The following is a 137,237-nucleotide window of genomic DNA, read 5'->3' as shown; positions in this document are numbered from 1 at the left end:
ATTTTGAGATTAACATTATCCATTGTAATGTATATGATTACAATAAACCCCCCACTGATCTATGCTCACAGTAATGACATCATCTTGCTCTATTTATCTATTTAAGACCGAAAGCAGGAAGACTTCTTCACAATTCTGGCAAATCGCCTGATGAAGCTGGTTGTAATCACCAGCGAATCGTCATACTTAAATTGTACATGTTGCCTAAATAAATATTATTTTATTAATTATTTTAATTTTCTCAGGTAAGGCCCACTGAGCTATATAGATATTTTCAGAAGCCACCTGGCCACAAATGACAGCTCAACGATATAGCTTATAGTGTGGAAATGTATGGCATCCAAATACTCGAAACGCATGTTTCTAAACGTAGAGGGGGAGGGGGGGGGGGAACCAGAGGACCCGGAGAAAAATCCACGCGACCACGGGGAGAACACGCAAACTCCAAATATACACACATCAGGATCGGGATCGAACCCACGACCAACTTGCATACCGGGCGAGGTAGTTCACATCTCGCCACCGTGGCGCGTCACGATGACATCAGCCCATGCAGCTCGCGGTGACAGTGATGTGGACCTTGGTCCCTGGTGCAAAGAATAAAATGGGGTCCCCCCCTGTCAAAATTCCACCGGTCCCCCTCACCAACACCTCCACCTTCGTAGCCCTCCCTTCGTAGCCCGTGGGCCCTGGTGTAATTGCACCGCCTGCGCAGTCGACAACAACCCCATTGCCCCACGCAGATAATTACACGAGTCGGTGGGTGGGGAGGTTGGGGGGGGGGGGGGGTGGTTGCCGTTCGTTTTGCAACAGCTATTTGCGAATCCGAGAACAGCAGCGAATTTCCGAGGGGGGGGGGGGGGGGTCCGTGACTCGGTTGGAGAGAGGGCGGCGGTGTGGTAGGGGAGAGATGTTGGGGGGCGGAGGGGCGTGGGGGGCGTGGGGGAGCGGGGGGGAACAGGAGGAGGAGAGGCATCACAGCGAGACAGAGAGAGAAGCATGAGCGTGGGCGGGGTCCGGAGATTAAACTTGTAATTGAATGTCAAAAACGAGCGGCGATAATCTTCCATCTTCCGCCCGGATCACGGCCCTCCGAAGTCGACGCGAGAGAAGCGCCCCGAGACGGCAGCAGAAATTAGGGGGGGGGGGTACACGCGCGTTCACCGCCACCACCAGAACACGGCCACCCCACCACCACCACGACCAGCACCACCACCCCCCAGGCCAACCCCGAGGTGTTGGGTCCCTTAATTGTGTCTCACCTGGGCAACGGCCAATTTGCGAATTGATGAATTGCAACGGTAACCTAAGCAGCATGGGTTTTGTTCTCCGGGACAAGGGGTGCGTGGAAATTAATGACCGGCTTCTGGGCGCAGGGTTCTTACATTATTTCCCTCTTTTTTATTTTACGATCTGTGCGCGCGTGTGTGCGTGCGAGCTGAGTTACGGTTGACACACAGTATAGGTGTATATGTAATAATCATCGTAATCATCACTCTACGCCATCATCCTGACATCACTATCATCCATCCGTCTATCTCCACATCATTGTCAATTCATTATTATGCAGCCATTTATCATGAGTATGATTCATATTTCCATCACGATCAACTCATTATAATCCATCTATTATGATCATCATGATAATCGATACGTCAATCATCCCATTTATTACTATAAAAAAACACGTAATTATTATCATCATAATCGACCCATAATCATAATTATAATTCCATCTATCAACCATCATCCATCGTTATGACCGTAATTCAATAAATCTCCATGAGCATCATCATCATCCTTTATCACGAGAGCATTAATCTTATGTTTGACCAATGACTTCACTCCTCTGGCCACAAACGTGGATAATTAAAAACCGGGCAATACATTCAACCTTTCCTGAAGTTAAATTCAATTCCAGAGCTTGTACATTATTTAACAATAAATGAAAGATCACTTTTCTGTATGTATACTCTATTCATCATTTTTATTGTCAACAGAAATAATTAGATGCGCAATCTCAACGAGAGTAATTGTTTTCTGCTCGCAATTAAGTGAGCAACACTAACAACGTAGCGTAGATTGAGTGAGACTTTGTGATTTAATTTTTTTTTTAAGTTGCAATTACAGAAATGTAAAAATGATCACTTTATTGTTTGAAATGCGTAATGTATTTTTAAATGTGTAGAAGGTAGGTTTTGTTTGTTTTGCCTTTAGCTGATCAGTGAACTCGTAGCTGACAAAAATTCCCGGACTTGTGGGATGTGAGCTCCATCAAAAAACGTGAATGACGGCCCATGTTCAAGAAGAATAATTCTGGGATTCCCCCGATCTAAGTAATGATTCTGACTCCGAATAAGCGACGGAGGGGACACGTCGCCCGTCGCGATGCACAAACTCCGGCGGCAAAATTGCACGCCCCAGGTGACCGGTGGACGCCCGAAGTGAGGAGTGCGACCCTCAAAGGGATGACGCCGCCACCCGTGGAGCGTGGTGTGCGTGGAGCGTGGGGCGCCGTGCGTGGTGTGCGTGGAGCGTGGGGCGCGGTGCGTGGTGTGCGTGGAGCGTGGTGTGCGTGGAGCGTGGGGCGTGGAGCGTGGTGTGCGTGGTGCGTGATGCGTGGCTCAAACAAAATCACTCGAGGAAAAACCGGCGTACGGCAGCGAGAGCGCTTGATGCGAATGCTGTCGCAAGAGGTCACGCGTGGGTGACTACCTTTGAATCTCTGTACCTTTTGAGGAACGACAGCGAAGACGTCGGCTTCGTCCGCTACGCTTCGGAGTTTCTCCAATTTTCTGGTTTGAAGAAAAGTTTCCTTCCCCCATGGAGGTTAGTGAGTTTCACGCGTAGGCTTTCGCGACCAATATCGTCCATAAGGTCACGCGCGTCGGCACAACAGCCCTTCGCTGACTATGCCCGGTGCTGGATGAATGAACGATGGATCGCGGCAACCAAAGAAAGGGAACAGCGTCCGAGAGAGTCCGACCACGTGGGAGATGGAGAGCGATGAGGGTTGCGTGAGATGGCGACCACTTGTGGGAGGCTGTCTTCCAACAGTGGGTAGACTCAGCTATCATTGCTAATCATCGCGGCTCGCTGATGATTGCGATCAACACTGATAGCTGAGACGACGCATCGCTGGTAAAGTATTTTGGTTTAGGCACGAGTTACTCGTTCGTAAAACGATTTCGTGAGAAAGAGTTTTTGACACGGTACAACACTGACCCGATACAACGAGCATCTCCCCCCGCGCCCCCACCCTAGCGAGGTTGGTATTGCCCTTATCTTCCTCCGCGCAGAATTTTCAATAATTACGCGGTTAAATTAATTGTCTTCCAAGAACGATGGAATCGCTCCGAACTTATTGCATCGAGCAAGGTCACCGGAGAGCGCGCCTCCGATAGGGATAAGTAAATATATAAAAAATATAAAAAGAAAAAAATTACCCACGAAATTGCTGCTGTATTATTTATAACCTCGGTAAATAATCTTAACGGCGAGCGCATTCCTTCAGAAAAAAATAATGAAATTAAAATAGTGCGAGTTTTATTGGAGCCAATAAAGAACTGACACACGGTCATTATAATATTAACATTTGGTTGTAACATTTTTCCAGAAGCAGAATAAAAAAAAAAATTGGACCTTCTTCTTTCCACTTTGGGCAATTACAAAAGCAAAAAAAAATTGTGTTGAGAGTCCCCAATAATGATACAACTCGGCCTGCAAAAATATCGCCAGTAATTGCATTCGCGTTACATGGGCTAAAAGCTTTGGCCCCCAACCAACGCGCACCATCATTGTGGGTTTACTCTGAAAATTGGACTTCAAAAAGAAAGAAATGCCAACATCTTGGCTTAAGCGTTCACGAGCGCTCTCGTAGCTCGACTGAGATCAAATATATATTTTAAAAAAAGTTTAAATACTGGCAAAAAAACCGTAAAGCTAGGCACTTCCTTCAAATTGTAAGATATAATTCCCCCACAACCCAATAGTTTTTTTTCAGTCTTCAAACAATTGTGAACTTGCCTTGATCTAAACACACCCCCACCACCCAAAAATATGTTTCTATAGTAAGTATAAAATAATACAATTCCAGTACAGGCACAATTACAGACTGACAGACCGAAAGTAGCGGTCGTGTTATTTGGACATTCGGTTTGTGACGCATGTACAATGTGACATGTGTCGAAGTGCACACTCGACAGCCATGCCACTAATGATGCTGCGCACGTGCTCCACCAACCCTCGTCTTCAAAGCTCGGGATCACGGACGTGCACACACGGCGCATTCCCGCGGATCTCCTCTTTAAATCTCACTGTAAACGTTCTATCGAGCATGCTACCGTGGTGTAATGGCTAACGCACTGCACTCGCGAGAGAGAGGTCACCGGCTCAGTTTGACCTTCTGGCACACGGCAGTTAAAACAATGGGGCAAGCTGATCACCCCCCACCCCCACATCCCCGTCCCAACCCCACCGCCCCTGCTCCTGTCCACCCAACAGTACCAAGGGGCTCCACCACAGTCGATCGGCAGGTCGCGTGTTGTGGGGGTGACAGTGTGAGTACCCCCACCTCTTCCACGGTGGCTATGAGATGTTAACTACCTCGCCTGGTATACATGAGGACGTGGGTTCGATCCCGACGTGTTCTCCCCGTGTTCGCATCGAATTTCCTCTGGGTCCACCGGTTTTTTCCCCCCCTCCACATTTAGAATCATGCGTTTAGATTATGTGTCTGCTATAGATCTCCACGTGATAAGCCACTTCGTTCAGCTATCATTTGTGGCCAGGTCGCTTCCAAAAAATAGATATATAGCTCAGTGGGAATTACCTGGTAAAATTAAAATCGTTTAGTTCATAGTTTCCAAGACATCTTAGCCAGCGCGGAAGAGTAGACCAAATACCCTATAGAGGGGCTCTCTGTAGCTCATTCTAGGGAAGAGCTTCTGGCCTCCAGTTGCTTGAGCAAGCAATTGTAGAGCTGCACTTTTTTTTAAGAGTCAAAAGTCAAAGTGATTTTCTGCTGAAAGGAACATTGTCAGCGCCCTTGTCACGGCATGCCATGTTATGGCACTGGTGATGGAACGTGACTCATTCCTTACAGCGGAGGGCGAGTTTATCCATAGGATAAGCACTTTTGACTTCCCCAAAAAAGCGCTGGTCATTTTTACCGACGCCAGAGAAATGATGAGCTGAGTAAAGCTCCAACCAGGGCTTGAACTTGCAACCGTGCGAATGCTAGCCGCTCGCTCTCCCGCAGAGCTGCCTGGCCGGATCGAACCTTGTGTGGGTTTTATTTGTGGAGCATTTATTTTTTCATTTATATCCCTGACATTTATTTATTTAGCGGCGCCACTTCCTTGGGGAGACACCTGACCAAACCCCCCCCCCCCGCAGGGAGAAGCCTCGTGGCATCCAGCGGCCAGCCCGCCCGCCTGCACTCCAGCTCGCCCACGGCTGGGCGCTCCGTTAATTTGCTCCCTGAATGCAGAGTCAGCACTCGGACGCCGTGGCCACAGCGCCCAGCGCTCCGAGCAGATGTTGTGCAGTCCATTAGGCACGCGGAGCGACTCTCGCCGGCACGCCGGGAGGCGCCCGGCACCATATGCCCCGGGCTACCGCCCATTCACTGTGGCGCTCTGCCATTAACCCCTTTCAGCGCAGCAGCAGCAGCAGCAGCAACGGTGGCAGCGAGAAGCGAGCCTTAGGCGATGCGGCCATATCGGAGTGAGTGTAATGCGTGCTATGATGGAGCCCACCCGCCTCCTCCACCTCCCCAATCAACACACCTGGTCACCACGTGTCCCCCTCTCTCACCACCACCCGAGTTGCTAAGGCTACAATATTGAAAGGTCAGATGTCAAGGCCTCGAGTTAAACGCGGTGCTCGTAAACGCCGTTCGTTCCAGGCTGCCCACTAACGTGCCATCGAGCACATGACAATTTGTCCTGCACGGTATCCACCCCGCAGCCTGCCCCCCTCACCTCCTCCCCTGGCCCCCACCCGCACGGGGAGGATGTCGGGGGGGGGTGGCGCAGATGAGATTGAGAAGCGCTGCCGCAGTGTCAGCCTTGGTGTCGTACCCCCCCATTCCACCAGACATTCACGAACCGCACTGAATATTTTATGGAAGTGCTGGTAGACTGGAGCATAGGCGGCATGAGATTAACTCGTAACCAATTAACTTTAGTTTTTTGTATCCAGCGAAGCCACACCGAGTCGGATGACTCGCCGTCTGGATGGTCTTGCTGCATGGTGCTTTTTTTATTTTAAGAACTTTACAGCCATACTCTTGGTTCTTTCGGTAAAGTCACGTAGAAGGGAAACAATAAAATAATAAATATATTCTTTTATTTTTATTATTATTTTTATTATTTTATTGTTTCCCTTCTACGTGATTTTACCGAAAGAACCAAGAATATGAATCCCTGCAGTCACGAAAGCTTTAAATCAAAAACTTTACAGCCAATTAATAACGAGCGTTTGGAAAGCGTTGCACTTGGAGAAAACGCAAACAAGGGGGCGGGGGGGGGGCAACAATCAAACAAGTTGAAGGCGGTATAGTACTATAGTAACAGAGCAAGTGCAGAATCACTGAACCGGAATTGATAGCTTGAAAGCATTTAGCGCGGGGCCCTTGAAAGTGCGAGGCCTGTAACATATGTAGCTACTTTTGCTACTACGATAATCCGGCACTGGCTGGATTGCAGGCCACGTGCGCAGCTACCACAGCCCGGCGAGCAGCAACAACATTTCATGGTAAAGGTACAGCCCTGCAATTGCTCGCCCACCCCCTCTGCTGGCGGAACGGCGTCCGCTAGAAGGAGCTCAAGAGCACCTCTGAGATGGAATTGTTGACCTATCTTACCACGCTGACCAAACGTTTTGTAAGACCTGTGAATACCCACACTTTACCCCACTACACGAGACCTGCCAATCCAGGGGTATACTGGACGTGGTGTGCTGGGGGTGGAAATAATTTCACGGGTCAATGATGTCGATGCACACGCCCGAAAACCAAGCGCCGTGTCCATCACTTTAGCATTGCTCGCGTTCACGTCTCTCTCGAGTCCATTTCAGTTGCTCAACCAGTGGTGGGAATTCTCCGTCTACAGCCACGCGTGGGAGGAACGGTGGCGCAGTGCGGATCACTCGAGGCTCTGGGCCACCTGAGTTTGACTCCCGGCCAAAGCCGAAACGTCAGTGGCGAGTGATAATTGTTGAAGTCAGGACCACCTTCACCAACCTGCGCTGCCCAAGGTGTGGTCAAACAAGCCCCATGACACGGGGGGTGGGGGAGTGGATAGGCAAAGTTCTGTATGATACACTCCACGTGTTGCGGACTTCTCACATAGTCGCGCTCGGGTTCATGACCCTGGAGTGAGCGATTGGCTGAGGCAAATCCCCCAAAGTGCAACTTTTGGTTTTAGTCATAATCGCCCGCGATGACTGCCGTGTCGGGTGCCGTGTTCGCTTCATCAGCGCCTCCGATGGGCGCGGTTGGCTACGTACGGTGCAAAGACATCAGCACTGTGAAGACAAAGGTGGCTGGGATGTGATCGATGCTGACCCGCGCCAACTCACCGTGTGCTCTTGCGCCCTTAATAGGCGCTCGCTAACAATGTTTATCTCAGCAGCCTGTGAGGGTAAGGATGGAGGCGGAGTGCGTGGATGTCTTTAAACATGCCGAAGTGTGCAGATTGGGTGTAAATAATTAAGACTCTAATACGTGAGAAGTTGTTTATGCATAGAGGTTGTAATTAATGAGAACTGCAAGTGCACTTTCAAAAACAAAATGAACTACTTGCTAAAGTTTATTACATTGCTCTTGTTATATAATTTAAATAAAGAATGCTCCCTTAATTGATTGTGCGAAGGAACATTAAGCACAACTTGGCATTTCATTAACATAACGTAATAGAAAAAAATAAGTAAGTAGATTTATAAACACAGTACCAGGAATGATGCACCTACTTAGCGCGTGGCACACTCCGTAGCAGATGCACGTCTCACGGCACGGAACAAGGGTATTGGCAATCCACTGCTGGATGAAGGCTTCGCTACATCGCATTGATCGGGCTTGGAGGGGGTTGTTTGACCATACTTCACCACACTGGTCAGTGTAAGTCGGTGAAGGTGGTGGAGTACAGGGAGGAGGGGGGAGCTTAGGACTATTTTCAGCTATCGCTCGCCACTGACGTAAGCCGTGGCCAGAGATCAAAATCGGATGGCGTGCTGAGAGCCCGGTTCATCACGCGATCTGAACCACCACTGCGTAGAAATGCCACCTGTCCACGCGACGTAACATTTATTATCCTTTTGAGCGAAAACAATACAAACTTATAATAACTGAAAAAAAGACGAGAAAAAAGCTGAATAATATTCACAGCTGTGATCAATGTGAGCCCGTGTCACCACCACAACCCGAACCGCCGGACGCAGATGACACGCGCGCGACACAGCACGCGCGCCCCGCGAAGTAAAACATCCTCCGAGCGCGCCAGTCGATGGCGAGTCGAGAGAGAGGAGCTGGGCCATTGATTATTTATATTTTTTTTTAAACGGAGGTTGTGGGCGGCTATTGACACAGTGGGGATGGAGGGCTGGTTGGCACGGCGAAGGGTTTGCGTCTGGCCCTGGGATTGTAGGTGGGTGCGGGTGGGGGGGGCGGGCAAGGCTGGTTTTGGGCGTTGCGAATAAGAGAAAGTGATTAAAGCTCTGCGTTAATTAAAAGTCACGCTGCTCTGCCATCTGCCCACCATTACCGCCCCTCTCGGCAGCGGCGTCGCCACTCGGTCGCGCGGCGCGCCGCACCACGAAGCCCTCTCTCCCGCGCGCTGGCAGCATTAGCATACAGCACGCACACGAAGACAAAGATCCCCACCACCACCACCACCACCCGTATAGCCTTTACAGACTTTTGGGGCAAGTGCTGTAAGCGAGCAGCGCCTCCAAAGAACGGCACGGTTTAAGTGCACAGCCCGCCGCCCCCTTTCCTCCCCAGCGGCGATGTTGACCTCCTGCAGCAGATACAGTGAGGGAAAAAAGTATTTGATCCCCTACTGATTTTGTACGTTTGCCCACTGACAAAGAAATGATCAGTCTATAATTTTAATGGTAGGTTAATTTGAACAGTGAGAGACAGAATAACAACAACAAAATCCAGAAAAACGCATGTCAAAAATGTTATAAATTGATTTGCATTTTAATGAGGGAAATAAGTATTTGACCCCCTCTAAATCAGAAAGATTTCTGGCTCCCAGGTGTCTTTTATACAGGTAACGAGCGGAGGTTAGGAGCACACTCTTAAAGGGAGTGCTCCTAATCTCAGCTTGATACCTGTATAAAAGACATCTGTCCACACAAGCAATCAATCAATCAGATTCCAAACTCTCCACCATGGCCAAGGCCAAAGAGCTCTCCAAGGATGTCAGGGACAAGATTGTAGACCTACACAAGGCTCGAATGGGCTACAAAACCATTGCTAAGCAGCTTTGTGAGAAGGTGACAACAGTTGGTGCGATTATTCACAAATGGAAGAAACGCAAAAGAACTGTCAATCTTCCTCAACCTGGGGCTCCATGCAAGATTTGACCACGTGGAGTTGCCATGATCATGAGAACGGTGAGGAATCAGCCCATAACTACACGGGAGGATCTTGTCAATGATCTCAAGGCAGCTGGGACCATAGTCACCAATAAAACGATTGGTAACACACTACGCCGTGAAGGACTGACATCCTGCAGCGCCCGCAAGGTCCCCCTGCTCAAGAAAGCACATATACATGCCCGTCTGAAGTTTGCCAATGAACATCTGAATGATTCAGAGGACAACTGGGTGAAAGTGTTGTGGTCAGATGAGACCAAAATGGAGCTCTTTGGCATCAACTCAACTCGCCGTGTTTGGAGGAGAAGGAATGCTGCCTATGACCCCAAGAACACCATCCCCACCGTCAAACATGGAGGTGGAAACATGTTTTGGGGGTGTTTTTCTGATAAGGGAACAGGACAACTTCACCGCATCAAAGGGGCGATGGACGGGGCCATGTACCGTCAAATCTTGGGTGAGAACCTCCTTCCCTCAGCCAGGGCATTGAAAATGGGTCGTGGATGGGTATTCCAGCATGACAATGACCCAAAACACACGGCCAAGGCAACAAAGGAGTGGCTCAAGAAGAAGCACATTAAGGTCCTGGAGTGGCCTAGCTAGTCTCCAGACCTTAATTCCATAGAAAATCTGTGGAGGAAGCTGAAGGTTCGAGTTGCCAAACGTCAGCCTCGAAACCTTAATGACTTGGAGAAGATCTGCAAAGAGGAGTGGGACAAAATCCCTCCTGAGATGTGTGCAAACCTGGTGGCCAACTACAAGAAACGTCTGACCTCTGTGATTGCCAACAAGGGTTTTGCCACCAAGTACTAAGTCATATTTTGCAGAGGGGTCAAATACTTATTTCCCTCATTAAAATGCAAATCAATTTATAACATTTTTGACATGCGTTTTTTTCTGGATTTTGTTGTTGTTATTCTGTCTCTCACTGTTCAAATAAACCTACCATTAAAATTATAGACTGATCATTTCTTTGTCAGTGGGCAAACGTACAAAATCAGCAGGGGATCAAATACTCTTTTTTTCCCTCACTGTACTCGTTCGGGGTCCAGGACCCGGTTCAGATTGTAATTATTAATCGTCACCGGTGGTGACCGCACGTACGTATGTAACATACACACGAAAGAGACGGGAGGATTGGAGCACGGCATGCTTACGCGGATTGTTGGGGCGCGTGGTGTTGGGCATGGCGTCTGGCTTGCTCGCTGTGTCCCTGCTCCACATTTGGCCGCCTTTCTCTGCCTCCCCAGTTCCGACGGTCGCTAAGGAGTTGCTCGTTTGTGGCTCAGGTGATGATCTCGGGCAGGAGGCTCAAGGTTGATGTTAGGGCGTGCAAGTTTATATTTAACACGTAGGCTTTCGCTACCAATGTTATCCATAATACATTTTTTTTTGGGGGGGGGGGTGTTAGATCGCTTAAATATTTATATATAATCGTTGTGACTTGGGTCTCCAACACACCGGTGTGCTGTACTAGTTACGAATTGGCCACGTTATGTTTACGTGACAAACCTTACTAGTTGGCTGTGTCGGGTGGTGGCGGGTTTAACGATACATTTCTATATTTACGCGATCTAACCCAGAAAAAAACCTCTATCATGGATGTAGTCAAACACCCCCCACCACTGTCCAACATTCACCCATGAAAGTGGCATTGATGCTCAAGAATACTTTTCAGGAGGACCCTGCATTGGGATGTTCGGTACATTCCATTCGTGTAGAGAATTTAATTCGTTAACAGATTCACATATTAGTTGTTGTGGGGGACACCGGGCGGGGGGCACATTCAAGACTCTCACAGCTCCCGGCCACACCTCACCGCCTCGCGCAAACGACAACACCTGACAAGCCCTATTGGTGGGTACCTTTTACAGGAACGAACAAGGCGTTAAACTCCTGCTGCTGAGCTGGCGAGCCAGGGGGGGCGGGTGGGCGGGCGGGCGGGCGAGCGAGCGAGCGAGCTCGGGGTGACTGGGTCGCAGGAGATGGCCAGAACACACACGCGCACGCACTCACTCACGCACAAACACACGCACCCACTCACCCACTCACGCACAAACCTACCCACCCACGCACCCGTGTACACAATCATCCACTCACGCACAACCCCACCCACTCACGCATCCACATACCCAATCACCCATTTACGAACAAACCCACCCACCCACGCACCCACATACCCAATCATCCACTCACGCACAAACCCACCCACGCACCCACGTACCCAATCACTCACTCACGCACAGACCCATCTACCCACGCACCCACGTACCCAATCGTCCACTCACGCACAAACCCACCCACGCACCCACGTACCCAATCACTCACGCACAGACCCATCCACCCACGCACCCACGTACCCAATCATCCACTCACGCACAAACCCACCCACGTACCCAATCATTCACTCACGCACAAACCCACCCACCCACGCACCCACCCACGTACCCATTCACCCACTCACGCACCGACCCACCCAGCCATGCACTCACCATCCTTCCTGAAAGAACATTTGTTACCAGTACCATGGCAAATAATACACACTGGGCAATTGCTTTTAAATTGGCCGGTGCAATTTGACTGTTTAGAACAAATGGATGCATTACTGTTGTTATTTTTTTTGGGGAAGTGGTGGGGGCGTGGGGAGGAATTGCCCCCTCCGCTCTGTTTCTGGTTCTGCCATTTGCGAAGAACGGCGCTGTCCGTGCCCTCTGCCAGGCGCGTGGAGCCTTCCTCCCTCCTCGTGCTATCGGTGACATCAGGGCTCCAGTAGCGAGGGACACTAAAAGTTAAATTAGCTTCAACGCAATTACTCGCGCCATATAGCATGCACCACACACACATATATAATAATAAATGCGTGTTTCCAGTATTGTCTACAGAGCATTGTTGCTTTTAACTACATTAACACATATGAGCTGCTGCTGTGCTGCTTCACCAACACATCATCGTTAGTCATCATCAGCCATGGTCAATCCACTGCTGGATGAAGGAAGGCCCTCCCCCCCCCTGCCTCCCCCAGCCGTCGCCAACTCTCTCCCAGTTCCTTGACGCAACCATTCACCCACCCATAACCCGCACGCGATATGATTGCACATGTGCTTGCTACTGATAAAAACATAACACAAACAACGATATTCATATTTCTTCTACACCTACTGTAAGTGCTACATAGCAATTATGTATTTATTTAGTCGTCAACAATATTGTCCGTCTGTGAGATTATCAGACGCCTGATATAAGCACACCCCCTGCGAGCAAGTCCAGCTGTGCTTCTATCCGAAGTCGAGTGCTTGTGTCACACGTTCCCCTCCACCCGCCAGTGCAACGTAAGCATGCGTTGCTTATATCAGAACTGTGCTTATACTCGGTGTGCTAATATCCACTGTAATATAAAGACACTCCTTCGTTGTCCTGGAAACCGTGCGTATAATTGCGATGGTGAAAGTAATTTAAATATATATATACATATAACATCATGTATTTACCCAGGAATTCCTCACCGAGTCTCAAGACTCATTGTCATTGAGGGCCCCTGCAACATTGGGGATGTTTGACCAAGTGCATGGCGGGAGGAAACCGGAGAACCTGGAAGAAACAAACCACGCGTGCGAAGGGATATCACGCCAAGCTCCACACAGATGGATTGATGCGCTGCCATCACCCCCCTTACCTCCAGCAGTATCGAGATCGTGGCTATGATGATGGCGGTGGTGGCAAGGGTGATGATGGGTGGCACACGTCATGATGGCAAGGATTGTAAACGATTGATGACGATGGTGTTGCAGGCAACAGTGATGGAATAGTTAATGATGGTGGCATTGGTGATGATGGTGGCAATGGTGGAGGAATGACAATTCCATTTATGATTATGGTGGTTATAATGATGATGATGCTGCTGCTGATGTTATTGACATTAATAGAGTGGTGACTGATAATGATGATCACGATTACGACGTGATTATAATAATTATTACTACAATGATTCTTTACCCCGGAACAATGGTGCGATTGAGTCAGCGCTGGCCTGGATTTGAACTCACGTCTCGTGACCTCAGTGGGGCAGGGGGCATGGTGGGTCGGGGGGCATGGTCGGTGGGGGGGGCATGGTGGGTTGGGGCATGGTGGGTGGGGGGGTTGCTTCTGTCGCATCTCATCCCGTTCGTCATCTGCAGCATATGCAGTAGCAGGTAAGGCCCACTGAGCTATATAGCTATGTTTAAGAAGCGACCTGGCCACAAATGATAGCTCAACGAACGTGGCTTATCATGTAGAAATGTATAGCAGTCAAAGACTCTAAACCAGGGGATCCTGGGTTACACGCATCCCCTGGAGGTGCGAGATGCCCTTTCTGTGGTGCGAGAGATGGCCAGATGATTTCAGAAGGAAAATAATCGAAACACAAAAGAAACACGGGAACGTAAGTACAGCTACTTTGTTTAATCAAAACCTGTGTTTATAAACATTATGGGGTTTATTTTTACGATTGAGAACCAAAGGGGTGCAAGGCTGTAGTAAAGTTTAATGACGACTGCTTTGAGCGCACGTCGATTCGAATTGTGGAGGGGAACACCAGAGGACCCGGAGTACAATCCACGTAGACTCCAAATATACAGCAGCAGGCGTCCAGAGCCGGGATCGAACCCATGAGCTCTTGCATACCAGGCGAGGTCGTTAACATCTCCTAGCCACGGTGATGATGATGATAATGAGAGAGACATGCAAACTCCAAAGATACAGCAGGCGTCAGGGTCGGGTTTTGAACCCACGACCTCCTCCATACCACCGTGGCGAGATGTTAACTACCTCACCTTGGTACGTGACCGCGCGTTTATGCAAATGAACACACACAGACACTCACACACACCCACACACAACAAAAAAGCAATTTCTACGCCAAGTTACACGGCGATAATTGATAGCAGCCAAAAACTTGAGCGAACCAGGAGGTGTGAGTGAGCACCGACGACGCTTCTCCTTCCACCTCTGCGCGTCACCTGCGCTCGCCAAAACCCTCCCTTGGCGGGAGCGCTCGTTGTGGGAACCAAGAGGTGTGGATTAGCAGCAGCAGCAGCCATCCTCAATCCACTGGTGGATAGCGGTCTTCTCAAGCCGACGCCGCCACCTCTGCTCTCTCTCTCTCTCGCTCTCTCTCTCGCAGCAGCTTCGTATATGGGGTGACTTACCTGGCTAACAAGCGCCATGACCTTGCCAACTTCGACTGTGCTCAGGCAAAGTTGGCGGTGTTACAGAACGAGGAATAAAACGCTGCAAGGTGACACTGACGGCTGCTCTGTGCTGCTTCCAGTGTTCAGGGGCCTGTTCAAGGCGCGGTTCCGGCTGGAGCACGCCACGTACCACACACGTGTCGGTGATGTGCAGCGCGTCTTCTTCGAACGCTGGGGAGCCGGACAAGCCCCTCTCTGTACCAGCGTGGACGGCACCACCCCACGTGTTCACCTTCTGAAGCGCTCGCTCGTCACCGTGGCGTGCGCGATGACCACCACCACCACCACGTGACTTTTCTTTCGCGTTGTGCGCGGTGCTTTTAGCGCCACAGCGCGTGGATTTGTAGCGTTTATTTCCATTTGTGTTGCTGGTGACTTTGAGTATTTCATATCGAAATCGCCTCCAGTGCTGTTGCTGCTGGCGGCAATAAAAGTTGTTGAAAAGTCAAAGTCTCTCTTTCTCTCGCTCTCTCTCTCTCGGGCTCGGCTCTCGCAATGCATCGTCGCACGCGGCCTCTGACGACACGTCCCGAAGACATCGCTCCATCTCACCGGTGGACGCGTCCTCTCGATTTGCGTGAAATTGCTGGAGAGTCATCATCATTAGCGTTGCGCGAGTCTTTTTTTTGGTATCGTGAGCGGAGGGAGTCGACGTGTTTTTTTTTTTAAACCGAGGACTCGGTCGCGTGGCAACCCGAGAGAGACGGGGAGAGAGCGCGAGACGCGGGGAGTGTGGGGCGGTGGTGACAGAGGCAAGCTGAGAAGGGAAATCTAGAGAGTGCGGTGGGGGAGAGATTGAGAAGGAGAGAGAGCGAGAGAGAGGAGGTGAAACCTTCAACGAGTGTGAGAAAGAGACGGTGACAGAGGGAGACAGAGAGAGCAACACAGGATAAGAGACGGGGGAGAGGAAAGAGAGCGGCGCGAGAGAGAGAAAGGCCGAGGCAGTGGTGCAGCTGTCGAGTGCGAGGCTGACGCGGTGCGCCTGCGTGTGGAGCCCACGGGACGGAGGGGGCCAGACGACGTGGGAGGGGGAGGGGGGCGACAAGGGGACCCCTCGATTGAATTCCTTGCACCAGGGTCCATGCCACCAAGCGCGCTACAAGGCCAGTGGCTGCGAGCGAAAACGCGGTGCGACACAGGGGGCATGGCCGAGGATGGGAAGGAGTCAACGAGTGAGTGAGTTGGGGAGTGCGTGAGTGAGCGAGTGGATAAGGCAGTGGGGGTGATTTGGCGAGCAGATGGGTGAGTGGGTGGGTGGATGAGTAAGCGGGTGTGGGTGGGTGAGTGAGTCAGAGAGTGAGTGAGCCGGCGGCTGATGAGCCAGACAGGGGACATCCACCTCGTGCTCCCCGGAGCGCACGAGCGGTGGGAGCCCCGCGACTCCCCCCTGCTCGCATCCGATTCGTCCTCGAACACAAATAAACAGCTCTGAATGTATGCTGAACTTATATTCTTAGTTTTTTCGGTAAAGTCACGTTGAAGAGAAACAACAAAATAATAAAATATATATAAAACAATAAATAAATATTATTATTTTGTTGTTTCTCGTCAACGTGACTTTACCGAAAAAACTAAGCATATGAATTACTGCAGTCACGAAAGCTTTAAATCAAAATTTATGCTGAACTTCTTTCGCGCCGTACGTAGCCAGCCGTGCTAATCAGAGGTGCTAATCTCTGCATTATCCACCAACCCCAGCTCAAGGTTTGTTGAATTCCACGAACTGTGCAACCCACCCGCCGCCACCACCCATCGTCTTGGCGCGAGCAACGCTGAAGGAGCAGCACACACTACGTGTGTGTGTGGTGCACAGTGTGTGTGTGTGTGGTGCACAGTGTGTGTGTGTGTGGTGCACAGTGTGTGTGTGTGTGGTGCACAGTGTGTGTGTGTGTGGTGCACAGTGTGTGTGTGTGTGTGGTGCACACTGTGTGTGTGTGTGGTGCACAGTGTGTGTGTGTGTGGTGCACAGTGTGTGTGTGTGTGGTGCACAGTGTGTGTGTGTGTGGTGCACAGTGTGTGTGTGTGTGGTGCACAGTGTGTGTGTGTGTGTGGTGCACACCGTGTGTGTGTGTGGTGCACACTGTGTGTGTGTGTGTGGTGCACAGTGTGTGTGTGTGTGTGGTGCACAGTGTGTGTGTGTGGTGCACAGTGTGTGTGTGTGTGGTGCACAGTGTGTGTGTGTGTGGTGCACAGTGTGTGTGTGTGTGTGGTGCACACTGTGTGTGTGTGTGGTGCACAGTGTGTGTGTGTGTGGTGCACAGTGTGTGTGTGTGTGGTGCACAGTGTGTGTGTGTGTGGTGCACAGTGTGTGTGTGTGTGGTGCACAGTGTGTGTGTGTGTGTGGTGCACACCGTGTGTGTGTGTGGTGCACACTGTGTGTGTGTGTGTGGTGCACAGTGTGTGTGTGTGTGTGGTGCACAGTGTGTGTGTGTGGTGCACAGTGTGTGTGTGTGTGGTGCACAGTGTGTGTGTGTGTGGTGCACACTGTGTGTGTGTGGTGCACAGTGTGTGTGTGTGGTGCACACTGTGTGTGTGGTGCACACCGTGTGTGTGTGTGTGGTGCACAGTGTGTGTGTGGTGCACACCGTGTGTGTGTGGTGCACACTGTGTGTGTGTGTGGTGCACAGTGTGTGTGTGTGGTGCACAGTGTGTGTGTGTGTGTGGTGCACACCGTGTGTGTGGTGCACACCGTGTGTGTGTGTGTGGTGCACACTGTGTGTGTGTAGTGCACAGTGTGTGTGTGTGTGTGTGGTGCACACTGTGTGTGTGTGTGGTGCACACTGTGTGTGTGTGTGGTGCACAGTGTGTGTGTGTGTGTGGTGCACAGTGTGTGTGTGGTGCACACTGTGTGTGTGGTGCACACCGTGTGTGTGTGTGTGGTGCACAGTGTGTGTGTGGTGCACACTGTGTGTGTGTGGTGCACAGTGTGTGTGTGTGTGTGTGGTGCACAGTGTGTGTGTGGTGCACACTGTGTGTGTGGTGCGCACCGTGTGTGTGTGTGTGGTGCACAGTGTGTGTGTGGTGCACAGTGTGTGTGTGGTGCACAGTGTGTGTGTGTGTGGTGCACACCGTGTGTGTGTGGTGCACAGTGTGTGTGTGTGTGTGGTGCACACCGTGTGTGTGGTGCACACCGTGTGTGTGTGTGTGTGGTGCACACCGTGTGTGTGTGTGGTGCACACCGTGTGTATGTGTGGTGCACACCGTGTGTGTGTGTGTGTGGTGCACAGTGTGTGTGTGTGTGTGGTGCACACTGTGTGTGTGGTGCACACCGTGTGTGTGTGTGTGGTGCACACTGTGTGTGTGTGGTGCACACTGTGTGTGTGTGGTGCACACCGTGTGTGTGTGTGGTGCGCACCGTGTGTGTGTGTGTGGTGCACACTGTGTGTGTGTAGTGCACAGTGTGTGTGTGTGTGGTGCACACTGTGTGTGTGTGTGGTGCACACTGTGTGTGTGTGTGGTGCACAGTGTGTGTGTGTGTGTGGTGCACAGTGTGTGTGTGGTGCACACTGTGTGTGTGGTGCACACCGTGTGTGTGTGTGTGGTGCACAGTGTGTGTGTGGTGCACACTGTGTGTGTGTGGTGCACAGTGTGTGTGTGTGTGGTGCACAGTGTGTGTGTGGTGCACACTGTGTGTGTGGTGCGCACCGTGTGTGTGTGTGTGGTGCACAGTGTGTGTGTGGTGCACAGTGTGTGTGTGGTGCACAGTGTGTGTGTGTGTGGTGCACACCGTGTGTGTGTGGTGCACAGTGTGTGTGTGTGTGTGGTGCACACCGTGTGTGTGGTGCACACCGTGTGTGTGTGTGTGTGGTGCACACCGTGTGTGTGTGTGGTGCACACCGTGTGTATGTGTGGTGCACACCGTGTGTGTGTGTGTGTGGTGCACAGTGTGTGTGTGTGTGTGGTGCACACTGTGTGTGTGTGTGTGGAGCACACCGTGTGTGTGTGTGTGTGGTGCACACCGTGTGTGTGTGTGTGTGGTGCACACTGTGTGTGTGGTGCACACCGTGTGTGTGTGTGTGTGGTGCACACCGTGTGTGTGTGTGGTGCACACCGTGTGTATGTGTGGTGCACACCGTGTGTGTGTGTGTGTGGTGCACAGTGTGTGTGTGTGTGTGGTGCACACTGTGTGTGTGTGTGTGGAGCACACCGTGTGTGTGTGTGTGTGGTGCACACCGTGTGTGTGTGTGTGTGGTGCACACTGTGTGTGTGTGTGTGGAGCACACCGTGTGTGTGTGTGTGTGGTGCACACTGTGTGTGTGTGTGTGGAGCACACCGTGTGTGTGTGTGTGTGGTGCACACCGTGTGTGTGTGTGTGTGGTGCACACTGTGTGTGTGTGTGTGGTGCGCACCGTGTGTGTGTGTGTGGTGCACACCGTGTGTGTGGTGCGCACCGTGTAAGTGTGGTGCACAAGTGTCTTGGGATCTCCCTCCATCGATCCCTGCCTGTTATCGGTTACGGCCGTGTGATTTACGCATCTCTGCTCATAACGCAGCTTTGAATAGCCTAGACCCAATTTTCTAATCGGCTTTTATTCTAAACGCGGACCGCTCTGTTAATCTTTATGACCTCTGTTCTAATTGTGTATGTCCTCTGTCCTTCGGCTGGCAATGCATGGACAGCGGGGACCCCGCATCAGAATGGATTCCTCTTCGAAGTATTTACCTGGCTTATCCATTCCGGATTGAAATGCTCGCGGCCTGAACCTGTGGGGGGGGAGGGGGAGGGAGAGTGGTGGCACACCGCATTACGAGCCCGGCGAACCGAGTTCGAAGCCCAGGGGCGGCTAACATCAGTGACGAGTTACAACATCTGAACCAGTCTTAGGAGAGAAGCCCCCTCTCTCACCATGCTCCACCGACGAGCGCTAGGTTTGAGGAGGCCTTCGTCCAGCAGTGGATTGACAGAGTACTCATTCGTTCAGCTAAGGCGTGCCACGACGTGTCGTCTCACGCGCCGAGGATGAGCGACGGACTGACATAAAGTCCCTTCCCCATGATGCTTCACCAACTTGGAATGATTTTGCATCATCATCTCAGTCATCGGCCCTGATCACTCTGCTGCTGAATGAAGGGCCCTCCAGCACATTGCCAGCTCTATGATGGAGCAAAAGGCTGAGATCCCCCGTATAGCCTTTAACATACTGTTGGGGCAAGTGCTGTTAGCGAGCGCCTATGAATGCCAGCGCAACGCCCGACCGCCTTTGTATCCCCAGTGGAGGTGTTTACACACCAGACCAGGTACTCATTTGAGGCTGAGTCGATCAAGGGGAGGCCTAGGACCGGTTCAGATTATCGGCCCTGGTGTTGGCCGTGAGCGGGAATCGGACTCGTGTCGCTGGGTTCGTAGCACAGCACGCTAACCGTTGCGCCACCGCTCCCGACGATGTGACAGTCCACCTAGTAGCTGCGTTAGAGCATCTTTCAATGCTCCATCTCCTTTGGGGCACCTACCTCTCGGATGCGTTCCGTTTCTTGACTGCCGCTCCGTCACTATCCTTGACCATGGGCCGCCGTCTCTCTGCGAGCGACGTTGTCCTTCTCGAGCACGCTCATGTGATTCAACAGCGCACACGGCATGCGTCAGCTGCGTGTGTTCGCCAATCCGCGTGTCCTTCATTCTGTATCTCAGTTTTGCATCTCGATTGCAATTAACACCAGTTGCCTCTCAACTCTTGTCCTGCGAGAAATTTAATTGATTGGCCGGAAAGTTTGAGGGCAATTCCTTTCAATAAATGTTCTACCTCGCCTTGTGCGCGGTTTTATTTTTGTGCCAGCATGTTTATTCATTTTCCAGAACGTGTAATTGTAATTGTTTTTAAAATGATACAATACCGGTAAGTGTTCTTGTTATTCAATTCGCTTTTCTCAAATTGTCATCTTGGGGAAGTCTTCAGCCTCCGGCAGGGGGGAGGGGGGGACTTTATTTAGCAGTGGATTGACCATGGCTGATGGCGATTCTTGCATTTCCATTTGTAATCCAGGCCTCTTGAAATAGATTCGCGCGGTCTCAACGGGCTCTCGCCTCTGCTGACAAATCAAGCGAGGATAATGGAGGAAACGTGATGGTGATGACGGTTGTGAATATTAACGGGACGTGGCAAGGGCCTCTCACATTAATCGCCACCTTGCTGATGTGATACACAACGTGGGTCCACGGTTAATTACTCCTTTATTTATAAAAGTGTGCAAAAGGTACATGAAATGTGGAGAGAGAAATGTGATTTTCACATCCGAGTTTGTTAACTAGAAGTGGACATAGTAACTTATTTATTAATGTATTCAAAACCTCGGTTCTTCGATTCAAATCGCGTTGGGATCCTCGGATGGAATGTGCATTATAAATTTGAATTATTATATTTGGTTGGCATCGTGTTTTAAAAATGTGGGCATTTTCACTCTTCAATTGTAACGTCTTTTTTTACTTTTGCATATACAAACACTCGCTATTTATTTGAAAACATCACATGTTTGGAGGACTGCAGAGCTTGGGCAATTGTTGGTGTCTGCTCTCTGTCTGGCGGATGATGCTTTCCATCATTACCTGTGGTTGCTCAGCGACTGTGAGATGCAATTTGCAATAAGGACAACGCTATATATAAAAAAAACTATGATTAAACTGAGCATTATTAATGCAGTTCCTGAAATATGTTTTAAATTTGAAGTTTTTTTAAGTCGTTATATATTTTTTTTATTATTGAGATGAAAACAATATACGATGTGTATGTTGCTAAGTCAAATTTTTAATCTGATGAGCAGCATATTTTTTTTCCGTGAACTTAAACTAATTCTAATTAAACAATAATTTTAAATAGATAGGCTGATAGCTTGGTGGTTATATCTGTCTATTGCTAGATGTGTGGGTGGGTACACAGGTATACAGATGATGCGTTATGATCATCGTCACATATGAACTTTGGCAAATAACAACTCTGCCGAAAGAAGAATGTTTTCAATCAGTGCATATCGCATCAACACCATGGACAGTCAAAGGAAATGTAAACAAGATGTAATGCATGGACAAATGCATTCTAGGAATATCGCCGAAACAAAAAGGGAAGCACGCGGATTGGAGGACATAACCACGTTCCGATTTTTTAAATCTCAATTATGTCTTTAAGTGCGCTTCGGACAGGACACGTCACAAGAAGGGATGCTGGTCGGTGATCGAGACTAGAAATGGAGTGGCAGCTAAAGGAGGGAACCCGCCTAAAGATGATGTCCAATGTGGTGATGGAGCTCAGGTTCAAGTTTCATTTTCATTTTTTTAGGTATAGCCCTGTGAGCCATGCGGCTCTTGAGTCGGGTGCAACCGCAACAAACAAAATATGAAGAGAACATCTAAAAGCGACGACCCGCAACAGAAACATCCTTGATAAACCAGCAAATCTTCCAGAAAAAAAAAAAACCACTGTATTACAACGCTGTGTGCAAAAATCCCAGTGTGATGCAAGTCAAACAATAACAACCATAAGACAATTTAGATTAAAGTTATCAGGCCAACTCCGCACTTCCGCAAGAAACATGGGCTTAACCATGTTTTCAAAAACACCAAAATAAAGCTGTAAAAACAATCTAACAACAGTAATCAAAGGAACTGCGATTCAAATTTAACAATAAACGATATACATAACATGTACGTAACGGTCAACCTAGTGAATTGAGTCCTTGACATTAGCAGAGGTATCAAGATATACAATTTATTAGAACTATGGCCGTGGTAATAACTATCCATTATTGATGAGGAAGCCAATGAACAACAGGATGGCTGGAATGAATCAATGATCGTCGCAGCAATCAATTAAATTGCATCGTGGTGGGTCCATTGAGCTGGGTTTGGGGCAGGAATTAGGTGACCATAACAAAGAAAATTCTAACGTTTACCAGAAGTTATTTTGAACATCGATGCAATCATCGCTTTGCTTATGTTTCCAATACTGGAACCACTGTCCGTTTAATCTCTCTCCGCTGTATCCCAGTGTCCCCTAGGAAGCTGTACATGCAGACCATTGGATCGTCGAACTCACAGCAACGCGGTACTTCACAGGAAAACCAGAGTCCAGGGCGGGGTCGACTCAGGGCATTGAGCGACTGAAATCAGCTCGTGTTCAACAACCAAATTGTGGGATCGTGATACCGTCGGACATGGCGACAGTTTGTGAGAGGGGCGTGGAGGGGAGGGGGGTTCATCCAGCAGTGGATTGACAGTGTGGACAGTGGCTGAAGATGATCAGCCATCCTCATGCCGTCGCCATCTCTTACAGTCCTGCCATGCCAATTACCCAATCTTAATTTAAACCAGGTACAGGACCCACTTACACACAACACATCATTTGCAAGTAAGGAAGGAAAAAAAAAGCCCTACCCGGCACACCATAAGCAATTGCCTTCCCATCAACGGAATTATTTCCCGCACACCCTCCCCCCCTTCCCCCCGAGAAAAGAAACACATCTTTAAAAAAGAGCAATTGTCCACAAACGAGCAGTCGAGTTTTGAATTGCTTCGGCACACACGTGGCGCGCGCGTGCGCGTGCGTTGTGCAGCGGTGATCGGCGCAATGGTGAACTCACTGCGCTTGCAATCGGTTAGGTCCGCCAGGGCAATTGGATCTCCTGGCGCGGCAGCTGAAACAATGAAGTAAAGCTTATTACATCTCTCGCCCACCCCTCTGTGGGTCCACCACGGTTAATCGATGTGCAGCTCGCGTGTGTTGCGGGTTAATTTTGTTGTTGTTGTTGTTGCGGGTACTCGCACCCGCATCCAAGACCGTTTGTCCAGCGTGGAAGAGCAGGCCAAGTCTCCTTTGTCGAGAGTTCGCTCTGGCGGAGGCCCCTTCTGCAAGCGGTGGCGCGGGCAAGCAATTGCAGGGGCTACCCCCTTTACCTCGGACAGCGCATTAAGCCGCACAAAAAAAGACAAAGATCCCCCGTATAGCCTTAACAGACTGTAGGGGCAAGTGCTGTTAGCGAGCACCTATGAAGGTCGGAACGGTACACGAGGGGGTGGGTGGCCAGCACCACGCCCGACCGCCTTTGTCTCCCTAGTGACGATGTTTACACACCGCACCAGGTACTCATTTGAGACTGAGTCGACCTAGGGGAGGCCCGGGACCGGTTCAGATAATCGTCACTGGTGTTGGCCGTGAGCGGGAATCGAACCCGGGTTGCCAGGTTCATAGGACAGCGCGCTAACCGCTACACTATCGCTCCCCATTCGCTCCCCTCACAGACTCTCTCACACACAGACACACACACGGACTCACACTCACACACTCTCACACACTCACTCACACACACTCACAAACTCACACTCACTCACAGACTCACACACACACTCACTCACACACACACAGAGACACACACAGACTCACACTCACACACACACAGACTCACTCACACACACACAGACTCACTCACACACACCCACACACACTCACACACACACAGACACAGACTCACTTACACACACACAGACACAGACTCACTCACACACACACAGACACACACACAGACTCACACACAGACACACACACAGACTCACACACACACAGACTCACTCACACACACTCACACACACTCACAGACTCACTCACACACTCACACACACACAGACACAGACTCACTCACACACACACAGACACAGACTCACTCACACACACACAGACTCACTCACACACACCCCACACACTCACACACACACAGACACAGACTCACTTACACACACACAGACACAGACTCACTCACACACACACAGACACACACACAGACTCACACACAGACACACACACAGACTCACACACACACAGACTCACTCACACACACTCACACACACTCACAGACTCACTCACACACTCACACACACACAGACACAGACTCACTCACACACACACAGACACAGACTCACTCACACACACACAGACACACACACAGACTCACACACACAGACACACACACAGACTCACACTCATACACTCATACACACTCACTCACACTCACACACACTCACTCACACACACACACTCACACACTCACAGACTCACACTCACAGACTCACTCACTCACACACACACAGACACACAGACTCACACTCACTCATACACACAGACACACACAGACTCACACTCACTCACACTCACTGACTCACACTCACTCACACACTCACACACAGACACACACAGACGTGCAGGCGGGCACGCACGCGCGCGGATGCTTTGAAGAGAAGCGAGCGCGGTGCGAAAAGCTGCGCCCCCTCGTCGAGTTGCTAATTGTTAATGTCCCGGCACTAAACGCGTAAAGATGTTCTCGCACATCACCCTCCCCAACCCGTGCCAGAGACACATTTTTCACACTGCTGCCATGCTCCCAAACTTCGGACTCTCTCTCTCTTCTTCTTTCTGTTACTGCCTGCTTTTTTTCTTTCTCTCTCTCTTTAAATAAAATAAGTCATTATTATTATTCGTGTTTGCGCCACAATCTCGGAGTAGTTTCACAGTCGGGGGGCAAGGGGGAGGGGGTGGGGCAAGTTGGCAACGGCCTGCAACCCAATTAAAAAGAACCATTAATAATCCTTGCGAGTAATATTTAAAAATTCCAGTGCAAATTTGGACCGTGACGACGACGACACACACGGCCGACTCTTTTTTAGTGCAATGACGAATGATGTCACGGGATCTTTAACGTCCACGGAGCAGCCAACTGGGCACATACATATTTAATATACTGTATATATGCGTCGTCTGCTTCTCATTTACCCGAGATATTAACTAAGGCGGCCGGCTGGGTCTGAACCGCGAAGCTGCCGCTCGAACATGTCACCGCCAGAGTCTTCTCCACAACACGTGCCATTAACAATCCCCGTTTAACACGTAGGCTTTCGCGACCAATATTATCCATGAGATTTTTTTGGGGTCAGATCGCGTAAATATAAATTGTCAATGTTGTGGGTTTTCCTCTCAAACACACCGGTGTGCTGAACTAGTAACGAATTGCCATGTTCTGTTTACGTGACAAACCTTAATTATTGGCTGTGTCGGGTGGTGGCGGGTTTAACGACGCATTTATATTTACGTGATCTAACCCAAACAAAACCTGCATTATGCTTTACAATCGCGTTCTTACATCCGCTGCAGTGAGCGTCTGTCGGAATAGAACGCCACCGAGGGGACGCCAACGTGGGAGATGGAGGGATGAATTCAGTTCGTGTACAGGTGGATTATTACATCACAGGAGGTGGCGGCGGTGGCGGCAGGTTGGGAAGGCCATCATCCAGCAGTGGATTGACCATGGCTGATGACGATGGTCGTTTGTATCGTGCCACGGAGTGGTGGAGACGTATGCCAGTGATCGAGAAACGTTGAGGTGAGGGTTGGTGGACCACGCAGAGATGATCTTTGTAGTTTGGATTAAACCACGACACTGCAGTGTGCTGCGGACGCTGATTGACTGTGCAAACATTTCGCCCTCTGCTGGCTGATTGAGCCTCCAACGCAAAATATCCGAGTTTCAGAATTCGGTTGAAATCCAAGTTGCCACCAAATATTTGGCAGAACACCGGACCCATCGCAGATCAAGTGGAGCAGTTGGGATGACTTTCTGGAATAGCGGCACCACGTCAATCTGACCTATTGTGTTCAACCATCTGTACATTTACCATCAGTAATATAATAATTATAATAACATGATTAGACCCACCACAAATACCGCTGTTCAGAGATTTGTTTTACGTACACATTAGGCACCTTCTTTTATTAGTGGAGTCACGAAGTTGCTCTTTACTTGAGAATCGTGTTTACACCAATGAGCGCTGTAATTCAGAAAAAAATAATCATTCGTTCACCTTTCTTTATAAGGGGGGAGACATGCTCGTAAAATACGGCGGTGAAGCTGGATCTATTATTGGTGCTCGCTGGAGCGGTGTTGATGCATTCACAGCCGTGTGCGTTTGTGTGTCAAATCGCCGCCTCAATCTACAAATACACCGTAGTTTCCAAAACTACAGGACAGATAATTCGCACTCATATTAACACCTCATGCGAACGATGATGGTGTCTTCCACTCTGAGCAACGTTGTTAACATTGACAATGGGGTTTAAGGGATTGTGTGTTTTCTTTGATGCCAAAACTAAACATTATAAACAATAATTATAAAATGTTTTTTGGTATCCCACTTCCTTATAAAAAAAGAAAATACAACCTACTCGCAAACGAGGTAATGGTGTAAATATATTTTATATTTTGTCAAATAATTGGATTTAGGATGTGCTTTAATTGGTTGAAAGTACATCAAGTCCTCGTTTAACGCGCGTTCACACGATGATGCGTTGTCGCGATTGCACGGTTCTTCCATTGGGGAACATTTTTCGCAGAACGTGGAATCCGCACACCTTCACAACGCGGAACGCGCCCGTTATAACGCGTTTTCTGAGATTTACGGTACAAAAGACAGGTTCCATCAAATGACAGGAGGCTCCTGTATAACCGACGCATTTGTAATCATAACACGTGGTGTCGGCAGTGACAACTAAAGAAAATTAAATTCTGCCAAAGTTCCTCATTTGAATAAAATAACACAGGGAGATTGAGGTTTGAATAAGTCGAGTTGTTATCCGACTTAGTGATGAAAATGCAGATAATATAACACAAATTAACTTAACCTTAAGACCAAGAGAGATGCCACATTGAGACTCAAAGGTTTTTTTGTATCAAGAATCCTCAACAACAAATGCTCAAGACCCATCAAGCGTCTCAAACCAGCACAAGCGGCAAGGCAACCAAGCAACCAAGCAACCAATTAACCAACCAAGCAACCAACCAAGCAAGCAAGCAACCAACCAACCAAGCAACCAACCAACCAACTAACCAACCAACCAAGCAACCAACCAACCAAGCAAGCAACCAACCAACCAAGCAACCAACCAACCAACCTAGCAAGCAACCAACCAAGCAACCAAGCAAGCAACCAACCAACCAAGCAAGCAACCAACCAACCAACCAAGCAACCAAGCAACCAACGTAGCAAGCAACCAACCAACCAAGCAAGCAACCAACCAACCAAGCAAGCAACCAACCTAGCAAGCAACCAACCAAGCAACCAAGCAACCAACCAACCTAGCAAGCAACCAAGCAAGCAACCAACCAGGCAAGCAACCAACCTAGCAAGCAACCAAGCAAGCAACCAACCAGGCAAGCAACCAACCTAGCAAGCAACCAACCAAGCAAGCAACCAAGCAACCAACCAAGCAACCAACCTAGCAAGCAACCAACCAAGCAAGCAAGCAACCAAGCAACCAACCTAGCAAGCAACCAATCAAGCAACCAACCAAGCAACCAACCAACCTAGCAAGCAACCAACCAAGCAAGCAAGCAACCAACCAACCAAGCAACCAACCAACCTAGCAAGCAACCAAGCAAGCAACCAACCTAGCAACCAATCAAGCAACCAACCAAGCAACCAAGCAACCAACCAACCAAGCAACCAACCAACCAAGCAAGCCAACCCTCCCTTCTATCGCGTCTCGCACAGGAGGGGCGGTGGGGCAGGAACTCTCTCGCGTGTCTGCGCCGTTTCCGGGAGGCGAAGCGGCGTCGCGAGAGAGCTGCGTGGTCGACCCACAGAGTGAGTCTCGTGATGGCGGGTGACAGCTCGGAAGGGGTGACACAGTCGTCAAAGTTACAAAACGGCATTTGACACTTGGGGGGGGGGGGGGGTGGGGGGTTGTGGGAAGGGGTGGGGGGGGGGTGAACACGACAACTCGATACCAGGTCTCCGCCACACGGAGGGAGAAGCATCTCGCGCGGCGAGACGAATGCAAGGAGGCATTCGCGGCTCGTTGACTCGCATCGGTGCAGAGGGGAGCGGGTGGAGAGAGAGAGAGAGGAGGAGGAGGCGTGCAGAGTGAACGGGAGCCGTGATTGAGAGTCGGCTTTGTTTCGCGTGTGCGTTTTGCGTGGGGTGAACTTCTTTCGCGCCGTACGTAGCGAACCGTGCGAATCGGAGGTGCGGGGTGCATGGCAACAAACGAAGCATAAAAAGCAGTTCTAAAGAAATGTGTTCTCAGTGTAGTATAGTGGTGTAGTGTATTATATAGTAGTGTAGTATAAAGTAGCGTGTAATGTAGTGGGTCGTAGTGTAGTGTATAGTGTTCTGTATAGTAGTGTAGTGTATAGTAGTTTGTATATATGTTGAACTGATTTTGCACGGTACGGAACCAACCATGCTAATCGGAGGTGCGGTTGTGGTGTAACGATTTCAACTCGCATTAACTCGGGATCATAGTGCAGTGTCCTAACCGTTGCGCCACCGCTCCCCACTACTCCCTACACCTGCCCGATGCGGAATCCCTTTGGTGTCACGTCCACCTCTGCGGATGCCGTGGCTTCCACGACGAGCGTTCAATGGCATCACTTCTGAGTGACCTTGCGAACCTTCTGCTAAATATCACTACTGTGCTCGTGCTGTGGACGAACCCATCTACGCCATAGGAACGTGGAGAGGCGGGGGGGGCGGGGACATCCAGCACTCGCACATCCGTTTAGCACGCTTGGCTACGTACGGTGCGAAGGAAGTTCAACATACAAACATACATACAGAGGGATGCCTGCATACAAAGCATGAACGCTGCAAACAAAGTCCTTCGCACTGGGGAAGCCAGAGACGTTTTGACTTTGGATAATCATCACAATTTTAAAGGAACCACCAACCACCACCAACAAAAAAAATCAAATAACGAGCGGCATCCGAACGGCACAATCTCGTGTGCTGCATCTCGTGTGCATCACGCCCGCGCAAAGCTCCCTGGGAACAGAATGTATGAGGTCATTTGCCATCGTTACGTTCGTTGTCAGCCGTGGGTGTTTCCGTTTCGCGAGCACGCAACGAGGTGATTCGGGGGGGCGGGGTGGGGGTCCACGGTGACTTTCCACGTTTATTATTTATCGACATTAAAAGGGAACGAATAGCACCTGCAGGTAGTAATCCTGGCTTCAGGTCGCTAATCACGCAAAACTAGCATCACCTTCACGCAGTCATTCTCCGTCCACTGCTGGACAAAGGCATGCCCCCACCGCTAAGCCGCGATCTACGTCCCTCACCGCTGATCCCCACTGCTCCATCTCCAGCAGCTGACGTCCCTGTGGGGCGCATTTCCTCTTTTGGCTACCGCTCCATCGACAGTCCCTCTCGCCCCTTCCACCATCATCGTCCCCCTTCGTTCTCCGATCAACGCGCTCTTCTTTCTGCTCTCGCTGCACTTCCCCGCGTGAAGTTGCCCATGCTTCTCTTGTGTACCTTTTGTTCAGCTTTTGCTCCATCCTCTGCGTCAAGAAGTACCGATGTCCGTGAGCCGATGAACGCGCTATTACCACAGTGCGCTTCTCGTCAGGAACGTTCTCTCCTTCAGCGGCCGATCAATCATCGGTCTCGTCCAGACAACAATCGTCGTCTCGTGCGGCTGTTGAAACTAAAACTTCACCACTCTGGTCAGTATGAGTTTGTGAAGAGGAGGGAGGGGGGGTCAGATCTAACTCACCACTGGCATGAGTCGCCGCCAGGAATCTTGCTCGAGTCACTGGGTTAATAGTACAGTGCGCAGGCTTCTTTAATTGCCCAATAACTTTCTTATTTTAAAAATCTAGATTGTAAAAAATTTGAACTTTTTTTTACTTTACCAGTTAAGGTCAACTGAGCTATCTATGTAGCTCTTTTTCATAAGCGACATGGCCACAAATGATAGCTCAACGAAGTGGCTTATCACGTGGAAATGTATAGCAGCCAAATACTTTAAACGTATGTTTCTAAATGTGGAGGGGAAAACCCGGAGGACCCGGAGAAAAATCCACGCGACCACGGGGAGAGAGACACGCAGACTCCAAATATACAGCAGCAGGCGTCAGGGTCGGAATCGAACCCACGACTTCCTGTATACCGAGCGAGGTAGTTAACATTTCGCCACGGTTCCGTTCCAAACATGATAAACACAGAAGTTATCAAAGTAATAAAGTAAACTTGGAATATATCTTTACATACATGTATTTATTTATTTATTTCGAGGGTCATTCCTGCGATTCCAAGTGCTTTTTTTTTTCAACAGCCTCGAAAACGGAATGACAAACGACTTATCTCGCTTTCTCCAAACAAACACCTTAACGGGAGTGGGGTGGGGCGGTTGTTGTTTATTTGTTTGTTTATTTTTGTTTTCTTCCCGCCAGCGCGCCCGCTGTTAACTTCGTGACGTTCCATTTTGTTTCCCCCGACGGGCGCCCTCCCTGATGGAGAGTTGGGGCCGCGTGGGTGCCCCCGTGGCCAAGAATCGCAATCACGGGCGTCACACCCAGATGGCCCGCTCGGCTCGCCCTTTGCTTTGTGTCACTCACTGGCGGGTGGAGGGGGGGGTGCAAGAGTAGATGGAAGTTAATAAATAAATCGGCAGACAACCCTGTATCGAGCAGCCCCCCCCCCCACCTCCGCGACGCTATTGTGTTCAAAGGTTGCTGCAGTTGTTACAGTAGTGCCCTGCTCCATTGTCTTCAAATGCCTGCACAGCGTTACGTTTGAAAGAAGTTGAAATCCGCACGGTGTGTTGTTGTTGTTGTTTTAGTTTATACAGCAAGGAGGGGTGGAGGGGAGATGCGCGTCCATCAGAGAGTCCGTCCGGTGTAGAGATGGAGCGATTAAATCGGCGCACGTGCACATACTAGATTTGATGGCTGCATTGATATCCCGCTCACGGCCAACGCCAGCGGCGATTATAATCGTCACTGGCGTTGGCCGTGAGCCATGGTCAAGAATAGTGAATAGTACATAGTGAATAGTGCAGTCAAGAGACGGAACGCATCCAAAAGGAAGGCGCCCCAAAGGAGATGGAGCATTGAAATCTGCTCTAACGCAGCTACTAGGTGGACTGTCACACCATCGTGAGCGGTGGCGCAACGGTTAGCGTGCTGTGCTACGAACCCGGCGACACGAGCCCGATTCCCGCTCGCGGCCAACACCAGGGCCGATTATCTGAACCGCTCGTGGTACTCCCCTACATCGACTCAGCCTCAAATGTGTACCTGGTGCGGTGTGTAAACATCAACGGCCTATGAAAGGCTACAGGGGGGACATTTGTCTTTATTGCATAGCACGACCGTTATGGATGGCGATGACTTTGTAAGACGCCTTGATCCAGCAGTGGGTAGATAATGGATGGTGATAACGACGAAGAAGCTTAAGCCTCGTGGAAATTAGTTTTATATAAAAAAGCCACTAAGACATTATGAACACAATGTTCCATTATCCAAGAAAAGCTCACTCAGACTGACAGTTTTCAGCAGGGGTCGTTGGAGACGGGACTAAGACTCCACGCCTATAGGTCAGACGCCTACTTGCTGTACTGCATCATTGGAAATGCATCGATTAGCACGGTTGGCTATGTAATGTGCGAAAGAAGTTCAACATACATCCAAACAACGACAAAGATCCCACCGTATAGCCTTAACAGACTGTTGGGGCAAGTGCTGTTCGCGAGCACCCAGGAAGGCCGGCAACGGCACACTAGGGGGCGAGTAGCCAACACCACGCCCGGCCGCCTTTGTCTCCCCAGTGGCGATGTTGGCACACCGTACCAGGTGCCTATTTGAGGCCGAGTCGACCTAGGGGAGGCCCGGGACCAGTTCACATAATCGTCACCGGTGTTGGGTGCGCATGAGCGAGAATTGAACCAGGGTCGCCAGGTTCGTAGCGCAGCGCGCTAACCACTACACTACCGCACCCCACAACATCCACACATCCACTATCTCCACAAACACAACTGCCCAGGTCCTCCGGTTTCCTCCCATAGCTAACGACGCACACCACACACACACACAGTACCCGGCATTGGCCAAAACCAGATCCCAATGCCGAGAAATTACCCGCGAAACGCCTCAATGCCGATCACACAGCAGCAACATCACCCTCTCCATTGCGAGTTAAAACTTGACAGGACCCTTCTGGGAAGAAACAAAAAAAACCCCTCTTGAGACTCGGCGAGCCTGTCCTGGGTAAACGCGCAGCAAACGAAATGCAAAGCGCAATGAGCGCACCCCTCTGCGTCCGCAGGTTGGGAATTCTCGCGTGCAAACGGCGATCTCGGCGTGATCCACCAACGTCTCGCTGATGAGTGTGCCGTGTTCGTAGGCGTGCAACTCCACGCCAGGTTGAAGGAGAACATCGCGAGGGGTGCTGGGTTGTGGGGAGGGGGGAAAGCATAAACTCGATAAGCCACAACATTGCATCGAGCACAACGTGGGCATTTATCGAGAGTGGACGGATTGAGTGGTGAAACAAGTTAAGTATTAAGTGTGCAGGCTACAATAGGGGGGGGGGCGGGGGAGGGGCGGTGGGGGCGGAGGGATGAGTTGATGGCCCCGGAGATCGATGATCGATGTTCGGTCGCCCGGGTTGATGACGGCATCAGTCGTGATTTCTCAACTTGACAGAGTGGGCCCCGCGTGACGCCTGCTGCCACCTTCAACTCTGATGATAACAAGAAAAGCGATTAAAAATGGATTGTAAAGTGTTTCAATGGAGCCATGCATGGGGTTCTCCTTAACGAAACACACACGCAATTATCTAAACGGCAGGTTCGGTCTGCGGTATCACCACCGCAAGGCAAAAAAATTGGCAACTTGACAACAAAAAAAGGTCCGGACAGAACCAAGCAGCCAACGTCACAGGCCGGGACGGAGTGCAGCCACCGTGGATTCTCAACTTCCAGCAGGGCGCCACCCTGAATAACACACGTGCCGAATTTAATATACGCTCGCTCACAGCAGGGCGCACTTGGCCAAACAATCTGTTAAAGGCTGTATGGGGGATCTTTGTCTTTGTGTGCGAGTCCAGCCACAGCAGGTTACCATCGTCTAGCTGTAACAACAACAACGACGACCGCCATTCGCCACTAAGTGGCGGTGACGTCACGACGGCGCTTGTGCCAGGCTAGGTGCACTTCAAGGCCACGTGAAGTGTCGAGCTGGAAGGACCCCCCACACCGCGATGGCGACATCCACAGCCGCCCCGGGCACCGCCGCTCTCTGCTTCCGTGGTCACCTCCGCCTCACTTCTCGAATCTCTGCATTTTTTTCGATTCAGCAAAAATATGTTTTTAATTACAAATTACCAAATTTATATGTAAACTGTCCCTACCAGCAAGAGCAGACCAATGAGGGGTCGGTTCAAACCGCACATTTTTATCATTTATAATTTATGGGTTCATGTTACGTGAGCGCCATTTAGCAGCTGGGCACAAAGCAAGCGAAGCAAACTTTATCGTGGCTGTTGGAGTTGTTTTAGAAATAAACATCAGCACTTTTTTTCTCTCTCAAAGTTTTATTACGTAGTAATAATAACATATTATTCGAGGCTGCGTGAAGATGTACGGCCATGGATTATATTTTCATTAAAATATCCACTCGCTGCTCCGGTTAATTATGAATTTAATTGCAGTGCCGTTCATAAAGTGGTAGCAATGGTTGCAGCGATTCGGACACTCTCCGTTAAAAGATTGAGATCCGAGTGTGCCCGTGTGTGTGTGTACACGTGTTCCAGGCTATACGGGAGGAGGAGGGGATCTATGTGTCTGTGAATGTTTGCAGACTCTCCAGGAGACTGCGTGTGGATTGTGCCACGAAGCAAGAATAACGCTGTGGGGGGGGGGGGGGGGGGTTAATGCAGTGACGAACCACAGTAATTATTAAAGTCTGCACATTTGCATGCCTCTCTTAAAAAGTCGAGCCACGAAAGCACAGCGGTGAACACAACATCAATCTGTGCACGCAAACAACCAATTGCAGGTGAACAACGCAATAAATGCATCAATCCACTGCTGGATGAACACCATCCCCCCCCCTCCCCCTAAGCCGATGAAACAAAATCGCTCCGTCTCCACGGATGAGACAACCCCACAGATGAATCCCATTCCTTCGCTGGCACAAGAACCTCGGAGGAATAATAGCGCAGGACTAGAGAGAAAGATTGGGACTGTGGTGACAGCCCATTTAAAAAACTACCACGATGAGTTTAAAACATGAAATACCGGCTGCAGTTAAATCCTCTTTAAATGCTGAAGTGTGTCTCTCCGTCTTACCGGGTGCTTAAGAGATACGTGGGGAACAGCTGGTGATGATACGTGAGTCTGGGTTTCGTCTCTTATTGACCTCAAAACTACCAAGTGAACAAAAACACTGAAATTAGACAGCCATCGAAGAGTTGTTCCAAGTAATCATGGTATCGCACAAAGCGTGTCTCTAATTTAAACTGGGTTTGCTTCTACTCCAATGACATTGCGACTGTGTGACGAGTAGCCATGGCATTAGACGAAAATATTTCAGTGCACCGTCGCGTGTTCAGGGAGCTGTCCAAGGTAGATGACATTCCAGATCTGATTCTACTACTGAAGTCCCAGAATTATTAATATACCTGATTCATAATGGTTACCTTAGGGTTAGATCGCGTGGGTATATTGTCAACTGGAGATGTGTTACCCTCCGCTACCCACCAAACAAATACATTCTCGAATGAAAACCAATTTCTTGAGAACTGCTTTTGGTGTTTAGTTTGTCCTCACCCCGCACCTCCGATGAGCACGGTTGGCTATGTACGGTGCGAAAGAAGGTCAACGTATACAACATAAATACAGGTTATCACATTGCCACATATGACAACTTGATTAGTTTTTTTGCTACGTGCACGATCCAACCGAAAAGAAACCAATAATGATGGACACTATTGGTCGTGACAGCCAACGTGTTGAATTTAATAGACCTCGTCGCTGACGAGCCTCCTGCTAGCGATATTCTTCACATGCCAATCAAAAGATTCACATTCTCGAGTCAGGAATAAGCGGAATGAAGTCACACGCGCCAAGTATTTCGTGATGGGATTTAATTATTTTTTTTGCGCAGGAATTTTGGTGACCGGACTGAGACTAATGACCGTCGACGCTCGGGTACTCCGTTTATGTGTTTGTTTGTTTGTGTTTGTTTGTTTGTGTGTTTGTTTGGAGTGTTCACAGCTGCTACACATTTACACGTGATAAGCCACTTTGTTAAGCTGTCCGTTGCGGCCAGGTCGCTTCTGTAAACGAAGTTCATATCTCAGTGGGCTTTACCGTGTAAGATTAAAACGTTTAGTTGCATTTGTATATTTGTAAGTGATTCCATGACCTTTCCTATATACTTTGCACTTCTATCGTGTGTTTGTACTGTTTGTTGTTGTTGTAACGTCCTGACCCGCCCCTACTGGGCATCTGTGAAAGAGAGCTTTATAGCTCATCGGATTCTTCCAGTATAAATACAGATTCTGATGATCGTGAGTGGCTGAAACCCGGATTATAATCCAGGATTTCTCAGGTGGCATTAGCCACCTGAGCCACCCAATTTCTCATCTTTGAGGGTTACTTTTAAAGCAATTCATTATTTTATATTTACAAACATTTTCGTGTGACTGTATATTAACGATAGTTCTTTCCCACAGCATTTCAACTACTAAACTTTTAAAATTGGCAATTTCCCCACGATGCTCCCTAACACATATAATATATCTCTTACGTGATATCTCATTTCGTAAAAAATATATCTCTTACATGAAAAACATTCACCTGTCTCTCCTTGTTTTGAATGAACTCACTCACTTCTTCTTGCTTGGGTCAACAGGAACGTTCATGCGTTTAATCCATCCGTACCTCATTTAAAATAGACTCGGTCGTGCACCGCCACTTTCTTAATCCATCGATCCACTGCTGGATGAGGGCTCTTCCCCGACCGACCCCCCCCCCACCACACCTCCCAACCGCGCCATGCGAGTTGTGGAACGTTATGTTGACCATACGTCATCGCGCTTGTCCGTGCGGGTTGGTGGAGGGGAGCATAGATATTGAAGCATAGTACGGTACAACAACAGGTTTTACTTCACTGCCCTCTGCTGAACAGCAGTAGCACCACAGCAGCCTGTAGGAGCTGTTATGAACGGTAGTGGTCGCCCATCCAAGCACTGTTCAAGCCCAAAACTGCTTAGCTTGAGATCTCATGAAAAACTATTTTTCAAGAAATTGTCATTGTATTTGAAACTTTTGTATATATATAATTCATACATAGATTCATGTGTTTGAATAGTTTCTTGATTGACTGACGGTTATACTATTAGCACGAAGACACAAGCAGAGGCATGCATACACACACACACAATCACATCCACGGGTAGGAATTTAAAGCGTCTATTTTAAAAACCATTCGTGTAACTCGCGTAATTAGGTACTAAATTCCCAAGGGTGATATGTGGGTTTTTTAACGTATGAATTATTGATGTATTAATAGGGTCCATAAATTCAAACATCCATCACTTAATAACGGTGTTGAAGACTCCTCAGCATCACAGGCGAACTTAGTTACAGCTCACTTCAGCACGCGCGCGATTATTAACGGCTTGCCTCCCCTGCTCCAAGCCAATTATGCAAATCGAGACGCGAATTTTCAATTAAGCAATTCAATTAAATTTCACCGCAAGTTCCGCGTTCGAGTGTTCTCCCCTCGCATGCCTGGATTTTCTCCGGGCACTTTGCGTTTTCTACTACATGGAGGAGAAATAACAAATACCGACAAAAGGAATCGGCCAGAGAATTCAGCCAAGGCATTGCTGGATAAATAGCTGAGACTACGTCGCATACAGGGCTGCCTGGTGGCTGAGTTAGAGGCGAATTTGTTGCATAGATCAGATTTGTGGACATGCACAAGCACTCTGCACTGCGAACGGGTGGTTAATTAATTTTGTCGGAGTGGATATGTGATGGGCAGATATGCGGCGTTGTACCGCAACGCAGGTTGTCAAATCATAATTTACAATTGCAATTTATTTTGTTGCTGTCGTTGTTGGAAATTCACAAACACCACCTTGCGTCCTTTGCAAAGTATTTTCTACGCGGACCAGAGGCATGCGTGCGATTAGCGACAATATTGGCACTGCCAGTGATGTAGTCACTCAACCAATTTTGCGACCACTCGGCTTTATTAAACGGACAGAAGCTCGATTAAAACACAAACCAAGCTGTAATGGAAATAACCAGGTCAAACAACAGTACCCTGGAATTTTGTTAAATGCCTTCAACTTCATCATATTTCATTTCATTTTTTTCCATCATGTTGCCATTATTCAGTGAATGGCGCTTGCAAATGGTTAAATCTATCGGGTAGGGGACAAAAGTGGCGATTAATCCGCAGCTGCGGGGCCTGCGGTGTCACTCACGAGGCCCCTCTTCAAAGGCCCTGGCGTAAATTAAATTAATTTTTATCGATCCTATTTCACCCCACGGGGCAAGGGGTTTGAGGAGCAGTGCGTGGGGGGTGGGGGTGGGGGGGTCCAAGGGGTTACGGTGTAAGAAGCAAACGAGATCCCAGCTTGGGGTTTATTATGAGTCCGGTTTAATTCCCAAGTGTGCTGTTGTCGCATCATGTCACGAGATGGAGCATCCATTCGGAAAGATCAACGAGAGCAATGCACCCCCCGGCGTGTGTCAGATAATGACCCCCCCCCCCCCCATTGAAGAGATTCTTTCAAAAGGCATCTGTAAAAAAAGAAACTTTTTGGGTGGCTGTTTCATCAGTTACCCAGGAGGGGGCGCATTTGCTCACGCACTGCTACGAGGTTGTTTGTCGCATGGAAGTCAAAAAGTGATCATTTTAATTCCGATAACTGGAAATGTAGCCAAATTAAGTGCGGAACCAAATGTAGCATGATGCTCTCTGTTGTGCAGTCTTCGGTATGAATGGGCTGAGACGATCAACTCGCTCATCTTGAGAGGTCGCTTTCATCGTGGGTGGCTGCCGAGATTCAAAATCCAGCATCTGAATAGTCATGGCTCGGTGCTCTGACCTTTGAGCCAACTTAAAACACAAAGGGAAATTCAGCCCGGTCACTGATAATTGCATAGGGAAAACATGTTTCTTTAAAGTTAGAAGATTTCACTTATCTCAGCATTGGCCCAGCGTCAACTAAAAAGACTCAACCCCACCATGCTGTGGAATTTACATCACTGGCTCTCGACTATGAATAGTGATGAGCTACATCATTGCTCAGAGTCGTGGGAATTACATTTTACTGTAAAGAAAATATTTAAAGCGTGTCATTATTAAAATTAATTATAAAATGAACACGCAATTTAAATAAATATTCACAATTCGAGTTCACACAAAACAACACTATCATTGCCAATGTTGCATTATTTAAAATGATCGTTAGAGCTAAGCAAAAATAGATGCCAACACTTTGTCAATCCACATCTGCTGATTTGTAAGTCATGGGAGGGGGGGCAGAGGGGGGGTTGTGTTTGGCCATACTTCACCATGCTGGTCAGTACAGTTTGGTGAGTGGGAAGAGGAGGGGGTTGGGGGGGGGGGCGCTTGGTCAGAGGCAGTACATGTTCACATGGCCTGCTCGACTTCGGCGAGCCGTGGCTGGGGTCGAACTTAGGTCATCGCCGGGTTGAGCGCGTCCGCGGTGTTGTGCATTAACAACGTGCACCCACGAATCCACTCCAGCGTATTATCAACAATTAAAGTTACATTTTCTATTTTTTGTAGATTATTTTTTTGTCGCCAATGTGCAGCCTCAATTAGAGAGTTCTGCAGTGCAACAACAACAACTGTTTGGCTTGAAGTTAATATCCTCGCACTTAAACGGTGAATACACTCCATGCAGTGTTTTCACTGCGAAGCTTGTAAAACACTTATGAATACATTATCGAGCGGTTACTAATATATGAGCACGTTAAGGATACGTGAATAAAACATTCGCCCTGCTTCGAGATTGTAATTAATGCGTTATTAATACTGAATGCACGTTAGTAACGTGAGGCGTTACTGGCTAATTAGGTATAAAAGGGGGGTGGGGGGGGGTGTGAGCGGAATCGATGGTCAAAAAAAGAAGTCGTAACTGGCTGTGTGAACTTCCCGTGAGAAATGTTAAGCGGGCGTATTACCATACAAAGGGCAACGTGTTTGCAGGATAAACAAGGTACAAAAAGTATTTTCCATCCGTGAAAAGTTCTCTCTCTCCAAAGGACGTTGTGTGTGTGTGTGTGTTCGCCGAGACAGGCGGTGTTTGATCGATACCGGCAATTTCTGTGATCCAAATGCCACATCACATCACGGGCACCGCACGCGTGGCTCGCGTGGCTCGCGGTGCGGGGGGAGTTGGGGGGCTTCCATTCCCCACACACTCCGGGGTCGTGTGCAGGCGGCTCCTCTTGTGCCTCGGCGCACGCGACAAAGATGATACACCGTGGAGCCTTCACAGACTTTTGGTGGACGAAGTGCTGTGGCCGGAACGGCACACCAGCTGGTGGGGGGGGGGGGGGAGGTCCGGCCAGCGCCGCGCCCGGCCGCCTTTGTCTCCCCACTGGCGGTGTTTACACACCGCACCAGGTGCAGTGCTCATTTTAGGCTCATTTTGACCTAGATGAGGTCCAGGTGGAGATAATTGTTACTGGTGTCGGCCTTGAGCAAGAATTGAACTCGGGTGGCCGGGAGTTCGGAGCGCAGCGCGATAACAACTACACTACCGCTCCCCATGCGTATACAAAGACTCCCCCCGTAGAGCCTGAACAGACTGTTGGGGCAAGCGCTGTTAGCAAGCTCCTATGAAGGGCGGCACGGTACACGAGGGGGTGGGGGCAGCCAGCACCACCCCCGACCGCCTTTATCTCCCCAGTGGCGATGTTTTTACACACCGCACCAGGTACAAATTTGAGGCCGAGTCGACCTAGGGGAGGCCCAGGACCGGTTCAGATAATCGTCAATGGTGCTGGCCGTGAGCGGGAATCGAACTCGGGTCGTCGGGTGTTCGGAGCGCAGCGCGATAAGCACTACACTACTACCGCTCCTCGTGCGTGAATAGAGACACTGGCTCACTCACTCGTGCGTGCGTGCAGAGGCAAGCACGAGACGGCCGCAGAATCGCAGCTCTCTGGCTAATTAAACAAAACGAGAGAGCCCGAGACGGAGAGCGAGAGCTGAGTGCTGGGTCAAGAATGGCTTTAGTGCGTCAGAGACATAAATTAAGTGACCACCAATCCATATAACGCTCTCTCGCCCCCTCGCCACGTGTTTGGGGAATGTCCTGGAACTACTGAGACATTTCCATCAAAACAGCCAACACCCCCCCCCCCCCCCGCTCTCTTCCATCGACCGGCAAATCTGCCCCCGTCCCATGTTAACCCCCGGCTCTCGGTTCTCACGGCCTTCGTATTAACGAAGGTGCGGGCAAACCCGACGGCCTCCAGCCACAAGAGGCTGACGCGCTTCGAAACCCCCCCCCCCCCAAAAAAAAATGGCATTCATCTGCCACCGCGAGCATCTTTAGCGGCACTAATTGGGTACTGGACGGGGGGGGAACATTTTAAATCTGGCGGTACGATGTTTCTAACATCAGCACAGAGGCCGGTCACCTCTGTCACCGGAAGATGCCCTTGCAGTGACAGAAGCAGGCGCAGCAGCAGCAGCAGCAGCCAGTGAGCGTAGCTGCTATTCGGGTTGTCACGACGATATCGCGTCCCAAGAGCTGGCAATCACCCCGATGTCTCACGACTGCGGTGCTGCATGTCATGCCCATGAGAGAGGGTTTTGTTGAGACTGTTTGCTTTGCTGTACTTTCGGTATGGTCACTGTGTACGCCCACTTCATCTCTGCCATTTCTGTACAGAGCCGAGACGCAGATGGCATTCAGGAGACAATCTCAACAGCGCTAGAGAAGTACAATCAACGCTGCCTGCGGAAAATCCTTAAAATTAGGTGGGAAGACAGACGCACTACAAACATCAGCGTCCTCTCGCAAACAAACACCACGAGCATTGAGGCCACGATCGTTCGACATCAGCTTCGCTGGGCCGGCCATGTCGTCTCTATGTCCAACTCCAGACTCCCGAAGCAGCAAAGCCTTCCAACTCCAAGATGATTCGGGGTGTGCCTTCAAGGGGCGGGCAGAGATGGCGCTTCAAGGATGTCGTCCTCAAGGCCAACACGAAGAAGTCCTCCATCGACACCAACTCATGGGTGACTCTTGGCCCAGGATCACCTCAGCTGCAGACACACACACACACACAGAGTCTATTTCAAGGATCTAAATATTTTGAAACTCTACTCTTTGGTTTTTCGGTAAAGTCACGTAGAAATAAGAAATAATAAAATTGCATAATAGCATACTACATAATAGCATACGACGTTTCGATTGCAACGCAAGCAATCATCATCAGGCACAGAAGAGCTAAATTTAAGAGAGAGAGGAAACACAGAACCGTAGACATATATACAGACACCTAAGTAGAGGGAGTTAACACAGAGACACAAAGAGAGTCACACGTATGGGACACAGAGAGACAGGGTCTCTGTGCCGAGGCCTTAGCATGTAGGGGAGACAAAGAGAGATGGAGAAGCACACTAAATCGAACAAGATTTAGTAAAATTTGGAAACAATATAATGCAACACAGAGGGTCGGTCAAAACACAATTGACGCATGGTCTGGTTGATTACGTTATTTCAAAGATTGCTAAATTATAAGTTAAGTGTGAAATTTGAGAGATAAGACATACGGAGACACAAAGACAGACATACAAGTAGAGAGAGAAGACGCAGAGACACAGAGAGGAATATAAAACAATACAGCGTAGATAGCCGGCCAACATAACAGTCACTCTACCTGGCTGAATACGTTCCTCTAAGGATTGCTAAACTTAAGGGAGTGATAGAATACAGATCGCAGACACATATATAAGACATCTAAATTTAGCTCTTCTGTGCCTGATGACGATTGCTTGCGTTGCAATCGAAACGTCGCATGCTATTATGTAGTATGCTATTATGTAATTTTATTGTTTCTTATGTCCGCGTGACTTTACCGAAAACCCAAAGAGCAATTCCTGCAGTCACGAAAGCGTCAAATAAAATTTTGAAACTCAACAGCCGAAACAGCCGGAGGAAAAGCGGGAACGGCGGAAGCAGCAACGCTGCAGCACCGACTTACGAATGCAGTTCCACGCCAACACTCCCGCGTCCTCCTTCTCGACAAATGTACACGAGCTGCCGCAGAATTCTGTGGATCCCAGATCGGTCCTCTTGAGCCAACTTCGGACCCGCAGATAATCCAACTTTGTCTATGGAAGACAATCATCCTCGAATGCGAGGGAAAGCCTGTGATGATGTCACTTAAATGTCAGCTGCATTCACGGCCAGTACGTCTAATAATCACTGCACATTTAAATACATCTATATGGTACTTATCAACGCACGTGCTGTCAGATACAAACCAATAAATGAATTCAACTGCTACAACAGCTTCGGTTTAACGTTAAGTCGTGTTTGCAGGGAAATGCATGCTTACATATAACGAATTATTTACATCTTACATTTTCGTGTTTGTCATTCACTAATATGTTATCGGCAAATACCATATCCTAAAACATTAGGCGAGCGACAATACAACAATATTTTGCAATACAGACGACACATTCACAATTAGTTTACTCACCGCGACGCTCAGCGTGGATTGCTGAATGCGAGCCGCATGAAGGAATCCGCCCGAAATCGATTCACGATCTATATCGGGGTGCGTTCCAACATGCAGGTGTTAATCGTACAGGTGTGTTTCTCGAAATAGGCGTGTCATTGCAAACAGGTGTATGTGCTTTTTGTTTACTCCAGCTAAAATTACACCTCTGCCGATCTAACCCGAAATATCATCGTAATTCAGAGCTGTATTCGTGGTAACAGCTTCCATATACAATTTAACGGATAGCAATATTTCGGACCGGTAATTGTATGCGGAATCGTAGTATCGATGTATCCAAAGTACCGGGTGTATGTATGTATGTATATACACAGCAGCGCACCTACTCGCTAGGGTGTGCAGGCGGTGCAACTGCACCAGGGCCCGTGGGCTGCAGAGCACCCAGACACCGGGCTATGGAGAGAGTGGAGGAGGGGGAACACATTGGATCGAGGGGTTCCATTTCAACCCTTGCACCCCCCCACCACGTGGCAAGGACTTTGTCTTTGTTAATAAAATTGTCCAGTTTCGATTTTGTCTCCAGCCAAGTGAGTCGGTCAGTGTCCTTTATTTAACTTGGATGGAGCGACGCCAGTGGCTGCTGCTGCTGCTTCTGCTGGGAACGAGGGTGCGATGCTTTTGCCGTGCGCTACCGGGAGCTCCAAACGCAGGCGCGTTTTTCCTCGGCGCCTCCCGACGCTCGTGGCCTGATGCGCATGACATTTAAGTCGTCCCCGGAATGTGCTTCGCCCTCGGTGTCATTTCGCTAAGCCCCAGGGTCAGGCCTGCCACATATCACCCTGTATGCAGCAGCAGCTACTGCTGCTTCAGCAGTTGTGCGGTTTTTTTTTGTAATGTGTAAATAAAAACACAACCGCACACACTGCGATGTATTGGCATAACCATTGTTAGCAAAACGCTCTTCAAATATATTTCAAGTTCGCCGAGACCTTGGTGCACGTGACATATATAGCCTTTTGTCAATCCGATGCTGGATGAGGGCATCCCCATGCCATGTTGACCGTGAAAGTTACTTTGACCACACTTCACCATAATGGTCAGTGTGGACGGGTTAGTGAAAGCGAACAGCATACTGGGTTTCTCTTGATGCAGATGTCGCATCGATATAGTTGTGATCCTTAATACGTGTGTTTACCATACAGGTGTGTTCCTCCATTCCAGGTGTGTCTATCCATACAGGTGGCCACCTTCATACAGGTGGGTGTGCCCATCTGCAGAGGTGTGTTCCTCCATTACAGCTGTGTTTAGCTACACGCTTGCGAGCAGCGATAATTAACTGAATTTGCCGACGGGGATAGAATCGTCGCTCCCCCTGATAATCGCGTACTGCGCGCCATCACAGAAGCGTCTACGAAAATGAACCAACGTTCAAACAGTGGCCAAATGAACCTTCTCAGAGCAGAGATCGGCTAAAAGAGAGGTTGGTTGCCACGGGGAAGTTCACTTTGCCATGTGGTGACGATTCGAAGTGACGGCTGCCGACCAAAACTCCCCGGTGAGATGCGCTCCGTCGGTGGAGTAACGGAGCCGCGGATTCGCGCTTAAAGTCGTTTCATTTCTTTTTTACATCCGGATTCGCACAACCACTCCCCCCGGAAAACCCAGCTCCGTTCTCTAACAAGGCCAACCCGTCCGCTAAATGTTAAATTGATTTAAATTTCTAAATAAATAAATTTTATCTATAAGTATCCTGCACAATTAGCTGCTTGAGTAAATCCCGGATGATCGTCCGGTGCGGCTTTGAATTTAACCCATGCCTTGCCCTAATGTGAGCTTCCAAATCTCAGCAAGGTGTGTGCGAGTTGACCGTCTGTGGGGAGCGGTGACGCAATGGTTTAGCGAACCGTGTTACGAACTCGCGAAGACTGCGTTCGATCCCCGGCCACGGCTAAAATATCAGTGGCGAGTGATACTTGAGCCTCTCAGAGGTCAACTCAGACCTAAATGGGTAGCTGGTGCGGTGTGTAAACATCAGCGCCCTTGGGAGGTGGCGGTGGCCAGGCGTGGTGCTTGCCACTCCAACCCCTCTTGAGCGGCATGCCGACCTTAATAGGTGCTCGCCAACAGTCAGTGTGGGTTATATGGGTGGACATGTCTTTATTAGCATACATCGTTAAGCAGGTTGCAGGCTAGTGAAATTAATTATATTTTAATCTTGATTTTAAAAGCACACGTATATTTACTGTAAATATACTCACCGCTCAGATTGATGCTGTATATATTTATGCAAGAAAGTCTCAAATAAATCTCAGACTTTTTCAAATCGGAATAATTCCTGATAGGGATGTCTGGCTATTTTAAATTATTTTTGTTTCGCGTGGGGAAAAACCTCAGCGCGGGAAAAAAACCCAAGCTTATGAGGGGGGGGGGGGGGGGATAACACTCCCCACAAATAGCTGGCTTCTCAAAAATACTCCACAAGCGTACTGTGTATCATCTTAACGTAACTTAATTGATGATGCTAAACCGATATGGACAAATAATAATAATGATATCGTCAATCCAGAGTCGAGTGTCAATCCACTGCTGGATGAAGGCCTTCCACAGACCGTGCTACTCATGGAGGTCGGTGAATGAGGAAGCCCACGGGAACCCGCACCGATGTCACGCGCCACTCACGTTGGGCCATGGCCAAGACTTTTGACTCGGGAACTAGGAGTTCACAGCACCCACACAACTCTACCCCCATACAAAATCCACGTAGCCCACCCGGAATAATGCCCCCCCCCCCTAATCTCCCTCGGCAACCGTGACACCGACTCTCATTTGTTACGCTCACCCGCGCTCTCGCACAAGCCATTCAATTCGTTCGGCGTTTTATATTTTGGAAATAAAATTCTAATGTTTTCGGAAAGCTTCAACATAAACGTAACAGTGTATTGCGCCATTCGAAAATAAGTTAACTTACTTCGCAAGCAAATATTTTTTAATCTATTGCATGAAAATAATGCACTCCCAAAAACCTCAACGAGTATCACGACTCGCATGCTTTGTTTTATTATTTTACCGAGTAAGGCCCACTGAGCCATGTAGCTCAAGCACAAATAATAGCTCGACGAAGTGGCTCATCATCAAGTGGAAGTGTATAGCAGCAAAATACTATAAAAGCACGATGTTGATTCCAAATGGAGGGGAAAACTGGAGGACCCGGAGAAAAATCCACGCGACCACGGGGAGAACATGCAAACTCTAAATATACAGAGGTCAGGGTCGAAACTAAACCCACGACGACTTCCTGCATACCAGGCGAGGGAGTTAACATCTCGCCACCGTGGCAACTACATGCATGTCCCGCACTGGGATATTTGGCCAATTGCATTGAGTGTTTTGGCTTCAAGTGGGAACGAAAAGAGAATCCCAAGAATGCCACCACAAATACAAAAGGCATAACACTTAAAGCTCTGCACAGATAGTTTAAAGAATCCGGTAATGCACTTCCATCTCCTGGCCACCTCATCTGTGCATCCGTGAGGATGGCCGTGCAACGCTACATTACTACAATCGTAATATTTACTGAATCTAACCCAAGCCAATAAAGACTGGGAACACAAATTGATTTATGTAGGGGGGGGGGGCAGTGGGAGGTTAAGAAGCAGCTGCTACCATCACCTCTCGGCGAGACCCCGAACGGGGCACGACCTTTCAGCCGGAACAGCCACGTGTGCCCCGTCTCATCGATCGAGCCCCCCCCCCCCACTCCGAATCCCCTTCCAAAGCGACCCGATGCTCGCCGACCTTGTGCAGAATAAGACGAAAAAAAACGGCAGCGTGTCTCTCACTCTCTCGCGCGCTCTCTCTCTTTCTCTCGGGCGGCAGATGCGTTAAAATTCACTTGCGGCGTGAGTGCGTTTGCTAATGAAACGCGGAGCTTCGTCGAGATTACGACCTTTAAAGTGCGCGTCACGCCGCGTGAAGGCGCCACCCCGAAGCCTGGGGGCCCACGGCACGCACCCTTTCTCTCAGCGAGAAGCCACAGACGTAGAACCGGCCACTGTAGTCCGCACTCCTTCAACGGAGGGCCAGCGAGACGACGATGAACTCTCTCTCTCTCTTTCCTGAAGCGATCTCACGGCTAGCAGGCCTTCAATGGAGGGATAGCAAAACTACACGAACTATCGCCAAGTAAAACTGTGTGCGTGTAGGAGGAGCCTCGTCAATGTCGGGTCAGGGCTTAATTTCAGTCGGTTCTGACCAAGTCGGCAATTCTTGAAAATGCTTCCACGGCTGATAAACCACCTACCTCTCGCTTTGTGGCTGTGGCTCGCAGTCACGTACCCACTCCAGTCCACCAGCGGTCCTGGAACATATTGAGTGGGTAAATTAAGCAGTGTGTAGAATTAATGTTCATGTCAAATGCTTGTCAGCTCTCGGTGGACGCTGGTCATCAACACAACAATGTCGTATTAATTCTGTATGCCGCCCGAATTGGTGGTCCAAATAATCGCACCTAGCTGACCATCTCCTCAAGTGTTGGTGTTGTTGTTGACGACACATTGCTACAACGTGAATGAATTGACCTGGGGGGTGGGGGAGGGGCTTGGATAGGTTCCAATTGTTGTTGTTGTCCTTTGAGGGGGCCCATTCAGATGAAACGTCTTATTTTCAAGGGAGACCTGGATAGAAATATTACAGCATAAAGAGCACAACACAAGTACAGGAATTGTGTGCAAATTGTTTAGCAAAACGAGATTTGACTCTAAATATTAATAAAAGATTAATCAAATTCCGAGCAGTATCGGAAATAGAAAATAAGTCCCATAGCTTTTGGTGGAATTCAGCTAAAGCCTAGAAAATCACTGCACAATGAACCATACAATGTAACGCTTCCCGTGTATACAATAATTGTTGTACATGCTGTGTACAAGCTACACGGACACGAGGTGCAATGATGTATCAATTCATCAATGAATATTGATTATTAAGCTCATATCACATGCATCAAATAGAACGTAATAATGTTTTTTAAATGTTATACATGTTGTGTTCAGGTAACCCCCTCCAACCACTGGAGGCCGCTAATTAACACAATAAAATTGGTCATTCAAATGAAGACGCAACAATGAATCGCGTCACCGAAGTGTCGTTCCCGTGTTTGTAAAGAAATAAAATTGCAGCGCGAGCAACAGTAACAACATCTAAAAACGGAACAACAACAAAAACTGGCGATCTATTGTTGCGTTTCAGCTCCTGTCACACCTTCCTTTTTGCCGACTGGCACAGCCACGATCCAAGTGTTGCTGGCATCGGACAAATAAAAAAAGGTGGCAGCGGCATCAGAGGCAAGGACTTGCGCGCTTGAAGGGAAGAGTGCCCAGGAAAAAAAAAGCTTTAAGCCTCCACTTTGCCACATTAATCTGCCCTCTGCGCTACTGTGACACATTCAATTATATACCGTCGTGACTTTTGGGAGCGCTATGATGGATGTCTTTGCAGGAATCGCCCCTGCCCTCTCCTCATCAGCATCTTAATACTTTCCCCACCTCTTGGCAACCATTTGTCAGGAAGCCCGGCCCATCAATCTGTGGGAGATGGACAAAGAGCGATGGGCGAGTAGGTGGGGAGCTTTACCACGGAGTGGGAGAGGTGTGTGGAGAGGGGGGTGGGGGGAGTGGCGAGGTCTTGTATGTGGTGGGGGAGCTCAGACATTTTTGGACGAGAGAGTCGCTGAGGTTGGGTGGTGGGGGACGGGGTGCTTGGGGGGAGGGAGGGAGGTTGCAAGGTGGTGGATGATGGAGGCGGGTGGAAGGTGGATTGGGAGGCTTGAGGCTGGGCAGGAGAGCCACTTGGAAAATGGCAATAAAACCTCGCAAAGCGGATGGGCCGGCACAATCCATCACGCGGCCGCTTACGCAGAATGTAGCGGCAGAAAAATGACAGCCACCGGCGCTGAGGGTTGTTTTTTTTTGCCTTTTCTTGCCATAGGCTTCCCCCACACCCCCCCCCCCCCCCCCAGCATCGCGGAGACCGCGTAGATTTTAAGTCGGTAGCCGGGAACCTGACGTAATTTTCTGTACAGCAGCAGCAGCAGCAGCATCTTCTGCAGGCAGCAGCAGCAGCATCGGGTTAATGCCAAATTGTGTAGAATCCCAATTTCAAAAATGTAGCCTAAAACCCCGAGCCACTCGCCACCACCCCACCCCGTTCTCCTCCTCCAATCCCACCTCCGGGCAGTGAACATAAGAAAAAAATATTTTATGCGCGATAGCAACGGCACTTTAGGTCCTTCGGCACGTTTTTACATTTAAATCGGCCATAATAAGGTGGCGGGCGTCCACGCAGCTTTTAATAAAGTTAATACTTTCTTGTGCCCGAGGGCGGCTATAAAGCTAGAGATTTCATTCCTGGTTAATGTAAAAGATGCTAATAAAACATTTTTTTCCTCCCTTGTTCATGCCCGGTACATCAGATGGAAAAAGTCTACGGGTGCAGATACTGTAAAACAAGTTCAAGACCTTCCTGTGCTGACTTAAGGGTACATGGTATGACTAAAGGAGCAAAATCATCGCACGCAAGTACAAAGTTAAAAAGTCACGTGCAGCACTGGGTTAGTGCAGTGCACGACAGTCAAAGTTACCTAGGTTAATTACAGACTGTACACACACACGCGTAACAAGGAATGAGCTTTGTTTCTCATTAAAATGTTGAGATCTCTAAGAACAATTTCGTTATCTTAATATTTGTCGTCAACTTGAATGCGTCTTCATGCTCACAAAAGTGATATCACCAAACTGCCACGTGCCACCGATTTTGTAAAAGTGACGTCATATAAGCGACGCCATTTTCTCAGACATCATACATTGTGGAGCAATCCGAAAAAAACTCAATTTTACCTGAAATTTCAAATATAATCCTGATATTTAAATGTTTACTTCGAAAATCAGTATCACGTCACTCACTCGCAATGGCAGATCCAATGGAGGGAGAGGCGGGGGGGGGTATCACCATTCCTCTTGAGACTCTCGAAAACTGGTGTTTTATTGATATTTACTGTACCAGACAAAATAACATTGCATGTGTGTGCTTTGTTATTAATGTAGGGCCCTTGGGAAGTGTTTAGATTCCCCTCAAAAGTTATCCCCGACTCTATACCAGGGTAATAATGGAGCGAAGTTATTTCGAAACTGGGATAATTTATATCGCCTCGATAAATCGTCGAGTCCTTTGCGAGAAGGTTTAATCACGCGCGTCTATGCACATCTTTGCAATTTCAGAATTAAGCGGATTTTGCTTAAGCTTTTAACGCAACAATACAATCTGTAAAATATTTAATCAGAGCCAAGAAGCGGGCACACCTCTTGAGGTCCCGAATTCCTTGAGGACACAAATACAGAGCGAGGGGGGGGGGGGGAATACCCCACACAATAATAGCAACCGCGACACAAAAGACCAAATGCTGTTCCATTTGCTTTGAAAAGGTTCTCCGTATGCAGATTTCCTGAAGCACACGAATTTGATGATTGCTCCGCAGAATTATCATTTAACATAAAAGGACCGACAAACAGCATCAAAGGTAATTAAAAGTCACGCGCGAGGAGCCTTGCGGGGTTAGGAATGTGCCCTGGATTAATGCCTGCACTGCTTATTTTAACCACAGGATGATAATTTTTATATTTGATCTTCTCTCCTAGACCGCGAAGATGCCGGGAGGGTGATGCGGCTTGGAGACGAGGCGGTTCGGGGTAAGTGTGGGTAGAGGGGGTCACCTCGCAATGTCCCTCCCCCCGCCCCTCCCCCACGGACCCCCCCTCCCCCCCTTGTCCTGCGAGAGCCACCGCTCGATAGATTAGCAGGCGACTGACAAGCGGAAATATTTACAGAGCTTTTAGAGAAAACACAGGGGGGGAGGAGGGGGCGCGAAGGGGGTTAAGGAGATAGGAGGGTACAGCCAAGTGAGTGGAGGGCAACGTGTACAGAGATAGAGAGATAAACAATGCAGAGGACAAACTCACTGAATATATGTAAATTAATAGCTAACGTCGAGTCTCCATCGCAGCACCTCCGATAGGCTACGGCGGGTGCGAAAGAAGTCCAACATACATACACAACAGGTGGTGGCAGCTTGGGGAGGGGCTTCATCCAGCAGTGGATTGCTCATGGCTGCTGCTGACGATGATAATTAAAAAAAGCGATTTTAGAACGCCAGAAGGGAGCGGGTTGGCGGGGGAGGTGGTGGATCGGTGTTGAATGTGCTTATGGCGGTGGCACCTTGAGAGAACGTACGCGCAGGTTCGAGAGGTCACGTTGAGTGGAGAGAGACGTGGCCTGGAAAAGGACACCGCAGAAAGGGATGGTGGCCGGTGGTCACCGCTAACGAACGAGTGGCAACCGGGAGGAGGCCGCCTGCCCCATCCCAGAGGGTGGTGGACAACTGCGGAGATGAAGCTCTAAAATGGACGCTTACGTTAAGGATCGATGGATTGTTGCGTTGCAAGACCGATGGAATTTTTTTTGTGTGGGGGGGGGGGGGGGGGCTTTTCAGCCAGCAGTAGATTGATCATGACTGATGATAATGAACAGTGATTTTGATCCAACGGGAGCGATGCAGAGGGTGAGTGGAGGGGCCGGCCACGCATCCCGGGTGGACTTGTGTCAGTGGAGCGGCGTCTCGATGGACGAGGCTGCATTGACAGCGGACTCATCGATGAGCTCCCTCGTCCGATTGACAGAGCCCTTCCCCTGCTAGCCGCCCTCATCACATCCCCTTAACCCCTCGTGTCTCGCCCCCCTTCGGGACCCCGGCCACCGCTGCCCACTTACTCAGTGTCAGCGAGAGCACCGCCAACCATTACAAATCGCTGCGGACAGATTTATTTTTTATTTTCTCCACTCAAAACTACTTTTTGTGTGTGTGCACCCCCCCCCACCCCCCTTGCTCTTTTCTGTCGGACTCTCTCCTCCCCATTCTCTTTTTTTGTGAACGCTGGTGCTGCCACGTTTATCAATCAGAAAAAACTGACGGGCGATGTTTTTTTTCTTCTCGATTTGACACAGACAGAAGGGGGGGGGGGGGTTGGGGGGGGATCCAATACAGAAAATATCACCGGAGCGCATTGGGTAAATCATTTCCTTGTGTCCGATGCCTGTGAAGTGTACGGCGATAATGAAGTGCCCTTTTAAGGTGTCCCTTGACGTGCGCGGCATAATATAGTGCGCCGCCCACGAATTTTTTTTTTTTGGGAAAAGTTAAATGTAATTTACAGATTTGACAGTTTGTTAATCTCGCGAAGCCGACTGGAATTTAAGCAGAGACTCTCTCTCTCTCTGTGTGTGTGTGTGCACGCACAGGCGGCATTGTTAAATATTTGGAGGGGGCGCGCGCCCGCCCGCCCCACTCACACGCGAACCGCACAGTCCCATCTCCTTAATCCAAACGTTATTTTGTGGGATCAGAAATCGGTTTATTGCGGAGAGCAAAGGATGAAAGAAGTCTCATTTGTCACTTCAAAGTAGACAAAAGAAAAGGGATTTTTTAAAGTCTCTGAGACTTGAAGGATGCTTAGCTTGTGTGTGTGTGTACGCGCAAGATATCACATGAATAAAAAATAAACGCAACTTTATCAAGCCACTGCTGGATGAAGGCATGCCCATGCCGTCACGGGGGTTGTTTAACCGATGAGAGCGGTTGGCTACGTACGGTGCAAATGAAATTCTACATACATGCGTACAATGGCTGGTGAGTGTGGGTTGGCGAGGGCTCCGGACTGGTTCAGATGTCATTAGCTACTGATGTTAGCCGTGGTCGGCAATCTTAACGTAGGTTACGAGATTAATAAGTGCGCTAACCACTGCACCACTGCTCTGCCCCAGATATGTAAATAGTACATGATTTCGATGGCCTTTCCGAGATCAGGTTCATTCATTTTTAACGTATACTTCAATTGTCCATCTCTAGGTAAGTCTTAAAAACAACATATGCATAGCGTGCGCATATAAAAACTCCAGTTGGTCATATATATTAATGTAATTGTGCTTAAACGCACAGACAATGCTAAGGTAGTAGAGAATCAAAGCCCTCGTTTCTTATTGCATGGCTTCAGGTCCCAAAGTTGACTCAATCCTGTCGCCCATCCTCCATCATCATTACCGCCACCACGATCATCATTAGCAATCATCAAATTAGTCATCATCATCATGAATCACCACCACTATCATCATGAGCCATCACCTTCACCCCTATAATCAATCATCATGCATGATTACTCACCATCACCACCAACAATCAACTGCATGAATATCAACAACATCGAAAAGTTATATGCAAATTTTCACTCAATCATCACATTCCTTCAACAACAGGTATAATGAGTACCACCTCATAGGGCTGGGCCAACTTAGTGAAAATTCAACAGAACGTTTGAATAAGTAACTGTGGACAGACGAGAGCCCACCGTATACATTTGGAATTACCACCACTGACTTAGGGACGACAAAACCTCAGTTCGATTGCCGGCCACGACTTGCTTTAAAAAACCTGCACTAACCAGCATGATGAAGGGTCGTCAAACGCCCATGACCGGTAATGCCTTCATCCAGCAGTGGACTGACGAAACAACTGCACATTATTGTCATTATATAATAATAATAATTGTTATTATTAGTATAACAGACAAGAATCTGCCTAAAACTTTTGTTCATTCCAGGCCTCTCCCCCCCCATCACTTCCCGTGGCTTTACACCAATGCCACTTAATCTGGACCCGCTGTCCAGTAATGAAGATAAAATACAATAATGTGCGGCCCATTAAATTCTAATTAAAAACCTAAATCACGGTCCCTTAACTAACCCGCCCCGTTTATCTGTACACGGCTACCAATCAGGGAGGCATTGTTTCATTTCGGGCTCGTCTATGTTAATGTCAGCCCGCCGCTGCTCATTCATGAGTTGTGGGGGCTCCCGCTCGCAAATTGAGTGGAACCCAATGCTGCAGAAACTATCGCGGAAATGTACCGCGATTAATAAAACATCGGCAGCCCAACGAAGGGGAAAATAGAACTCGTTTTTTTCTTCTTTTAACCCACACGAATTCAGCTTCAATCGACTCGACAAGGCCCCTTTTGTGTCAATCCACCGCTGCACGACGGACCTTCCCCCGCACCTTGTGGAGCCTTCGAGTGAGATGATTTTCACCATATTTCACCACGCTGGTCAGCGTGGCTTCGCGGAAGGTGGGAGGAATGCAGAGGAACGATGGAGTTTCGCTGCTCTGCCCTCTGCCGCACGCAACGCCTATTGCGCGTGGTGGTTGCCCATCCCCCCCCAGGCACGGTCCCGACTCGAGCTTGCTTCGCTTCTGACCTCCGGCAAGACCGAGCGCATTTCCCGGTGATTTGGTCAAAGGGTCCACGACATTTCTAGCGGTGATAGATGTCAACGGCCTGCGCATGCCCTTCATCTACGACTGCTGCCGATGCCTTAAAGCAATGCATAGGCCGTTTGAATGAACACAAATTAATACATTTAAAACGTAATTATATTGTACGAGCCCTGACGCTGACCTAAGCGAGAGGTGCTCATGATCACGCATCTGTTTTCCACGTTGATCCCGTAAGGTCACAACCCAGGGCATGGGGGTGCGCAGCTCCCTTTACAAAGAGCCACGCAGCCCCTGCAAGGCTGCCCAGAGGGGCTCCTTGAGGCCCCGCAAGAAGAACGCTCCGATTAGAACGGTTGGCTACGTAGGGTGCGAAAGAAGTTCAGCATACGTACATACATACGGAACATTATTCATTATCAACAAAACAAAATCAACCCTATTGTGCCCCCCCCCCCCCCCGCCCTTGTAAGGCCCGTGGCAATTGCCTCTGCCCCCCTCCCCCCTTGTGGACGGCCCTTGCAGTCCGGTTAAAGCAAATCGCGGTTGGTGCTGGTTTGGCCCGGTAAGGACTATCCGCCCACTTTCCTGAATTCGCACCAGCAGGGCCCGGGCTCGCTTACTTCCCCAGCAGTCGTGAGGACGCGGCAAGAGAGCTGACTGCGAGAGCAGTCACCCCGACGGTGGCAGCCCTGCAGATTCGCGCGGTTGGCTACGTACGGTGCGAAAGACGTTCAACATGCATTCTGCCCAGAGTCTCAACACTACCCACGGACTCATTTTCCAAAGACTCGACACCGCACCTTCGATTAGCGCTGTTAGCTATGTACGGTGCGAGAGCAGTTCAACATACTGTAATGTACGTACGTAGATGAGCCTCCAGGTTCGCCGTAACTCTGCTCGCAGCGTTTCAAGAATCCAGCGAAACGAGAGCCTCACTTCGCAATCACTGCCACGGTGAGATCATCCAGAGGGTGGCTAAGCCGACTTAAACGTGGCCCATGCTGAACACGTTTACAAGTTTAATTAAAAGCATTGCGAACACCTGGCGAGAGGAAATTGAAATGCCAAACACCGGTTAGAATAGGGATTTTATGTTCCAGGCTAAACTTATTGTTCCAATAGTCAAAATGAATGAATATGGATAAAGAAGACTGTACTATTAACGTTATTCTTGTCTCACGATGGAACGTGCTCTTTTTCTTGAATAACAATTCAGTCTCTCGGGTCTTGCAACATGTATATTTCTAAAAGTGGGAATCAAAATCTGATCGTTCTTTCTCGAATTCAGCAAACCGGGAAGTGGTGGCTACGCTGCTGCACGTGGCCTGCCTGTGATCCAGCACTGTGGAGGCAGCAGCAAGGGTTGGTGGATCACACGCAGATGGGCTGCGAAAATCACTTCCCCCCTGTGCGTCAAAGAGACCGCCATTCCCTGGCTCGCCAGGAGGAGGCGGTACGGCGAGTGGACTTGTCGCCATCTGTTTTCATCTGCACAGGGATACAGCGTTACCCCCTCGCACAAGTGTGTGTGTGTGTTTCTTCCGTGTGCTCCGGTTTTATCCCACGTGTATAATAAACACTCGTCATTAACTGGCTAACACATCTTCAAATTAAACATCCAATGCATCAGGGCCCTCCTAAATAAACATTCCGAAGACCTAGTGCAACTTTCCCGGATAAGCAAATTATGATTGAACATTGTGTTATATATCATCAAGTGAGGTCGTAGCACAGGCGGTAGACATATGTACCCCCCGTCTCTCCATTGTATTTGTTGTGACATGCCCAGGCCAGCGACGAAACAAACGATCAATCGCCGATGTTCTGTATGCAGTGCCTTTGATAATAAGGGGAGGGTGTGGCTCGGTTGGTTAGGCAGCAAAGGGCTCCTAATCATGAACAGACGAGTTAAAATGTTGTCCAGGGTTGTCACCACAGTCATAATTATCATAAATGTAATCAGAATTATCGTTATCGTCATTATCACATCATCATAATTACCATGTCATCGTTATATCATCACCACCACCACCACCATACTTGTCATCATCAACAGCATTGTTGTCCATGTCATAATCATCTGTCGTAATCATCTTGCTTAAATCATCATTGGCAGAGTAGTTATCGTCGTCATCATCATCATCCTCATCATTGTGGACCACTCAAAAACAGAGCACAATCTGGTTGAAGTCTGCAACACAAAAGTGGGAAAGCGACCAATTGTTGGAAATGTGGAATTTCCAGGACTGACTCGGAGCCAACAAATAGCGACGAGCGCTTCCCCAACGCTCGTTTGTGAAACGGGGGGATTACTTTGACTGACGTTTGCCCACTGAAAATCATCATCATCATCGCAAAGCACTTTAGAGACAATAAGCATTTAACACGCGGTCAATACGGGGAAAGGACAATACAATAGCCGCGTGCCAGTTATGACGAGGGCCATGCAGAATGTGTCCAACAACGCTGCCTCCAACCATCCCAGCGCGTGCCTCGCTGCGGTTTGCGAGGCCACTTATAAACAAATTGCTCCATCCGACGATACAAAAAAAAAGCCATTACGGATGCCACCTCCATCAGCGACGCCAAGTGCTGAATTGCAGTGGTCGTTAGAACGGCTCTCGAAGGGAGATTTGATCAAATTCGTGACTTTCAGGCTCCCGGAATGAAAAGAAAACGCAAGGTATTGAGAGGCCACCGCAAGTAAATTATTCCACAGTCATGGGGTGAACAGCACTTAAGTCCCTTCCTTCGCTCTATAACAGCCAATCGATTTTTAATCACATTTAATGAACTGAGATTAGAAGATGGCAATTCACACGGGTGTGTGATAAAAGTGAATATATGGACCCCCCCCCCCCCCCACACACAAACAAATGAGGTCACTCTGCGTGGCTAGATCGGGCCAATTGCTAATGCTGCGGTTTCTCACCCTCCGTGGGGCTTGTGGCTTTACAGATTCTCCCATGTCAGAATCAGAATCTAAATCTGCACTTAAATCTTCAGAATCTGTATTGATAATGGAAGAAACCGACGAGTAAGGAAGCTCTTTTTCACAGATGTCCAAGTAGGAGCGGGCTAGAAAGTTACATGTCTCCTCGGACAGTACACCATGGTTTTCTGTCATGATGTCCGACCTTTTGCTGCTGCACCGTGCTGGGCCTTGAAGTAAGATTTTTGTTCCTGGATTTGTACACAGTCAGAATCGAATCAGCAATCTAGAGGTCGCTTCTATCCAGTGTATTGAGAATTAGAATCTCTATGTATACTGGAGGAATCCGATGAGCTGTAAAGCTCTTTCACAGATGTCCACGAGGGGCGGGTGAGAAAGGTACAACAGCAACCACTACAAAACACGACATGAGTGCAAAGTATAGGAAAAAGGAAAGAAAATCAAATAAAAAATGTTACATCTAGATCCAAACTATTATTTTTACCAGGTAAAGCCCACCCAGCTATTAGCTTCTTTTTTTCAGAAGCGACCTGGCCGCAAACGACAGCTCAACGGAAGTGGCTTAGCACGTGGAGCCTCCCAGAGCGTGAAGGCAAAATAAAAGTTCGTACTGTCGTGGCCAAGAGCATGCGGCGCGACGGCCCAAACGCACGCCGGAGAGGCATTGGCATGCACTGGGGCCCTCCATGGGCTCAACAAGGACCTCGTGCTCTGTATGCGTTGACATCATTGACGATGGGGGAGACCAAGGATGGGCCCCGGGCCTGCGTGGCGCTGGCGACGCGCCACTTCCTCGCGTCACAGAGCCAACCTTGTAACGACGACGACTTGCATCAGGATATTTGTTTACACTGGAGGAATCCGATGAGCTATAAAGCTTTTTTTTAAAACGGATCTCCAGTACTGCGTAGGTTCATCGCGGATGTGCTGTATTTTCGGGTTGTTCTTCGGCGTGGCGTCGTCCGATCTAAATTAACGATTCTGCAGAAGCTCTCGGCGAGTAGAGCGAAACGTCGGACACCATGGCGGTACAAACCAAAAGCACAGTGCAGATCACCGATCGCTGAACTCAGTTACGAAGGCTGCAAAGTTAAAAACCATAAATGCGAAACAAGTCACGTACAAAAATAAACAATGCTGACCAAACCTTTTCAAAAGAGAACATTACCGACCGAATAAGTGTACAACACAAGCCGTAAAATACAACATATATATTACGGCAAAGTCGATGCCTCTGTGTGATTTAGCTGATGGGGGCATTCGCACCGAACAGCAAGCGTCTCGTCTTAAACACCACACACACATCGCTGTGATTCATAACCAGCCTTAATAATAGGCGCTCGCAAACATCGCTCGCTCCGACGCCAGCGTGCACGGCAGTTAAACACGGTAGGGGTGGTGTATCTCTCTGTGTTCTGTCTTTCGATCATGCGCGCGTCTCCCGGGGGTGGGGGGGAGGGACACGCTCCTTTATTAAATTGACAGCGCCCAATCGCACGGTTCGAGTCAATTTGGGGGGCTGGCAGGGGGGGGCCCTTACCACATCAAGGCGGCTTTGGAGCGCGACTGAAAGAACACTCGGCAAGCCGGGACCGATAGCCGCGCCGATAAAGCGGCGTTCATCAATCATGCGTGGAATTTCTCGATATTGGCAGCCGTGTGTACACAGCCCTGGGAACACAGCGTGTGCCTCATTCCACACGCACACGACCCTGCAAGACAAAAAATAAGTGCCACAATGTCAATGTATGCAGCCTCGTGTGGAAAATTAATCGGAGGTCTTCATTAAACTTTTTAGTACCAATCATTAAGTCATCTTTGTCTCTTTCAAGATTGTGCTTTTGTGGGGAGAGGACGGGGGAGGGGTGTGGGCTGGTGAGTTGTTCATTCCAGCTGGGCACAACAGGATTTAATTACCGCGATAAGCATCGCGACACAGAGGCGCGTTCAGCTACGTGGCCTGGGCAAAAACACGCCTCCCCTGGCAAAGCCACAATTCTACGTCATTTATTCATTCGTTCTGTCGCGGGATTCGTTGTGCCCTCTCGGAGCGCAATCGTGCACGCTGCGAAGCGTCCACCAGCTTCATTCTCGGGTTTGATTTTCCTCCTCCATCGTCTCCCGATGTTTAGACTCAATGGAGTTGGCTCGGTGTGGCCAATGCCACTGAATACACCGTCCGCGCTCTCTCTCTCTCTCTCACACGTGTCGCGTGCTTTATAACGTACTCGTTATCGATAAAAAAAACATAGATGAACCACAAAACCTCGCTGATCGCGTCGAGTAGCACAAACGAGCACGCGAACCTCCGGTCATCCTCGCAGCTTCTATCGAACAAAAAGACGGCCACTGCATCGCGCGCTTTCAGATGCACTTCTGCGGCCGTCTGTGGAACGCTCTTTCTTCCGATATCAGGAAGCCACTGGAGCTACGCACATTTAAATGTAGATTGAAAACTCATTTCTTTAGAGCTTGCTTTTTTGTGCTTGGTTTGTCGTCTTTCCCCCCACATAAATACAATGGCCAAGCCAGGGTTTTCAGGTGGGGGGGGGGGGCAACCCCTCCAGCAATAAAAAAATGATAGACGTTGTTAGTAAGGACTTGTCCATTGCTTTTTATTCGACGCGTCTGCGGCGATGGCGCAGCCATCTATCGAGGGTCGAATTCGAACCGCGTTGTGTGATCGGCATCGCGCTCGTTGAAGGTGTTTGCCTTCAGGGAAGTCGTGTACTGTGTACACAACTGCGCACAATTCTATAACTGCTTTTTGCCGTTACTTATTGACAATTATGGACTCAGACTATCGTTCTATCATCTCATAGGGTCCCTGGCACATAATAATATGCTACACAGTGGGGGTCGCAAAATGCCGATAAATTACTAATAAACCCCAATGATCCGATCGAAATTACGGATTTCGATCGGATCATTGCGGGGGCACGTGTAAACTAAACTCAGTTAATCCTTACAAGATAATGCCAGTCTACGGAAGTGATTTGGAGGTACGATGATCGGATCACACCCTCGACTTTCACGAGACCAGGATGGCGAGATGGTGCATGTACAGTGCAGTGCAGCAAGTAGGTGTCTGACATGCGACTTGGTCCGCGGATGTCAAGCGAAATATTCTCAAAACGCGCGGGGTTTTCCAAAGCCAATAAAAACAGCGGTGGGGATTTCCCCATCGCAAATTCCCACCCCGGTCGCAGCACGCAAAGTCAACGCAAGCCCCCCAATGACACGCGGGGGGAACGCCACCTCCTCACGGGTCCCTTCTTTCGGGCCCGACTCGTCACCAACTCGGCTGTTAGGGTTACTCACGTAACAAGACAGCCAAAATTAGAGCCATTTCGGCCAACGTGCCACTTTAGGGCACCAATTGTTTAATCTACCCACGGGCCTTTGTTATTTTGGAGCGTCCTCTGCCCCACCCCATGCCACCAGCGCCTCACTCCCACGCCTGGCTTCATCCCCTCCTCTTAAGCCCTCTTCTTAAGTCCCCACCCCACCCGCCTTCTTTCCAGAACTTTCCTCCGCTCCACCCTTCTTGCATTGCAGGCCTTGCCGAACACCCCACTCGCCCCCCCCCCCGCGCCTCGGATCCCATGCAGGTCAACCCCGGGTCACAACGCGCACGGTGCAAACAATACAACGGGTAAAAATTACTCTGCTGAAGGAGCCTTGTCTGTGTGCACGTTAAACTTCTTTTGTACCGTACGTAGCCAACCGTGCTAATCGGGAGATGCAGGGGAAGGACTACACATGAAAGACAAAATCAGTTCTCATGAAACGAGTTTTCAATTTAGTATTGTGGTGTGGTGTATAGTTGTGTCGTGTTTAGTGTAGTATGTAGTGTTTAGTGTAGTGTGTTAAACTTGTTTCTCACCGTGCTAAGCCTACCATTCTAATCGGAGGTGGTGTGGCTTTCCTTGTTGCGTTCTACAGCCCTTTGTCAATACACTGCTAAATGGTCTCCAACCAGACTGCGTCGGTCTGTCCTGGGGGTTTATTGATCATACTTCGCCATGCTGGTCGGTGTATGTTTTTTTTTATTTGGAGGGGACCCCCAGATCTGATTTAGATATCGCTCACCGATAATGTTGGCCGTGGACGGGAATCTAACTCAGGTAGCCATGTTCGTAGCGTGCAGTGCACCAACCACTGCGCCAAGACCCCCCCCCCCCCACCCCACCTCTTGAGTGTATATACGTAGTGTACATGTGTGCACTACGTAAATGTTTACCACGATGGTGAGTCTGGGTTAGTAAACGATGGGAGCATAGATGTACACTACAATATGTGCACTGCATGCGTATCTGGCCGACAGCCGGCGAAAACGCGCCCAAGAACACTTCCACTGCGGGGATGGAGTGAACAGCAAAATCCGGCGGTGTGCACGAGTTTTCTAGATCGTTGAATCGCGAAGCCGTGAGAGACGGGGGGGGGGGGGGCACGGATTTGGGGGGCACGCCTCGAGGCCCTTAAATCCAGCAGTGGATAATTACGCCTGATGATGACACAAGGCCAGGAGATGGCAGCACAGCTAAATTCATTGCATCCAATTGTACGGCGCTTGCGGTGATCTCCCCTCGTGTGGGCGAGTGCATCTCCGGGTTTCTCCCCAACAAAGCCATAATCGCTCATTAATGGAATTGGCCCAAAAAATCCCAAAATTGTATCCCCCCCCCCCCCCACCTTTAAAAAAAACCATGTTGAGTCTTTGGACTCGGTGAGGCTTTACTGAATAAACAAAGAAGGGCACGATTATATCCACCGTGTTAATATCACCAGAAACCCGCGCGCCTTAAGCACCACCGCATTTCAATTCCCAACGCGAAGTCATGAAAGAAGCCCCCCCCACTCCCCGCCCGCCAAAGGAGTTTTATTATTCGGATGGATTTTTTGTATAACGTTTCACGCCCACAGGAGGACAAAACAAAACTAAAAGCCGAAGAACACTCACACGGACATGCTTACCGCGCTCTCGTGCACACACACGCACACTCATATACAATTATATATTTGGTAGACGACATAAAATACCGTAAAAGTGCAAAGCTATCGGGGTCGGGCAATAACGAGCGAGGCGCTGTCTGGTGGTCGCTCGGGTTGGTGGGGGGGGGTGGAGTTTGGGGGGGGGGGGAGTGAGGGGGCTGGGCTCGCACCGTCCCGATCGTCCCCCGTGCCCGCGAGCCACCTCGAATCGCTTCTTCTCGGGATTTGTGTCATTCCAAAGGAGATCCCATCAAGGCCCGCTGAGCGCAAATGATACGTGTCAGGTCCACACAGGGGATGGCTCTCCATCATGGGCCACCCGCAAACCCAAGCCACCCTCCCTCCCTCCCTCGCTCCCTCACTACTTTCCCCTCCAGCTCGCCTGCCTGTCTGCCTCGACACCAACGTAGCAGCTGCCGCCACCAGCACCACTCAAATAACCGCAACTCGCATGGCCATAACCAATACGAGCACTAACACGACCATCAACCACCACGTAAACACGCAGCCATCACCAACGCCACAACAAACTCAAAATAAATACAAAACAGCCACGAATACCAACGCCATCATTCAGAACAATTAAAACACAGCTTACGTGGCCACCAGCACCACAATCACGACCAGGGGACCACTAAAGCCAGTATCAGCACCACCTCCGACAAAGACAACCGCTAATAGGCTGCACCCTTACCAACACTCATGGTTAAGCTACAGCCACTACCGAAGCCATTACAACCACCAGATGAACAGAGCCACTCACAACCCCTACGAATACCACCACTAAGAGCACAGCCACCCATCACCACCACTTACAAGCCGCTGCTGCTGTTGGGAGGCTATGTTGTTAGAAGCAAAGAACAATCCAGCAAAATCCATTGTTGTATTGTACATCTATGCTCTGTTCGTTTACCAACCCAGACTCGCTAGCGTGATGAAATATAGTGAAATAACCCCCACGATCCCTCCCCAGGGCATGTGCAGGTGGTCATCCAGCAGCAGCAGTGGATTGGCAAGAGGGCCTGTGAATTAGCCCGAAGGGAAAGCCGCACCCCACCGGCTGGATGCTATTTGACGTCGATTTACACGGCCAGTGATTGTGGGGGTCGCAACTTCAGGAATCGCAGCTCCCGACACCGCACGAGCCAAACTCGCACGCAAATCCGCTCCGAGCATGGCACAACCATCCACACCGAGGGAACCAAACTCATAGACTCTCTCAAAAGATAGAAAATAATTCCCCGTTTAACCTTAACAGGCTGTGAGGGAAAGTGCTGGGAGCGAGTACCACCTATAAAGGCCACCACGGTACAAAGAGGTGGGGGGGGGGTGGTAAGTGACCAGCACCACGCACGGCCGCCTTTGCCTCCCCAGTGGCGATGTTTTACACACCGCTCCAGGTACTCATTTGAGGCTGAGCCGACCTAGGGGCGGCCCGGGACCGGTTCAGAAAATAATCCGTCACCTGGTGTTGGTGACCGTGAGCGGGACTAGAACTCGGGGTGGCCGTCACGGGACTAGAACTAGGGCGCAGTGGCGCGACCCGCAACAGAGATCCCCTGTACGGCCTTAACAGGCTGTAGGAGCGAGCGCTGGGAGCGAGTACGACCTCTCCAGTAGCCACACGCTCAATCTAAATACAGCAGTCTCGTTTTCATAACCCCCCCCCCCCCCTGACGTCTGCCCGAGGGTAGAAATTTAACACCCGAAATTTAGCAATTCCACCCTCCCAGGCCCTCCCCCGGTGCCCCCCCCCCCCCCATTGATAACCCCGTGGAATTCCGGTGGCCATCGCATTCCGCGAACAACGTTTTACGGCGAGAGAATGAGAGAGGGAGTGGGTGGGGGTGGAGTCTGGCGAGGCCCAGATCGTCACTGGAGCATGGCGGGGTTTTTTTTGCCCGGCTTGGCGAGGAGAGTGAAATGAGGCAAATTTGCATGCGGAATTTGACAGATTCGCCCACGTCCCACCCCCCCTCTCTAAGGCTGAGCTCGAAGCCAGCACCGAGTAGTCGCACACCCGATCGCAAGCCGATGGACTCCGGGCGATATTTGCTGCTTTGCAATGTGCACGTGTTCTTCTCGGCGTGGCTAATTACCTGCCAATTGTGTTCTCAGAGACCTGTCTGGAAGAAGAAAAAAAGACCCATAAACGTCCTGCTGGAACTCATTCAGTTATACTCTTTGACACATTCATAGCAATGCGCCCAAAGTCACCACTATGCAGTATTAAAACATTATTGGAGACGCATTTCCCTTAATGTCGAGTAGATGTAAATCCTTAACCATTATCCTTAGGGGCCCGTCCATAAATGACGTCACGCGATTTTGGATGATTTTTGATCCCACCCCCCCTTCGTCACACGACGTCACAAAAAGTCAGACCCCCCCCCCTCGAATATGACGTCACAAAGCTCTGCCCCCCCCAAAAAAATATATAAAACATGCTTCAAATCGCTTTAAACTATTGTCATTGTAGTGCGTATTTAATGTGGCGCTGCACTCTGATGTTGTAGGAGAAAATATTTATTAAAAAGTCTATTTAATTAAATAGAACGTGTTGTCTATATTTATTTAAAGTTGCGCATTTTGATGTGACGTCACATTTCTCAAACCCCCACCCCCCTCGTCACACATCGTCAAATGTCTGACCCCCTCCCCCCCCCCCAGGTGCGTGACGTCATTTATGGATGGCCCCTTATTGTCCAGGGTGGCCCAGATGTATTGTGACCCGACCCCCCCCCCCCCCCCCCCGATGAATTGACCACTAATATATTACTCCGTTAGCATATTAAATTATGTTTACAATAAACTTTACTTTGACGAAAAAAATTGTTTTATAGAATTAAATGAGCGTCACAAGTCATCTGGACTCCCTGGTACAGGGCTAAATAAATCACAATCACGTTAATACAGCGATTCTTGGGTGGACTACAGCAGGAAGCCTGAGTGTCATTCCCAGCCATGGCTACGACTTTACATTAGCGGGCAGTGAGATCCACGTCGGACTTGGCACTCGCCGAGTCTGCAGTAACCCGCACTGATGACCAGCGTGGTGGAGCATGGTCAAACAACAACAACAACCGCCATGACCGACTCGGCACAGGGAGGAGGCGGTGATGCCGGATTGAGAAAGGGCCGATAATAATTATCATATTCTTAGCTCTTTCGGTAATATGTATGAAACAATAATAATTAGCATTTTTTGTGTTAATGTTTATATAGTTTGCCAGACAAGATTGTAAACAAAAAATATTGTACATACAAAGAGTATGTATATTTTTCCATGCACTAAATATTTATTCAAAATAAATTAGACAAAAGACAAAAAAATATCCCCGCATAGCCTTAACAGACTGTTGGGGAAAGTGCCGTTAGCGAGCGCCTATGAAGGCCGGAACGGTACACGAGGGGGTGGGTGGCCAGCACCACGCCAGACCGCCTTTGTCTCCCTAGCGGCGATGTTTACACACCGCTACACCAGGTACTCATTTTAGGCTGAGTCAAACTAGGGGAAACCCAGGAACGATTCTGATAATCGTCACTGGTGTTGGCCGTGAGCGGGAATCGAACTCGGGTAGCCAGATTCATAGCGCAGCGCGCTAACCAATACTGCTCCCCACAGAACACACGCACACACACACACACACACGATCAAGTGGAGCGTTTTTCTAAGATGCAGTACCTTTTGAAAGCAGTGACGAAAATAGTTGTCAGATGACAGATCACCGGAATTTTCCTAAATCTGCTGACTGGAGTAGAATCTGCCCCCCGTGATTGCCAGAGATAATGGGGATTCAGCTGCTGTTGTTATTAATGTCTCATTAGAAAGCCGCGCTTGGAATATTCATAGTTTAGAGAGAGAAAAAAAATGTTAATTTGGCACGGTAATGTAACACTTTAAGCCGCGTTATAATTAACATCGTTTGAAATATGCTGCATGGAGATGTTACTGGAAGTGGAGTGGGAAGGTAGGAAAGGGCGGTGGTAAATAAATGACTGATACTTTCTGGAGAACGGCCGAGTGTGTAAACGTCATCAACCACTTGCTTGGCATACGCGCCAAAGGCGTCAACGTTATCCCTGGCGCCTCCGTTATCACCACTGAACGTGTCGGGTTTTTCTGTTATCCCAAACGGAGGGGCGCGCGGGGCGGGGTGGGGTGGGGGCGGTGTTTCCACCAACAACCCTGCAGTCGGTCGGTTCGTTCCAACAGCGATTCACGGCCGGTGGACCCCCCATGAGCCCTGTCCACACGGCGTCCGTGAGCCCTGTCGGCACGGCGTCCGTGAGCCCTGTCCACACGGCACGGCGTCCGTGAGCCCTGTCCACACGGCGTCCGTGAGCCCTGTCCACACGGCGTCCGTGAGCCCTGTCCACACGGCACGGCGTCCGTGAGCCCTGTCCACACGGCGTCCGTGAGCCCTGTCCACACGGCGTCCGTGAGCCCTGTCCACACGGCGTCCGTGAGCCCTGTCCACACGGCACGGCGTCCGTGAGCCCTGTCCACACGGCGTCCGTGAGCCCTGTCCACACGGCGTCCGTGAGCCCTGTCCACACGGCGTCCGTGAGCCCTGTCCACACGGCGTCCGTGAGCCCTGTCCACACGGCGTCCGTGAGCCCTGTCCACACGGCGTCCGAACCGAGGTCGTCGTTTGACCGTGCGAGTCGGAGGCCGCGTGGCCAAGCAACACGGACAACAACGCGGGTCCCTCGCTCGCTCGCTCAGTGCCGGCCTCGTGAAGCCACGCGCTCTTTTATCAACGAGCTCCACTGCATTTTAAATCATCCCGCCGCGAATTGTGTGTGGTGTGTGTGGTGTGTGTGGTGTGTGTGTGGTGTGTGTGTGGTGTGTGGTGTGGTGTGTGGTGTGTGGTGTGGTGTGGTGTGTGGTGTGGTGTGTGGTGTGTGGTGTGGTGTGTGTTGTGTGGTGTGGTGTGTGGTGTGTGTGGTGTGTGGTGTGTGTGGTGTGTGTGTGGTGTGTGTGTGGTGTGTGTGTGGTGTGCGTGTGGTGTGCGTGTGGTGTGTGTGTGGTGTGTGTGTGGTGTGTGTGTGGTGTGTGTGTGGCGTGTGTGGTGTGTGTGTGGTGTGTGTGTGGTGTGGTGTGTGTGGTGTGTGTGGTGTGTGTGTGGTATGTGTGTGGTATGTGTGTGGTGTGTGTGTGGTATGTGTGTGGTATGTGTGTGGTGTGTGTGTGGTGTGTGCTGTGTGTGTGTGGTGTGTGTGTGGTGTGTGATGTGGTGTGGTGTGTGGTGTGATGTGTGATGTGATGTGGTGTGTGGTGTGATGTGTGTGATGTGATGTGGTGTGTGGTGTGATGTGTGTGTGTGATGTGTGCTGTGTGTGTGTGAGGTGTGTGGTGTGTGTGTGAGGTGTGTGGTGTGTGTGTGTGGTGTGTGATGTGGTGTGTGTGTGGTGTGGTGTGTGTGGTGTGTCTGTGTGTGGTGTGTGTGTGGTGTGTGTGTGGTGTGTGTGATGTGGTGTGTGTGATGTGTGTGTATGTGGTGTGTGATGTGGTGTGTGTGTGGTGTGTGTGTGTGGTGTGGTGTGTGTGGTGTGTGTGTGGTGTGTCTGTGTGTGGTGTGTGTGTGGTGTGTGTGCTGTGTGTGATGTGGTGTGTGTGGTGTGTGTGATGTGGTGTGTGTGGTGTGTGTAGTGTGGTGTGGTGTGTGTGGTGTGTGTGATGTGGTGTGTGTGGTGCTTTGCAGCCTCTTTCGTCATCTGTCACTGGCGCGCCAACTCGCTCGCTCACTCATTCCCTCGCTCGCCTGCCAATTCGATAACTCATTCGCCTCACTCTCACTAAATACTCTCACTCGATAGATCTCCAATTCTCTCACTCGCTCTTTAATCCTTTCACTCAACTCTCTCTCTCTCTCTTACCGAGCCACTCACGACGTTCTTTCTCACGCTCCCTCTCTGTATCTCTCTCGCTCATTGCTCACCAAACTGACCCGCGCTTACTACCCCCACTCGCTCACGACCCCGACACTCTCGCTAATTCTCCCTTCGCTTACAGAACCCAATCCTCCTCCACGCGTTTGTAACGGTGAGCAAAGCGGCATTCGTCAGCGAAACTAAACGCAACAATCCCCACCACCACCCCCACTCGATGGGGGGGGGGGTGGGGGTAGACGTTGTGAGACGACGCAGCACGGCTAGCGGTGCTGCCACGGCAAAGATCTACAAACTCGCACGACCCCGACAGCTCACAGCCACGAACAAGCCGTGCTCGAGCCGTGTGATAACGACGGCGCCGACGACGCCACAACGACGATGATGACGCCACAACGACGATGATGACGCCACAACGACGATGATGACGCCACAACGACGATGATGACGCCACAACTACAACAACGGTGACGTCACAACGACGATGATGACGCCACAGCAACGACGGAGCGACGACGCTTTGCGGAACATACAACGCAACACGATGACGCCATCGTCATTATCACTGCATCTTATCATGCCACCTTTTTGCCAGTATCAAAGTATGAAAAATTAAAATAGATTTTACCCTTGCTGGTAATAAAACAGGAGGGTGTTAAGATGTTCAAACATCAAATAGAAACATTCTGCAAGGAATCAAGAACTGCATTGACCGCACGTTGTGTTTGCATGTTCATCACAAGTATGAAGTGTGGTTAAAGCAGTACTTCATTCCTTGCAAAAGGTTTCTATTTGGCGTTTGAACATCTTAACACCCTCCTGTTTTATTACCAGCAAGGGTAAAACCCATTCCTTTTTTTCATACAATTACAACTTTTCTTTTATATTAAAACACTGTTAGGAGGAACAAAAGTCGACGATTTTCAGCTCAAGTTAGCGCTAACCGCATTGCTCGTTTTATTTGCATCCCTGAGCCAGTGGTGCAAATTCCACGTTCCTATGGATGAGCATCATTCATAGTGGTTCGACTTTCACACAACTTGTGTTTCATTTTTGGGGCATTCGGGATTGCCTCCTTCACGTCATAGCGTGATAATGATCGCAGTAGTAAATGTTGTTTTGTTGTAATCTGAGTGGCGGTGTTGCAGTGGTTATTACAATGCACCGTGAGTCCGTCAAAGCCAAGTTTTGATTTCTCGGTTTGGGCCGCAGTCGGTCCTGGCACGGCCGCCACCTCTTCACCTGCACGGGGCAGCATGGTCAAACAAGCCCCTCTCATGCGTGACACGGGGACGGCTTCACCAACCTGCAAAGGGGCAGCATGGTCAAACAAGCCCCTCTCGTGCGTGACACGGGGACACGGCTTCACCAACCTGCACGGAGCAGCATGGTCAAACAAGCCCCTCTCGTGCGTGACACGGGGACACGGCTTCACCAACCTGCAAAGGGGCAGCATGGTCAAACAAGCCCCTCTCGTGCGTGACACGGGGACACGGCTTCACCAACCTGCAAAGGGGCAGCATGGTCAAACAAGCCCCTCTCGTGCGTGACACGGGGACACGGCTTCACCAACCTGCAAAGGGGCAGCATGGTCAAACAAGCCCCTCTCGTGCGTGACACGGGGACGGCTTCATCCAGCAGTGGACTCACAAAGGGCTGCAAATGATTTCAAATATCATTGTTTTTTTACTCAAAAGCAATTGGCTTAACATCCCAATTTTTTTATTAAACGTTCAATAATATCCACTCTTCACCCTGTCGCCTGTCCAACTTGATAGAGTTCAGCCCCACCCTATAAAATCCACAACGATAAGGTTCTGTCAATATAACCGCACGGAACAAAACTTGGCAATGTTTGCAATACAGGATGTTTAAAAAAACATGTTAACACGTATATGGGACTATCGTTTTTAATGGAAAATAATGCACTGTAACATGATAACAACTCTATGTTAATCGCTTCAAAAAGTGAAATCTGGAATCTTCTGCAGGTGGTCTCCAGAGCCTGGAGGCACATTTCTTGTGGTGGTGGTGTTGCAAATTCTCAGAAGTGTTTTTTTTTTAAATGTAAGAACCCTATATTTTTGTTTGTTTGGGGCGTACCATACGTCGGAATTGTGAATACAGAAAGTAGATAACACCCAAAAAAAACCTAACCAATGGGAATTAGAACATTTCCAGCCTTCCGTGCCCGGCCAGGCACGGTGTGGTTTTCTATATTTTGTTATTTACAGAAGTCGCGTGTAACCAAGCTACTCTGGGCGCGTAAACTCGGACAGACGTGCGAGCTCACGCCCGCGTGTCGCGTCGCGTGGAGGTGGGGGGGGGCACATTTAAATAAACCCAGCAAGAAAACCATTCACTATTGTCGCTAAAAAATAATATATAAAAATTTCACGCACTTCCATTTCCTCTCCCGTCCGCAAATCCGGCAGTAAATGGAGCTGCCACGCCCGCGGGGGGCTAGCGGGGAGAGAGAGAGGGGGTTGGGGAGGTGCACGGGGCATGGACATCACCCGCGCGCCCCGTTTCCTTTCCCATTAACCCACGCGCACGCGCGCAACCCCACGAGGCGAGAGAGTTCCCCCCCCCCCCCCAACCAAACAACCAACCCCGTTGCATTGGCTGCAGGGCAATTGAGACGAGCGGATTCTCGCCCTCCGTAGTGTTTTCCCCACTTCCTTCCAATGCACACCTCCGTCTCCCCCACACACGTTCCCCGTTTCACCGCAGCCTATTCTGGTGCCGTCGTCGTTGTTGTAATGCGTCGGGGCTGGACGACAACAGGGAAATGTATACATGAAATGAATCGCGCGGACATTGGCTGAGATTGAGAAAATTGACGGCTTTAAAAAAAAAAACTTTCTTTTAGCGTGGAGGGGGTTTATCGTCCTCGTCGGTGCTGTTTGTTGTTGTTGTTGTTGCAGCAGTTGCCGAACGATGGGTGTTTATGCCTACAAGGAGACTGCGGCAGAAGATGTGCAAGATAAACCGCCGTGGGATTCCCGATTGCGGGAGGGTTAACTTCAGCCCCCCCCCCCCCAAACTCCCTTGCAGTCGCCAAGCACAAAAAAACCGAGCTGCACTTGATCTCGGCCGCACTCTCTCGCCTCCTTTCATGTTCTCTGGGGTTGTTTTTTTCTCTTCCACCACACCCCCACCATCACCTCCCACATCTTTTGTAGGTCAGCGATTTAACAGTGCACGGGGTGATGAGGGCCACAGAGGCCAAATTGCGTCGAGGCCAAAAAGGCAGGGGGAGGGTTGTGGGATGGGGGGTGGCCACGTTGTTGTGGTGGTGGTGGAAGGAGGCGTGGAGGAGGCGAGGCGAAGCAAATTAAGCAGACGCTTTTGCCCCCCCCCACATCCAAGTGACTCAAGAGGCCCTACAGATTCGGGGACTTTTTTATGTGCATCAATTATCGGCTCAAATTAAAATTCGTGTGACTGTATCGCGTTAATTTCCATAAAACGCAAATTCGTGTCGCTCATCCCAATCCCATCTGCATCTCTCTTCTCATGTCACTACATCTCTCATTTGCCTTCCATTTATCATCTCCTGTTGACAGGCTGAGCCGTGGGTTGCGCTTTTTCATTCCTACGGCAGGGGCTGAGTTTCTCTGTAAAACTTCCCAACAAAGTGGTATTCATGTTATCGACCCTGGATGAATGATAATGGGCCAAATTGACTCATGACCGGAATCAGAACTCACCATTTATTGAGCCACACAGTACTATATATACTGCAGTTCTTTTCAGCAACCGCATCTTACTCAGTTCCTGAAGAAGCTACCTACTCGCGTCACGAAACGTCGGACATCCTAGCTGCAGTCGAACCCGAACCAGGATTTGAAACTCCGAAATTGTCCCATTCGTGAGCCACTCGCTCTCTCGCCGAGCACCACTCCTGCGAGGCTTGGCGGGGGAGGGTGCAGGAGGGGGCGAGGGTTGAGAGGCGGCGAGTGGGGGGGGGGGTGCAGTTTGATGGGGTAGAGCGCGAGGGTCGGCATATCGGAGGGCGCCGTGGGGCACCCAGGCACGAGCCTTGGTGCCGCGGGGGTTCTTGCCCTCGATGGAGGCCCCGTCAGGCCAGGCAGCGTGCCGGCACGCGCCATTACATCGCGGGTCCTGCCCTTGCACTAGCCCCCCCCCCGGCCCGACCTCTTCTCGGGCAGTCCCAGCTCAAGTCTTGCCGCCCGCGACATTCAAGAGGTCGAAAGTAATCTGCCCTCCCGCGGATGGTTTAAACTGCGACGACGGTAGCGGCGGCAACGCTCAGCGTTGTGGGGATGTGTTGTAGGCGCCAATGAGAGCAAGCGGTGTGTCCGGCAGGGAAAACTCAATTATAACTCCAAGACGAAATGGCCAATCGTCCCAAGCAGGAGCCGCCCTCGATGAAGGTTTTGCGACTCAGTCGAGGCTTCCCTGCGTAATTGAATAACCGCCATTACTGCAACAGCGCGATTAAGTGTGCAAAGCAGCGTGGGAATGCACGTGCTTGGAATCGCACGGAGCGACAGGGAGAGAAGCGCATGGTTTAAAGATCGCATGCCAGATCGAAGAAGCATTACAGAGTTGTGCGAGCTAGGATAGGAACACGATGGCTCGTGGTCGAGACTAACGACAGTGACAGCCAACAGTGCTAATCCGCACCTTCGATTATCACGGTTGGCTACGTACGGTGCGAAAGAAGTTCAACATGCGAACAAAAGGAGGGAACATGCCCGAGATGGACGTCCATTGCAGAGATGGAGCAATGAAATCCACCGTGTGCTGAAGCTACGCGGATTGTTGCATCGCTACCACGAGAGATAAGTTACCACTTGGAAAGGCCGTCATTCGTCCAATGATAAATCACTAATGGTGGCGACGATGATGATGATGGTGATCATGATATTGCGCTGAAATCATTTCAATAATGCCTTTGGCGCCGTCACCGCCACTACGGCCACGTGTTATATAAAGGCAGTATGTTGAACTTGTATCTATGTAGAACTAACTTTGGCAGCGCGCACAGCCAACGGTGCAAATCGGAAGTCGTCCTCATAGGGCCTCGCACTTGGACCCGCTTTTGTTTCTCAAGATAAAATTGGGATTATATGGGCGCACGCAGTTCAATACAGCTGCAGTAGCAAGATGATGACAAATGCATTTTTATTCAATCAAGAGTAGTATCACGATGACTTGAAAAATACTGTAATTCCGCCATCCGTCAATTGGCGTGTCGAGCAAGCAATCACAACCAGCCACCCCAACCATTAAATTCACACCTTTTAAACAAAATGAAATTGGCCTCTTAAAAATATCAAACAGCCTTCTCTACCGGAGTGCACATGAGACGCATTTAGCACTCATCAGGCGAGGACCGTTTTGGGTCACGCGGACATGGAGCTTTGTGAAACGTGGCATGGAACCGAACGGCCCCGTTTCTGTGTGCGCAGCGTCCCGAACACCGCGTGGCGAGTGCGAATCTAATGAGGGTGGAGGGTTTTTTTTTTTAGGCAAACAAATCTCTCCAAGTGTCAAGGTCTTTTGGACGAGGCCATCAAAGCCGTGAGAAGAAGGAAAAAAAAAACCTTCGCACTGGATTCGGCCCCGTGGCAAAAAGGCATCGAGAGAGCCAAGTGAAGGCTATCCGGGGGAGACCTCTTCAGCGCGAGATCCATTTGCGCACGGATGGAAACGCTGCCCCCATGAATCATCGTCGTGAGTTCAAGTTACGGGTAAATTACATTTTCTACTTTTTTTGTACACATTTTAAAGTGGAGTTAAGAAACGCGTCAAATCGTCATCGTCATCATCATCATCATTATCAGCGCCATAACCTTTATTTCGATAACGAGGTGAGACGGCAAGCGAGACCTGGGATTTAAGAGCAAATATGACAAACAACGAAGCAATTGCATAACAAAAATAAGTGTGTGAAATGCTTACATTATTTGCAAGTCAAATATACAATTAACATTATCAGAGGCAACACATTAGCGCAAAGCAAATGAAAGACCACGGTAAGGGGAGATGAGGCTAAACTGATCAAAAGCATGTTCACTCCATTTCCAAGTAATTAATTCAGCTTAATTATAGAAGCGATTGAGGGAACAGATGTTCATTATAAATGAGAAAATAGTTTTTCATATTGCTGGAATTTTCAGTAAAGTCAATAATATCAATGGAAAATATGAGCATGAAAACTACCTTGATTACCATGCATTGTAATACACTATCACGATTTGCATTTTATTTGAATTGGTCTCTCTCCCGTGGCATTCAAATTGTGCTACGGCCATCGTGTCACGAGATACACGAAGAAAATCGGTGAGCAAATCTCGCACAGCAGCGTCGGAGGCGAGAGATTTTCCACGGAGCATCTCCAAACAACCTGTTTCGAGTGGCCTTTTAATTTCCCCCCGCCCCGCACGCTCGGCTATAATATTACTCATCACGTGCCCGTCAAAGCGATATTTTAATTACGTTTAAGATGCTCTTCTTCTCACACAACTCTATCGAGGCCATCGCCTCACATTAATCACGTGCGGAGCAGAGTTGGGGGTTGGGGGGGGGGGAGCTTGAGATGCGAGCATCCCAGGTTTTCGCAAGGATGGCTGCCGAAGCTAAGATTCGAACCGAGGTTTCTGAGCGTTGCCGGCTTCGACTGCTCCCGACGACAACCTCAGAGCAGCCCCGGGGCCACCTTCCTAACCTCGCGGCATCTATCGCAACCCCACAACCTCACCCCACCCCCCACCTTTGTTTTATGTTCTCATTTATAGCGGCCGAGCAGAAGGGGGGTGGGGAGCTTTGTTCCAATGTAATATTTACAAGCCACGTAAATGGAGCGTTAAGGTTGCTTCTCATACTGTGGTGTAGAAGGGAGAGGCAATTGAGGGCACGGCTGACCTTGTGTTAAGGACATTGTAACAAATATGGCTCGGCAGTTCCACGCTGACAGACAACGAAGCTCGTTGCCTTCACCGACATCAACACATCTAATAAAAAAAACCCCTCAAATAACCAACGATGACAAGCTGAGAATAACAGTGACATCTTCATCACCTTCCTCCCATCCCTACTAATTAATTCAGCATTCGCCTAAATCTGCGGCTTCTAAATTAATGTCGACTATCTTTAGTATTTTTCTATTAGTTTTTATGGCCCTGCGTATATTAAATGGTACTTAAGACGGGCCCGCTCCGGAGGATTGCTAATGTGGGTCAATACACATTCCCGCAGATCAGATGTGAGTACGTATTGGGGGGGGGGGGGGTGGTTGGTGCACCGTAACGTTAACGGCGGACGAGAGAGAATCATGCAGAGGAACGTTTCGAGACGCCCGGCAAGGAGAGGTCCGTGCGCTGTCGCCTCACAGAGGGCCCCCCCCCACCCACACCCCGCCACTCTTCCCATCGCAGGGCACCCTCTGTTGCTGGCTCGCGCGAGTCGCCACTCCTGAGACAGTAATTAATTAAGACTACAAGAGCATATTTCGACAAAGGCACCCACCCCCCGCCCTCCCTCCCCCCCACTAACCCGTATAGCTTTACGAACACTGTTGGGGCAAGTGCTGTTTGTGAGCACCTTTGAATGGCGCTACAACACACGAGGGAGTGGTGTGGTGCAGGATCATGCCAAGCTGCCGCCACCTTTGTACAACCCCCACCACCCCCTCTCAAGTGCTGATGTTTAACCACCGCAGCAGGTGCTCATTGAAGGCTGCGCTGATCTAGGGGAGGCCTAGGACTGGATCAGATATCGCTTGTCACCGATGTCAGCTACGGTGGGAAACACAACCCCAAGTGGCCGGGTTCGTAGGGCAGTGGGATAATCACTGCGCCACCGCTCCACGTATACTTCTACACACACACACGACATATTCCGTGTCAAGCCATTATATAGACTGTAGAAGTGCTATGAACGAGGGCATTTTAAGGACGGCGCAGCACTTGAAGTGGTGGTGCATAGCCAGCAGGTGCTTATTTAAGGCCGAGTTGACCGAGCGGATGCCCAGAACAGGTTCAGACACCACGTGCCACGAGCGTGATTTGCGGTTGGGAATTAACTCTAGGGTCGCTGGGTTCGTAGTACGTTGCAAAACCACTGCACTGCCCCTCACCAAGCGGCCCTTTCTTTTAACCTAAGACTGTTGGGACACTGTTGGATATGAGCCCCACATATACAACAACGTGGTGTCAGTGAGCGCCTATTAAGGCCGACGTGGCACACACGGGGGGGGGGGGGGGGCGTGGTTGTGTCAACCTCGGCGAGGTTTAAGCCAGGTCCAGACACCAACTGCCTCTTGGGGGCCTCGACATCGAACGGCGGTCACGGGGGGTTGTAGCTCGCCACGTGAACCGCTATGATACCACTCCACTCGACACGCGCAAGCACGCGCGCGCCTCTTCCCCCAACTCGCCACCCCCCCCCCCCCCAAGAGATTTTCTGAACGTGAAAGATAACGGACTTTGTATTTTCGCAAGCGCTATTTTCGACAACGGCCAACATTGACGCGCATTGTTTTGATTGCACTCTCAAGCGAGATCAAGAGGTTCAATTCAGTCAATCAATTGGTTTATTTAAGGGCAGGTGAGAGCAATGTCCTGGTACAATAACCTCCCCACCCCCGCCACCCCTCGTCCCCCACCCCTCCTTTCCAGAGAGACCTTGGTAACAGGGCAAGGAATAAACAGTTGGCCTCTGTGCCCTCGGGGGAATTCAAGCGCAGATGCTGGAGCTCAGCAGCTCAGCGCCCCAAAAGAGAATGATGGGGCTCCTTGTCCCGCTTCTCAATGGGCGCTCTTCACCTGCCTCGATTCAGCCTACGGAGGGGGGGGGGGCACACGGTTACAATTGCCATGTCTGGCAATGCCCACCTGTCAATCCACCCTACCTTGGAATCGTATCCGAAAGCCACGGTTTTCAAGTTGATACCTGTTACGAAGCTGTGCGCCTGTGTGTTGGTGTCCTCAAAAGCATCTCGCCGGTTTCCGTTGATCTCAATGAAAATGCTCGAATAAGAGTTCGCAATCGTAACTAAGGAGTAACAAATCCCAACGATAATTATCAAAACTCACTTATATTAAGACGTAAAAAAAAATGACAACGCTTTGCCGGCACGTTGCGTTTGGGAAACATTTGATCTGGCCACGAGGCTCAATCCACTCGGTAATGCATTCCTGGCGCTAATTGCCATTCCAAATCTAACTGCCCTTGCACGCATTGCCACGGGTGTTATAGGCTTGCTTCAGGGGGTGCGCGCGTTTGCTATCAAGGGGGGCACAGTGCAGCACAACCCCCCTTTGCCTTGCCGTACCACGCTGCCCTCCGCCTTTCCCCAACCCGCACGGACCAGCGTGGTGAAGTATGGCAAAGTAACCTCCACGAGGAGGGGTTTTTTTACACATGCACGCGACTTTTCATTGAAAATTAAACTGAAACACAATTGACTCGCTTAAGTCAACACTGCAGTCCCAATTAATCTCTAAGACCGTGACGATAGCCGTCCACGATCGGGGGGATGACCAGGTCAGCCGTGCTCTTCATTGTAATCGCGCAATGAGCCGCCGCATGTGAGTGCTACCGACAGCCACGGAGCCACCCCGCACTTCCCCCCCCCCCTGCTCCCCACTCGGGATTGCTCGTTCTGCGGAGAGCGATGCACCGTCACTTGCTGCAGGTGTTCGTCAAACATGCGCGCCTCTGCCTTAGAGCCACTGCGGGTACAATCAAGAGTTGGATGGGGCCCGCTAGTTTTTTTTTATTGTAATTAAGTTAGCTGAAATGTGTGTTTTTAATGTACAGCCCTGCAATAGTGTCTGAATTAGAGGGAGCTCTCAGAGAGAGGGCATTTGTGTCCTTCTCTTTCACTCTGACCAAATGCCTTAGAAGGGCGTTGGATTACCCCATACTTTAACCCACCACATGCAACCGGTCCAATCGACTCGCTGTGGTTAACTCAGTCATGTTCCTGTGCGGACATAGGCGGCGCGATTAACGGAGAGGGGCGATATTAGAAACTTGCCCCCACTGTTTAAACTGCCACGCCGGGAGATCGAATCGAACCAGCGAGCTCTGGATCGCAAGTGCAGTGTATTTTGTTTGGCTCGTTGTCCTTGACCCGCACCTCCAATTAGCACGGTTGGCTATGTACGGTGCGAAAAAGTTCATACATCCATGCATTCAGAATCAGAATCTTTATTCATACTGGAGGAATCCGATGAGCTATATAAAACATTTTATTTTTCACAGATGTCCACTATTAACCACTACACACCGCCAGTTTCTTTGTAATGAAACATACGGCTTTAGAAATTGGCCCGTTGGCTTTTGCCGTTTGAAATCTGCCATCAAGCTGCTGCATTCCCTCTACACAAGGGGGTGCCATTCCATTAGGAACGGGGAAATGAAGCCACTGCTGGACTTCAGCGGGGAGTGTAATCTAAAAATAAGTTTTTTTTATTTTATTTTACCATGTAAGGGCCACTGAGCTATGTAGCTCTTTTTCAGAAGCGACCTGGCCACAAACTATAGCTCAACGAAGTGGCTTATCAAGTGGACATTTACAGCAGCCAATACTCTAAAGGCGCAATGCTCATTCTAAATTAGGGAAAACCCACAGGACCCGGGAGAAAAATCCACGGGAGAACGTGCAAACTCCCAATATACAGGCGTGAGAGCGTCAGAATCGAACCCACGACCTCCTGTCTACCAGGTGAGGTGGTTAACATCTCGCCACCAGTCACCCCTCGGCAATTACACAAATTGTCACCGTTCAGCGTCGCAGTTCCCCGATTGAGACGATGCACTCCCTCGGATCTGTCGCAGAGCAGAGCGGATGCTTCGTGCTAGACAACTGTCCACGAAAGTGGCCATCATAGAGCTACCTCCGAGATCAGTTCAAGTAACATATCTGGTTCACACAGTAGGAGGTAGCACTTTCCCACCCACCCTGCTCGTGTAATGCTCAGACGAGTTAACACCACGTGTTTTATTTCAGAGATAGAAAGTAGCCATATTACAGTATAAGACACGTTTAATGTAGTACGTTTTTTTAATTGTGCAATAATTTGTGACCAGGCTGGGACCATAAACTCCTCATCCTTGAGAAACCCGGTTTAATCACAGGCCTGGATTCTAACCCAGGTAACTCCAGAAGCCCATCTCAGTGCTCCTAGTCCACGAGCCCAGGGCATATTATTTCACCTGCCGGTACCAACCGAGGTGGCATCACCTTAGCGCTTCCAATGTCTTAACGTGGTCATCAACAGTGAATGATGGAACCCAATTGAAATGAGCGGGGGTCAAATCATTCTCTCGCGTTGGTCGTGTAAATAAATCGGTGGGTTTTTACCACCTTAGGTGGTACCTTATTTTCTGCTCTGGCCCATGGACTGACCTCTGTCCCACCTAAGCCACAAATGATTTCATGAACATTGTGGTGAATGCAGTGACCTCTATCTTCTGCAGGGGTCACTTGAAACCTTCATACACAGCATTTAGAAATCATTAAAAAAACACGTTCATTCTTACAAACATGGTGCAATGCATATATGGCGAGCTTTTTTAATCGATACAAATCGATTAATCAATGGGCCTTTGCACACCCAGCGTGCAGCCTCTTGTTCGGCATAAGGTGGTGCTTTAATCACCAAGTGAGACAAATCCAACACAGAGATGGAGCGATGAGATGAGCCCACGTGTGCCGGTGCTTGGTGGCATTGTTGCATCGTCAAAAGATGGTGGTGGCATTGGGAGACCTTCATCCAGCAGTTGACAGATCATGGCGCCATCATGATGGTGGTGTCACAGAAACACTCGCAGAATCAAAAACATAGCCCAGGAGAGGCTCCACTTGACCAGAGAGCAACTTTACATTAAGCTGAGCACACACAAACACAGGATTCATGGGCAGAAGGATCATTAGCAAATTACTTAATGGCGTATGCTCGTTTTAAAGTGTGCGTTCGCTGCTATTATTAACATTTAATGCTCATTTGCTTTAAGTGCGGTGAGGCAAAGGGAACATGAAAATATTTGACAAGCCTCACTGCAGGCTTTGGGCTTTCCCCAGCCATAGCAGTCTCAACGGCGCAGCCTCCAAGCCCTTTAAAAAAGAAATCTAAACTTAAAGCCTCTGGAGAAGTGAAAGCTGGACCAAATGAGTAAGCCATGTCATAACAAGGGATGCCGTGGTGGCTAAATGTTTTTCTTCCTTGCCTGCGATGCAGGAGGTTGTGCGTTCGATCCCGTCCCCTGATATCTGTTGTATACTTGTAATTTGCATGTTCTCCCCGCGGTCGCGTGTATTTGACTGCTATAAATGTCCACGCGATAAGCCACTTCTCGTTGGGTTATTTGTGGCCAGGTCGCTTCTGAAAAAGAGCTACGTAGCTCAGTCGACATTACTGTGTCAAATAAAAAATCAAGTTTATAGGGGTTAGTTTTTTTCATAAGGTTCTGGAGCGGTTATAGAGGCCTGCGCACTTCACTATTAACCCAGGGACTCGAGTCCAATTCCCGGCGGTGGCTCAAGAGTTAGATCTGAACCCCCCCTCCCCCACTTCACAACTCGTACTGACCAGGGTGGTGAAGCATGGTTGAACAACCACCGTTGCCGACCGAGTATGAAGAGACCTTCACCCGGAAGTAGTTTGACAAATGGCTGTAAATTGATGTTCCTGTTACAAGATGACTGTTTAAATTCCACAGCGATGAGATGTTTTAATTTGAGACAGAGTAAAACATGGTGCAATGGATACTACAGCACCCATCTGCAAAATAACCTTTCATCACTACAACGAGAATAAAATGAGTACCACACTTGTGACAAATTGCAGTCCTGGAGACAAACTTGCCATAGCAATGTGCAATTCATATATATGTGGCCAGATGATGGCTGTACAGCGACAAATTCTAAAATCCATGTGTACAGAGCTTGGAGCTCACAGAGAGCCCTTCCGTTTGCACGATGACTTTTCTCCAGGCTCAGATTTCCTCCCACACGACGCCAATCACTCAATCGTAGAATTCATGGCCAACGATCCCGATGTAGGAAGACTTTCCTGTGGGGGTGGGGGGGACCACCAAGGCTGGGTAACTCCGAGGCTTTCCTGGATAAATACAGGGGCCATATGATCACTGTATTCATTATAAATTGTCGTGGTGATGGCAGAGAATAGAGTCCCAAATGCAATATACATGAGCCGTGTGCGGGGTAAGAGAGGCAGACAAGACGTATGCAAAGGAGAAGGGGAGAAAAGTCTCAAAGCTGGAGGCGAATAGTAAGAGAGGAGAGCCATATGATTGGAGGTTGTTTCAAGCAGCAAGATGCAGCGAGGTCACGGGTAGAGATCACGGGTACCACTGCCACCTAGTGCAATTTTTGAAAAATCGTATTTTTCAGTGGAAGAATGCGATGCGAAACGGACAGAAATGGTTGTGTTTGTAATGGAGTGCCAGCCGGCCTCGCATTTCAGGAGAAACACGAAAATAAACCAAGTTTTTATTTTAGCAGGTAGGCCCCACTTAGCTATATAGCTCTTTTTCAGAAACGACCTGGCCACACAAGTTAGCTCAACGAAGGTGCGCTTGTGATGTGGAAATATATAGCTGGCAAATAATCGTAAAGCACGTTTATAAATGTGGAGGGGGAAACAGGAGGAGAACAATCCACACGACCACTGGAAGAACCCGCTAACTCCAAATATACAGGCGTCAGGGTCGGGATCGAATCCACGACCTCCTGCATACCACGCGATAGAGATAACATCTCCTAGCCACCGCGGCTTTGTATGTGAGCCAGCGCCATCGATTTGAGAAGCCGAGAAATCGCTACTTCGTTCAAATGAGACTACAGATAAACCGAGACATTCTCGATAACATATTTTTTTTTCTCAAAAGGTCAAGGCGCAGCCCCTGCAATTGCCTGCTCGAGGATTGCGGCCTCCACTAGGGCGGGAGGGTGGGGGCTCTAGAGATTCCCCTCAAGGAACAGAGAGAGGGGGTATGTGGCCTACTCTTCCATGCTCATCAGACATTGTGCAAGACGTGATGGCAAGTACACACACTTCACCCCGCCAAACGCACGACCTGCCGATTGACGGACTGCGCTCCACCATCTATACTGCTGGGTGGACGGAGGGGGATGGGGGTGGGGTGTGGATTTAATAAACTTGCACCGTCATTTCAACTGCCGCACGGAGAGATCGAAGCGGAGTACTCTATTGCGAGTCCAATGTGCTAACCACCACTACACGCCTTCACGGCAGCATCTTCTTTAAATACATTTTTGGGGGAAATAACAAATCCCTTCTAAAAAAAATAAACGAATTTCACTATAACAGTCGTGTACCGTTTGCAACACGAACGTTGCTGTTGATTTTGTTGTCCTATACCAGCACTTCCGATGCGCAATGTTGGCGCCGTATACATACATACACACGTGTGTGTATGTATGTACCTACCTCCTCGCTGTGCTGGACGGGCAACTCTGTCGTGGACAGTGCTGTGGGGAGAGGGCCAATTCCGATTGGCTCCTCCCCTCATGGCGTCTGTGACCACCACAGGGGCTAAACGGGGGCTCTGGACGGGTGCGAGGGGCTGGTAACCCCTCCACCTTCAATTAATTACCACTAAACCACGAGTTAAACTGAAAAATGTAACTAATAAGCTTGTGCCGGAGGCCCCGGGGGGACAGGCGTCTATGACGTCTCCTGGCCAAACCCCAATTGACGGAGCTAGGAGATTGAATCTCTACCCTCGGGGCTCCTCCAGCAACAACGAAAAGCCACTTCGCGTGGCCACGTGGAATGTTCGAACGCTCACTGCGGAGGAGAGGCTGCCACTCCTCTGTCAGGAGATGGACCGGTACCGCCTGGATCTCTGTGGCATTCAGGAGGTCCAGTGGACCGGTTCTGGCTCCTGCCACCATGAGGGGTGGACAGTCCTCTACTCGGGGCAGCAGACTGCCAAAAAACAGGCTCTTTTTTTGAACAAAAGAATTAAGGGGGCGTGGGAGCATGGCGGTCAGATGTGGGAAGCTGTAAGCCCCAGGCTACTTTGGGCTCGCCTTCCCATCAACCAGAGGCGAGGAGTGGTGGTCGTGGTTACTTATGCCCCCACCGAAGACAAACATCCGTGGAGGGATGCAGGCAAAGCCGATGAGTCAGATGCCTTCTATGACCTCCTGTCACAGGTGCTGGCTAAAAGGGCCCCTCGGGATAAAGTCATCTTGTTGGGTGACTTCAATGCCCGAGTTGGCCATGATGCTGGCACCTGGTCTGGAGTAATTGGAGGGCATGGGCCAGATCAGCTCAATAACAACGGTAGGAGGCTGCTAGATTTTTGTGCAGCCCATGGGCTTGTAATTACCAACACACTGTTCCGGCATCGGTGCATCCACACAACATCATGGATGCATGCCGGGTCCAAGCAAGAACATCTGCTGGACTACATAGTGACAGACCAGCGGATGCGAGCCCATGTCCTTGACACCAGGACCTACCGTGGAGCTGATCTACCCTCTGACCATCGACTAGTCATCTGTAAGATGCGCCTGCGATTCTTCCACTCCGGTGGTGGGTATACACCCAGGACCCCATTCCAACCTAAAGTGGCCTGGTCTCAGTTATCTGATGAAAGTTGCAAGCGAGAATTTCATCATCGCTTGCGGCTGGGGTTGGCATCGTCCCCCACTCCTTATGATGTCGAGGGTAAATGGGCGAGGTTTATGACTGTGACTCATGTAGCTGCAATGGCTGCTTTGGGTACGTGGTTCAGACCTCCCCAGAGACCCTGGCTGACAGAGGAGGTGTTCAGGATAGTTGAGAAAAAGCGACAGGCCCACTGTCATCGGCTACAGAATCCCACGTCAGAGAATGAGGAGGCTTACCCGCAGCCTTCGCTCGGAGGTTCGGAGAGCCGTGAGGCGCTGCAAGGATGGGTGGTGGTCACGGGTTGCTGAGGAGATGGAGTCTGCCTCAGTGGCCCGCGATCACAAATCTCTATTTAACTCCATCAAAAAAGTAACCTGCAGCGCCACACCTATTACCATCATTAGGGGAAAAAACGGTGATCCAATCTCCGACCCCCAGGAACAGGTTTGCAGATTTGCTGAGCATTTGTGAGGTCCTGGGGGAGGGGAAATCCCTCAGCCAGGAAAACATCGTGGCACAAAGTGGGGATGACCCTGCTGAGGCTGCGGTGCCTCAAATATTGGAAGAAGTCACCCCCCTGTGAGTGGCTGGCGGAGGTACCATCTGTTGAGGAAGTACTGAAGGCGATCCGGAGTCTGAGACCAGGAAAGGCACCAGGCGAAATGCTGAGGGAGGGTGGCGTTTGTGCAGACTGCGCTATGACATCATAACAACAGTCTGGACCACTGGACGGGTTCCGCAGGATTGGACGGATGTCCTGGTGGTCCCCCTCTTTAAGAAGGGGGACCGCACAGACTGTAACAACTACAGGGGCATCTCACTCCTCAGTGTGCCGAGGAAGGTCCTGGCAAGGATTATTCAACAACGCCTTGCCAGGCACGCTGAGGAGAGGCTTGCAGAGCCCCAATGCGGTTACAGGAAAGGGCGGTCCTGCACAGATGCCATATTTTGTGTCCGTCTGCTACAGCAGAGGTGTAGGGAATTCCAGCAAGACCTACATCTCTGCTTTATTGACCTGGTCAAGGCCTATGATACCATCAGTAGGCCTGGGCTCTGGCTTGTTCTTCGTGCTTTTGGAGTCCCTGACCCTCTGCTCACGATCATTAAGGACCTTCATGATGGTGAGCGGGCCCGGGTAAAACTACGTGGCCGGGAGTCAGAGCCATTCTCTTTACACCTTGGGGTGCGACAGGGATGTCCTCTGGCTCCAACATTATTTAACATCTATTTTGACCACGTAGTTCGTGAAGCCTTAAATAGCTGTACCTGGGGATTCTCCATTTTGTACAGATATAATGGGAGGCTGATCGATGCCCGGGTGCGGTCAAGGGATGGCTCCCTATTGCTCAACCACGTTATGTATGCCGATGATTTGGTAATAGCTGCTCATTCAGAGGAGGAGTTGGAGATGCTGCTGCTGAGACTGGAGCGTGCCACTAAGATATAGGGCCTTACCATCACAGCCCTACCAAAACTAAGCACCTGCCTGGATATTTTGTACCATCGGACACTCCACCCCCACAACTCCCAATCAGTGATGGGGCAGTTGTGTAGAGAGTGGAGAGTTTCCCATACCTGGGCAGTGTGCTTATGACCGGCTCCAGTTTAACAGCAGAGGTCTCACTCCGAATCAGTCGAGCGGCAATATCTTTTCATCGGTTGCGTAACGCTGTGTGGAAGCTACCTGGTCTGTCGCTCCTCACTAAGCTTCAGGTCTTCTCGGCCATGGTCATTCCCTCCCTTCTCTACGCTTGCGAAACGTGGACCCCCCTAATGGAACATCTTCGCCGGTTAGAAACATTTAGGCTGGCCTGCCTACGATCCATCCTGGGTTTAACCAGGCTGGATTGTGTGAGGAGCTCACAAAATCCTTGAAAGATCTGGGCAAGGTCCCATCGGTGAGCTCTTCCGGCAGGCAAGGCTGCGTTGGCTGGGTCATGTAACCCGCATGCCGAGCCACCGCATGCCGAAACAGCTTTTGTTCGGCCGGATCGAGGGGGTTAAACGGTCGCGGCACGGGCTAGAGAAGAGATGGAGTGATGTGGTACAGGAGGACGTGCAGCTGAGTGGACTTGCCGATGACTGGTACCAGCGGTGTCAAGATCGGCCTCTGTGGAGGAGGCTCGTGAAGGACGCTACTGGGCAGTTGGAGGCAGTCGCCCTCCAACAACAACGGAGGGCAGAGGAGCGACGCTCACAACGAGCGGAGCGCCGGGTGGCTAAAGCACAGCAGGTTGGCACAGTAGGGGGCACAGGTGGTGCATCAGCCAGTCATGTCAGTCATCTTAGTCAATCGATCCGTGGCACTTGGGTCTGCCGCGTGACCTCCTGCCAGCGGGCGTTCGACACTTCACGTGGCCTCAAGGTGCACATGGCCTGGCACAAGCGTCGTGGTGACGTCACCGCCACTTAGTGGCGAATGGCGGTTGTTGTATACACACACACGCACACACGCACGCACGCGCGTTCGTGTGTGTGTGTGTGTGTGCAAATTCACTCGGGTTCACTCAGGTTCTCCCCGCATTCATCAACCGGACACGAACAACAATGTTATCACAAACCACTCTCCGACCGAAACAACGTCTGCACGTCGTGGGAGATCGCCATGGGCCTAAGTGCTCACAATTTTGCTTAAGCAAAGTTCCTTAGCCCAGTGTCAGCCGGCAGGGGCAGTGAGGATTGACAGCAGATATAGAGTCGGCTGGCTAGACAAGAGTGTCCGAGAGAATTCATACGATCGGATTATTCGGCAATGGTCCGCAGGTGCAAATCCATAATCCTCCTTATTCGTGAGCCATGAGAAGTGGGGAGGTGGGTCCCGGTGCTTTCACTTCATGCGCGCCGCGGTAGCGAGATATTAACTCTCTCGCTTGGGTATGAAAATGTCGTGGGTTCGATCCTCACGCCTGTAATGTTTGGAGTTTGCATGTCTCTTTCCGCGTGGTTGTGTGGATTTTTCTCCGGGTCTTCCCTCCAGATTTAGAAACATGCGTTTAGCGTATTTGGCTGCTCTAAATGCCCACGTGATAAGCCACTTCGTCGGGCTATCATTTGTGGTGGCCAGGTGGCTTCTGAAAACCTGGTAAATTTGAACGTTTTGTTTGTTTATGTGTCTCTCGAATGTGTCAGAGTAATCATGGTGTTTGCTAAATCATAACGATATTTACTTAAACCACTTGTTTCACCCATCGGCCGACTGACCTTCCTCCAGATAAATGCTTATTGTCAACTTGTGCTTAGACGCGGCCACAACCGACCGGTTTTTTTACTTCACACAGGAGCAGTCATGCACACGCGATGCGGGGGCCACAAAACGAGGTGTGGCTGCATAGAAAATACTCAGCTGATTGGACAATGATAAGAGTGGCACTTCGATAACACGGGGTTGACGATGTATTCATGTTGTGGAAACTGGGCCAACATAACATAATATTTTAAATTCCATCGGTATATTTACTTGTTGGCACGCTGTCTGAACATAGGTTTTTTTAAGGATTTTGTTGTCAGTAAGTAAATTGCAAAAACCCGGTTCCGACCTTGCGGGTCCTCATCAGCAGAGTTAGCCCTGGATCGGCACATTTATTGTTGTTGTTTGCAAGGTCGCCCAGACGTCACGAGAAGATGCCGTGGAGGTGCCCTGTCCTGCACAAACATTTGTCTGCGTTAACTGGGATGGGAGGGCAGTGGGGGGCCAGGTAGTTGTAAGAGAGGTGGCGCTTCAAGTTTGTTTAAAATTATTTGGTGGGAGGGGGTGGTCGTCTCATGTACTCAGCGACATAAGCCGTCTCCATTAAAAGATCGAGGAGTGCTTTCTCGAGGAATGATTTACAAAGCGAGCATCTTCATCCCATAGCCGTAGAGCGAGCGCTGCTTTCTAGCGGTCTCTCAAGTGGCGCGTGTAATTCTACACCCCAAGGGAGCGCCCATTAGTGCAGCACCTTATTACACATTGACCGCAATGAAGTTAGTAGATGGATTATGCCGTTGTGGTTTCTAAACATGTATTATTATTTGTTTTTAACCCATTCGCGCATGGGCTGGAGTAGCGGTGCAGGAGGTTCACCACGTCACCCAGGGCGAGTCTGGGTGACGTGGTGTAAACTCTCAGCTGTGGCGAAACATCAGTGGGGCCGCGAGCGATATCAGAAGCTCCCGAGCAATTGGAGTGAAACGGCAAGAACTTCGCGGTCAATTACAGCCTCGTTTACAAGGCCTTTGCAGTTGTGCTGCACACAGCGCTCCAGTGTGAAACCGAGTTCCTGCTGAAGCTACCAAGAACATGGGAGCGAAACGTCGGGGACACCGTGCCGAACAACAGGCGGCAAAAAAAACTGAAAACGCATGGGAAAACCCCACAGGAGGACGAAAAATACCAAACAGCGCAATCTCATCGAATCCTGGGCATCCCCCCACCCCCAACCGCTACCAACCGTATAGCCTCTACAGAGTATTGGGGAAAGTGCTGATAGCGAACACCTATGAAGGCCCAGCACGGCACACGACTGGGAGGGTGGCCAGCACCACGCCCGGCCGCCTTTGTCTCCCCAAGTGGTCGACATTTACGCATCGCGCCAGCTGCTCATCCGAGGCTGGGTCGACCTAGGGGAGGGCCCAGGACCGATGCAGATAATCGTCACCGGCGTTGGCCGCGAGCGGGAATCGAACTCGGGTCGTCGGGTTCGTAGCGCAGCGCGTTCACGGCTACACCACCTTGCTCTACCAACATCCCGCCGGCTCCACCAGCCAGCACCGAACAGCGTGGTACCTCGTCAAACATCCCCCATGACTGACATGGCATGGGCGGGGGGGGGGGAGCTCTCATCCACATTCTTCTTGTTATTATCTAGATTTTAAGCCGACTGAAAGCAGAAATAACTCAAGTATTCAAAAGGCTGAGAACATTCCATCAGAATATTCGTGTCGTGTTCGATATGTATCATGCGTACATTTTTACAAATGAAACACAATTTCGCACAATGCACTTTTCTGGCATGGCGTACGAGCAGTCGTAACGATTGCCGCAATCGCTTCGTGCGCACGAGTGGTGTGTTCGATGGCTCGAGGTTAGGTCGGCAGTGAAGTCCATCCCGGGCTTTCGTAATGTCCAGTTGAAGCGAGCAAATCGACTGACTCGATACGCTGGCATAACGCTCAGCGCACGAGACTTACGATCCAGGAGTTCGCCGGTTCGATTCGATCTCCTGGCGCGGCAGTTTAAACGATGCAGCAAGTGTGTGTTTTTTATACCCCCCCCACCCACCCAGCAGTTCACGAGTGGGAACGACGCAGTTAGTCCGATGGGCAGTCCGCGTGTGGCGGGGGTAAAGTGTGGAGGGGTACACCTCCCGACTCTTCGCATACCGCCTGGGGACAGCGTGAAACAGACGGCCAATACCCTACCGAGGGACTCTCTGGAGCTCTCGTCTATCGACGGTGGCGTGAGCGGGCCATTGCAGGGCTGCACCGTTGCCACCTTTTACAATCGAACAGTGGAGGCAATGCTGGGCAGTCGCCAGACCCCTCTCCATGGGAAAGCCGCGTGGGATTATTTGGCAGGGAAAACCCGGGACCGCCACTGGCATAGTGGGTACGCACATTCACGTATTGCACCTCACCAAATCACGTCAGATCTTGGTAACCAAGCAGGACGGAGGAGCCTGGATTTTTGCTTGAAAAATTGGCGCACACCACGCACGACACAGGGTGGTCCGGCACAGGCAGCTGCAGGCAGTGCCGGATTAAGCCAGTGCGGGGCCTGTATCATCTCCATATATATAAAAGGCAACGTTGCGAATATGTGTGTCTGTTCATGCAACAAACTGGAAATTTGTCATCTGGGTACTTTCCAGACTGTACACCATGCAAAAATTATTGAAATACACTTTTGTTATTTGGGGGGAGCGTGAGCTCAAGAATGCATTTATTTTTTGCACGGCAAGTGAGCTGTGACGTCAAATCTGTCATGTGACCCGCTCATGTGGAAGCGTAACGCATTGTAGTGTAGTGGTTAGCGCGATTCCCGCTCACGGCCACCACCGGCTTACGATTATTTTAACCGGTCCTGGGCCTCCCCTAGGTCGACTCAGCCTCAAACGAGTAACTGCCGTGGTGTGTCAACATCGCCAATGGGGAGACAAAGGCGGCCGGGCGTGATGCTGGCCACCCACGCCCTCGTGTGCCGTGCCGGCCTTCATAGATGCTCGCTAACAGCACTTTCCCTCTACAGGCTACACGGAGGATTTTGTCTTTATCCTCTGTGTGTGTGTGTGGGGGGGGGGGGACTGCGTACCGATTCACGCGCTGCGCTACGAACCCGGCGACCCGAGTTCGATTCCCGCTCACGGCCAATACCAGTGACGATTATTTGAACCGATCCTGGGCCTCCCCTAGGTCGACTCAGCCTCAAACGAGTAACTGCCGTGGTGTGTGAACATCGCCACTGGGGAGACAAAGGCGGCCGCGCGTGGTGGATCCAAGTCTCGGGCGAAGCCGGCTAGTAAAGCTAGTATGTTATAAAGGTGCCCTAAAGAGATTAAAAACACGTAAATATTCAAACTCAAATTTATAACTTGCATAAAGTAATTGTATTTTTTCATTTGCTATACAGCCAGATAATACTACAAATCGGTAACCTTAAACACCCAGTCGTTCATAAAAAAAATTGAAGGCAGTATAGTACTATAGTAATAGAGCAAGTGCAGAATCACTGAACCTGAATTGATAGCTTGAAAGCATTTAGCGCGGGGCCTTTTAAAGTGCGGGGCCCGTAGCTACATGTAGCAACTTTTGCAACTCGGATAATCCGGCACTGGCTGCAGGCGCTGTGCTCGTTGCATTGTACATTTCCCCCGATGCTTCCACATCGATGCCAACACCTCCTTCGTTCAGCAACGCCATGCTGACCAACGTGGAACGAAGTTCGTTCAGCATACGGCTCCCCCCACAGGCGTGGAGAGGCCCTCGCAGAAGGCAGCGGGGGACTGACAAACCGGGCTGTTGTTCTCACACTTTCACTTGAACATGTACAGGGTACGAGACGGGAATAAACAGCTGCGAACGTATGACACCGCATACAAGGAGCCCTGGGACGAGGGATGACTTCTGACATGACCGGCTTATCGTGAGACAAGTCAGAACACTATAACAGTAAACATGATGCACAATCACAGCACCGGGACCCCCATAACGCTCTGAGTTTTCGTTCAGGCACATTCCTAACTTCAAGGCTATCGCGTTTTGAAAAGCCAGAGCCAGTTCCTGCCTTTGTACGAGGATCGGTGAGCGTTACAAAAATAAGCGGGCGGGGGGGGGTGGTGGGAAATTCGCTCAGATAAATTTTCACTCGCACATTTTGTTATCCTTCCCCCGCACCCTCCGATTAAGTGCCGTTGACTACGTACGGTGCAAAAGAAGTTCTACATACAACGCTGGTGACTAAGGCATCCTGGCTACCACACGGGACCCAAAGGCTACGACACGTGGCATGCGCCCTGCTGTTGGTCACCCATCCAAGCGCTCAGCAAGCTCAGCTCTGCTTAACTTGCGCGATGCAATAAGCCTGTGTGCGTTTCTGGGGATTTGGATGGAGGTGCACGATTTAACCACGAGCCCATAAAACACTTCATAACGCTGGGCAGTGCCGGTTGGGGGAAGACACAAATACAGCAACGGCCTGGGGGAGCCCTTCATCCAGTAGTGGATTGATCATGGCTCCTGCTGATAATTACGATATAAAAAAAACATCTTGCTTAACAATATTACAGAGCTGTGATTTATTTGCCGACCCGTGTAGCTTATTCTTTAGGATATCCAGAAAGACATTAGCTCTGCTTCATGGATCATTACGTCTGTAACAATGCATTCTTTTCACTCGATCCCTGCCCTAAATAGCGTTTGTAGGAAGTGGTTGATTGGTACGTTGTACGAAAAAAAAATTGTATTCATATATTGTATAAGACTGAATTTCATGAACCCTTCAGCCACGGAGATTGAACGGACCCCGCCACTGCGAGAAGTGAGTTTCACAACTTGCGTGTGACCCACCCACCAACCCTCGCTACCTGCCCCGTGCCGCATTCCCAAGACGGCTGCGTTAGTTTATAAAACACAATGTAATGAATGCGTAAACGAATCTCACGACATATATTTTGTGTTACTTAATTTCTTCAACCCGGGGGAGGAGTGGGGGGGGGGGGGGGAGAAAGAACGAAGGACGTTTTATTTATGTATTTTCGTAATTGGGATCGGATATATGAAGGTGTAACAACGTATGCGCGTGTGGTTTGGGTCAGACATAGGCGCCACGTGGGGGAGGAGGAGGCGGTTGGTGGCCCTGCCAACCTCCCCCCAGCGTCACAGTCCGTGACGAGGCCGCCGACGACGAAGACGACGAGGAGAACGACGAGGAGGAGGAGGAGGAAAAGGAAGATGAAGCGATCGCTCCGTCACGCGAGACGCACGTGGGGAATGCGCTCCGACCGGAGGCGTTCACAGGCAAGGCGACCCAAGCGACGGAAGAAGAATAATCAGGAACCGAAAATAACCACCAACCCACTACCACCGCACCATCACCCCCGACCCCCTCACCACCAACCGCCTCCAAGTCCGAACCACAGCCTCCACAACCCCCAACCACCACCTCATCCTCCTCTTTAGAACTCCTCTGTGTGCGAGTTTGTCGTCCTTCAGCCCGCACCTCCGATCAGCACGGTTGGGCTACGTTCGGTGGTGCGAAAGAAAAAGTTCGACAGACACACAAAGAAAAGACAAAGATCCCCCTTATAGCCTTAACAGACTGTTCGGGCAAGATATGTTAGCGAGCACCTATGAAGGCCGCAACGTCACACGGCGGGGTGGGTGGCCAGCAACCACGCCCGGCCGCCTTTGTCTCCCCAGTGGCGATGTTTACACATCACACCAGGTACTCATTTGAGGCTGAGTCGACCCTAGGGGGGAGGCCCAAGACCGGTTCAGATAGTCGTCAACTGGTGTTGTCCGTGAGCGGGAATCGAACTCGGGTCGCCGAGTTCGTAGTGCAGCGCGCTAACCGCTACACAACTGCTCCCCATACCCGCACACTCACTCTCTCTCTCTCGCAGGTTGCACAATGCGAGCGGAGGGTTTATTCGCGAGCCGTTCAAATTGTAGGGATTGAACACTCTCACTTCAGCCTCGCTCAGATGCTCTCTGGTGCAACGGGGGTGCGAGCCCGTCCCGTTTAACCGAGCACCACGTGGTGACCGCCGCCAGTGACTCATGGGGGGGGGGGGATGGTACGAGAGGGGTCTCCCCCCCCCATCAATATTCAGAAAGAGTTTTGTTTTAGCTGTGATGTGCCCGAGAGATAAGGCGTCTTGCCGAGTTGTTTTATGCAAATAACAAAAGTTTGTGCGACACACACAGACGAGTCGGTTGTCTTGGTTCACACCCACGCCCTTACCCACCGGGCAACTCTTTCCAGTTGTGTTGTTGGCATTCATGTCACTGGATGGAGAATGCATTCGGAAATATGAGTACAAGCCCGTGTGTGTGTGCGTGGCGGTGCAGCAGCAGAGGGGAGCGAAGCAGAATCCACCGTCCTGTACAAGTCTTCTCTCGCTTCCGTTTGTGTGATTTCGCGTGTACGCGGCGAACGTATTCCTACCCAGAATTCACTTCGTGCTGTTTGAATAATACTCTTTGGTTCTATTCGGTAAAGTCACGTACGTAAAAATTAAAACAAAAATCACGACGTTTCGGCCACAACACAAGCGGCCTTCATCAGGTGAAGGAACCAGACTGTCTCGAGGACAGCGCTGGAGTGAACACGGCCAAGCTCAGACCGCGACCTTTAAGCTGTGTGAGAGGAATTAAGGTGCCTTGACAAAGGAATTAGCATAAAAATTAGCATATAATTGGCGGACTTAGCATGATGAACGGTGTAGAGGGGGTGAACATGTGCAGACCGGCGAGGGGGGGAGGGGGAGTTTACATATTGATGGTGTGAAAAGGGAATTTTAAGAGCTGCGAAAGTTTGGGGTACCACTCTTGAAAAAATATACTGTACCATTGAAAATTAGTTTAATGTTTGGTTCGATTTAGAACATCTTTCCAATGGTTGCTTAATTTGAAACCATCTTCTCAGTTGAAATTGTGTCTGTGTTTGTAAATCTGAATTGCCTCGTGAACAAATCTCTGATCAAAACCCGTGGGTTTGCAAAGAACCTTGGTATCGGAGAAAATTATATCGTGATCACCCACAGCGTTGTAACAGTGATCAGCTACGGCAGAAGAATTCGTTCTGCCGTGTTTCAAATCTGATTTGTGCTCGCGATTTCGGTCAGAGACATGTCGCTTCGTCTCCCCGATATAGCAATCACCGCAGGTACAACTCAATTTGTTAACCCCGGGGTACTGTAAGTCAGGAATGACATCCTTCACGGATGGGATCAGATCACGAATTTTGTGTACTGTATTGAACCGGACCTGGATCTTGTGTTTGTTTAGAATTTTGGAAATCTTTTTAGTAACGCCTGCTATATATGGTAGTGTGATGGTTTGACCGGAGTATCAAGTGGTTGTTTCTGTATGGAGGGAGAAACAGCTTGGCGGATGGTACGGTCAGAGTATCCATTCCTTTTGAGGGCCAGGTGTACATGTTTTAATTCACTGGTCAGGTGGTGTTGGTCCGAAATGCAATGAGCCCTGTGGTATAAAATTTTGATGAGAGAATTCTTTTGAGCTGGGTGGTGGTGGGAATCAGGTTTCAAGTAGGAATCTGTGTGGGTGGGTTTCCTGTAGACAGAATGCCCCAATGAGCCATCAGGTCTCTTCTCAAACAGAACATCTAAGAATGCTAGCTTGCCATCTTTCTCCACTTCCATGGTGAATTTGATGGCGGGATGTCTGGAATTCATGTGGTGTAGGAAAAGGTTCAGAGCTGGGAGGCCATGTGGCCAAATGACGAAAGTGTCATCCACATATCTCTTCCACAGGGAAGGTTTGAGGGTGGAAGTCTGGATGGCGTCCGATTCAAATTTCTCCATGAAAACATTGGCTATCACTGGTGACAAGGGGGAACCCATGGGAGTACCCTCATTTTGCTTGTAGAAGGAACCATTCCAAGTAAAGTAGGTGTTGGTGAGGCAGTGCCTGACCAACGTAGGTACCTCGGGGTTTAGTCCATGTTGTACCAAATTTTCACTTATTTCAATGGTATCAGGTACCGGGACCTTGGTGAACAAGGAGACCACATCTAAGCTGACAAGGATATCGTCAGGGGACAGTACAACGTCTTTGACCATAGAAACCAATTGGGCTGAGTTATGTACTGCTGAGGAGGTCTTGCCAGTGAAAGGTAGCAAGGTATCCGACAGAAAACGTGCTAGCTTATAGGTAGGGGAGTTGATCGTGGATACGATGGGTCGTAGTGGAGTGCCTTCTTTATGAATCTTTGGAAGACCATAGAATCTAGGGGATCTTGCAGCAGAAGGTTTTAGGGAGGGACGTTTAGTTGGTTCGATTAGGGAGGTCGAACTTGTGATGAACTTGTTGGTTTTTATAGTTAGGCTATTAGTCGGGTCATTTTAATTTTTGAGTAACTTACATCGTTGAGTAGGTCCTGAATTTTATTATTACATGACCTGCACATGTTCACCCCCTCTACACCGTTCATCATGCTAAGTCCGCCAATTAAATGCTAATTTTTATGCTAATTCCTTTGTCAAGGCACCTTAATTCCTCCCACACAGCTTTAAGGTCACGGTCTGAGCTTGGCTGTGTTCACTCCAGCGCTGTCCTCGAGACAGTCTGGTCCCTTCACCTGATGAAGACCGCTTGTGTTGTGGCCGAAACGTCGTGATTTTTGTTGTTTTATTTTTTTACCTACGTGACTTTACCGAATAGAACCAAAGAGTTTGGATCCTTGCAGTCACGAAAGCTTCAAATCTAGAAACGGTTTGAATCAACTCGTATGCGGCGAAACGTGGGACAACATTGTGTGTGTGTGCTGTGTGTGCTACTCGGCAGACGGTTGTCTCCTCGTGCGGGTTCGCTTTGTGTGCCCCTTATTTTTGGAGCGCATCTACTACTATTACTACCGCGTAGAGCAAAGGAAAACGTGGACTTCTAAATGCCCTCGGCTTCACCAGCCCACACTTGACCAGTATGGTTCAACAAATCCCACCCCACCACCAGCACGGCGTAGGGGGGGGGGGGCATCCAGCAGTGGATTGACAATGGACGGTGCATGCACAATGATAATCATAATACGAATAGAAAGAACCAAAGAAGACGAATAGAACACTTTCTATTGGGTACCATGGTTATGCAAGGCTGCACAAAGTAATCACTTATTTGACCTTCACTAGCACAATACAGCATTCCACGGCTGTTCAAATGGTACAAAAATACATACAATGCATACACTTATATATTTTTTTAAACTACTCCTGAAACGTATGCTCATAAGCAACGCTTCAGCTTATCCTTTCCTCGAGCACCATGACTAATAATGAGCGCAGGAACTAACACAGAACGCGCTTTGCCAACCCACAGGTTCGCGAGCACTCTGTGCCCGGTGACCCGAGAGCGATTCCCCAATGATACCCGAACTGGTCATGGACACCCACCGCAATCGCCAATGCACACCGATCAGAGCCGTCAAGTTTGGCCAAACAACTCCCATGATCCTATTCTTAGTTTTTTCGGTAAAGTCACGTTGAAGAGAAACAACAACATAATAAAATATATATAAAACAATAAAAAATTCTCACGACGTTTCGACTATAACTCAAACGGTCATCTTCAGGTGTGTTGGTTTGCATAAATTTATTTTTAAACGGCGCATTTATTTATTTATAAAAAAAAACGTTAGCGTCACGCGCAGCGATTTGGCAGTTTACCCAGGACTAGTCCATCTATATTTTGAAAAGAGGAGGGGGGAGACGAAATTTTTTATAATGTATGCTGTCTGAAAGCCAATGTAAGCGTGAACAATCAATTAAGAACTGAAATGGTTCATCAACCATTTACATTGGATTTAAATCAAAATTTAAAACTCCCATGATCGTCACTACACGTGGAGGCACTCATCCAGCAGCGGATTTAAAACTACGCATTATTGTAAATAATTACGTACAATATATACATGTCAAATGTTGGTACACACCCCTATGTTAACAATGCATCCATCGGTTCTGCTATGGAGAGAATGGTCCACGCCATAGGAATGTGGAATATCCACCATAGGTCCATGACTACCAATTGAGATAAATACTGGCCAGCGTTGATTCGAGCATGGAGTCAATAGCTTGGGATTTCAAACGTCTCCTTTTCCAATGTTAGTCCAACTTGCACCATCAGCGCCGTAGTCACGGGACAAAGCGTGCATTCGGAAACTCAGAGTAGCACGCATTGTCATGAACGGACTCACTCACTCAAAACAAAGATCTCCCGTATAGCCTTAACAGACTGTTGGGGCAAGTGCTGTTGGCGAGCACCTATGAAGGCCGGCACGGTACACGAGGGGGTGGGTGGCCAGCACCACGCCCGGTCGCCTTTGTCTCCCTAGTGGCCATGTTTACACATTGCACCAGATACTCATTTGAGGCTGAGTCGACCTAGGGGAAGCCCAGATAGTCAGAGGTGTTCGCCGTGAACGGAAATTGAAGTCGGGTCGCCGGGTTCATAGCGCAGTGCGCTGACTGCTACACCACTGCTCACCCACACTCACTCGCACACCCTCACACATACATAGATACACAACTGCACGGAAATCCGTGACAGGTGGTAGCAGAGAACTACTTGTGAGATTCTCTCTACACTTTTCATCCACACACTAGAAGGTAGCACACTTTCCCACACACCCTGCTATACAGGAATATCCATGCCATGGTAATCATGGGATATTTCTTCCCCAGAGCTGGAATTTTGCCAAATTAAGTTGTGGAAAAACTTAACTTAATCTGATGGGGGGGGGGGAGGGGGGGTTGTGTGTGTTCAATCATTGGTGACCGGGCGGAAAAAATCAACTGACTACACTTAAGAACACAGTTTAATCACGGCCGTCAGAAACCCAGATTCCACCGCAGCACCTCATTCTTGCATTGTCGGTGGTCTAACCTCCGAGCCGCTCCTGATGTGCAATAGCGAAATATACTTGCGTCACTGTAGGATTACACCCGTTACGAACACGGTAATTATACACAAATGATACATTGGAATGCCCAAATTGTAGCAACTCACATTGCACGTACGGCACACTTTCAGAAGAGAAACTTGGGACAGAAGACAAGCAAGCGAGTGGGCAAAGAAGCAAAGAAGCGTGATGATGTGCGCATGCTTGGCATTGCACCGAGAGACAAAGCAGAACACGTGGATTAGAGAATACGGCGGAGTTGGAGACATCACATTGACAGTTAAGACCAAGCGCGCTTGGGCAGAACAGATTCCTCTAAGACATGGGTGGTCCGGCAACCTAAATTACAAGAGCCATTTTTTTCGCATTCGGGACAAAAAAACTCACCGTTTCAAGAGGCGCGCAATGCATATGAATACGTACACAACGTCACATCAGCAGTTCGTAAAGAGCCTCATGCGGCTCCAGAAACTGCAGGTTGCCGACCCCTGCTCTACACCAGCAGTTCTTAACCTGGGGTGAGCCCCGTGGGGTGCGCGAGATGCCCTTTCTGGGGGTGCACGACATGGCCAGATTTGTGTTAGAAGGTAAAACATCGAGAGACTCGTCCATCTGAACAAACTGTGAAATCGCTCTCCGTGGTGCTAACGTTAAAAAATAACCGCCACTTTTTTTCAAATTTTCTTGCTGTGGTTTTCACACCTGATGATTGCTTGTGTTGCAGTCGAAACGTCGTGAGAATTTCATTGTTTTTTATTTTTATTATTGTATTGTTTCCCTTCTACGTGGTGACTTTACCGAAAGAACCAAGAATGGATCCCTGCAGTCACGAAAGCTTTAAATCAAAATTGAAATCGAGAGACATATTAAGCACGGTCACACAAGTACAGCTACCTTGTTTCATCAAACGCTACGTATTTATCAACATTATACATTTAACGAATGAGAACCGAAGCGGTGCGGTAAAGGTTAAGAACCACTGATCGAAGTGGAACGACGGCCAGTGGTCGAGAGTAGACACGAGCCAAAGAAATCGTCTCGTGCTCTTTGGTTTTTTCGGTAAAGTCACGTAGGTAAAATAAAATAAAATTTAAAATAAAAGAAAACTAAATTAAATCACGACGTTTCGGAGGCAACACAAGCTTCCGTCTTCAGGTGGAACAGTCACAGCAAGATAGCTGCATCAAGTGGGGAGGCTCTGAGAGCCTCGAACTTATATACAGGTTAAGGGGGGGGGGGGAGCAAAGCAGGGGGCGATGGACGACGATGGCCTGCGGGGCTAAGTTAATCCGTCTTTTGTTATGTTTATTTTATTTTACCTACGTGACTTCACCGAAAAAACAACAAAGAGTATGAATCCTTGCAGTCACGAAAGCTTCAAATCTAGAAATCGTCTCTCGTGTTCGCGTGCAGGTGGTTCTAGATGGACTTGCACCGCGAGACTATGTTGAACTTCTTTCACACCGCACATAGCCAACCACTCTAATCGGAGGTGGCGGGTGTTGGGACACAAAGCTAAACCCAACAGCTCTAAAGAAATCATTTTAAAATGTAGATTTAAAAGCGCATAGCTCCGGTGGCTTCCTGGCATCGGAAGGAAGAGCGTTCCAGACGGCCGCAGAAGCACATCTGGAAGCGCGCGATGTGGTGACGACCACCGTCTTTGTTTCGATGGTCAGCCAAGGGGCAGCGAGAGACACGGCAAGGCGTTTTTGGGGAGACCTTCGTGCAGCAGTGGATAAGATCACAGCCGACGACGATTGCATCTCACGGATACATTTTACAAAGCTGTAAAAAAAAGGTTCAAGAAATCCCCCAAGTCCTAAATGCCCATTAACGGACCCTAGATAGAAAAAAAAGTGGTGCTCACACAACAACACAGAATCAGAAGTTTATTATCCGAGTGAATTACCCATTGAGCTCTACAGCTCTTTTTCAATGGGAACTCGGCCAGCAGACAGACAGACACAGCACGCGCGCGCTATCGCCATCACCACCACCACCACCGGTCGGACCGGCCGTACGCATTTAATTGTTTAATGTTGAGACTTCCTCTCGCGGCTCCGCGCGTTATCGGCGTGGCCCCAAAGTCACCACGGCCGCACCTCGGCGGAGCGCCAACGACCAGAGAAGTGGCCGCTTGGCTGCCACGAGCCGGGGGAGTCAAGACTGACCGGGTCCCCTCCCCCCCCCAGAGTCAGGTGCGATGACTGTACAGATCATATCACTTAGATTTCGTTGTTATTTTTTTCTATTTATGTATAATATATATTGTTTTTGGCCCCGAAGTTATTTGAGAGCAAGATACACGGCCACTGCTTGTTTAAGGTGGGCGGAATCTGCGCTGTGCTGGACACACGACGAGAATTTAGCTGCCAATTGCAGCCTCGGTTTAAAAAGGCAGTCGTGTTACACAGCTCTCCGCGAGACGAATACGGTAGTTCCTGAAGAGAACATGGGAGTGAAACGTCGGAGTGAAACGTCGGAGTGAAACGTCGGAGTGAAACGTCGGACGCCGTGCCGAGCACGTGATGCAACCCGAACTTTATTTTTTCACGACCATATAAACACTTGACCATGTTAGGTAGTGCGGGTTGGTGAAACTAAAATACAACGGGTCCTGTGGAGGCCTTCATCGCGCGGTGGATTGACCATGGCCACAGCTTATGACAATTATGATATAAACACATGCTCCTCGACAACATCGCAGATTTGCGTTTTGTTTTCCGGCCCAGGCAGCTCATTCTGTAGGGCACCACGGAAAGACATGAGCTCTGCATCACGCTAAAGTCTTGTACAAAACGCCACTCCTCTCAAATCCACTCCGCCAGCACAAGCGGTGTCCAAGATGCAAACAGACGGAGGTGGAAAACTCTGCCAAGGTTTGGCGAATCGCACGCCGAAAGCCGTTCTCAGGCGGTGTTTTGTGAGCGGGCGGGCCCCCCTGCGATACCAATGAACCTCGATTCACGATCCACGGAGACCATAAGGGGCAGAGGCAGGCGCCCCCTCCCCCCCCCCCCCCCCCCTTCGGTCAACCCCAAGTCTACTTTCTTCCATATTTGAGCGAAATCTCTGATTGGTGATTTAGTCACGTGTCCAGATTTCATCGTTCTATTACACAAGGCGAGAACGATTCGTTCCGGTCTGCTTGCAGATACAATTAGAGTTTCCACGGTGAAATTAAAACCGGGTCTTGCTTTTCCTGCTACTGTGTGTGTGTGTTAAATGTCTTTCGCACCGTATGTAGCCAACCGTGCTAATCGGAGGTGCGTGGGGAAGATGGACTTGACCACAGGAGCAGGACGTTTTAAAACTTAAGTGAACGGCCACTCCTCCCGAATCAGTTGTTATATTAAACGAGTTACGTATATTTAAGCAATTGGAACTAATATAGCTAACACGTGCATTCGTGTGTGTTTATGTACAATGAGGGGAAAAAGTATTTTATCCCCTGCTGATTTTGTACGTTTGCCCACTGACAAAAAATGATCAGTCTATTAATTTTAATGGTAGGTTTATTTGAACAGTGAGAGACAGAATAACAACAAAATCCAGAAAAACGCATGTCAAAAATGTTATAAATTGATTTGCATTTTAATGAGGGAAATAAGTATTTTACCCCCTCTCAATCAGAAAGATTTCTGGCTCCCAGGTGTCTTTTATACAGGTAACGAGCTGAAATTAGGAGCACTCCCTTTAAGAGTGTGCTCCTAATCTCAGCTTCCAAATCAATTTATAACATTTTTGACATGCGTTTTTCTGGATTTTGTTGTTGTTAATCTGTCTCTCACTGTTCAAATAAACCTACCATTAAAATTATAGACTGATCATTTCTTTGTCAGTGGGCAAACGTACGAAATCAGCAGGGGATCAAATACTTTTTTTCCCTCACTGTATATATTTTGTTCTAATTCTTTGTTTGGAAGTGAGAAATTACCGTAGTGGATATTATTCTTTCCATTCGTGGTTTTAATCACGGGTGGTATAACCCGAAATTCAAACCCAGGAACGTCAGCAATGCCGGCTCAACTCTCTGACCTGGGCCACGTCACAATGTCACTTTGTGATGCATCACCACTGCTGGAGTGGAATATTTTATTTTAAAATAATAAACATATTAGGTGAACGTTGAATTCAGCAATTGAAACTCTAAAAGTCACCACCGTTTTTACATACTGCATATATATTAAACCATTGGGGTCAAAATAGGACATTCATTTTAATGCAAAGAAATCTAAAAAAAACATCTGCTTCTTAGGCCGTCGGCATACAACTAAGATGATATCGAGCTAATATGCATACATCTACATTCGTGGATGTATGGAGCACTATCACACCGTCATGATGTACGCATATGATACAATGTACATCTATGCAAGTCAGCAGCCATAGATTATTATGGCGTGCTCTTGCCAAGACAGGCAAAGATTAATGCGGCGAGCGGATGGCATGACATTAAGACTCTTAAAACATGCAATATGATCATTAATCTGCTCACTTTAATGTAAGAAGAACGAACCATAACTCCCTGTTGGCGGGACGTCTTTTTTTTATATCGTAGAAAATTGTTTGAAATTATGGAACAAATTCTTTAGTGTCTAAAAAAAAAAGTTTTCACGCGTCACCCATGTTCACGTGGCTTCACCTCAATACCCCATGAAGTCTCAAGCGACAAAGATAATTTAACTTTCTAAAATGTTGTGCGTTATCAAATGGAGCGCCGTTCAGTCCTAATTGCTCTTGGCGTCATATCAACGGTGAAGAATCCATTCGGAAATCTCAGAGCATTATCTCTACACATCTGTAAAGCCGGTCCCGTGGAAGAGATATGTAGACGGCACTTCTCTCAACAACAACAAAAAAAACACCACCTTTGAAGAGGACCTGTTTGTTGTTCACAGAATCAGAGAATGAGTATATTCATTTATCCTGGAGGAATCCGATGAGCCACAAAGCTCTTCTTCACATGCCCATTATTCTTTGGGTCTTTCGGTAAAGTCACACAGATACGTGCAAAGAAAATAACAAAATAACAAACCACGACGTTTCGATCGCAACACAAGCGGTCGTCATCACGAAAAGGGGTGTTATTTTGTTATTTTCTTTGAACCTATCTACGTGACTTTACCAAAAGACCCAAAGAATATGAATTCCTGCAGTCACGAAAGCTTTAAGTCAAGATGTCCAGTATTTTCACAGATGTCCAGTATTTTCACAGATGTCCAGTAACGCAAGAGATGCCCTCTCGACACTCTGCTATGAGTGTCGAGAGGGCATGTGAATTTCGCATGAAATTCACACCGATACGTTTAACTCCCAGAGTTACGATATAGTGAAATTAAGTGCAACACCAGTTTGTTTTTTTTTGTTTAAGAATTTATTTGTGCAGTCATTGGTGACTGGGCTGAGATCAACTCACTACACACTTGAGAATTCAGCCGTGACATTTGAGCCACCTCATTATATATTGTTTTCATGTTATGTTGAATTGTATAGTATATCTGCCTCTGTTAGTTGCGGATATCGCGTGACCAATTTTCACTTACAACACGAACGAATCGAAAAATAAATTCCCACTCAAGCAATTCGATGCATGTGCAGTTAACTATTAACAAATACTAAATTTCACAGCCCTTAGTAAAAATGAAAAAACGCAGCTGGATGAAAGATTCCGCACGGAATGTCGGTCAATCGCCTTAACCACAGCACCACGGCGCCACGACAATGCGTTATTGTTACCAACCTCTAGCATTATTGTGTCAAAGTGCAATATTTTAAAATGAGACTCATCCCAACTGCCAATAAATGGTCCGTCCCATTTAGCTCCATGTGCACATGGGGCTCCTCTTGAGAGATAATGACCCGAGAGGCTTCTCACCCGGTTAAATGAAGGACATTGATTGAAGGGTTGAACGATGGGGCAGAATAACCCTGAGGGCGTACATCTGATAAAATCGCCATTCATCAAAATAACAAAAAAAACGAATCCATTCAACTGCAACCTTTTCTCGCCGATTCAGCGTGAAGAATGCCTGCTATGCACCAAACCACCCAATCCCAGCACCGGTTAGATGTTCGTGTCGCCAGCCGCATAACCTCCTGAACGCACCATTCCTTGGCTTCCATGCGTCTCGATGTAAAGCACATTCTCAAAATATCTGCAAACCGCGGTGATGTTTTCTTCCACGTCCTCAGCAGCCCCACTTAATTTGAACGAGAGCACAAAGGCAACAGGCATCACTTCTGCCCCACCACGTGAACTACTCGCGAGGTTCCAAATGCAATTTAAATAAGCCAAGGTCTATAAGCGGTCGGAAGTTGATTGCTGCCTCCTCTTGGCTATGAGATGACTCACCATCGCTGTTCGAAAAAGTATCATCAGCTGCAGCCACGGTCAAACCATTTCTGGATGAAGGGCTCCCGGCAACACGCCGCCATCTCTCGTGATTTTGCGATGCATGAAGATGTGCGGAGTACCTGATCGAATCGTTACATCGATAATGGATTATTTGCCATGGCAAAATTATTTGCCACAGATGACATGTTATTCAAAGGCGTGAATAAATTGCCGCATGCTAGCCTTGAAGCGAAAGATCGGTTGTTTAACATTTGGCATGTCAACTTAGCATTTCAGCCAAAAATCAATCGAATTAATGTTAGCGCGTTCATTTTAGTTTCCTTTACAATGAATACTGTTAATGTCTGCATGTGTTTCTTTGTGATTATATAGTATATGTACCTCGGGGTGTGTGTGGGCATTTCCGTTTGTTTGTGCGCAGGTGGCGGTGGCACTGTGCTTTACGCGCTGCACTTTGAACTCAACCTGGGGTTGATTCCCGACCATCGCTATCACACAACATACACAGGTTATCTTTGTGTTTGTGTGTGCGCACGCACGCCCAGTACTGGACGCGTGCACGCGCACAGGCAGGCGCGGATCGCCACTGCACGCGCGCCAGGCTGTCGCTCTGTGGATGTCGGGATGTACGCACATCATTTACAGTCGTGATGAGAAAGATTAACGGTCAACCACATTTCGTGTATTTCTTTTTTGGCACAACCATTGGTGACCAATGCCGAGAAGACTTCAACTCTGAACCCCGGAGAACCCAGTTTGACCGTGAGGCAGCTGCCCAGAATTTACAACAACAACAACAACAACACGAGATAATCAAACAACGTCTCATTCATACATGTGTGGCCCCAAAAAAAAGGCATTCCCCATATAACCCATCGGCCCCATGCACAGTGCTCAGGGCGTTCACACTTTCAGCAACTTTGATTTAATTCAGGCAAACTCTTTACCGATTTAATCAGCATATTCAGTCAATTTCTGACATAAATAAACGTCTTATGATGCTTAAACACCAAATAGACATATTACAAGGCATCAAGTTTGCATTAACCGCTTATTCTTGTGGTAAAAATTTAAACTGTGATTTAATAATGTATGCACCCGTCCTTGAAACTGACTGGCCTACACCAACGACTCTGAAAGGCTTTGTCACACCAGGACTACACCCAAAAGCAAACACCAAAAGGGAGAGATTACAAGGAAAATGCAAACACCAAAGCATTCATAGCTCTGGTTAAACAGAAATATTCAAAATCTTGATACTGTCAAAAGTGTCCCCATAGAGGAAGTCAGTCTTGTTTGCTTGAACCAATGCTGGGTGAACCGGCAGATGTTACAGGCAATTGTAGCCTCTCTCTCCACCAGAATGCGGGCGCAGCATGAACCCGCAAGACACACTGGCATATCGAGTCCTCGGAGTCACCTAGACACCACCCCCCCCACGCCCTTCAACCAAGCTCCCAGCTCATCAACGATCTGACGTGGCCACGTAACACCACGCCACGGAGTTAGACTGATGGCCTTAATCTAAGTTTTCTTGTTGTTGTTGTTTGACTTGCATCCCACTGGGATTTTTTGCACACAGCGTTGGTGTACGGTGCTTTTTCAGGAATATTTTGCTGGGTTTTTTTTCATGGATTTTCTGTTTGTACAGTCACATAGTCACTTTAAGATGTTTTTCTTGTTCGTGTTTTTGTTATTTTTGTTTGTTATGGTTGCACCCGATTCAAGAGCCGAATGGCTCACAGGGCTATACCAAAATAAAGAAACTGAAAACTGAGTGTTTCTTATCGGAGACGGACCGACGTCACACGGCAGGAGGGGGAGGAGAGAACGCCATGGGCTGGGACGAGCGAGAAGGTGGCCAAATAGATCAAATCGACCCCGACACAATTTGCGCCACCCGCTCTCGTGCAACACAATGGAGCTATCCTACAAGCGAATAAATAATGCACGCGGGCACGTTTTGGCACAGAGGCTCGTGTGGGGTGCTGCATCCTGCATGCTGATATGACTACTATTATTATTGTACATATCTATTATCTATCAACGGAGTGATGAGGTACAGCTGTTGACAATTGAAATTATATTTTTGTATTTGTGGCCATACCGTTTTTTGCTAAAGCAACGCGCAGTGGTGTGGTGGAAATGGGTCGTGACGCCCCGGTACGCCGTGGTGGCAGTGAAATTGTGAACCCGACTGGGTTCCGGAAAGGCTCAAGGATTAATCTTTTATTGACTCACAGATAGACTCCCTAGACTAACAAAGAGACCCACAGACACGTTCAGAAACTCACAGATACAAAACCCCAGACACGCTCAAAACCCCACAGACACGCACAAAGACACGCACAGAGACCCACACAGAGACCCACACGAGGAGCGAAGCGCCTCCCTCTCTTCAGACCTAGTGGGGGTATGGAGAGGGTTATATCAATTATGAGTCCGCCCGAATAATTTCTTTCCATTTCCAGCCCTGGGAAGGAACGCACCCCAGAGGATGTCTATCGCCGAGGCAGAGGAGAAGCGATCCGCTCGCGGGCAGATGTCGCGCAAATTGCGCTGGGGAGGCCTTCATCCAGCAGGGGATTGAACATGGCAGATTACGATTCCACTATTGAGCCTCAACACAAAATTAAATCTCAGCGTGCGTGCCTGGAATGAGTTAAACTCATCGGATAGATTGGGTTCAGGACTACATTCGGTTTTAGATGATATTGTCAAGATTTGTGCGGTTGAAATTCAGTATTGTATGCAATAATTATTCTTATTATTTCACCTGTTCGCCGTACCATTGCATACTCCTTTTGTCTAATTTGTGACGTTTGCCCACGCGATTATCCCAAGTGTAATTTGTGTGTAGTTATAATACATTTGCATACATCTCAATAGTCCATTGCAACTCGCACAATTCGCAACCAAAAACCCTTTTTTTTTTCAAATCGACGAAGCGATCTATCGTTACACGCCGACCAAAACACCAAGGCCCTCGTCCTCTAAAGGCTGGGTGCCTTTAAGAGAGCGTTATCACTAGGGCAGCGTTGCCATGGGAGTGCTACACCAACAGCCCTCGCTAGGTAGGGCCCCTATACAGACAAAGACGCCCCCGTGTAGCCTTAACAGACTGTCCGAGGCAACTGTTGCTAGCCACATCATGGGGCCTCCCTTGCCAGGTCCCATGATGTAGCTGCTCTTTGTGCTGTTTGCCTTTTGGTGTCCTCTGGCTTAACACTGTTTGAGACTAGGCTCTAAAGAAAGCCATCTCTGGTGTGGACCAATAAGTTTCAAAGACAATGCATCATATACTACCAGAGCATGCATCTGTTTGCATGTTCACCACAAGGTTATTGCACATATAATTCCTTGCAAAGGGTTTCTGTTTGGCGTTTTAACATGTTAACACCTGTTTTATTGCCAGAAAGGGTAAAACCTACAGTATTGTTTTATGTTGCTAGCGATTAGCACCTATGAAGGGTCGGCAGAAGGCGCTCGGGGGGGGGGGGGGGGTTAGTGGCCAGCACCACACCCTGCAGGATTTGTCTCCCGAATGGCGATGTTTGAACGTCGCAGCAGATACTCGTTTGAGGCCGAGTCGACCGAGGAGGGGAGGGTCCGGGACTGGTTCGGATAATCGTGACCGATGTTGGCCTTGAGAGGGATTGGACACTCGTCCCCTCTGCTATCCCTTCCTTGGCAGTTGACTTTCACCCACCTTTTGCGTACCCATGCGTTCAAACCCGTAGACAAACAACCCCCAGTAAACATGCAGCGTTGGGCCACAGTTGACATTTGTGGTTGGAACCATTAGACAAACGTTGGTCCAACGATCCATGTTTACTGAGAAGTTGCTGGCCCCCTTGACATGAATGGTCCACAATGTTTAAGTATTCTGTGATAGAGCGGTAAGAATCCCTCAGCACGATCGTCGTTCATGCCCCCGTGAGTAATGTTCAAGGGCTGCCACGATGTGGCGATACCACGACAATTGCACGATGCACGGTCCACGAGAATTGTATGACCCCATTTACTAAATATCGTTCATTTTTTTCCCCCCTTTCATATCCCGCATAACGTAAAACAAGCCTCGGCTATTGCAGTAATGTAGAGTAGTGGATTTACGTTTGTGATTATCGTCATCTCTGGCGTAATTGACCGCGTGTGCATTACGTCTTGCAACATCGCAATGATTGCACGACTCGTGCCCCAGGCTTTGTTTGAGTGAACCTGCAGTTGCAAGACGTCACCTCCATCCGTGCTGGCGGTAGAGGCCAAGCAAGCACAAGAAACGAGGCGGCGAAAAATACCAAAAACATGTCTTTTTTTTTGTTTAATTCCCAAAGCAACGGTCAAACTGAAATGGTGGTAATCGTTCAATCACGAGCGTCATTAAAACAACCGTGACAAATGACGAAGTAGCCACACCATAGTTTGATGGGGGGGGGGGGGGTTGTCAAGTAAAAGTTTTGCCGCACACCATCAGACCTGGAACAAGGAAGGCTCCGAGGTTTGCTTGCTCGCCCCCCCCCCCACAACCCCCCACAGACGCAGCCACTCCCCTGCTCTCGGTGCCCACCCGAGGCCACACTTAACACAGATAAGAGTTGACTGGGGTGTGTCGCCCCCTCCACCCCCCATCATGGGTTCCTCAAGCTAAGGCCATAAAAGCTCTCAGAGGTCTCCCGCACGGTCGCTTACGTGGAGAGCCGTGGACGGAGCACGTGGAAAGTAAACAAAGCGAAGCGTTGAGCCATCAATCAACTCCCCGTAGAGGCGTCTCCACGCCCAAATAACCAAACGCTGTCCTCAAACGGGGGGGTTATTACCCCCCCCCCCCCACACACCTGACTCCATAAACCCGTCCACCCCCAAGTGGTCACTGTAACACGCCAAGGGAGCTTTTACCACAAACGGACGTAGCCGTTGGAATATTTGTGACATTGGTACAGGTCCAAAAACCAACCACCGCACACCTGTACAGCTCTCTAAAATAACACCAACAACAATTCCCCTTCTTAGTTATCCAGGGGAGTCTTACCGAAACTCAGCGTTTTCTTTTTTTTTCGGGGAGGCCTATCTACGGCGGGATGTTTGGGCCAATTCCGTGAACGAGTGTTGGAGATGTATTTGTTCAGGCGAAAAACCCGGAGGAATTTGGCACACAAACACGCATGCGAGGTAGGAATCATAATAATGCTCAATTCGTCGCAAAGATCGAGTCAGAAATCTATTGCTCGACTGACATACCCTGGGTCACCTTTAAGAACAAAGCCCACAATGGCCGAGTTATTCTCAGACGGTTTCCAAAACCCGAAACTAATGAGGCTCACGCACCGATTGGCTTCACAGCTCTGACGAAATCAAAGTCCATTCAGGGAGATTTGAGCGAAAACATATTTTGTGGCTCTTATGTCACATCAGAGTCGCTGATTTTATATTATTAACGCACGGAACATTCTCTCTTTACGGACAGCAAAGCATGCAGCGCGACACTATTTACATTGCGCGTTCACAATCAGACCATTCTCGCCGTTTAACTGGGGCCAAGCCCGCGTGTTTTCTCGGATTGCCTGCCTAGTCCAAGTGGCGGGGGCGGGGGGGTGCGCCGTGACCCCTGAAACGGAGGGGGTGGGGGGGGGGGTCACCCTCTATTATTGCCGCGTTCGGTGGCGGCGAAAAGCGGCCACAATTGACGAGAGGAGTTTTTTCCCCATTATCCAGATCTGCAAAGCACAAACCCTGCTGGATCCATCGCTGCCGTGTTTACTGTGACTCAAACTGAACCCCCCCGCCCGCCAACAGGGGGTTGGCGGGGGGGGGTTCAGTTTGCTGCACCCTCCGTGCGTGTTTATTCGCAAACATTACCCAGCTCAGCCGCGAGACCAACCGAGCGAGATGCCACCAAGGGCCCCATGTCACCCACCGTTTAAAGAACGAGCGTGGGGTGGTGTTGCGCGCGATTCCAAACGTGAACGCGCGTTTGTTTGTTTTTGGCCTGCAATCTGCGTTCTATCATCGGACTTCCAAACCACGCCGATGGAATCCGACTGCTGTAATTTTTGGAGGAAGGAAAAGACACAAACACAACCCCCCGCCGCATACCTCCCTTCTACCCCTTTTGTAACCACAATTGTGTTCCTGAGACGCCAACTGGTTTGCGAGCCAGCTTTTAAGCGTCGGAATGCCGCACACCTTGGCTATTGTCACTGGCTTGATCTTTTGTTCGTTTAACTTTTTTTTCCGTGCAACTTGTGTCAAGGGAGGGGGGGGGGTTACTTCCGCCATATCTGCTACGTGACAGCAGTAAATAACGTTTAACATTGACCCACAATTGCCACGTTTAGATGCACGCTGAGAAAGGGTGTTATTATGGGCTGCCAGGGAAACAAGCGACACGCTTCGAATATTTAAAGCATATTCTGCTTTAGCCCCATGACTCTTTTCTCATTGTTGTGAGCGTTGCCTCCGACATCAGCCACACCCAGGAATGTCCATCAGCTTGCCCGCCAACACGCAGAGGTCGACCTTGTCCTCACTAGTATCGGCTGGCTGGTAGCGAATCCACTCAACTCCAGATCCAGCCATCCCAACACAGATCAATCTCTTCTCTTGTTTGTGCCTCACCCGTTTATCCACCTCTGTCTGGCCAAACAAAAGCTGCTTTAAGTTTGTACTCACAAACACCTCCCGTGGGAGACTTAGACTGGCAGGACAAAACGTGCCGTTTATGAGCACCGATTAAGGGCCACATCCAACCACATTTATTTCCCCAGTACGAAGTGTTTATACACACCACCAGGCATTTAAGACCGAGTTGAACCACTGACAGTACCACATAGGTTTGCGAGGTTGTGCTCTGTTGCTCTCCGATGTTATAACGCGAAATAACTTCGCCATGGGCAGGAATCAAACTCGGATGGCCTTGGCGCCAACCGCTCAACCACTGCTCCCTCTCACGGCGTAGGGATGTTAAATACGTTGCCAGGTATGCAGGAGGTCGTGGATTCGATCCCGACCATGACGCCTGCTGTATATTTGGAGTTTGCGTGTCTCTCTCCCCGTGGTCGCGTGGATTTTTCTCCGGGTCCTCCGGGTTTTCCCCTCCACATTTAGAAACACGCGTTTACAGCATTTTGGTTGCTATACATTTCCACGTGATAAGCCACTTTCGTTGAGCTATCATTCGTGGCCAAGTCGCTTCTGAAAAAAAAATCTATATAGCTCAGGGGACCTTACCTGGTGAAATAAAAATAGTAAATTAAACATAGAGACCTTGCTGTAATGCTATGCAGAGAAGCGAAACAGAGACCAGAGCCCCGCAGCATAACTCACTCTCCAGGTGTACGGGGAAACCCGAATCCGTTGCACCCAATCTTGCGCCTTCCGTTCGCCGTGTATGTACGCATACGAAAACGAGAGCGGCATAAGAAAGTGAGCGATGTCCCACTGGTAGAACGGCGATTCGGGGGGCGGGGTGGGGGGCTTCAAGAGAAGTCCACGTTTATTCGCTCGTTGGTTTACTGGGAACGGATTTGCGAGGTTTACTCGCGGACGCCACGTTTCGGTTTTAAGAAAGAAAACAAAATGTGACTACGACGGCTCCGCCAGATGTCGGGCTCACGAGATGAGGACCGAGGTTTTGCCAAGAACAAAGGCTGCAATGCCGGGTTATCCTCGTAGCAAAAGTAGCTGCTACCCGTGTAGTAGCCACCCACGTGTGCGGTAGCCACCCACGTGTGCGGTAGCCACCCACGTGTGCGGTAGCCGCACAAGTGTGCGGTAGCCACCCACGTGTGCGGTAGCCGCACAAGTGTGCGGTAGCCGCACAAGTGTGCGGTAGCCGCACAAGTGTGCGGTAGCCGCACAAGTGTGCGGTAGCCGCACAAGTGTGCGGTAGCCGCCCACGTGTGCGGTAGCCGCACAAGTGTGCGGTAGCCGCACAAGTGTGCGGTAGCCGCACAAGTGTGCGGTAGCCGCACAAGTGTAGTAGCCGCACAAGTGTAGTAGCCGCACAAGTGTAGTAGCCGCACAAGTGTAGTAGCTACTGGCCCCGCACTTTAAAGGGCCCCGCGCTAAATGCTTTCAAGTTAGCAATTCAGGTTCAGTCATTCTGCACTTGCTCCATTACTGTAGTACTATACTGCCTTCAACTTTTATGAACGACTGGGTGCTTAAGGTTAGAGATTTGTCGTATTATCTGGCTGTATAGCAAATGAAAACATACAATTACTTCACTGTGCAAGTGAGAAAAAATGTGCGTTTTAATATTCACATGTTTTTTTATTTAGAGCCCCTTTATAACATCATGCTACAGGCCCCGCACTAGCTTAATCCGGCACTGAAACGCTGCGCCATTCGTTTCGATGGTTGGATCCCCGTCACCCCGAACACAGCCCCCAAGCGCGTCACCTTGTTATATCCGGGGGAGACCTCCAAAAAACCACAACCATAGGATGGGCACGACTCGGCCAACGCCGAACAAACTTTAAAACCTCTTAAACGCCGAACCCAGAACGAGTAAATCCTGCGCTTGTCCACAGTGCGTTCTGCGCTGCTCACCGCGCCTGTGTCTATACAAAATGTCGCGACGTATTTTGACTTCGCTCGAAGAAATGTAAGCAGAGAGGCTGGATGAGACTTCAGCGAGGGGAGGGGAAGGAGAGGGGGGCAGAGAGGGGGGAGGAGACGGGATGGGGGAAAGGGATGAGATGGAGGGGGGATGGGGGAAGGAGGGGAGATGGGGTAGAGGGAGGGGGGGAGATGGAGAAGAGGGAGGGGGGGAGATGGTGAAGAGGGAGGGGGGGGGATCCTCTCTCACCTAACGCCCCCTCCCCTACCCCTGACGCTATGGGGATGTGTCCGCCAGTGGGTGTGTGGAATTAAATGAGCGTCTCTTTTTACGCCGGTAGCGGAGTGAGGGGGGGGGGTCTCAGGTGTTGTCGCTCCTCGCTGGAAACACGACAAGCGCCGCGTCCCCATGGCAAGGAGGCGGTAGACGCTGCGAGCCAGAGAACTCTGCTTTTGGAGACGCTCAGATGATGCGGTCACCACCCGATGACGTCATGCATCCAAGCACCCTGTCTATGAACCGCGATACATTGGCAATATTTTTTTTATTTATTTCCCCCAGGCAAGGCACCACTGAGCTCCGTAGCTATTTTCGGAAGCGAACCTGCCCGCAAATGACAGCTCAACGAAGTGGCGCATCGTCACGTGGACACTCACATCAGCCAAATGCTCCTATACGCGTGGTGTTGATTCTAAATGTGGGGGGGGGAAACCGGAGGACCCGGAGAAAAATCCACGCGACCACGGGAAGAGAAACACGCAAACTCCAAATATACAACCGCCGGGATCGGGATCAAACCCACGACCCTCCTCTGTATACCAAGGCGAGAAAGAGTTAACATCGTGCATGCCAGCAGAGGGATGATGTTACCTAGAGGAAGGAGATCTTGAGATGAGCGAATCATCTCCTCGCAGTTCTCACACGCCATGCGTGCGTGCGTCCGTCGTTTAGAGGGGGGCGACGGGGTGGGGGGCTCCGTGGTGAGCGGCAGAGTGCAGCGAGGCTAATCCCACTGTTGTTACTCGACTTGTACTGTACCTTCAAAAATCTTTGCTCCCCACCTCTCACCAACCTTTCCCTGAAGCAGCGTGAGGTGTGGGTGTCAAACAACCCCGCACGCCATCCGGTTGGAAATTCTCTTCTCGTCTTGCGCGCATGCTGGCAATATGTTCAGGAGCTGAATGCTCCCGTTGAGGTCTGCTGGCCACGAGAGAGCCTTCAGGAGAGGCAGATTTCGTGGATTTTTTTTCCTCGGTTGAAGGAGCGCAGACTAAAATTCTTTACGAAATGGTTTGGATGGAAATAGAGAAACGGGTGCTTGAGCAACTTCGGGTTGCGGATTTCATCCCTCTGCAAAAATTCAGAGAACGCACCACCAAGATCGGGGGTGGTCATCGTTGTCAGGCGGGGAAGGGTTGATGGAGGAGGAAGAGGGGGGGGGGAGAAGTCCGATTGCTTTCAAATAAATTTTTGAAACACGGGAAAAAAAGCTCAAACTTTTAACAGGTCAGCAGAAGAACAGCACTATCGAAGTTGTGGTGCATGAGAGTGAACACGTCTTCAACCGAAGCGGGTACCGCAGTACAGTTTCGCATTTATCAGAGATGAAGGCTTTTTTTCTTAAGGAAACTCGAGAAGGATGTGTTTGGGAAAATACCAAGGCAAAGAAAAAGATAGCGCCGCTTGACAACGTGACACAAGAGGGCGGGGGGGGGGGTGCCGGGTGAGGAGGTGGTGAGAGGGGGGGAGATGCAGGGAACTTGAACCATGAGCGTGGCCCCGAGGACAGGCGGCAAACTCGACATGACGGCTCCTCGCTGCTCAACGCGTGCGCGGCCTGCCCGTCGCAGAGTCGCTTTGTGAGCCTCGGTCACAATCTAACACCGGGCGCGCCCTCCACAAGCAAACCCACCCGAAGACTTCAGCGAGGAATATTCATGGGGTGGGTTTTTTTGTTGTTGTTGAAGCGGCCCTTTGTAGTTTGTGTCAACACAAAGGTGGGGGGGGGGGGGTGTGACCGGCAGCAGCGCGCGTCTCTCTCTCTCGCTCCCTCAAATGGGCCGCCCCGTGTGACCGAGTCAACAGAACCCTCACGCCACGGTGGCACAACACTCACGCACGCACAGGGGGTGAAAAGCAGAGGGTGGTGGTGGTGGCCCTTTCTCATCGCAGACCCAAGCTGGGGGAGAGAAGGCACCTTCAGAAAAAAAAAAACGACTCTCTCACTTGAATACCCGTGGACAATGGCCGTTGTTAAAATGTAACCGTGCACAACCTCCCCGTGTTGTTGCTGCGGATTCGACGGTTGACGGCGATTGTCCGCGCACGCAGGAGACCACACGGACCAGCGGGCATTGGCGGGCACCGGGGCACCGATGTCCTCCTCCCCCCCACCATCCCCCGAATTTTAAAGCACGAGATTAAAAGCCAACCTAGAAATCGCGCAGACGAATTCACCCTTTACTTCGGACAACACACATCAGAAGCAATGTTCCCCCACAGGACTCCAAAAATATCCTTTAAGTGGCGATTTCTTTTTTATCCTTTACGCAGTAATCTATTCTCGGAGCTATCATTTAGCAAAAAAAAACCTACATTTACTGTCACTTTTTTGGGCAATCATTGCTGTTCGAGCCGTGACCATAAACCAATTTAACTTGAGAATCTGGTTTAATAGTGCGTGGTTGACACCTGGATTCAATACCCAGGAGATCTCAGCGGTACGAGCCCAGTGCTATGACCTCAAAACCACGTAGCCACCCCTCCACTTCTCAAATATTAAATAGTGCTGAATATTCTAGTTTGGCCAATAAAGAAGGCAGGCTCGACTATTTGGCAGGAAAAGTAGAACTGAAACAGAGGGTGATCCATTTATAGACTCCCCACTGGTCTCTCTCCCTTCTCAACAGCTGATTGAATATCGTGAAAGCCGAACGCCATATCTTAGAGAGAGTTACAATATTTAGCATGTACAATTGAGATTCGTGAGAGGTATTTGTAAGCTACGCTGGACAATGTGTGTCAGGAGAGTGTTAACATATTTAATATCTGCATTGAGACTGGTGGGATACACGTAGAGGCTTTAAAATAAATAGTTTTTCCATAATTTTTACCATTATTATTTGATCCGGGCAACATTACATTCAAACATTCAGGCTATATTTGTATTCTATCTATACCAAGTGTATACATGGATCATCCCGCACACTTGTCACATCAAAAGCACAAAGCACATCCTTACTCGCATATCAATTTGTGCGAATGAAAAAGAAACGGTTTCGAAAGCATCACGCGATGATAATTATGTGTCCCGAATTGATGGTCTTCGCCCAGTTACCGATGATATCACAACAACACCATCACGCAAACGTTGGTTCTGCATATAATTTGCCTAAAATTCGAGCTCTGAGACTCGAACGTTGGTTAGACAGTCATGTGAGTGTCCACAGCACCCCGTAAGCAGGATGGGTGAGAGTGATGCCCAACGCCCCCAGTCCATAGATTAGAGGTCACTTTTAAGATGTAGTTCTGCTACAGCCACTTCTGGGGGGGGGGGGCCGTTACCGAACGATGAGTTGGCACTGTTGTTCGGGAGATGTGGATGGTTCGTCTGTCTTGTGACGTGACAAAGGGGGGAAGCATTGACACCCCCTCCTCCAAAGGAAAACGCGTGCCGATTATGATCGTTTGGTCAATCATGTTTTTCTACTGGTCGTTGTTGTAACGTTCTTACCCGCCCCTACTAGACATCTGTAAAACAATAGCTTTATAGCTCATCGGATTCCTCCAGTATCAATACACATTCCCATTCTGAAAACAGTCAGGCTGGAGCTTTAGGCAGGCAACACAATAGTGACGTGACGTATAAGTGTCAAGGTCAAACCACAGTACGACCTGCAACACCCCCCCCCCACCTCCCATTGCCACACTTCATAGCAATTTTGTCCAAATGAAAATCAACGCGTACGCGCGCGCACACACACACACAGGGCTTTCTTTGTAGCATCATCTGATGACAAAAATAAGTTGTGGGAGGGGGATAGGGAGGGGGGGGAATGAGGTGACACGGGGAGAAGGAACACATCAGCTTTCATTCAGCACGAAACGCCCCGGGGAGCGGGGGGGGCGTCTGTGTGAGTTGAACAAAGAGACGCTCTCAGAATGCAACAAGCCCTCAGTAATGCGCAAGGCGCCCCAGGCGAACACATTTAGAATAAAACACACACACACTTCCATTACAGGTCATGCACCTGTGATCGGCAATTGAGACTCACCCACCGACACGACAAGCACACGGGGAGGGGGGGATGGTGATGGGGGGCGGAGGCGGGGGGGTGCAAACGTGATGGATTATCGCCTGATGAGGCTGGTTATAATCACCAATGAAACGTCGTACTCATTGTTTAATGTAGTAACGCATTCGCACGTTTTGTTTACGTGACAAACCTTATCGATTGGCTGTATGGGGTGTTGGTTGGTTAACGACACATTTACGTGATCCAACCCCAAAAAAAAACTTTTATTATGAACCCGAACGTTTAGCAATTATTCCAATAGAGTACGACTCGTTTTTATTTGAAAGAACAATATTGAGTGGGTGGGGGGGGGGCGGACGTCAAGGTTTACCGTGGTAGGTCGCAAGTAGCGTGGCAAATCGCGATGTAGCAGCTGGACAGACGTAGACCAGTGACGTCTTGGGAAGATCGCGTAATCACGATCTTGCTGCTGGTGTCGTCAATGATTATAAACCATCACGCGAACTCCGGTCACATCCTCGCAGCGGCTTTTGGCTGGTCATCAAAAAAGGACGGTGACCGCATCGTGCGCTTTCAGATGCGCTTTATGCGGCCGTCTGGAACGCTCTTCCTTCTGATATTAGCAAAGCCGCTGCAGCTTTACACTTTTAAATCTACATTTAAAACTAATTTCCCTGGAACTGCTTTAGAACTGCTCCGATTAGCATGCTTGGCGACGTACGGTTCAAAATAAGTCCAACATACATGCAGTACTTACACAATCTTGTCCTATAACCCTCTCAGACACCGCATTGTACTTAACAGCAATCTTCAAATTATCTCTTTCAATTCTATTTATCTGCATGGGATGTGCACAACAGTGGGAAGATGCCATTCCCAACAGGCTTCCACAGATTTCCAGCCATTTTGGCAAACATTGCGCCCGAGCAAATCAACCCTTTCATTGGCTGTTACAGGCGTGACATCACGACGTGAGCGCACCTCTTTGAGATCATTAATCCACGTGGCTTCTCATTCCGTGGAATCTCAAGGGCACATCCACTTGCTGAATTTCAGCCCACCTGGACCACTACAGTAATTGGAATCTGGTCTCGGATCCATTGGCCCCGGCTATAACAAAGGAAATGACACTCCCAGTGTGCCATGCATAATTAATGGCGTCACCTGTACCCTCACAACCAGACCTAATTAAGGCAGGTGCAGTGTTGCTGGGTTGTGAAGGTTTTATCGAACTAATGTGATGTGTAAAAAAACGCTCGTCAACTTGGAAATGTTTTTTGGCTGGACTTGGATATCCAGTTCGCTTCTTTGTTCCAAATAACTGTCGCACGGTCAATTAAAACATCGTTTGAAAAATTAATGGGGGGGGGGGGCAAGGCGGGGGGGGGGTACTTTTCCAATTTGTTGGAAGAATTTTTAGCAGGTCATCATCATCATTCGCCGTGAGCAATCCACTGCTGGATGAAGGCCTCCCAAATGCCACCACACCACCTCTCGCACCTGCACCCGCGTTGACCTTTGCTTGTACGCAGTCCTGGAAACTCGGTTTTTGTCAAAGTAACCCTGGTTTAGAAATGCTCTTAAAAGCTACTCTATCGCGATAGCCGTGGCGACCGCTGCTCCTCGCTCCTTCGTTTCGCTTCCCACGTTGGAAGCATCCTCGGGCAAGATTTCTCGTTCATCGAGCCGTGAAAATCGACAATGCACAACCTCGATGTGTTCCATCTGTGCTCCCAGCATTGCGTCTTGGGACAGAGTTATCCGTTTGGAACTCTCAGCGAGAGGATGCATGGCACCACCACGGTACGTGGAAAGAGAACGGCACGTGGAAGGAGATATCACAGAACTGATTCTTAAATCCCTTTTAGCGAACCCTGAATTATTTTTTTAAACCAGACTCCAGGGGCCTAGCGCTTTCCCACATGCCCTGCAACCGAGAAACGTTAATGACGAAGTTATTTTTCGAAATAAAGTAGAATTTTGTGGAAATTAAGCGGAAATTAGCCTCATCTAAACTAAACTATATTTGTATTTTACCAGGTAAGGCCCACTGAGCTACACAAACTATTTGCATAGCTCGACGAAGCGGCTTATCATGTGTCAATGTATAGCAGCCAAATACTCTAATCGCATGTTTCTAAATGTGGATGGAAAAAACCGCAGGACCCGGAGAAAAATCCACGCGACCACGGGGAGAGAGACACGCAAACTCCAAATGTGCAGCAGGCGTCAGGGTCGGGATCGAACCCACGACCTTGAGGCCATGACCTCTGCACACTGGAGAGCGCGGTTCAATCGCTGGTGAGCGACTAAAACAAAACAGAAAAAATCCAGATTCAAGCGCAGGATCTCAGCGTCCCCTTTTCTGGAACGATCGATTTCATTGTTTCAAGCCCTCGTCCGCTGGCCCTGTTGGCGCGTCCACAGCTAAACGCCACCACCCCCGTCCTGCTGCGCCGTGAAACGCTGCCTGTGGGAGGGTGGCTCAGATGAACATATTCGCTCCGCATTAACACCACCCCACGTCCCGCGGCGCGACCGCTGATGTAATCTGCCGTCTCCTGCAGAGTAGCCCATGTGCGCAAGGCTGTAGAGTACAAAAAATAAACACCCTCCGACCGTACTCTTTGGTTCTTTCGGTAAAGTCACGTAGGTAGAAAAATAAAATAAAACAAAAAATACTACCAATAAATCGACATTCGCCACCAAGCGACGGTGACGTCATCACTGGGCCTGTGCCAGGCCAGGTGCACCTTGAGGCCACGCGAAGTGTCGAAGGCTCGCTGACAGGAGGAGGTCACGGGACAGACCCGGCAGGTGCCATGGGTTGGCTCACTGAGATGACTGGCAGACGCACCAGCTGTTCACCTTATTCCTAGCACCCCTAATAACAACATCCAAGACCTTACAGTTACCTAGATTGTGCACATCACATCACCCATGCTCGTACAATTACACACGAATTTCTTTTTTTATATATTCGCCTATTTTTTTCTATCACATTAAACGGCATTGGACACGTTCCCAGTTATACCGTTTGTGATTTTTTTTTTATTAAACCCCTGTGGGCATATCTGGGAGAGCGCCTCCATTCCGTGCGGGCGCTGGGAGCCGGCTCCTCGGCGCGAGATAGCCCCCTTTGACGAATGGTTTATTCGCAGTGGTTGAAATTGCAAGATTAACACGTATCTGTCAACCCATACGGTTTACCCCCTATTCTTGTGCAGGGAAATTGAGTTTTCAGGTCCATGCGGCGTACAGCCGTTTCAATGCGGGCAAAAAAATGCTGTCTATTAGTTTGTGTTTCTCCCTTGTGATGGGGCTTTGTAGGATGAAGTTGATATTCATAAGGGCACAGGGTGACCAAAGGCTGAATTGGCCTGTAATAAGGTAAGCACTAAGAGGTTGACAGGTATGTTCAAGCGAAACCATCGTTAATTACAATCATAATTCTAAGTAGTCTGCATCATCATTCGTAATCAGAATCCACCATCAATGCATCACCAATTAATATAATTCATTTTGTAATCATCGTTAGAATTATTTTCAATCATCCTAATTGATCAATCACCGTCACGTGAATACCGTAAATGTATCTGTCACAGGAAAACAGAATTCCCGCTATCATGCTATTCACACTGGATAGCGTTGTTTTGTGCCGCCCGATTGTGAGTCTTTTTTCATAGCTGCATCGTAGCGGAGTGCAGGATGAGAAGATGACTCATTATAGAGCGCATCAGGTGGGTTGTGGGTTCCTTACAAACGCGAACGTGAGACCTTCCGGGAGGTGAAAGTTAAACCCCCTGGCAGATGTTTCAACAAAGCACATGCGCTCTACAAAGAATGCACGAATGAATTATGCCAGAGCTCCTTAAACTCCACTCCTCACAGTCCCACCACAGGACCACGTTTCCACGTTTACCGATCTCTTCCAGCGGAATGTAAAATGGGTTTGTCGTTGGCCCATTGCTCGGAAAAATATGAAAACGTGAACCGGAGTAAATATGGACATATGACCTTGGCTGTCGAGGCAGACAGATTAGGTCCGGTACAACAACAGCCACAACTTGACAGTATATGCCATTATGGCCCACGTTCATAACGGACACCGCCAACATTTCGCTTCCACCTCGACAATGAAGCGACGAGGGCAGCTTGTATGCAAGTGCTGTGCGGTGGATCGCCATGTCGCACGACCATGAGCGAGCACAACGGTTTGGGGAGGCCTTCGTCCAGCAGCAGAGTAATCGTGGCCTGACCACGTCAATGTTTATTATCGCGAACGTGGCCGTAAAGGACCGTGGATGTGGACCCCGGTTAAATTGTCCTTGATCAACCGAGGCAGAGGTACTGTTCTGGACTCCCTCATTCGTACCCAGAACAGTGACCACATCAAACGCATGCGCCGGGTCCCTCTCGACCAGCTGCCATTCAGTCGAATTCCGGATCATTTGGAAGATCGCACTCCTCGTGGTCTTCAAGACTCTCCATTAACCCCGCCCTCTGACGTCCTCCCCACTATAGAAACCAAGGAATTTCCATCCAAGCTGTCAATATTTCTTAAATTAAGAGGTCACTCGTTTTCCTCGGCTGGTCGAGAACTCCCTCCCTCTCACCACGTATGCTGCGACATCACCACTGCTGTTCAAGTCTCGACTCAAGACTTTCCTCATCTCCTGCTTTTGATCGGCTTTCAACTTGCAAAGTAATGGGCGCCAGTGACGAGATGTTAACTACCTCGCAGGGTATACAGGAGGTCGTGTGGGTTCGATCCCGACCCGGACACCTGTAAATTTGGAGTTTGCATATTCTATTTATAGCTTTCGTGACTGCAAGGATTCATCTTCTTTGGTTCTTTCGGTAAAGTCACGTAGAATGAGAATAAAATAATAAAATAAAATTCTCACGACGTTTCGGCCACAACACAAGTGGCCTTCATCGGGTGAAAGGAACAAACCTATCGGGACGTTAGGTCCACTTGTGTTGTGGCCGAAACGTCGTGAGAATTTTATTGTTTTATTTTATTATTTTATTATTTTATTCTCATTTTACGTGACTTTACCGAAAGAACCAAAGAAGATTTGCATATTCTCCCCATGGTCGCGTGGATTTTTCTCCGAGTCCTCTGGTTTTTTCCCTCCAAATTTAGAATCGACACGCGTTTAGAGTATTTGGCTGCTATAAATTTCGACGCGACAAGCCATTTCGTTGAGCTATCATTTGTGGCCAGGTCGCTTCTAAAAAAAAAGTTACATAGCTCAGTGGGCTTTACCTGGAAAAATAAAAATAGTAAATCTCCCCACTCACCTGGCCCCATGCATACGGCATCTTGAGACGTGGTAAGACCTAGAGGCTCTGAAGTCAATTAAAATAGTCAAATATATTCAGCTTGTGCCGATGCCCCTCTGTAAATCACCGATGTCCCATGTTGCGTTGAGCAAAAGCCATGTTTGACCGCAGTAAAAAAAACGAACAAGAGAACAACAACACGCAGCGTTTAAAACAGTGCACCGGCTTTATTCTCCCGAGAATGCCATCGTGCGCACGCGACGTACACTCACGCGGCGTCCACCGGGGCGGACTCTCGAGAATAATAGCGGCCCTTCACCTTCCCGTCAGTGATCGTCTACTTAAGCGTCTATTCTTTACGCACTACAGAAACGTAAAAGCCGTCACGGAGCCCCCCCCCCCCCGCCTCCCACCCCGAGCGGAGTGTAACATTTCGAACAGCCGCACAGACCGACGCCAGCAGAACTAAAAAAAAAAAGGCACCCTCTAACAAGGCGCAAGCTGACACGCGCAAGCAAGCGAGCGAGCGCCTTTCTATTCCCAAATTTGTGTTTAAAGAGCTGCAGAATCCGAGAGCGGAGTTACACCATGCGCACCCTTGAGCAGCGAGGTCGCGCACTGAACGTTCGTCTAAATCACCGTTCACCACGTGTCTGCTTTTGATGTTCTTCTGATGCACGGTGGAGTTGATACTTACACTTTTTTTACTTCCTACCACATGCTGCACCGCTACCACAATTTATTGCATTGCCACAGCACTGGTCAAGACAAAAGGCGATGTTAAGTGGCTCTTTACGGTGTTTGTTTATGTGTTTTTGCTTTGTACGGCATGTTGTTCGGTACAATGTCCGACGTTTTGTTGCACGTGCTGGGCAGCTTCTTCAGGAACTGTTCTGTTCAGCCGTTCACAGTTAAGTTCTTGAAGAAGCTTCCCCGGCACACGGAGAGAACCGTCGAACGTCGTGCCAGACGAGACGCGGTGCAATGCATGGGAATGCTATTAAGGGGTCGCTTTAAAGAGATGTGTGCATGTTGAACTTCCTTCGCACCGTACGTATCAAACCGTGCTAAAATCGGAGAGAAGCAAGGGTTTTGGTGCGAGCGTCAGTGGCGCGAGGAAAGGGGACCTAACACTCAGATACAGCGACAGGATACCAAGTGGACTTCAAAAGCAAATAGAACCCCACCCCCTCCACCCACAGCCAAATATTCCACACTGAGTATTTTTTTCAACGTGTTATATCTGTATTATTTTTTTTAAACCTTCCAGCTATGCGACCTGCACTCTTGCATTCCAATCCACGTTGTCTCCGCGTCATCCAACGCGGCTTCATTCCCACTCGGGATGGCATCGCAACATCGCACAGCGGGGGGGGGGGGGGGGGGGGCTGGAGCCAGGTTGGCAGGCATGGAACGCGATGCCCGGGTTTAATTACGGACTTCGGTCGTCTCAGACACGACGCTGCCATCCTGCGTCTCGATCGACTTGATGATGACCGTCTTGGACGACCTCGGGACGGCGCTCTCGTAGTGGCACGTCAGGTCTGCCGTGGAAAACGGAGGAGTCGGGAGTGAATTGAAGCAGCGCGCGCGTTTTAAACGTTGGCATCGCACGGTGGACTGTGGTCGCGCTGGTTAGGTTAGGGCAGGGTTCTTCACTCATTTTCAGAGGGAGGGGGAGCCACTTTCGCCAATAAAGCATCAACAGTGTGAGGGCCGCTACACATTTAAAACCCTTGGGTTTGACAGCACAATGATGGCGGTGTTTTCACTTGTTGTGTATTCATATTCTTAGTTCTTTCGGTAAAGTCACGTTTTTATTGTTTCCCTTCAACGTGACTTTACCGAAAAAACTAAGAATATGAATTACTGCAGTCACGAAAGCTTTAAATCAAAATTTGTTGTGTATTGTCAGGGGCCTCATTAAAAAGGCCACCAGGGGCCGCCAGTGGCCTGCGGGCCTTGCAATGAAGGACCACCGACTTAGGGTGCGTGGATGGGAAGATTCATCGTGGGTTCAAATCTTGTTCAAGAGTGAGCTCAGGTCTACGGTTCTCCAGGTTACTTGACACGAGTTCCACTTTGTGGGACGTCAACAGGGGTTTTTCTATGGCTAGACTGGGCATTGGTACAGGAATATGGAATTGCCACCACTGAGAAACTATTTTGTGTTTGATGCACTGTTTATGATATGAACGGCGGTGATAATGATGAACGTTATTACGAAGATGATATTGAAGACAATGATGATGATTATGATATAGATGAACATGACAACAATGATTATGACAACAATGATTATGACAACAATGATTATGACAACAATGATTATGACAACAAAGACGACTACGACGATGATGACTGTGATCACAATCGCGACAACAGTGAATTTACCATCATCCCCAAAGTTGTAGCTGTAGTTCCTGGGGTTCCTCCCTCTGGCCCCGGCAAGGGAGGACAGCCTGCAGGACCACGGGCGACAGCACACACAGCAAAGCACGGCCCAACAAACGAGCATCTCAGAGCAAGCAAAATAAAAATCACCCCGGGCCCTGAAAACCCGGCGCCCGGCACACGCCGAACCACGCTCTGCAGAGCGCCGAACGCACGTGCGTGCGTGCGTGCGTGCGTGCGTGAGCGCCAGAAACTCACCGGTCCTCCTCGCCCTCCAGCAGCTTGCCGTAGGTCGCGATCTCGATGTCGAGCGCCAGCTTCACGTTCATCAGCTCCTGGTAGTCCCGCACGTGCTGCGCCATTTGGCGGCGGCTGTCGGCCAGCTCCTGCTCCAGGTCGGCGATCCTCTTCTTGGCGTCCTTCAACGCCTGTTCGCCGAGATCCTCCGCCTCGGCCACCGCGCGCTCCGCTTGCCCGCGCTGCGCAACAACCACACGCACACACCCCGTGACCATGTGCTTGCGGGCTTGTGTGCCGGTGGGCACAGGGGTGTTTGTGTGTTGTACTATTTGCGGGTGACCGCCTCAAATGGGCATCTTCCGCAAAGTTTTAACATCGCTATGAGGGAGACAAAGGCTGCTGGGGCGTAGTGCGGGCCTTTATTCGGTGCCACTTGCTAACGGCACTTGCCCAAGCTGCCTGTCAAGGCTACAACAGGGGGGGATTATTTGTCTCCGCTCACCTGTTGCTTCAGCCTCTGGACCTCGCTGGTGAGGTTCTTGATGGTTCGCAACAAATCGTTCAGCTCCTGCTTGGAGTTGCGGATGTCCTCGTTGGATTTGTCTGCGGACGCGTTGATGTCCTCAAACTGTCGCAAAGCCGTGGGGGGGGGGGGGGAAACACAAGAAAAAAAACCACGCTCAATGGTGCCCGACGGATCCCAGCCGTCTTCGTCTCTCCCGTGGTCCCAAACCTTCTCTCCCAGGGCCCCACGTGTGGACAGCAATGGAAATCATGGCGATAGAAATGTGATAATAACAATGACGACGACGACGGTGGTGGTGGTGGCGGTGGTGCCGATGACGACGTCGACGATTGACGATCGTGGTGCTGGTGCTGGTCCTCACCTTGACCCTGTAGAAGTCCTCGGCCTCTTGTCGGCTCTGCTGGGCCAAGGCCTCGTACTGGGAGCGGACGCTCGCCACGATGTCGTCCATGTTGAAGTGGCGGTTCGTGTCGACCTCCACCGTCAGCGAGATGTTGTTCATCTGCGCATGCAGCTCGCGCAGCTCCTGCAAAGCCGAGACCAGAAGCGCAGTGGCGAGATGTTAACGCTCTCGCTCAGTATGCAGGAGGTTCGTGGGTTCGATCCAGACCTGCTGCATATTTGGAGCTCGCATGTTCTCCCCGTGGTCGTGTGCAATTTTTTTCTTACGTTTTTTCCCTCCACATATACAAACAACGTGCGTTAAGAGCATTTGGCTGCTATGAATGTCCACGTGATGAGCCACTCCATCAAGCGACGCGAGGAGAGGGGTCAACGTGGCTCGGACAAGCAATGGCGAATCGCCGCCAAAGCGTGTCGATGAACTGGCTCACGATTCTCCGGGTCATGATTTATTCGAGTTGTCGATTCTGTTTGGTCCCGTTATTTACCACTTCGTTTGTATTGATCACAATCGTGTTGTGAACCTGTACGGCTTTGTTCGAGCCAACTGGCATTAAGTGTAGAATTCGGATAATAATTTACAAGAAATGCAAATTAGCTGCGTGCATATAAGCAAGGGCTATAGTTGCAAAGAAATCGTCACATTCCGAATGTCTATTGCCAATGGATTGAAAATGATTTCAGCTTTTACCTTTCTTTCAAGTATTTTTTTTTTATCGAAAACACCTTCCAGAAAAGCGTTGCCGTCGACGCGGTCACGAACACCAACACACCGTCAATGGTTCTCCGTGCAAATTCCTGCCTTGCGGAAGACACCGCACCGGCCGTGCGAGGCGGTGACGGACAACGCTTGACCACAGCCAAGTGAGCGGGCGAGCGAGACAAACCCAGTTCCCCCTCGCCTCAAGTCGCCATTTGCCTACGGCTCGCCATGAAACCCGGCACGCGTGTTCCTCAATAGCACCGTGGTCTAAAATATGCAAAATGGGTTTGCATGCGTGCATGTATGCTGAACTTCTTTCGCACCATGCGCACCTCGGATTAGCACGGTCGGCTCCATATGGTGAAAGAAGTTCAACATACATAGGCGACTACTCCGGGACAAAGTACCCTCTGCAAAGTAAGTGATAGAGAGCTCCGTAGGCATGGAGTGGACAATGAGAGTTTGGGACTGTTTTTTTTAGGATTTGCCTTAAATAAACAAGCGACAATGAAAATAACGTGCAGCCCTCTGTCAGTCCACTGCTGGATAAAAACCTCCCCAGGATTGTTTTGACCAAACTTCAGAATACCGCTCAATATACAGGGTGGCCCAGATGTCTTGTGACCCCCATTTAATCCTCTAAAACGTAATCGTTTTGGATACCAACATAGGGATGCGAAAACATAATTGAATAAGCAATTGTGTTTGGGGACACAAGACATCTGGACCACCCTGTGATTGGTGAGGGTGGTGGCGGGTGGTCGTGCCGCTCATGTTAGCCGCGGCCGTGGAATTCAACTCAGGTGGCCGAGTCCATGGGCACAGTGTGCTAACCACTGCGCCACCGCTCACCCCTGACGTAACAATTCAATGCTAATATTTCGATTTAAAGCTTTCGTGACTGCAATGATTCATCTTCTTTGGTTCTTTCGGTAAAGTCACGTAGAATGAGAATAAAATAATAAATTGATAACATAAAATGACACAATAATATGTTATCAATTTATTATTTTATTCTCATTCTACGTGACTTTACCGAAAGAACCAAAGAAGATCAATGCTAATATTTAATGGAATACAAAACAAGCATCAGCCAGCCAACGGGAGGTACTGTGCACCGAGCCTCAGGACGAAAAGCAGAAGTTGCGTTTTTTTATCCTTTTTTTTGTCCATTTATTTGACAATACCCTCACCGGAACCGGTGACGGCGGGGAGCATTGGACACGCGACAATAGACGTGCGGCACAACAATAGATGCTCTGCGCTTCGCTCTGCCGACCGGCAATTATAAGCAGGGCCCTCCCCGCAGCCGCCTCCGCGAGACGCACGGCGGTCACCCGTCCAGGCTCCACGCCGCAGAGCTTGCGGGGCCGATCCGATCAGAGGCCCACCGCACGCTCGCTCTCACCTCTTCGTAAATCCTCCGCAGGAAGTCGATCTCGTCGGTCAGCCCCTCCAGCCGAGCTTCCAGCTCCACCTTGTTGAGGTGGGCGTCGTCGAAATCCTACGAAACGCAACGGTCGGCACGTTGAACAGAAGCCACGCGGGGGCGTCCCGGAAGTCTCCCGAGGCTCTTGGTCTCAACGGGGCCTTCGTTGTTGTTGTTATTGTAAATAATGTTTACAACCATTTGTCAATCCACTGCTGGATGAATGCAACCCCACGTCGGTGTCGGACACGATGGGGGGGGGGGGTGGAATTGAGGGTGTTTTGGCCATACTTCTCCGCGCTGGTCAATATGCGGGTGTGGTGAAGCTTGGAGATAGGAGGAGGTGGTGCTGGTTCAGACATCGCCGACAGCCGATGTTAGCCGTGGTCAGGAATTGGGTCGACGCTATCTTCCGCAAAAACCACTCCACTCACCTGCAGTTTTGCCGTGGATTGAAGAAACATGGATAATAGGGATGAGGTTACTGCCACTGTTAGTTGGGTCCTTTTATCTGCGCACGTTGGCATTTGCAGGGAGACCCACCACCTCCTGAAAGATTAGATGCCCGAATAAGAGCTTTGGCTGGTGCCAGAAAACGGCGACTTTCTGCAGATCGAGTGGCGCCACCGGCGCTAGGAGTGGCGAGGGATCGGTTCTCGGCGCAGGCGAGTCTCTCCCTGGGAGATGTTCATTTACCGACCGTGTAAATTATCAAACAGCGCGTAGCCGCACGCTTTGCCTGGGCCGCGTCTCACGGCTGTAACGCTCTGACCCCCTGACCCCTACTGGATATCTGTGAAAAATCGCTTTATTGCTCATCGGATTCCTCCAGTATGAATAAATATTCTGACTCCGATGTGGCTGTGGCGGAGCGCTGTGCTCAGGGCACCGCGCGCACAAATGTCCCTGCTCACCTTCTTGATGAGGACGAACTCGTTCTCGGCGTGATTGCGGTTGTTCAGCTCCGTCTCGTATCTAAACGTCGACAGATAAAGGCGTTTTAATTCAAACTCAAGCGGGCAGATTACCACGCGTGCATATAGTATGCGTGTACACGCATCTCGAGCTTCTTTCGCGCTGCACGTACATAGAGTTGCGTACATAAGAGCGTGGTGGTGGAGTAGGGCAAGATGAGTTGCGAGAGTGCGCAGAGAGGGTTGAGAGGGAGGTGGTAGGAGAGTGTGCGGAGGAGAGCAAGAGGAGAGTGTGGTGAGAGGGGAGAGATGGGCCAGTGTGTGGGGGAATGCAGATTGAGAGGAGAGGGGGGGGAGGTAGGAGAGTGCGTGGAGGGGGGGGGAGATCGCCATCCATACTTGTTCTTGAACTCCTCCACCACGCCCTGCATGTGCCCCACGTCCGACTGCAGGTGCTCCTTGTTCTCCTGCAGCATCTCGAGCTGGCGCCTGAGCCCGCGGATGTACTCCTGGTAGATATCCTCCAGGTTCGACTTGTCCTCGCCCTTCGCCTGCAGCACCTTCCACTGAGCATCCAGCACCGAGCGCTGCTGCTCGAGCGAGCGAACCTACGTGCACGTTCGTTAGGACCATTGAGCTCTCGTTGGCAGCGCCGTGGGGGTGGGAGGGAGAAGGGGCAGGGGCACGGTAGTTTCCCCCCATCCCTCAGGTCAGTCCGATTAGCACGGTTGGCCGTGTACGGTGCGAAAGAAGTTCAACGTACATACATTCCAGTGGGTCACCTACATATCACTCTTCTGTAGCTACTAACGTGTCGTAGTTGCTGTTCCCACTAACTTCACTCATCGGCTCCTAAACCCACGTGAAGGAATCGGACTACCAGACCGACTGGTTCATCTGATCCACAACGTGTTCAACCACCACACTGCAGGTGACATCTCACTCACTCGCCCGCCCGCCCACTCGCCACACTGCAGGTCAAATCGCTTCTCTTGTCTGCTTCTTTCCTCGCACCACTCGACTTTGGATTTTCCTCCCATCGTTTCTTTCCCAAGTTCTTACAATAATAGCCTTGCTCACTCAATTCGATAAACATTAAAACACGAATATTAAACCTTCCATGGTGGCGCTTGTTGCTGGGTCACATGACTCTTTGGGCCTTTGATGGTCAACCACGAGCAAGAAAGATTAAAAAAATGTATCAGCTCAGAAAGAGCTGATGGGCCTCAGGGCAAGCCTCATCTGGATTTCTTCTCAGGGCCTCCACAAAAAAAACGTTTTTCGACCACCCTTGGTTTTGAGTGACAGGGGGCGGCTGTGTTGCTCTCTAGTGATTAATTGAGTCCATGTCCAAATTCATGAGCAGTAGCATCAATGTCTTCATCATCATTGCGGTCTCCGGCATGATCGACATTGCCATCACCGTCGTTGCCGACTTCGGCATGAAAATGTTCTTCATCGCCATCATCATGACCATCACCGTCATCAGCATCACCAATTTCGTTGCCACTATCACTCTCAACAGCATCATCATCAGCATCAAGATGATAGTTGGAATGGTGTGACTATAAAGGAATTAAATAAGTTCAGTCTGTCACTTGGCTCATGATTAACAATTTTAAATGTTGTGGAATTACTCTGCAAACACCTGAAGTAGTAACTTATTGGTGATGTTTTGTTTACGTGACAACCCTTACTGGCTGTGTCGGGTGATGGAGGGTTACGACACATGTATACTTACGCGATCTCACCCAAAAAAACTTTATTATGAATCACCCTTCATTATTTTAAAGTTTGGGAAGTTTCAGTGTTTTATAAAAAGTCAACTTGTTCGTGTTTTTGTTTTTTATTTGTTGTGGTTGCACCCGATTCAAGAGCCGAATGGCTCACAGGGCTATACCAAAATAAATGAACTGAAACTGAACTGAACTGGAAAAAAATACAGATATGAACTAACCACCTTATTTAAATTACTGTAAAAATATGACAATTTGTATAACCATTACCACAGATAAATCAACGTGCAGAGATCCATACATCGAATGGAATGCGTGTGGAGTCTCGGGATTAGTTGCTACTGCTAAATGGCACAAACATCAGCTTTTCCACTCCTCGTTTTCAAGACCCGGAGTGTATTTTTTTCTCGCCTCGCCCACTCTCCCAGTCTGCGCTCACTTCATCCGTCACAGCTCAGTTGACACTGCAGACGCTGCCGAGTAACTCAATCCTCTTGCACAAACAGGACACTCACTGTACCGCCCACACACACGTAGCCTACACGCGCGTATAGAGAGACACTACAATCAACTGGTGTGGTGGAGTGCTGTTGGTGATCACCTATTAAGGCCAGCACGGGACACACACACAAGGGGTGGTGTGGTAAGGACCACTCCCTGCCTCCTTTGTCCCCCTCCCATTCTAGATGTTGACACACACCGTATCAGGTACTCATTCAATGCCGAGTTGACTTTGGGGAGGCCCATGACAGGTTCTGATCTTGCTCTGCCACGAGCGTTAGCCATGGTTGGGAATGTAACTCAGGTTACCATGTGGTGTGGGTGCGCCAACCACTGCACCACGGCTCCCCACAACAAACTAACGAGGCCCTACATGCACACAGTATTTCTCTAAAAACCAACTAAACTCCAAAACACACAATGCATTAGCCTAATGATCCTAAGCATTAATATGTGCATGTGCATTGCCAACGAAAAGTAAAACTTCAGTTTTATGGATGAACTCAATAAATATAATTTACTCATTCATTATGTAAAAGGTTTACGTCCTACATACGTGTACAACCCCTATGGTCATTTCGCGGCTGAATGAGGGACCTGCCCACGCCGTGCGGGTTGTGTGGGTTATATGGCCATACTTCCCCAATATGGACTAAGCTCTTGTGTTGATGAGGAAGTCCTATAGCCCAGCCCTCTGGAGAATTGATCTCATCCCTAGCGATGCCTTCTCATTAAATTGACGTAAAACTTTCGTGACTGCAGGAATTCATATTCTTTGGTTCTTTCGGTAAAGTCACGTAGATAGGAAATTTAAATAATAAAAATAAATAAATAAATCATAAATAACCCTTTATTTCTTTACATATATAAATAAATAACCTCACAACGTTTCGATCGCAACACAAGCGGTCGCCTAATGAGGACCGCTTGTGTTGCGATCGAAACGTCGTTAGGTTTTGGATTTTTATTGTTTTTATCTACGTGACTTTACCGAAAGAAACTAAAGAATATTCCTTCTCATTGTTGTTGTTCCACTCGTCTTGGTCCACCCACGTGTTGACTGCCAAACGTGAAGTGCGAGCAAGGATTCAGGAGTAGCGGTTTTGCTATCCAATATTTGCCCAAAGGAAGGATGAGGCATGACACGTGGACTTACTTATTGTGGCTCAATCGGTGGGGAATATGTACAGGACTGTTTAATGCGTGTACTGCGTAGTGGTTGGAGATACATGCACGCACGCATGCATACGCTCATCTATAATTAATGCATGCACCAAAAGTCACACGTTCAAACAGGAACACACACGCCTGTAACGTGCATCCGGCAAGAACAACCACACAGGTAACAACACGCAAATATGTACACATGCATGATACACACGATTCTGAACTATAAACCATTTTTATTTTACCAGGTAAGGCCCACGGACCTATGTAGCTCTTTTTCAGAAGCGACCTGGCCACAAGTAACAGCTCAACTAAGTGGCTTATCGTGTTGAAATTTATAGCAGCCAAATACTGTAAATGCACGTCGATTCCAAATGTGGAGGGAAAAACCGGAGGAACCGGAGAGAAATCCACGCGACCACGGGAAGAACACACAAACTCCAAATATATAGCAGGCGTCAGGGTCGGGATCGAGCCCACGACCCCCTGCATACCTGGTGATGTAGTTAACATCGAATCGTCGTGGCGCCCTGAACACACCTACAACTCACGAACCAATCACACATGCTAGAACAGACACACACACACACCTATAACGCTGCAAAAGATACACACACACACATATATTATCTGAACCACACACACCTTGTTACACATAAACCTGAAGCATCATAATCTTCCAAAAAAACTTTCACGCACACACATCAACAAAATACACTACATGCATGATTATTGCAACGCATCTACATGTAAATAACAGTGTAATATTGCAACCTAAACAAGACACACACCTGCATCATGCACACCAATAAATGATGGCGCGCACTTATGCGTGTAAATACATACCTGAACATGATCACACGCCGTGTGCCAGGCTAGGTGCACCGTGTGATCATGTTCCAGTAATAGCTTGCAACACACAGATCCCCCCGTATAGGCTTAGACCGTGGAGGCAAGTGCTGTTTGCGAGCACCTATGAAGGTCGGTACGGTACACGAAGGGGTGGATGGGTGCCAGCACCACGCCCGATCGCCTTTGTCTCCCCAGTGGCGATGTTTACACACTGCACCGGGTACTCATTTGAGGTCGAGTCGAGCCGGGATTGGTTCAGGTAATCGTCACTACTCGTGCTGGGAGTAACCGTGAGAGGGAATCGAACTTGGGTGGTCGGGTTCGTAGCGCAGCGCGCTCACCGTTACGCTACCGCTCCCACACACCCCTCATAGGTGATACACCTCCGTCACACACACACACACCTGCATGAGATACACCTCATAGGTAATACACCTCCGTCACACACACACACACACACCTGCATGAGATACACCTCATAGGTGATACACCTCCGTCACACACACACCTGCATGCGATACACCTCATAGGTAATACACCTCCGTCACACACACACACCTGCATGAGATACATCTCATAGGTAATACACCTCCGTCACACACACACACACCTGCATGAGATACACCTCATAGGTAATACACCTCCGTCACACACACACACCTGCATGCGATACACCTCATAGGTGATACACCTCCGTCACACACACACACACACCTGCATGCGATACACCTCATAGGTGATACACCTCCGTCACACACACACCTGCATGCGATACACCTCATAGGTAATACACCTCCGTCACACACACACCTGCATGAGATACACCTCATAGGTGATACACCTCCGTCACACACACACCTGCATGAGATTCATCTCATGTGATACACCTCCGTCACACACACCTGCATGAGATACACCTCATAGGTGATACACCTCCGTCACACACACACACACCTGCATGAGATACACCTCATAGGTGATACACCTCCGTCACACACACCTGCATGCGATACACCTCATAGGTAATACACCTCCGTCACACACACACCTGCATGCGATACACCTCATAGGTAATACACCTCCGTCACACACACACACACACAACAACAACAACCACCGCCATTTGCCACGACGTGGGGGGTAACGTCGCCGCGGCGTATGTGCCAGGCTACGTGCACTTTACGGCCACGTGAAGTGTCGAAACGCCCGCTGGCAGGTGACGGACACAGACCCAGCAGGTGCCGTGGGTTTAACCGACCGAGAGGAGACCGAGCCGACTGAGAAGACACGCACACACAAGCACCTTGTCGATGAAGTTGGCGAAGCGGTCATTGAGGCCCCTGATCTGATCCTTCTCCTGGCTCCTCACGTCCTGCACGGAGCGGTCGATCTCCGGAGGGGGGGCTCCCGTGAACAGGACCCCCGCGGACGAGCGGGAGGCGCGGCCATCGTAACGAACGGACGAGCGAGCGCCCTTCAGACTACCCCCGGTCACCACCGACTTGCTGCTAAAGCCACGGTTGCGGAGAGACATCTCGCTGCTGGCTCGGTGGCTTCCTGCGTTCCTCCTAACGTGAACCCTTCAACGATCGAGTCTTCCCCCTGGAGCCGAAGCGTGAACGTGGCAGCGGTGCGCCGCGCGTGCGTTTTAGGACCTCTGAGCGAGCTGCGTTGTAAAAAAAAAGTCTCTCTCCTCTCTCTCTCGCTCTCTCGGGCTGTGCGAGACGTCTTTCTCTGTGTCTCGCTTGCTGAAGCAAACTCAAGAGCTACGCTGCCGAGTTGCTGCTCAGAGATCGCTGATGCGCGGTGGGAGGAGAGCGGGGTGGTTGCCTCGAGTCGCTTGGAGCCAGGTGATTGCACACCTGGCCCTTATATATAGGGCCCGGGCGAAGGGCGTCTGCTTTCGTTATCATTGGCTGAGGGCGGATCGCGCTGGCTTGGGATTAACGTAACCGCACGCAAAGATAAAGCTCCCCCCGTAGAGCCTTTGGCAGACTCTCGGGGCAAGTGCTGTTTGGGGAGCACCTGTCAAGGCCAACACGGCGAACGCGATCCAGGGTGGTCGGCACCACGCCCGGTCGCCTTTGTCTCCCCGCATGCTGATGTTGATGCACCACCGCACCAGGTAGTCATTGGAGGCTGAGTCGACCTAGTGGGAGGCGCATAACCGGTTCAGATTTTCGCTACTGTTATTGGTTCGTGAGCGGGAATCGAAGTCGGGTCGCCGCCGGGTTCGTAGCGTGTTGCACTAACCACAAGCTCCCTATTGGAGGTATTGTTAGCGAGCGCCTATTAACACCGGTGCGACACACACACACATACACGTGGTGGCGTATCCAGAACCACGCCCAGTCGCCTTTGTCTCCCCAAATGAAATACTGCAATGTTTCTCCATCTTAAACCAGGCACTCGTGCAAGTCTTAGTCGACCTAAACAGGTTCGAGTACCACTTGCCACTGATGTTATCCGTGACTGGGAAATCAAACTTTGGTGACCGGGGTTCGTAACGCAGCGCGGGCATACATGTCACAGCACCAACACACAAATGCAAACGATGCCCCGTATAGATTTTAACTGACTTTTGTGGCAAGTGCTAAGAAAGCCGTGAAGATAACACGACGGAATGGGTGGCCAGCGCCATGCCCTGCCTTCTTGATCCCCTCCAAATGCTGACGTTTACACACTGCCCTGCAGGTGCTCATATGTAAGGCTGAGTCAACCTGGACGAGGACCCACGACCAGTTCAAGATATTCGTTAATGGTGGCCGTGAGTGGGAATCAAACTCAAGTTGCCGGGTTCGTAGCGCCAGTTACTCGAACCACGACACCACCGCTCTCCACACCAAAAAGACGAAAAAGACCAAAAATATATCCCCCGTGTAGCCTTAACAGACTGTCGGGGCAAGTGCTGTTAGCGAGCAAGGCACGCGAGGGGGTGGGTGGCCAGCACCACGCCCGGCCGCCTTTGCCTCCCGAGTGGCGATGTGTACACACCGCAGCAGGTCCTCATTTGAGGCTGAGTCGACCAAGGGGAGGCCCAGGACCATTTCAGATAATCGTCACTGGTGATGGCCGTGAGCGGGAATCAAACCCGTGTTACGCCAGTGCGCTAACCACTATGCCACCGCTCCCCCATACCATCATCCCACACACACACACGTATAGGCACATACTTGTCACCTGCACATACGCACACACACACTCAGCACTCACACGCGCGAGGCACAACAGGCAATGCTGCTGATGGGTGATCTTATCGGCTGGAATGCTTGGTGTGTCTGGGTGTGCTCATATACTCCAACGCAGAACATTCGTGAATGCGGGAATACCTTTGTGAAGGCGTGGGCCTGCACTAACTTTACATCAGCTGCAGTGAATCAGAAGCCAGTGCTGTTATCACCACCCCATGCCCGTGCGGTGATTCACAACAATAGAAAACGCCAACGGAGGATGTTGGAGATTACAATTACTCGGTGCTGTGTGGTCGATACCATACTCGTCATTCTATCATTGTCCTAAAGAAGTCACCTTGGTAATCCAGCAGTCACTGATTCACTCCCAGGCATGCGCCCACCGGCGGTG

The 137,237-nt window shown here is 49.6% G+C and overlaps 1 protein-coding gene and 2 long non-coding RNA genes across 9 annotated transcripts; 1 reads left to right on the top strand and 2 right to left on the bottom strand.

The window, feature by feature from the left end:
• Positions 1-28,580: 28,580 nt before the first annotated feature.
• On the top strand, positions 28,581-34,268 carry LOC142929778 (uncharacterized). Of its 2 annotated transcripts, none has more exons than XR_012945937.1 (3): positions 28,581-29,710; positions 30,129-30,308; positions 33,694-34,268. It is a non-coding gene; the product is annotated as an uncharacterized LOC142929778 (long non-coding RNA). The 2 variants fall into 2 exon arrangements; XR_012945936.1 differs by lacking the exon at positions 28,581-29,710 and adding an exon at positions 29,735-29,798.
• Positions 34,269-37,832: 3,564 nt separating this feature from the next.
• Positions 37,833-118,568, bottom strand: LOC116948701 (uncharacterized). 6 transcript variants are annotated; one of them, XR_012945935.1, is made up of 7 exons: positions 117,873-118,568; positions 47,850-48,015; positions 47,643-47,699; positions 43,729-43,795; positions 43,364-43,431; positions 42,860-43,026; positions 37,833-41,918 (listed from the first exon to the last, which is right to left on the bottom strand). It is a non-coding gene; the product is annotated as an uncharacterized LOC116948701 (long non-coding RNA). The 6 variants fall into 6 exon arrangements; XR_012945934.1 differs by having other exon boundaries at positions 47,920-48,015; positions 117,873-118,564; XR_004403830.2 differs by lacking the exon at positions 47,850-48,015 and having other exon boundaries at positions 43,725-43,795; positions 117,873-118,561.
• A 5,182-nt stretch (positions 118,569-123,750) lies between these two features.
• LOC116948700 (keratin, type II cytoskeletal 8-like) lies at positions 123,751-135,487 on the bottom strand. Its single transcript, XM_032965671.2, has 9 exons — positions 134,959-135,487; positions 129,799-130,007; positions 129,400-129,460; positions 128,465-128,560; positions 126,313-126,477; positions 125,928-126,053; positions 125,444-125,664; positions 125,186-125,253; positions 123,751-124,335 (listed from the first exon to the last, which is right to left on the bottom strand). The coding sequence occupies exons 1-9, from the start codon at positions 135,187-135,189 to the stop codon at positions 124,220-124,222; spliced, it is 1,293 nt and encodes a 430-aa protein (XP_032821562.1). The 5' UTR covers positions 135,190-135,487; the 3' UTR covers positions 123,751-124,219.
• Between the last annotated feature and the right edge of the window lie 1,750 nt (positions 135,488-137,237).

Source organism: Petromyzon marinus, chromosome 34 (assembly GCF_048934315.1).
Source record: "Petromyzon marinus isolate PM22_M1 ecotype Great Lakes invasive population chromosome 34, UKy_Petmar_22M1.pri1.0, whole genome shotgun sequence".
Lineage (NCBI taxonomy): Eukaryota > Metazoa > Chordata > Hyperoartia > Petromyzontiformes > Petromyzontidae > Petromyzon > Petromyzon marinus.
This window is presented reverse-complemented; position numbering and strand designations above follow the sequence as displayed.

Excerpts from the sequence above, each read along its gene's own strand:
- LOC116948700 (XM_032965671.2), bottom strand. The coding sequence starts at position 135,189 with ATGTCTCTCCGCAACCGTGGCTTTAGCAGCAAGTCGGTGGTGACCGGG. Across the intron at positions 129,461-129,798 it reads GTGGAGGAGTTCAAGAACAA|ATACGAGACGGAGCTGAACA; the intron begins GTATGGATGGCG and ends GTCGACGTTTAG. Across the intron at positions 125,665-125,927 it reads TCCAGAGGCTGAAGCAACAG|CGCGGGCAAGCGGAGCGCGC; the intron begins GTGAGCGGAGAC and ends GTTGTTGCGCAG.